This window comes from Mirounga angustirostris, unplaced genomic scaffold, assembly GCF_029215605.1.
Source record: "Mirounga angustirostris isolate CCGP_5_RB_7025 unplaced genomic scaffold, mMirAng1.0.hap1 SCAF_11, whole genome shotgun sequence".
Classification (NCBI taxonomy): Eukaryota; Metazoa; Chordata; class Mammalia; order Carnivora; family Phocidae; genus Mirounga; species Mirounga angustirostris.
Genome location: NW_026991719.1, coordinates 2,073,049 through 2,217,227, shown reverse-complemented (window position 1 = coordinate 2,217,227; position 144,179 = coordinate 2,073,049). Strand labels below are relative to the sequence as shown.

Below are 144,179 nucleotides of genomic sequence, written 5' to 3'. Positions count from 1 at the left end.
CTAGGTGCAATTTTCAGCCAGTCTTTCTTAGAAAAACAGCAACTTAGGTCTAAAATCAGCCAGAGGAAACAAAAAATGTGGGCTCCCCAACATTTAAATGATCTCATTGTTGTTTCATTTTTCTTTATCTTTTTAAAAACAGTGATGATATACTCCAAGGAAATATGAACCGTAAAAAGAAAACAAGTATTCAAACTTTACATATTATAAACAAAATTTAAGTTTCCCAAGTGATGGTTTTAAACCTCTAAAGCCGAGGGCACATGAGGATTCTGTCTAAAAGGCAGCCAAGTTTACCAATAGACAAAGGTTTGCCAAGTGTTTTCTGAAAAGTCCAAAGAGTTAAATACTTTGGGCTTTGCGAGCCATTGGACCTCCTTTGAAAATACTAAAACCTGTCATTGTAACAGGAAATGGCCATAGACTGTACTAATATGCAAATGAATGCTCATAGCTGTGTACCGATAAAACTTTATTTATGGCTTTATTTATGGGAGCTCGTAGCGGATCCACGCGGCCGTGAAATCTCCTTTGAATCAGCTTCCCCCCAAATACTCGGCTCTATTTTCTATTTCATTCTCAGGGCAGGTATCTCTGCCTCTAAGCCACACCTTTACCATAATACTATTTAAATTCTTAATGAGGAAGGTTCTGGAGACTCTCCCAGATGAGATTTGCTGTTCCCTTCTGCTTCTACATTAGTGACCACAATTTTTCCGGGAGTCTTCCAGGACAACGCCCTGCTCATTATCAGCAATCTGAAATTCCAGCTCTAAGTGTTTTGTATTGAGCAATTAAAGTCAATCCCATCAAAGAGAATGCACGCCTGTGCTTGCGCTCTGAGGCTTAACATTCAAATGCAATCTGAACGGAGCTGGGGAGAGGTGGCAGCCAGCCCCACAGAAGTTCCCAGACAACAAAAACGCTCCGGTTGTTTTGGTCTGAATTTGCATCTTTTTTTTTTTTTTTTATAAGGAGACTATTGAAAAATGTCTATATATATATAAAACTTTTGGATTCCAGACCAGGCTTCAATGTTACGGTAAGATGAGGAGGTGGACATCATGAATGGACACCTATTTTGACCCCATGAAAGGGACCATCCATGACAGATGTCTCCCTGGCTTGTGCTGAAAACAAGTCCATCAGCCCAGCCCAGGCTCCCAGCCCTCCCAGTGGGTCCCCACCCTTAGGACGGGATGATGCCACTGAGGCTCATGTATCTCTCTCCGTGAACCTCATCTGTCAGCAAATGGGTGGCTCCCTGCTGTGTCTCAGGCTCCTGTTACATTCCCTCCTTTCTAGAACCGTGGATCTTAAGCATCAAGGTTGTTGATGCCAAAATGCCACTCGACTGGTTCCCTTTCTATGATGATCACCCCAAATGCATGAGCCTCCCTCACAGAGACCTGTTGCATCCCCAAACTACCCCATATTCACAGCTAAGGCACAGCAGACCAGAGTCCACAGAAAACCATCGATAAGAATCAAATGGAGAGTAGTCTACACCACTCCTGACTGCCAAATCCCCTTTAAAGAAATGGTAGACACCCTCTACTTACTAATTTTCTCAGACAAGCAATAATTATTTGAGTTAGTACTAAGGGTCCGGATGTGCACTAGATACAGAGAAATATATCAGAAACCGCCCAGTACATCAGGAACAAAGCTCAGATAAAGAACCGACGTTTTACACTCCTTTTGTCTTTATGTGCGCTTAGCATCTTGCTCATGAATGAGGAACTGGAGACTGTTTTCATATGCATTTGAAGGAGCAACTCTGCACAGATACATGCACACTCACATTGAGATACATATGGGATATGTGTGTCTATAATATATTCCTCTGCACACATTCTTTTATCTGCATGTGTGTGACACGTGTGTGACTTACATACATGTAAAATACATGCATACAGACAAAAGAATGAGTGTGCAGGGGTGCCCGGTGGGCTCAGTTAGTAGAGCATGCAGTGCTTGATCTCAGGTTCATAAGTTCAAGCCCCACATTGGGTGTAGAGCTTCCTAAAAACAGGCAAACAAACAAACAGAAGAATGAGTGTCCATACATATATATGGACACATGTATACATACATTCTGTTATCATTGATTCAGATATGCACATACATGTGTAGTACATATAAATGTATGAAATAATAGGCGTGAGGTTGCTCATTCAGTTAAGCATCTGCCTTTAGCTCAGGTCATGATGCCACAGTCCTGGGATTGAGCCCCGTGTCGGGCTCCCTGCCCAGCAGGGAACCTGCTTCTCCCTCTCCCTCTTCCTGCCACTCCCCCTGTTTGTGCTCTTTCTCTGTCTATCAAATAGATAAATAAAATCTTTAAGAAAAAAAAGAATAGGTGCATATATGTGCATATGCATACATTCTTTTATATGTTTATAAATATTATATATATACATTAAGAATGTTCATAAAAGAATATATTACATATAAATAATATACACATAAAGAGAGGTGATAGATACATAGATAGATACATAGACACACAAATTGATACACAGAATAGATGGATGGATGATAAATAGAATAGACAGGTGGATGGATGGATGGATAGATGATGATAGATGATAGATCAGATAGATAAATAGATATAGATAGATAGAATGGATGGATAGATGGATAGATGATGATGATGATAGATGATAGATAGATAGATAGATAGATAGATAGATAGATAGATAGATGATAGATAGATAGATAGATAGATAGATAGATAGATAGATAGATAGATAGATAGAATGGATGGGTGAATGGGTGGATGGGTGGATGGATGGGTAGATGATGATAGATAGATAGACAGACAGAGATGATAGATGGATGATAGAAACCCTCAGGCCAGGTCAGGTGTTCTCAGCCTCAGCATGACTGACATTTGGGGCTGGATGACAATCTGAGGTAGCGATGTTCTGGCCCCTGAAAGATGCTGAGCAGTGTCCCCAGTCTGCCCCCACCAGATGCCAGGAGCACACACCTTCGCTCGTTGTGACTGCCAGCACTGTGTCCGGATGTTTCCAAGTGCCCCCCAGAAATAAAGTCATCTAGTCTCTCTGAAACAAAGGAGTCCCTGGGAACTGCCATGATCTGTTCCTGTTCTCCAAAGCCCAGTGTCCTTCCCGCCATCAGCCACTGGTGCATTAAAACACACGGATGAGTCCTGAGAGTCTGCTCACTGTGGTCCCCTCACTGTACCCTCCATCCCTGTGACAGCATCACAACCACCCCGCTTTGGAGAGACAAGGAAACTGAGGCAGAGGAGGCTATGGTGCCCTCTAGAGGACCCCGAACTGGCCAAGATTTCAATCCAAATTCATTTGCTTTCTCTGCTTCGCTATTTTTTTTTTCCTCCAGGGTGAGATGTCCTTCGGTCAGAGCTGCTCTGTCTCCTAGACAGGCTGGTTCTCTGCAAAGGGGGTCAAATCTCCCCAGATGAGGGGCACCCTTAAAGGCAGCCATCCGTTCCTTGGCTCCCAGAGAGGAACGCTGGGCTCTGAGTTTATGCACAGCTCCCGTCTGCTCCTGAATGGCCAGACTTGCTCAGCAGAGAGAGAGCACAGTTGCCCGCCACCCCCATCCCAGCCTCACTCAGGTCCTTCCCGGTGCAGGTGGTGAGGGGCAAGCCGCAGAAAGCACCTGCAGCCCCCCCAACAGGGGAGCAGCATGACCCCGGAGCCTGGTCACGGGACAGGACAGACGGCCCCAGGACGGGGTGAAAGGCACTGCAGCGACTCGCCGGAGGGCGCAAGCCTGGTGCACTTGGAGCCAGCCGAACCATCTGCCCTCAGCCAGCCCACGTTGCTCGCCGGCCACTGACGTCAGCCACGAGAGCCAACGGCTCCCTGGAAGGCCTGCAACAGCGACCCGCGGACCTGGGACAGCCACGGGCAGCACCGGGCATTCTGCAGCCCCCGGCCCCACTTCCTGGAAGGCACCGAAGCCCCCATCAGAGCCCAGATGCCTCTCAGGGAGGAGAGAGAGGGGAAAATCATAAAGACCGGGCGTGCTTCCTGAAGGGACTATGTCAAGGTTACACTGGACTGAAATCACCTCGTTAGACAAATAACCTCTAAATTCCCTTATGCATCTAGCATCAGTCACCCACCTACACACACACATGCACACCACACAGTGCACACCCAGGCATGCACACACAGGCATATCACACAATGCATCTGCACAGCACACGTGTGCACACGAACACACGTGTGTGCGCAGAAGTGTGTGCACACACATGCACACCACACAGTGCACACACAGCCATGCACATCACACAATGCATCTGCACACGAACACGTGTGTGTGCGCAGAAGTGTGCACGCACACCACACTCAGGCATGCACACACATGCATATCACACGATGCATCTGCACAGCACACATGTGCACACGAACACACGTGTGTGCGCAGAAGTGTGCACACACACACCACACCCAGGCATGCACACGCATGCACATCACACAATGCATCTGCACACCACACGTGTGTGCACAGGAACACATGTGTGCATGCAAACATATGTGGAGGCACACATACATACCGCACACTGCACACACATGCACACCACACGCTGCATCCACACACCACATGCATGTGCGCGAACATGTGTGTGCACGTGAACATACGTGTGGACACGAACACGTGCAGAGACACACATACATACTATGCTGCACACACAGGCATGCACACGCATGCATATCACACAATGCATCTGCACACCACACGTGTGTGCACGTGGGACGATCAGATGTTTGCATTTCGTCTACACATCTGAACACGTGTGAGCAAACGCGGGCACGGGGAAGGCCGTGTGTAAGGAAACCAGAACCTGGCCCTCGCTTCCGCAGGGCACAGCGGGATGCTCCTCCTACGGACTTTGTCTTTGTGAAAATCAATGCCATTTCTGAAATAGTTACACAGAGATAGGCTTGCAGGTGAGAAGACAGTGTTATACTAATTAACGTCGAGCAGTCCTCAGTCCTCTTGGTAGCTTTTCTCTCTTTTCGGAATTCAAATTAAATCTCACGAAAAGCCCCCGATTACCATTCAAAAACCCACGTGTGTTCCGTGTTTGCAAAGCAGGTGCAGAGATGCGTCAGGCAGGGACACACGTTTGATGCTCAGGCCTCCGAAGATCCTCACTGACATAAAAATACGCAAGTAGAAAGAGCCTTCACAGTGAAATAGGCTGTGGGCGTGGGTGGGACGATCACCAAAAATGAGAAATTTCCACTTTGCCCGACAGACAGAAAGAGGAAGCGAGGAGTCCGTAAAGTCTGGAGTGTGGAGCCACGGCCATCACGTTTTTGCGATTTTTCTCCCTCTTCCAACACTCAGAAGCACGTACTCTGGATCCACACAAGTACCCTTGTTAATTAACATGAGCCTATCCGTGAGGCTGCCTTTCTCTGCTTGGCAAATACAGTCAATATAAATACAAGTTCTCATATGTTTCCACACCCGAGTAGCTCGTCTTGCAGTGAGTGTGATAAATGCCACCTCAATTAAAACACACGCGCGTGCACACACACGCACGCACAGAGCTTTATTAAAGCCCTGTCTCGTCCGCTGGAAAAGTAGCAGCATGAAACACAAGCCCATCCACACTTGCCCTCGGCATGTTGATCCTGACTGCGCGGGCGAGTCGTGTGTCATTTCCATAAGCCGCGGGTACGTGACAGTCCCAACAACAGACCCCCGCCCAGCAGGGCTGGTGCAAAGGCCAGGATTTCCATCTGCCGCGTTGGCACCAATATCCACAATGGGCACAGCGCCCAAGGTCTGCCTGAGTGAGCAGGCAGTGTCCCCGCCCAACAAAGGCACTGAGAGGCATGCCGCAGACAGCCGCAGACCCTGTGTGTCCCGTGTTCTCCCTGCCTGGCCGTAGGCACGCCACCGATTTACCATGACGGAACCAGATCACTCTGTTCAACATTCTAGTAACATGCTTCAGCTTCATGGGTGCCTTTGGATAGATTTTTAGAAAACGTTTTTAAACCAAAGGCAAAACTAGAGAGTAGAAGATTTGTGGTTGCGACGGCTCCTGGGGACCAAAGGATGGATTAAAAAAAAAAAAAAATGGAGCGTAGGGGAGTTTTAGGACATCAAAACTATTCCGTAGGATACAGCGATGGTGGACAAATGGTGGAAAGAGTCATTTTTCGGAAGCCATGGGATACACAAGACAAAGAGTGAACCTCAGCGTAGGCGAGGGACTTTAGTTCATACTAGTATAGAAATGTGAGCTCGTCAATTTTAATGAACGTACCACACCAATGCAAGATTTTAGAAACAGAGGAAATTGGGCATGTGTAGGAAAAAACAGGGTCTATGTAAACTCTGCATACTTTCTGCTCAGTGTTTCTAGAAACCCGAATCACCACCCCCAAAATAATACCTATTATTTAAAAAGTCGGATAAAGCTTAAAAATAAAAACAAAGTAATCCTCTTGCTCTACAAATTTGTTAGGAAAGGTCCCTTTACTTGCCCTCACAAACCTTTAATGATGAAATGAACATGTTGGACCATGACAAGAAAGAAAAAACCATAACCATGTGTGCTGATGGATGTTCTCTAGGTTTACTGTGGTGCCCATTTCTCAACAAATACAAATATTGAATTGTCATGCTATACAAACAGAACTTAATACAGCATTATATGTCAATCGCACCTCAATAAAGACAAAACCACATGGGATGCTCAGAAGTTGGAGGCCAATGTCCAAATGAACTGACATCCTAAAAGGGGTATCTCTTAGCAAAGACATTAATTTTCTGCAAATGCTGGTATTTCTAAATACTATCCACTTTTTTTCTAAGTCTCCATGAATTTTAAAAGAAAATGTGCTCAGCACACAACATCCTTAAATTTCCTAAATAGTATTTCCTGTACTTTAAAAATATATATCTATTGTTTTAATTATCTTTTTCTATCCAAGAATGACAAAATACTTACACACACACACAAAGGATATTTATGTAAAATGATTAGATGTCCCTTAACCAGTCTCCTTTATTTCCACACATAAGCGAAATGTGGGTTTCAGTGACATTGAAGGAGCTCAGAAACTGGGAAAACCAACAAATCACATCCATAGTTGCAAAACCCAACATTTGTTAAGATTTTCTTTAGAAACATTTCTTAAAAGCCAGGAAGATGCCAAGCAGCTCACAGTTGATCTAAGTAACGGGGTACTTTGCAAGATCACATTTGGTATAAACTAACATTCCCATGACTCCTCATGCTCATCTGCAAATCAAGGGGTGATTTTTTTTTCAATGTTTTTCCCACAGCTGACCAGAAATGATGCCAAATTCTGCAACAACCAGCAAAACAGGATTAGTTTATATTAGGCAAGATACACAACTATGAAAAATGTATGAAATATATTGTAAATATACCTCATTGGTTTATTATTAATATTTATTTATAAATTTAAATTGGTAAATTACTATTGATTATTTCCTAGGTACCAGCCATAAAATGTATGATTATTATTATACAGTATACCAGATATAAAATTTGTTATCATTAATATTATTATGCAATTACCAAACATAAAATTCATTATTATTAAGCAGTGTGCCAAATATAAAATTGGTTATTTTGGGGCGCCTGGGTGGCTCAGTTGGTTAAGCGACTGCCTTCGGCTCAGGTCATGATCCTGGAGTCCCGGGATCGAGTCCCGCATCGGGCTCCCTGCTCGGCGGGGAGCCTGCTTCTCCCTCTGACCCTCCTCCCTCTCATGTGCTCTCTCTCATTCTCTCTCTCTCAAATAAATAAATAAAATCTTTAAAAAAATAATAATTAAAAAATGGTTATTTTTTTTTCAGTGTACCAAACATAAAAAAGTCTATTAATTATTGTCATTTTTGACAGAGCTTATTACTGGTAGCCCACCAATAAATGCCAAACGCCGAGATAAGCTTTTTACATAAAGGATCTGGTGCTGGTTTCACAACCATCAGAGTTTCTTACGCAGGCATGACCGGAATCTAACCCCAGGTTGGTTGGATTCCAAGGCCAGTTTTCCTAACCTTGACAGTGAAGAAAACCTAAACATTCAATAAAAAAAGAAATGCTGTTGTTTATAACCACATCTGCCTTGAAGAAGAGAACATCTCCTTAAATAGATATCTTGATACTCTTTCCTGTGCATAAGAGGCTGGGTATGTGCCTTTGAGGGGCAGAAGCTGGGGAGAGCTAGGTGGATTTTCAAAATCAGTGGTGAAGGAGCACATGTCCAAGGAGCCAAGGGATAGTTAAAATGAGATGGAAATAGTTAAAATAGTTAAAATGAGAGGAAAGGTGGTTGCTTTGATGCATTGTGAACTGTGTCCACTGTCCCTGGTAAGCAGAAGAAAAGGAATATTGCATTCAATTTTGGCCTCAAAGTATACAAATACACATGAAATAAAAGATGAATGGATGGGGGCGCCTGAGTGGCTCAGTCGTTAAGTGTCTGCCTTCGGCTCAGGTCATGGTCCCAGGATCCTGGGATCAAGCCCCGCATCAGGCTCCTTGCTCAGTGGGGGGCTTGCTTCTCCTTCTCCCACTCCCCCTCTCTCGGTGTGTCTCTGTCAAATAAATAAATAAAATCTTAAAAAAAAAAAAAGATGAATGGGTGGATCTGTGGGTGTAAGGATGCATGGGTAGGTGCATGGGTTGATGGATGGATAAATGGATGGGTGGATGGATGATGCATGGGTAGGTGGATGGATGGATGAATGGATGGATGGATAAACGGATAGATGGATGGGTGGATGGATGGATGGATGGTTGGGTAGGTGGATAGGTTGATGGATATATGGATAAATGGATAGATGAATGGGTGGATGGATGGATGGATGGATGGGTGGATGGGTAGATGGAAAGTTATATTTGTGTGTGTGAGTATATGTGTGTGTGTAGAACAATGACAATTTATAGAAATAAACTTTATGAGAAATCCGAAAGCCCCGCTCCATTCCTTTATTTGCACTTCTATTCCTTAGCATTTGCCAGAGCTATTATAAAACTGAACACATTTGGTTTAATCTCTTTTCATTGACCCTCACTTCTAGGTAACAAAAACAACAATAACAACAAGCCAGACCAAACTGCAGGAAATTAGCGAAGAAAGGTCTAGAAAGTGAAGCAGATTCCTCCACAGATTCCTGCGTATGACTGGCCCTAGGGAATTCAGGGTCAAAGTTGCACAGGCTTGTTCCAAAGTTCCCATCACACTCTCTTCCCACTTAGCAGCATTTAACCTGCTAGGGTTCCATGCAGATCTGTCTCTTAGGGGCACACGCCCAGATGGGTTTGGCTACAATCTAAAGAAGGCAGTGTTTGTCTCCCAAATTGGCACAGGTCGTGTCTTTGGGAAAAAAGACCCAGAGGAAATACTGAAGGAGGGTCCCCAAAGGCTGGACTCATATGTTCCAAGTTGTTCTGCTGTGCTCAAAAACATGTGGCAGCCTCCTGGCAGGTCTACGTGCTCAGGATGTGCTCTGGAAGCACCACCTGCCATCATCATCATCATCATCATCATTTATTACAACCTGGTCTTCCAGGATGGACACCACATGGGGACTGGACAATCACTGGACCATGATTCTTTGAACAGGGAAACAGCTTTTGGATTCATTCCATTGACATGGAGCCCATAACCCATAACTCACCCCAAGGAAGGTAAATTTCTTTTTTTTTTTAAGATTTTATTTATTTATTTGAGAAAGAGAGTGTGAGAGAGAGAGAGAGAACACATGAACGGAGCAGAGGGAGAGGGAGAAGCAGGCTCCTTATGGAGAAGGGAGCCCGACGCAGGACTCAATCCCAAGACCCTGAGATCACGACCTGAGCTGAAGGCAGATGCTTCACCAACGAGCCACCCAGGTGCCCCAAGTAAGGTAAATTGCTAAGCCTGGATGACTCATCCATACATCTTGTCACACTCAACATACCCAAGCAGAGACCCATGACTACATTTCCAAGACTGTCCCATTTTTGTGCTCGTTACCTTGAAGCATTTCCTTTCCTCACACTCCCCAGGATATATTAGACATGGACAGTACATACGTCTCACTGTCTTTTCTTAGTGTCTCCTTGAAACTCCCATGCAAATGTCCCCAGTGCATTTTAGCTCAAAGGCGGTGAATAAAATCACATGGCTTCTCTTCATGATCTTAGTATATCTGTCTTTGAGAAGAAGTGAAACACTTTAAATCATTGAGCACAAAAAGCAGGCTAGGCATGAACTGGCATGAAAACCATGCTTATCATGCAGGAACATGCCAGGAACAATTCATTGTGTTTGGCAACAATATGGTGGAAAAATAAGTGAGTTACTGTTTATTTGTATAGAGTTGTAATAATTTCCCCCCCATAGGACCCATTCTTGGTAATACTGAGAGTCTTATACTATATATTTGAATTTTCTGTTGGAAGGAAGGAAGGAAGGAAGGAAGGAAGGAAGGAAGGAAGGAAGGAAGGAAGGAAGGAAGGAAGGAAGGAAGGGGAAGGGGAGCGGAGGGGAGGGGAGGGGAGGGGAAAAGTCACCACATATTGAGGAGTCAATGTTAAGAACTAAGTACACTTTTCACAGTGCATGGCCCTGTTCTCTCCTCCTGGGTCCCCCGTCAGAAAGACATCAGCATTCCTGGATGTCTTCTTAGAATCTCCATTTTAATCAAACACTTGGCTTCTGTCTAAGGTCCACTTGTGAAGCATTCAGAGAGAGCTGGGCACCTGACCTATATAGCCCCGTTTTCACATTCGTCTATGATGTCCACTCACACAGGTACTTGGAAGGCTTTCTTGTTCACCTACAATTTGTCTCCTTTTACTCCTTTTACTCTTAATTTTTTTTCCCCTTGGCAAATTTTTCCTTTTTTATTTAATTTTTTTATGATTTTTTAAAAATTTTATTATGTTATGTTAGTCACCCTACAATACCTCATTGGTTTTTGATGTGGTGATCCACGATCCATTGTTTTCGTATAACACCCAGTGCTCCATGCAGCACGTGCCCTCCTTAATACCCATCACCGGGCTAATCAATCCCCTCTCCCCCCTCCCCTCTAAAACCCTGTTTGTTTCTCAGGTCCATAGTCTCTCATGGTTCGTCTCCCCCTCCAATTCCCCCCCCCATTTTTCCCTTCCTTCTCCTAAAGTCCTCCATGCTATTCCTTATGTTCCACAAATAAGTGAAACCATATGATAATTGACTTTCTCTGCTTGACTTATTTCACTTAGCATAATCTCCTCCAGTCCCATCCATGTTGATGTAAAAGTTGGGTATTCATCCTTTCTGATGGCTGAGTAATATTCCATTGTATATATGGACCACATCTTCTTTATCCATTCATCTGTCGAAGGGCATCTCGGCTCTTTCCACAGTTTGGCTATTGCGGACATTGCTGCTATGAACATTGGGGTGCATATGGCCCTTCTTTTCACTGCATCTGTGTCTTTGGGGTAAATACCCAGGGGTGCAATTGCTGGGTCGTAGGGTAGCTCTATTTTTAAATTTTTGAGGAACCTCCACCCTGTTTTCCAAAGTGACTGTACCAACTTGCATTCCCACCAACAATGTAAGAGGGTTCCCCTTTATCCACAACCTCTCCAACATTTGTTGTTTCTTGCCTTGTCCATTTTTGCCATTCTAACTGGTGTAAGGTGGTATCTCAGTGTGGTTTTGATTTGGATTTCCCTGATGGCTAATGATGAACATTTTTTCATGTGTCTGTTAGCCATTTGTATGTCTTCTTCAGAGAAGTGTCTTTTCATATCTTCTGCCGACTTTTTGACTTGATTATTTGTTTTTTGGGTGTTGAGTTTGAGAAGTTCTAGATCTTGGATATCAGCCCTTTCTCTGTAGTATCATTTGCAAATATCTTTTCCCACTCTGTGGGTTGCCTCTTTGTTTTGTTGACTGTTTCCTTTGCTGTGCAGAAGCTTTTTATCTTGATGAAGTCCCAAAAGTTCATTTTTGCTTTTGTTTCACTAGCTTTTGGAGATGTATCTTGAAAGAAGTTGCTGTGGGCGATGTCAAAGAGGTTACTGCCTATGTTGTCCTGTAGGATTTACTTAATTTTTATTCTTACCAAAGAGACATATGTATAAAGTCCAAAAAATTAAAGAGGACCCCAAGAGATGTCTTCTCTTCCATGTTAATGCTCTCTTTTAAATTTTTTTTGTCATCTTTATCTTATGTGCTGAAATAACATATTTACTCGAGATCTCTTGTTTTTGTGAGATATGGCTGGTGTCTATTTGCTTCCTGTTTGGTAGATGATGGTTTTTGGTTTCTTACCAAATGCTATTTTATCTAGCCTGTGTGTTCAGCACACACAGGCACGCACAAACTTAGTATCCATCTTCCTGATAAAGCTACATCACAACCTTTACTAAAGTAATACTCTACAGTTTTTTTTGCTTTTAGTACTTTTGCTTTTATTTATTTTTTTTTAAGTAGTCTCCACGTCCAACCTAGGGTTCAAACTCACGACCCCGAGATCAAGAGTCACCGCTCCACCAACGGAGCCAGCCAGGCTCAGTACTTTTGCTTTTAATTAGCACTCTTAGTAATTGCATCTTTTTTTATTGTTGCTTGCCTCTCTTACCATCATCCCCGACTTACTATAATACTGCAAATCCCTTCTGAACACACAAGTATATCAGGACATCTATGGATTTTTTTGAACATAGCCTCATGGGACCCTCTGACCTCCTGGCCCGTGTGGGTCCCCACAGCTGTCCTTTTGGGAACTTCCATCCTCATACTGTGGGGGTCTGGGCCCTGGCTGCCCATTGTGAGAGCTTGAACACACGATAGTCTCTTGGTGACTTGCTTCTTCTGGCTGGAAAATGGGTGTATATTAATATGTAATGTAATATATGATTTTATATTGTGTTATGTAATATATTACACAGCCCAGTGCATTATATAATCCTCCATTCACTGGGAATGGGGTGTTAGTTTTGCCATCCTGAGAATTCCCCAAGAACCCTCCGAACCTCTCTTCCCCTGTGGCCACCCAGTTTCCTGACTCCTGTGTCTCCCCTGTGCTTCCTCTCTCTATTTTCTCAAACTGCATCTTCCAGCACATTCTGAGCAATGCTGTGTGAGAGGTACTGCCCCGAGGCAGGCATTCTGCATCTGAGAGACCCCAGCCTCCGACTCATGTTGAGCCCCTCACGTGGCATCGTTGGGCTGACGGTGCAGCCCTGGCCATTTCCCCCCCAAAATGCTGACAACATTCACTGTCCACTTGGGATTTCTCGTGTCTCTATGCCGAAGTGCAATCCCCTTTTTGTTTCTTGACCCTTGTCATGAGCCTTTTCTCTCGCCATCTATTATCGAAGGGCTCCTTCTCTGTATCCTTCATGCTTTCAGATGCCCTTCCCCTTCTCCTCGTCATGAAAACCCTTGGGTGTTCTCCTCCTTTGCAATACTTTCAAGACGTTCTCCTGTGAAGTCCCTTATCCCCTTTTCTCTCCCACGTACAGGCAACCTGGCTTTACTTTGTTATTTTCTCCATGGCATGTCTGAGGAGTAGGAGCAATATTTGGATGTCTGGATGCTAATTAAGTCTGACACTGACGGATGACACCCATCCCCCTAAGGAGCACGTTCTGACAGCAGATGTTGTGAGGCACTGGGCTCGGTGATGCCAAGGTGCCTGGAACCTTGCAGGTGCCCTTGTCCACTTCAACTATGGGAAGTTACGGGAAATGCAGGTTTATAAACAGAAAAATAGAGAGTTGCTGTTGAATATGGATGGTTTAAGACCGTCATTTATTCCGTCTCTCTCCCCTTCATCTGTCTACCTCCATCTTCTAAAACCTACGTATGCTGACTTTAAAGAGGAAACCAAGAGGACAGAAAGGATGTGTGAGCAGAGAGTGGATAATACATGACTTCTGGAAAGCCTATGGCTGATGAGCTGGTAGTAACAGCCTTGGTGGCTGGAAGGAAACAAGAACAAGGAACATCTAATGACAAGCATGGGAGCCAAAGAGAAACAAGCTCCAGAACTCTGGAAAATCACACGAATTCCAGACAGAGCCTGAGCGGAAAGCAGGAGATTTGCTTGAAAACCCCACCACGCTCCTTGCAGCCAGGTGAACACGTCTTTCCAACTTTGGCAAACTCCATAGAACGTGTTTCTTTGGAATCAAGGACAAACAGGTAAGGACATGGATTCATGGACACCATGAAAAGCTGAGGACAAGGCAAGATACTCTGCTGGAGAAAATGACAAGGAATGAAAGACCACCACTCCTGGGTCGATACCCCCAAAGCATTGAAAGCAGGGACTCAGGGGGCCTGGGTGGCTCAGTCGTTAAGCGTCTGCCTTCGGCTCAGGTCATGATCCCAGGGTCCTGGGATCGAGCCCCACATCGGGCTCCCTGCTCGGCGGGAAGCCTGCTTCTCCCTCTCCCACTCCCCCTGTTTGTGTCCCCTCTCTCGCTGTGTCTCTCTCTGTCAAATAAATAAATAAAATCTTTAAAAAAAAAAAAAAAAAGAAAGCAGGGACTCAAACAAGTACACATACACCCATATTCAGAGCAGCATTATAAACAAGAAGCTCAAGGTGGAAGCAACCCAAGTGTCCATCAATGGGTGAATGGATACATGCAATGTGGTCCATGGATGGATGGAATATGACTCAGCCAGGAAAAGGAACAAAACTCTGACCCCTGCTACCCTGTGGAGGGACCTTGAAAACATGATGCTCAGCGAGAGAAGCCAGACACATGAGAGCAGAGGGCATGATTCCATCTATATGAAACATCCAGAGGGGCACCTGGGTGGCTCAGTGGGTTAAGTGTCTGACTCTCGATTTCGGCTCAGGTCATGATCTCAGGATCCTGAGATCGAGCCCCGAGTCAACTCCACATTCAGCGGGGAGTCTGCTTCTCTCCCTCTGCCCCTGCTCGTGCTCTCTCTCTGTCTCTTTCTCTCTCTCTCTCTAAAATAAATAAGTCTTAAAAAAAAAAAAGAAAAAGAAACATCCAGAAAATTCATAGAGCAAGAAAGTAATTAGTCGGTTGGCAGGATCTGGGGAACAGGAAACAATTACTTAAATGAGCTTAAAATCCCAGATTTGTGGAGTGATAAAAATTTTCTGGAGCTACATAAAGGTGGTAGTTGCCCAACGCTGTGATTATACTAAATCCCCATTGAATTGTTCACTTTATAATGGTTGATTTTATGTTATGAATTTCCCCTAATAAGAGAAAGAGAAAGAAAGGTTGCATATTGCATGTTGAAATGCCCTGTCCCCTCCTCCTACCGGGTGTCCAGAAAACATTTCTTTATGAGTTCCTCCACGAGGAAGTGCCTGACCCAAGAGAAAAGTTCCAGAGAGAGGAAAATATGGAAGTCCCCCCAGAAATGGTTGTGTGCGTACGCTTCACCAAACACAGATGTCCAGAGGTGGCCAGGCTTGCATGTGCAGGGAGGCTCTGACCCAAGAATGAGCAGCCAAGAATCGCTAGGCATTTAAGGAAGGGCTCCAATATGGAAAACAGATGCAAAAAGAAAAACAGCAACTCTGTGGGAGTCACAAAGACACAAGTCAGCAACAGAAGAAGCTTCAAATAAAACATGGAATTCTCAGAGGATTAAAAACAGACATTCGCCATGAAATATACTACGAAGTATATAAAAAAAAAATGGAGTACAAGAAAGAACTCTCGGAATTCACAAGGCACATCGAAAACAAGCATTAATACAATGTCTGGATGATAAATCATGACACATAAGCAACTCGTCGAGAAAAAAAAAAAAAGAAAGAACACAAAGAGACAGAAAACAGAAAACAAGGTAAATCTAGTTGACCTGACATCTGAAAAATAGGAGTTTCAGAAAAAAGAAAGAGAAAGCAGAGGATGGGAATGATGAACAGGATAGTCCGAAAACATATTCCAGAATGGAAGGAGTTGAGGGTAGACACAAGGGGCCCATCCTGAGAGACAGAGATGAACGTAGGTTCTACCTGCTGCAGGTGGCAAAGAGAGGTCCAGGTGGCTCCCGCCCCAGCCAGCTGCACCACCTGCCCCATGGGGACAGAATCGCATTCCGATGCTATCAGTCATTAACACAAATCTAGAAAGAGTGTTCACGTTTTTCAGCTTCAAACATAGGCGATTCAAAGTGGAAGACAGACAACTAAATATATCCCCTTTGGCGGCATCTTTGTTTTACCTAATAAAAGCTCTTTCAAATTAAAAAAAAAAACAAGGAGGGGAATCTCCATCTTTCCAAAGGGTACCAAATGTAGCGTGTTCCCATGCGATGTTTGAAGAAGCTTCCTTAAAAGGTATGCATCCATTTCCAACCACGTGGAGGCAAGGATGTGTCATCTTTCTGGGAGAAAAGTCTCTGCCTACCGCCATGTTGGTGTCTCCAGCTCCTCAGTTCTGCTCTTTTGTGCATGTGCCTTTGTAGATTAAATCTGAGGACAGTCACTGTCGGCGGGCACAAATCCCAACATGGATGCCACCCGTCAGAGACAACCCATGGACACACAGGCAGGTCCTGATCACAGGCTCTGTCCCGGGCTGGAGACATGTCTGTATCTTAATATGATTTCTGAGCCACATGCTGGAAAATGGAGATGCACTATTGTAGACTTGCCCCATTGGTTGGTTGGCTGGTTGGCATTCCTCCAAAGACCCAAACCCTGCCAGGTCACGCTGGCTGAGGTTCTGCTCGGTCAGCCATGGCTGGTTGGAGCCCCATTGAGTGTTTGGGTCTAAAACCCATGTTGACCTTGAGTTGTGGGTAAGGACTTGTACTTGGGTCCTCAAAAGGGTTTTGCTTGGAATATTGCTGTTGACTATAAACACAGTCACTATCCTTAACATCAGTGTTACGAATCCCTAAAAATAATGGGACCCCACCCCTCCGAGGACAATAAGAGCATCGGGGTTGACTTGCTGAGTTGATTTGTGTTAATGACTGACAGCATCAGATTCAGAGCCCAGTTGCTGAGGACTCCAGATGCACTCAGTGGTAGACTGAGGCTGGGATAGCATGGGCCACCTTTTGGGCACTTTCTTCTGGGTCTGTGATCCTTTCTGCCATATTTATGGTGCTCACTCTGAGAGTGTATGAGGATACACTTAAGAATCGTCATGTCCCACAGAATCAGCACAGAACTCCAAGTAATGCCACTATGGACTAACCCGTGTCCCCCCAAATACATATGGTGAAGCCCCGACCCCAAGGTGTTTCTGTTTGGAGATGAAGCCTTTAGGGAGTAATGAAAGTTAAATGGGGACATAAGGAGGGCACCCTGATCCCATAGGACTGTAGCCTTTCAACAAGAGGAAAGGACAGCGTTCTCCCTCTCCCCTCTGGTGTGTGCAGAGAATTAGCCACACGAGGACACAGGGAGAAGACACTGCCTACACACCAGGAAGAGAGTCCTCCCAGGAACTAGCCCAACCCACACCTGGATCGCGCAATCCCAGCCTCCAGAACCGTGAGAGAATCAAGGGGTTGTGTAAGCTGCCCTGTCTAGGGTATTGTCTTATCACAAAGGGCCTCACCTGTTTGTATCTTTAAGACCAACACCGACCCTTACACACCATAAGCCCTTAATACTTGTGACTGAATTGAAATTTTTGTTGGGGAACCTGGGTGGCTCAGTCCTTTTTGGTCTCAGTTCATGTCTTGATCCAGGGTCATGAGTTCAGGCCTCGGTGTGGAGCCTACTTAAAAAAAATTGGTGGGTGTGTGTGTTCAGTTTCCTCTCTGAATTGCCTACAAACCATTTGGGGGAGAAAAAGAGTAAATAGATACAGAAAAAGAAAAAAAAGAAAAACTGGACCGGGTGTATTGCAAGGGAGGTGAATGCTTACCATCATTTGTTAGAGATGCTTATAGTGTCTGAAATGTCCGCTGTGTTCATTCCTCCTGGGAACACAGACGGGGCAGGTGCCGGCTGTGAACAGGTTCTGTTCACATTCTGCATTGGATGAAACCCTCACGGTACTCCCTGAAGGGAGAGCACTGTTACTCTGTTCTGTCCTGGCCATAGTACTTAACCACAGCAGGATATAATTGTATACCCACCCCTCCCCATCCTCTGTGCAGGTGGTGAGCCCTGTGAGTACAACAGTCAGGTGTATCTACACCACAGGTCAACACTTTTATTGTCAAGGGGCAGGTGGTGAATACGGGGGGGCGTTTGCATCCATCTACAAGGATCAAGAAGAGGATGCCCCGTGGGCGTGTTTTCTGTGATGGAACCAGACACTTTTGTCAATGGTCGTGTGACCATATTCCCAATATCTAAGAAAAATCATCGTGCGTGCTATGGTCAGGGTGTGCCACAGTCCAAGGAGAAACCCAGGGGATGGTTGTGGCCAGCGAGCACAGAGGCAGGAGCCCAATGCCCTCCTGCCTGGAAGATTGATGGCCGAGATAAGGAGACAAAGGTTCAAATTCTAAAGATCCGAACAAAGCAAAGTCAACAGGATGTGGTAGTAACTGTCTTCCAAAAAACGGAAGAAAGGCAGTGATCGCTTCTGAGTTAGGACTCAAGAGGGTTGAACAGAAATGTGTGTTTTTTGGTTTTTTGCTTTTAACACTGAGAAAGGGAACCAGATTGGGGAGGAGAAGAGAAGTAGAAATGAATTCACTTTTTATTATTTTTACTCAATAAAGTCAATTTTAGACCCTGAGCATGTACAAAGAAATAATAAGAACTAATGCAATGTTCCAATGACCTCTTTAAAATCATATTCTATTGGAAGTACACTCTACTCGCTTTAACGTCCAAGACTCATGTTCCACCAAGACTACACAATACACCATGTTTGGGGAATTAGCTGAATTTTAGTTTACCTTATTAACACACGACTCTAATGGAAACACGCACGTATCAAAAGAACAACCAATTGTTTTCACATTCACAAAGTTGAGATATTTTTAAAAGAGCTTTGCATGACATGAAGTTGAGTTGACCTCTTGCCTAGAGAAACATCAAACTCAACACACTTGACAGACGTCCAGTCGCATGTGGGATATGTTACTTAGACAATGACAGAAAGAGAGAGAAAAAGCTGCCTCTCAACCTCTTCGGCCACGAATTATAATTTTTTTGAAGTATCTTTCTCCATTTCTCCACAGCTGGTCCACTCCATTTCTGAAATTCTGATTGACCTTCTGCCTCATGGCTGTGATGTCATAATTGCTGATAAATGCTTGCCGTGTAGTATAAATGAATCAGTTAATAGAATTATTTTCTTTTCATGCACCACTGAGTAGATAATATTTCAGAGAGTCAATACACACACCCAACACCACAGAAAGCAAAACAGGCATCCTATATACATTGTAAGCTTCTTGTGTGTCCCTCCGAATCCCTCAGGGATGATAGATCCTGAATTCACCTTAATCATTCATTTGTGTTATGTATAGTTTTGTCACATGGGCCTCTTCTTGAATCTGCAAATTATATCGTGCACATGCTTTTTATCTTCAAATAAATGTCATCGCAATGCATGTTTTCTCTTGCAACAGGATTCTTTCTCCAACGTTGTTTGTGAGAATTACAAAGGACTTAGCCGTATTCCATTCATTTCATTTTTTGTCTTAATTTGTCCTTAACTTCACGACTTGTCTTTACTTTCTATTACTCTGTGTCTGGACATCACGTGCTTTACTTACACATTTTTTTTTCCTCCTCGCCGTGACCATTTGGTTTTCTATCTTTCGATACTACGGACATTGATGCCATGGAACATTTTTGTATAGGGTTCCTTTGTAAGACTTTTTTAGGGGAAGTCTTCAGCAGAATGGCTCCTCTTTCCTAAGTAATGCCACATGGTTTCCACCAACTAGCTGTACCAAATTTCCACGTCTACAGAGTATGAGAGTTTCCCCGCCTCCACGTGTGTGCCCTGCTTTGCTACTCTTTGATGGCAAATGTGGTTTTAATTTTGTATCCCCTGACTACAGCTCAGTGAGCCACTTCCCTCTATTTAATTGATTCAGATTTCCTCTTCTTTGAAATGCCTTTGGAGGCTCTTACCTCCAAATTTTCTATTTTTCTATAACCGTGTGTGTGGTCTTTCCAAGTTGACCTGGAGGAGTTCTTTTTGTACGATGAGTACTAACCTTCTGTTGATTCTTTATAGCAAATGCATTCTCCCAGTCTATGCTGCATGTTCTCACTCTTTTATTGGAGTCTTGATGCAAACAAATTCTTGGTTTTCGTGGAGTCAACCGCATCAGTCTCTGCTCAGTGGTTTCTGCTTGCGTTGTCTCTTGGGTAAGAAATCGTGCCTTCACACAAGGTTGTAAATGTGCTCATATTTTTTTCTAAAAAGGTTTAAGTTTAGCCTTTCAAACCTAACTGCTTAACTTGAATAGCTTACAGTTTTAAAGTTGGGTTTTGCTCCCTCTGGATAACCCGTTGTCTGAGCACCATATTGAACAGGCCATTACTTTCCCATGGACCTGTCACACACCAAATGGCTCCCATCGATGGTCCTCAATCCCAGCTCCCATGTTACGCTGCACTCACACTATGGTTTCTTAGAAGGCAACTTGATGTTGGGAGGAATAGTCTCCACCTGATTTTTCTTCCTCAAACTTATTTTTTTTTAAAGATTTTATTTATTTATTTGACAGAGAGAGAGATAGCGAGAGCAGGAACACAAGCAGGGGGAGTGGGAGAGGGAGAAGCAGGCTTCCCACCGAGCAGGGAGCCCGATGCGAGGCTCGATCCCAGGACCCCGGGATCCTGACCTGAGCCGAAGGCAGATGCTTAACGACTGAGCCTCCCAGGTGCCCCTTCCTCAAACTTATTTTATCAGTATTACCTATTTCCATGTAAATTTATTTTATTTAATTTTTTAAAGATTTTTTTATTTTTTAAATAATCTCTACACACAACATGGGGCTCAGAATGACGACCCCAAGATCAAGAGTTACATGCTCTACGGACTGAGCCAGCCAGGCAGACTTGCACATAAATTTTAAAGTCAGGTAGTCAAACTTTGTAAAAAATATTGCTGTAACTGATTAAAATGAGAGAAAGAGAGAGTGTTCACACCTTTATGCATCTTCATGCTACCAAATTTTTCAAACTTTGAATGGGTTAGGTTTCTTTTTTTTTAATTATTTATTTATTTATTTATTTATTTGAAGAGAGAGACACAGCGAGAGAGGGAACACAAGCAGGGGGAGTGGGAGAGGGAGAAGCAGGCTCCCCGCTGAGAAGCGAGTCCGATGTGGGGCTCGATTCCAGGACCCTGGGATCATGACCTGAGTCAAAGGCAGACGCCCAATGACTGAGCCACCCAGGCGCCCCGGGTTAGGTTTCTTGAGTGATATTCTTCAGTGATGCCTGTCACTAGCACATTAAATGAAGAGCTTGTGTTTTCTTCATTCGTTCTGACACTTCTTTTGGTAGAATAATCCCATTATTGTTATTATAAATTGCGTATGTTTAATTATATTATAAAATATATTTTATATAATATAATCATATAATATATATTGTAATATTTAATATATCATAATTACATATTATATATGATATATTCTGATGTAATATTAGTTACAGATTATATAATATATTGCATATTATAACATATTATAGTTGCATGTTATATATTATGTTATATATTATAGTACAAAGTATATTTTAATTATATATCATATAATATTATTACATTATACATTGTAATATACAACATATTATAGTTACATATTATATGATATTATTATATTATATGTTGTGATATAATCCATTGTAATTATGTATTATATACAATTATTTTATTACATTTTACTAAATATTCTTGTGCTGATGTATTAAAATGAAATTGACTTTATTTAATGATTTATAAATGACAGTTAACTCATTAATTCTATGTTTTTTCTAGAAGTTGCTTTTTTGAGGGAAGGTTGTTTATATACATACAGAAAATACCATCTGCAAATATCACCCTTCTTTCCAATGCTTGTATTTATTTTTTCTTGTTGTGGTCGGATTGTAATGGCTAGAGTCTCCAGGACAATATCGGATTGAGATGAGGATAGCAATTATCCTTGAATTGCTCCTGATTTTGAAGGAGATTGCTTTCAAAATTTCACTATTTAGTACGACGTGCACTAAGTTCACTTGTAGAAAGCCTTTCTTAGATTGAAGGGAATTTTGATTTATTCCCAGTTTGTTAAATCACTAATGGACACTCAGTTTTCTTTCTTTTTTTTTTTTTTTTTGAGATTTTGTTTATTTATTTGAGACAGAGAGAGAGCACAAGTGGGGGGAGCAGCAGAGGGAGAGGGAGAAGCAGGTCCTCTGCTGAGCAGGGAACCTGACGTGGGACTTGATCCCAGAACCTGGGATCATGACCTCAGCCGAAGGCAAACTTTTCACCGACTGAGCCACCCAGGCGCCCTGGATGTTCAATTTTATCAAAGCGATTTTCTTTTTCTTTTTTTTTTAAAGATTTTATTTATTTGACAGAGAGAGACACAGTGAGAGAAGGAACACAAGCAGGGGGAGTGGGAGAGGGAGAAGCAGGCTTCCCGCTGAGCAGGGAGCCCGATGCGATGTGGGGCTCGATCCCAGGACCCTGGGATCACGACCTGAGCCGAAGGCAGACACTTAACGACTGAGCCACCCAGGTGCCCCTGAAAGTGATTTTCTTCATCAGTTGGTATACAAAGTGTTTATTTTGTCCTGTTCTCTCCGTGAATCTGGTAATATTTAATGCAGAATCACAGGCTAACATTGAACCTTACATTCCCAACATAAACCAAATTCATTGAAAGGCTTACTTAAATCATTTTGCCAATGCTTTGCTTTGAAATATGCAATTTTTGCTCACAAAGGGGGAAATTGGTCTGTAATTTTTTCCCCGTGCTTTTAAAATTTTTTTTTTTTTTTTTTTTTTTTTTTTTACTGGGTTTTGGTATAAAAATATTTCCAGCCTCACAAAATACTATGGAGATGTTATTTCTTTTTCTGTTGCCTGGAGTAGTTCAGATAATACTGGAATTTTCAGCCACCTGATGAAACCACCTGCCACTGGTATTTTCTTGGTGGGGAGCCATTTAACCATTGCTACAATTTTTTTAACGTCCATAATACTATTCAGCTCTTATATATCTCCTTGAGTCAGTTTTGGTAAAATTTGTTATGTCCAAGTTTTTAAATGAATTGGGACAGTCATCCATAATATTACCTCATTTTCCTTGTAAATAACGCTATATCTGAAGTTCTGTCTCCTTCTTATTCTTGGTACGATTCATTGGCACATTCTATTTCCCGTTTTTTCCCCTTTTTTTAATATTTTATTTATTCATTCGAGAAGAGAGAGAGAGAGAATGAGAGCACAAGCAGGGGGAGGGGCAAAGGGAGAGGGACAAGCAGAATCCCCTCGGAAAATGGAGCCCAATGTAGGGCTCGACCCCAGGACCCCGTGATCATGACCTGAGCTGAAGGCAAATGCTTAACTGACTGAGCCACCCAGGCACCCCCTTTTTTTTCAATATCACCAGAATTTTGTTGATTCCATTATTTCTATTTTACTTAGTATATTTTAAATTTTATTACAAATTAAAAATTTATGTAAAATAAAACCGATTTGTTAAAAGTAAAATGTAAAAGAAAGCCAGTTTTCTAAAACTAAATTTTCATTTAAAATAAAATTAATGTCATTAAAATTATTTTAATTTTGGCCACATTGATTCCTTGTGTTTCATTTTTCTTCCTAATGTAATAAATGGTGTAGGAAAGAACATTTGGGTTCAAAGCCATTGGCCAAGAAAGAATTCTTGAGATGTCTTTGGGGCAAAAAGGCGGTTTTATTAAAGCATGGAGATAGGACCCGTGGGCAGAAAGAGCTACACAGGGGTCATGAGGAGTGACCCATTATATACTTTCAAGTTGGGATTGGGGTCACCATATAGTGAGTCTCTAAGGAATTTTGGAAGCAAGGTTTCCAGGACCTTGAGGGGCCTAACTATTGTTGGGAGAAGGTCATTTATTACCATCTAATAAAACCTGAGTCATGAGACCCTCCAGATGTCTATCAGTGGGCCATATGCTCGGGGGATGATTGCCAACACGTATCTTGGGGGGTTTAGAGATAAAGGAAGTTTCCAGAGGAATATTTATGTGTTAAAGTAGACTTACAGGATCCTGGGGGCCGGGCTAGGATTGCCTCCTGCCCTCAGCCAAGTGTCAACATCAACGTAGCTGAGTCCCTAGAGGAAGGTCACTCTGCCTGTCTCAAGGATTTGTCAGTGGGCTCTAGGTTGTAAGGAAATTTAATCACTTTTCTTGGGCCTTCGTTTCCCACATCAGTAAGCTCTGCGGCTTCCCATTTCTTTGTGTGTGTTCTGTTGGTGTTCTTCTGACTTCTTACGTCAGATACTTGGCTCATTTATCTGTGCCATGTTTCCTTTTCAGGCATAAACATCCTACAGCTTGTCAGAGGGACGTGTCATGGGACCCCAGCCACCCACACAGAGCTCCTGCACCGTTCATGTGTGTACCTGGCGGTCAAAAATGGAACTTGCCAATGTCTTCTTGAGAAACCGCGATTATCTCTGCAAATACAAGGGCGTGTCAGGTATAAAAGATAAACATTCGTCCCATGTGAAGGCCACTCTGTTCTACCTTCTCCGCGGTGCATTTGGAAAGAAGGGACACATTGTTATGCTTTCAGGAAAACATCCACGCATGGGAGCTGGAAGCAGGGACAGGATGCCCCGAGTCCCTTAGCAGGGGGGACGTCTGTTATTCCGTGACAAAGACGCAGACAGATGGAAATCAGTGCCTCCAGCCCCATGCTACAAGGATCTGTCACCACATGGCTAAGTGACTCAAAATAGTACCCGCGGGACCCAAGCGGGAAAACACTCCAAAAGGGAATTAGCCCTCGTTCCTGTAGTTCTGCATGCGGGTTACAGAGCTTGTGGGAGATGCTCCATGGCTCCCCGCTTCCCCTGGGTGGAGGACGGGGGTGCGGGCTCCGTGCTGGCTTCGAAGGGGGACCAATGGGGCAGAAGGCAGCAGGAAGGCGGCTGGGCAGAGACCGCTGAAGGGAAGCTGGACTCAGCCTCCGCGGCAAGTTCCTGGGCCGGCGCAGCAGAGAGGGAGGGTCCTCCCAGCCTGAGCACCCACCCATTCACCTCCCTAGCTGGAGGAAGGGAGAGCAGCCTCCGTGGGTTCAGCATCCTCTGTGGGTACTGATCCTGTCTCACTTTGAAGCGTTGACTTGTTGGTCATCGTGCATTTATTTATGCACTTACTGCACCAATTTTGATTGTTTTAAAACATTGCATTAAATAGTATGGCTCGGGGCGCTTGGGAGGCTCAGTCGGTTAAGCATCTACCTTCAGCTCAGGTCATGATCCCAGGGTCCTGGGATCGAGTCCCGCATCGGGCTCCCTGCTCAGTGGCGAGTTGGCTTCTCCCTCTCGCTTTGTCCCCGCTTGTGCTCTCTCTCTCTCAAATAAATAATCTTAAAAAAATAAATAAATAAAACAGGAGTCCTGTTGGATCCTATACAGCCCCAAGCCAGGAGTCAGGTTTACTTTTAGCTGAGAAACAGCCCACACCTGCTATGTTCCTGCCTCTGGAACCCAGCTTCCTGTCCACAGTTGGCCCTTGGTGAATACAGCATAATAAAGGACACCTAAGCCAAAAAGCCAAACCCAAACCACACAGAAGCCCCTCTTTCCCCCCACAAACCGTCCTAACAACACTGTAATTCCTTTGGTAATGCAGGGAAACACCACAAATTCCTTTCCTTGCAAAGAATGTGCTCCCTTTATCTGGAAAAAATTCTGATTATATAGTCATTAGACTTGTAATGGCACTTTTATTATGCGCTGGATTAGACACTTAGCATAATTATAGCAACCGTTGAAATCTGTATTAAAACCGTGTAATTGCTTGGCAGGGTGACACAGAACACAGCCCATTCTCTGGAAAATGTAGATACTAAATAAACCCGCCCCCCAATCTGCAATTCACTCATCCCAAACATACTCTTTTCAGAATGAAGGTCCTCAGCAGTGACATGCAGCTCAGAAGAGCCTATCCCAGTAAAACACAGAGCATGAAAAAAAAAAAAAATCAGCGGAGGGAAGACTTATGTGTGAGCATTTCGAATGTTTGGTTGGTTGCAAATAGACGAATCATCAAGAAGTAGGATTTGGGGCGCCTGGGTGGCTCAGTCGTTAAGCGTCTGCCTTCGGCTCAGGTCATGATCCCAGGGTCCTGAGATCGAGTCCCACATCGGGCTCCCTGCTCCGCGGGAAGCCTGCTTCTCCCTCTCCCACTCCCCCTGCTTGTGTTCCTGCTCTCGCTATGTCTCTCTCTGTCAAAAAAATAAATAAAATCTTAAAAAAAAAAAAAAAAGAAGTAGGATTTGATCTGGATCTGTTTGAAGGAAGTATCTATGTACTTCATTCTTTAATGGAAACGCATGTTGCAGAAAAAGTTGTGAGCTTCCTTGTTAGCAGAAACATTGAAGAGCGTGGGTGTGGCCAGCAGAATTCCAAGATGGCCCCATGTGGTAGGCTGAATGGGTGGCCCCCAAAATGTATGTCAACCTGGAACCTGGGAATAGAACCTTATTTGGAAACAGGATCTTTGCAGATGTGATGAAGTGAAGGATCTGAGATGAGCTCATCCTGGATCAGGGTGACCCTAAATCCAATGACAGGTGTCCTTACAAGAGACAGAAGAGGAGACACGGACACAGAGGAGAAGCCACGTGAGGACGGAGGCAGAGATGGGAGGGACGTGGTCACAAGCCCAGGGACGCCTGGAGCCCCAGAAGCTGGAGGAGGCAGGAAGAACCCTCCCTGGAGCCTTTGGAGGGAGCATGGTCCTGCCCCACCTGGATCTCAGGCTTCTGGTATCCATAGCTGGGACAGGATAAACGTCCCACTGACCCACTTCCTTCTGGTCTTCTTCCCTCGTACTTGTCTGTGCCTGCAAACAATGTTCCATCCATAGCATCCCTCACATGAAGGCACTCTCAGCTACCCTCTCTACCTGCTGCAGCTTTGACTCTCCCAAGTGGTTTCATGAGAAGCCCCTACCCCCAGTTCTAAAAACCAATCAAAGTATCTGCTTCTGCACAAATAAACCGTATTCATCTGTTGGCCTGCCATGACAAAATCCCACAGACTGGGTGGGTTAAACACAGAAATTTCCTGCTTCCAGATAGAAGTCCAAAGTCAAGATGTTGGCAAGGTTGGTTCTTTCTGGAGGTTTTCGGACAGAATCTGTTCCAAGCCTTTCCCCAGCTTCAGCTGGTTTGCAGACAACCTTTAGCAGGTGCATCCCCTACCCCCGACCAATCTCCTTCATCATCACATGGGATTCTCCCTGTGTGGGTCCCTGTATCCAATGCCCCCCCTTTTATAAGGACACCAATCCCCTTTGCATTAGAGGGCGCCCTGATGACCTCATCTTAACTTACTCCATCTGCAACCACCCTATTTCCAAATAAGGTCATCTTCTGAGTTACTGCAGGTTGGGACTTCAACATACAAAATTTTTTAGAGGGGGTAGTGGGGGCACAATTCAGCGTATAATATACCCTTGATAAAGAAACCGCTGACATTCAAATAAACAGGGTGTCAGAGACCCATGAGCAAATCCTATTCCAGAACCTCTTTCCATGATGAAGTATCCCCAAACCGAAACCCAAAGCAACACAGCAGATGCCTAATTTGGCGGGTTTCTAACACTTCTGTGTGTATTAGAATCACCCTGGGAACTTGTTAAACACAGAAGCCAGGGCCTCACCCCACTTCTTTGGAATTCGAATTGCCTGGGGTGTGGCTATTTTTAACAGCCTCGCAGGTGTTTGCCTGCTGCAGGAACATCAGGAAGGCCCGAGAGACTCACAGCCCTGTGTGGCGAGGGCACAGCTCTGAGCATGCCCCACCCAGGTGGCCGCGACTTCAAGCAGGAGCAGATTTAATTGGGTGCATGACCCAGAACTGGAGACACCCAGGTCACTGCATGAAGGCGTGGCCACCAATGCACCTTGCTTGGGCCGATGGGTTTAATTAGCGGCTCCTTTATAGACAAGAAAACAAAAGTTGTTTCCAAATAAATCCAATAAAACCTCATGGATTAAAGATCGCAGGAGCTTAAAAACTCCTCCTATGTGGGATGCGATGTTATAATCTGTTTCTGTTCATTGAATGTTGTTTGAAGTTGGAAAGACAGGACCCAGAGCTTTCACGGGCTCTGAGGTCGACAGGTGATCTAAGCATCCACGTCCCGCTCGCCGCCAGTAACGTGAGAATCGCAGTCCCCGGTTCTAGGGCTGCGGAGCCCACAAAGCCCAGAATTCCTTCAAAGCACTCAGGGCCTGGTCAACAAGGCTTTGTTCCTCAATTGTTGGCTTTTTCCCCAATGCACTCTGCGTCCCTTCTCTAAGTGGATCCCTGAGGCCATGCGTTCTGAGAAAGTGACTCTTTTTTAATCTGATGGAAAGCAGGAGGGGCAGGATGAAGCCTGCGACGGTTCCCATCAGTTCCGAGGAGCAGCCTTTTTATTCAGACACATCCGTTCTGGGCCACAATCACGAGGAAAGAAAGAATTGCTATGACGCATATACAGATGCAGAAATGGAAACGCGGGCATATTGAGAGTTTGCCCAAATGGACAGCTTCTTGATTTCTGAGTTGCCTTTTGGTGAAGTGTTGGCAAATGACTTTGCCTAATGGCTCTGCTGCCACACCTGGAACCACACCTACAACCCATACCTGGAACCACACATATAACTCACACCTGGGACCCATACCTGCAACCCACAGCTATTACTGACAGCTGGAACCACACCTGGAACCACACGTAGAACCCCCACCTGGAGCCACATCAGGAACCACACCTAGAACCCCCACCTGGAGCCACATCAGGAACCACACCTAGAACCCCCACCTGAAATCACACCTAGAACCCCCAGCTGGAGCCACACCTGGAACCCCCACCTGGAGCCACATCAGGAACCACACCTAGAACCCCCACCTGAAATCACACCTAGAACCCCCAGCTGGAGCCACACCTGGAACCCCCACCTGGAGCCACATCAGGAACCACACCTAGAACCCCCACACGAAATCACATCTAGAACCCCCAGCTGGAACCACACCTAGAACCCCCACCTGGAGCCACACCTAGAACCCCCACCTGGAGCCACATCAGGAACCACACCTAGAACCCCCACCTGAAACCACACCTAGAACCCCCAGCTGGAGCCACACCTGGAACCCCCACCTGGAGCCACACCAGGAACCACACCTAGAACCCCCACACGGAACCACACCTGGAACCCCCACTTGGAGCCACATCAGGAACCACACCTAGAACCCCCACCTGAAATCACACCTAGAACCCCCAGCTGGAACCACACCTAGAACCCCCACCTGGAGCCACATCAGGAACCACACCTAGAACCCCCACCTGAAATCACACCTAGAACCCCCAGCTGGAGCCACACCTGGAACCCCCACCTGGAGCCACACCAGGAACCACACCTAGAACCCCCACACGAAATCACATCTAGAACCCCCAGCTGGAACCACACCTAGAACCCCCACCTGGAGCCACACCTAGAACCCCCACCTGGAGCCACATCAGGAACCACACCTAGAACCCCCACCTGAAATCACATCTAGAACCCCCAGCTGGAACCACACCTGGAACCCCCACCTGGAGCCACATCAGGAACCACACCTAGAACCCCCACCTGAAATCACACCTAGAACCCCCAGCTGGAACCACACCTAGAACCCCCACCTGGAGCCACACCTAGAACCCCCACCTGGAGCCACACCTGGAACCCCCACTTGGAGCCACATCAGGAACCACACCTAGAACCCCCACCTGAAATCACACCTAGAACCCCCAGCTGGAGCCACACCTGGAACCCCCACACGAAATCACATCTAGAACCCCCAGCTGGAACCACACCTAGAACCCCCACCTGGAGCCACACCTAGAACCCCCACCTGGAGCCACACCTAGAACCCCCACCTGAAATCACACCTGGAACCCCCACACGAAATCACATCTAGAACCCCCAGCTGGAACCACACCTAGAACCCCCACCTGGAGCCACACCTAGAGCCCCCACCTGGAGCCACATCAGGAACCACACCTAGAACCCCCACCTGAAATCACATCTAGAACCCCCAGCTGGAACCACACCTGGAACCCCCATCTTGAACCCAACCTGGAACCAGAATTTGCCTCCACATCTTCCCCTTGAAAGGGTCATGCCAACCCCCACCTGAGGCCAGAGAGCCAGTAAGAACTCTTACCTGACTTTTGGTCAAGCTCTCTTCTGGAGGCTGGTGCCCTGACCTTTTTCATTTCACTTGGATTTTTCTACTTTGTCCTCATGGCTTATGCAGGCTCACCCCTGGCACTGGGCAGGCTCTGCCTGCCTTATCTTCTGTATCCCTACTGCCCTTCCTGGATGGCGGGCCCCAATCCTTCCTGACTTTCCTTTTCTCAGTCTCCACAAACTCAACACCTACTCTTTTCTTCTTCCTCCCTTGACACACTGCCCGGCACAAAATGAAAGGAACCAGACATTTTATTAAAATGCCCCCCCCCCCAACCCCGCCAAGAACACCACCTCTCCCAGACGAGAGGAATTAGTCCTCTCCTGAAGAAGGCCTTGCCTCAAAGCTGGCAACCCCCAGTTGCCACCCAGATATATTTTATCCACATCACTTATTGACATTTTCCTTTTCCAATTCTGCAAGGGACAAAAGGTCGTAGAAACCCTCCCAGAACGTCATAGAAAAGATTCCTAATCTATCAAACCCCATTGTGTTCCAGCAATTGTACTCCCAGGTATAAACCCAACAGAAATGGAAACATAGGTTCATGCAGAAACTTGTCCACACATGTTCACAGCAGCATGATTCACAAGAGCCAAAGGGTGGAAACCACCCAAGTGTCCATCAACACATGGACGGATAAGCAACATGTGGTCTAAGCATACAATGGAATATGACTCAGCCCTAAAAAGGAATAAAGCTCTGACACCTGCTACAAACGTGGATGAACAATGAAACCACGATGCTCAGCAAAAAACAAGTCACAAAATACCACATATGATAGCTGTGTATTCATAAGAAAGCCCAGAATAGGAAAATCTATAAAAATAGAACACAGATTAATAGTTGCTTAGGGCTTGTGGGGCTTGGGAGGTGGTAGCTCAAGGGCGTGGGGTTTCTTTTTGAGGCAGTAAAAAACATTCTACATTGGGCTGTGGTGATGGTTGCTCACATCTGTGCAAGTACTAAAAACCATCCCATGGTACACTTTGAACAGGTGCATCGTATGATATGTGAAATATATCTCGATAAAGCTGTTTTTTTTAAGAAAGCTTAAAGAGAGCATGGGACAAATCAGAATAGGGCAGAAAGGTGCCTTTCATGATGCTTCTAAGACGATGGTTTCCCCCCGAATTCACGCACTCATTTCTGGACTTTTGTCTTCATTGATTTTTATTTGTGTTCGATCAATAGTTACTGAGCACTACCAGGTGACGAGCAAGGCTGGATTATGGTTCCCAATCCTTGACTCTCTTCATTTTATAGAACTGCTAGGGTGTAACTTTCGCTGTGTGTGGGACTTTGCAGGAGCTCCCACAAAAGCAGGTGTGATATTGTGATTTATGAGAAATATATATATTTTGGTCTTCAGTCCCTCCCCTCACTTTCTGGTACAGAGTTCCTAAAACCCTTGGAATTTCTTTTTTTTTTTTTTTTCTTTCAACCCTTGGAATTTCTAAGTGGTAAGATAGGAAGGTGTCTTTTGTTATGTGAATAAGGTGACTTTTGGAATGCCCCAAAGGATGGGGGCTGGTTGCCATGGAAACCAACCTTAGGATTAAAGGGATGGAAATTTCTGTCCCATGGAGGGGGGAGGGGCTGGGGGTTGACTCCGTTACCAATGGTCAACGATTTAATCCATTCTACTTACACGATGAAACCTCCATAAAATCCCCAAAGGACGGGGTTCGGAGAGCTTCCTGGCTGGGGAAACAGAAGACTTCCATCTGCCTCTGTGCCCGACCCCAGGCTCCAAGAGGACAGAAACTCTTTTGCTCCAGACCTCAGCCTATTCCAGTCTCTTCATCCAGGAGTTGACTCATTATCCTAATATCCTTTGTTCCTTTGTAATAAACCAGTGGGTAATCTACTGAGTCAACGAGGTTCCCTCTGCAAAATTAATGGAACCCAAAGAGGGGGTCATGGGAGCCTCCAACCTAGAGCGGGTTCAAGTGCCGACGTGGACTGGAGATTGGCCTCTAAGTTGGAGAAGCAGCCTTGCAGGACTGAACCCTCACCCTGTGGGATCTGATTCCATCTCCAGGCAGACGCTGTCGGAAATGAGGTGCCCCGTAGACACCCAGCTGCTGTCTGAGAACCGGTCATCTGGGGAAGCCCCCACTCAGCACACATTGCAAATGGCACCAGAATTCTTTGGCAGGTGTAGTCGATACTCCTGCGTCATGATACTGGGTTTGAACATGTTCCTGGCCACGGCCAAAGAGGCACAAACAGGTGACACAGTGCACGTTATCGTTGTGGCCGTGCACGTTATCGTTGTGGCCGCCTGGTTGGCTGTCTCTTTTGCCCCCTTGCACTGCCCCAAGCGAAGGGTTAAAGAACACAAATTCAATGGAGCAAACGTTGGCTTTATGAAGCTATTCACCAAGGGGACAGCATCCCACCTAGCAAGTAGAGGGAGGCCCGAGACAGAAGGTTTTTGTAGGGAGGAGGGTGGGGCAAGGACGTTATTAGCAAAATAAAGGAAAGGCCTGGGTTGGCAAGGTCACCTTCCCTTAGGGGTAAGGGCAGGGGGCTTAATTAGGTGCATTAACTCATCTTCCGGTGGGGGGGAGGGGGATGCAGATGGTCCCTGTGACAGATACCCTCATTGCTATTTATCAGAAAATTCATACCTGACTAACCAGTTCAGACTTAATCCCTTTTTTTTTTTTTTTGAAGATTTTTTTATTTATTTGAGAGAGTGAGCGAGCAAGCAAGAGCACAAGCCACAGGAGGGGCAGAGGGAGAAGGAGAAGCAGGCTCTGCACTGAGTAGGGAGCCCGATGTGGGGCTCGATCCCAGGACCCCAGGATCATGATCTGAGCTGAAAGCAGATGCCTAACCCACTGAGACACCCAGGTGCCCCCAGACTTAACCTCTGGGACTGGTTGAAACTGCATCAGCTTCGGTATTAAGCCCCAGTTGGTTTGGTGACTTGGCCTAAGTGGCTCCATTTGGAGCTTGTGGTTTTCTTTTGAACAGAAGCATGCCCCTTTACCAGCTTGGAGACGCATTCAGGAGACAGGAGCTCAACTAGAAACTTGCCCCACAGCAGAGTGTCCTCCAGCCCCTGCCATTCATAGGGCTGAGGCTAGCAGTGATTTCACAAGCAATAAAATTAGTGTCATTTCTGGGGAAATGAGCCACCTGCAATTTACTTGTGCTCACTTCTGGCTAAGTGCTGTGCCTTATATCTTCCCATCCAGAGATAAAATGTTCATGCAGTTTCCTCTACCGCTTGCCAGAGAACAAAGACCACACGGCACTCATAAGATGCCTTCCAAATGGAGTGTACAAAAATACTTAAAGTGTTTAATGCTTAAGCATGCACAATTTAGACTTTTTTTTTCCCCCCGTCACTTGATTTGTTGGAAACATTTGATTCCACTCAACATCCAAACTGTATTTTAGGAAATGCATTTGGGTTTGCAAATATGTTTTTGTAATATGGGTAAGTGCGTCTGAGCAGAGCTCACGAATGTGTTTCTCTATGCAAAAATAGATAGTCATGCCACTTTGTGAAATCACGGAATTTTTCCCTAAATAGTCTTTTGTCTATTAAATAATTTGAATGAGCTTTGAAAATTCCCAGAAATAAAATATTAGTTCCAGACAGTGTCATAGAAGAGAGCAAATACACTTTCAAGAAAAAGGTATTTCAATATGTGGAGAATATTTTCACAAAAGTCAGAATTATTTTATGAATATCATTCTTAGCAAGCTCAGAATGGGAAGGACTCTCTTAATCTGGTAATCTAGTTTTTAAAAACACAATCATTTTCCTTAATGGGAGAGCCATTAATATTGGTTCTGTTTAACCAACACATAACTGGAGGGCTGGGCTGGAAACCTATCTCCGTATCACCTGGTGGTGTCCACATTACCTAGAACACATTCTCCGTGGGGCTAATAACGTTCTTCAAGTTAACAAAAAAAGAGAGAGTGTCTTAAGAATATTTAAGAAATGGTAGAATGAATACTGAAGTCCCAATAATTTTAGAAAAATTGAGAGGATAAAGCCTCAACTCGGGGTTAAAATTACAGTACGTCTCAATTCAATCTTCAGTCAAGGAAGGAGTGTTAATTTTAGAGGTTAATTCCACACTGACGACACCACAATTCCACACTGACCACACCACATGCCTCACCTACCCACGTCTTAATAAAAGTCCACTTAAATAGCACAGACTTCAATTATACACTGTTTTACAATCAAAAAGTGCTTTATTACAATTATCAACATAACAACCATTATTCATGCTGAACTTGAAAGCCTTGTGCTTCTTCCTTTTAAAAAAATATGTTTAAGCAAAATATTAAATGAATATAAGCAGCAATGTCGCTTTGCTCATAAAATTTGGGGATGCTTTTTCAATTTGTTTCATGTCCACGTGTTAGAAGGACCTTCAGGGTCAATGAAAGTTAGATGAATGAGAATGAATCAATGTTTCCACCTGTGTCACGTTGAGGTAAGCAATCCCGTTCGTAACGGTCAAGGCTGCAGATACAAATGATCTCAATGCCCAGGACATATGCCCTGGACACATGATCCAATTGGAGTCTGTGTCTACAGACAAGCCCAGAATTCCATGGGATGAACTTGACTTTCCCTCTCAATGAAGACCCTCTACTCATACCCATCCAACCATGCGTTCATCTATCACATCTGTCTATATATCTCCTATTCATCCATCCATCCATCCATCCATTCATCCACTAACCCATCCAACCACTTATCCACCCATCTACCCATCATATCTGTCTATCTTCTATCTATCCATCCATCCACCCATCCGTCCACTAACCCATCCATCCATTAACCCATCCATCCACTTATCCATCCATCTGTCCATCCATCCATCCATCCATCCATCTTTCCATCCATCATGTCTATCATCTATCTAAATATCTATCTATCTATCTACCTATCTATCTATCTATCTATCATCTATCTATATCATCTATCCATCCATCATATCTATCTATCCATCCATCATATCTATCTAAATATCTATCTATCCACCTACCTACCTATTGATCCATCCATCCATCCCTACATCTATTATGCTTATATCTATGTATCTATGTATCTATTTATCTACCTATCATCTATCCAAACATATATATACACACACCCACACATACAAATTATGTCTATGATCTGTGTTGAATATAAATTATACATTGCGCTTAGACAGTGGTCCTCAGTTTATAAACACACACGGACAAACACACACATGCTGAAGAACATGGATGTGTCCACGGGTGTAACAGGGTGATCAGGTCACACATTTTTAAAGGTTAAGCACACAATCTCAGCTTCAACGCCTAAATAGTCTAAAGACTATTCATTATCTTGCTTCCATTTAATGTTAATGTGTTTATTTATACAAAGCAATTTCACCACGGAAGCAACATGTATTTGTAGCAAATTGTTATGTTGGAAAGAGGAATTTCAGGGTTTTCTACCTGCTATTCCTGGAGCAAAACCACACTTGGGGATTCCTTTCAAAGATGTGTTCTTAATTTCTGCATTACTCTAGTGACATTTTAAGGAATTATTGATGTGAGCTTGAGATCAAAGAGGAACAAATCATACAAGATCATTGAGGAACCAGCCCTGAAGTTTGTCTACCTTCTCTAAGAACACCAGGCAAATGCAAGAAATTCCCATAGATACAATGTTGTAATCATGCTACCCACACGTATAGCTATAAGTACCATGATTAAAACATGTATGTATCAATGAAAATAGCTTAAAATAAAAACAACTCCTTATGCTTACAGAGCTTTTAGGGCTTAAAACAATACAAATGTGACACAATTTTTTTTTTTTTTTTTTTTTGGTCATCACTGTGATGTCTGCATTGGACTTCTCGTTATCCTATTTTCTATACAAATATAATCTCAACTTCCCAGAATGGAGTTTTCTTAATGGAGTCACAAGGCCAACAAGAGTCTCACAACTCATGCTGGTCTGCGTTATCCACTATACACTTGAACTGTAAATTGCTTAATTAGGTATTTTGTCGGGGCGCCTGGGTGGCTCAGTTGGTTAAGCGACTGCCTTCGGCTCAGGTCATGATCTCAGGGTCCGGGGATCGAGCCCCACATCGGGCTCCCTGCTCGGCGGGAAGCCTGCTTCTCCCTCTCTCACTCCCCCTGCTTGTGTTCCCTCTCTCACTGTCTCTCTCTCTGTCAAATAAATAAATAAAATCTTTAAAAAAAAAAAAATTAGGTATTTTGTCATAGGACAGATACCTGGCTACTTGCTAACTTTGTAAGATTATTATTTCTTTTAAGATTAAATGGAAACTAATCAATGTTAGGGGTGTTCTCTTTCAATGGAAATTGTGGCCAAATTCAAAAAATAAATTTGACCCTCTCTATCTATGACGATATGTCTAATATATAATTAGATCAGAATTTTCTATCTTTCTATCTATCTATCTATCTATCTATCTATCTATCTATCTATTATCTTATCTGTCTGCCTGTCATCCCTCTATCTATCAATCATCTATCACCTATCCATCCATTCATCCATCCCTCCCTCCCTCCATACATTTGTCACATCGATCTCCCTATCTATGTATCTATTTCTCTATATATCTATCATATCTATTTATCTATCTATCTATCTATCTATCATCTATCTATCCAAACACATATATACTCACCCACACATATAAATTATGTGTATGATCTGTGTTGAGTATAATTTCCAAATTATGCTAAGACAGTGGTCCTCAAGCAGGGACAATCTCCTTTCTGTTCAGAGGCCATTTGGTAATGTCGAGAGACATTTTCGGTCGCACAACTGGGGGTGGGGAGATGCTACTGCCATCTGCTGAGTGGACACAGACGATGCTGCTCAAAACCCTGCAATGCACAGGACAGCCCCCTACAGCAGAGAATGATCTGCCCCCAAATGTCAGTAGTGTCAGGGTTGAGGGACCCTGGGCTAAAGATTAGGAACTATTCAGCAAGATGCATTAAACAGACATGGATCATAAGCTCATCTACTGCCTACCCTACATGAGAACTAACACAGAAAGTCCCTAAACAACTTTTAATGAATTTTTAAAATAAACGAATGTGTAGTCTTTAAAACTGTGTTTGTAATTCCTAAACACAAGGAATCCCCTCCCAAACCCATAAACCTCAAACCACGCCTTGTTTACACATCAAGGTTGGGTCAAACATGCATCTGGCTTTGTCTGCAATCCTAAGCAGGAAGTGTTAGGGGTGGGGTTGGTCACTGGTTGGCAGAAGTCTGGGTGTCGGTGGCTTTCAGAAGTCCAGGAGGTGACGTTCAGGAAAGTGGATGAGGTGAAGGTTCTTCTTGCTTCCCTTGTGCAGACTTCACGCGTATTCACTGATTGAATGCATTTTGGGGTACAGTCAGAGTACTTCAAAGAAACTGAGACCCGTCTTTCCACTGTCCCCCGGAAAAGGGCATGTGAAAGACAGAACAGCTGACCCTATTTCCCAGAGAGGACCTGACATGTCCCAGGCACACACTCTTATCCTGTTGCTCCTCCATTAAGAAGGGGTCTACATGCCCTCCCCTGGGAGTTGAGATGGACTTACCCTGACCCCATGTCTTAGTTTGCTACGGCTGCTGAAACAGCACCACGGGCCGGCGGCTTAAACACCACAAACACTAGTTTGGGAAGCCAGAAGTCCAAAATGAAGGTGTGGGCAGGGCTGGTTCCTCCTAGAGACTCTGAGGGTGAAACTTCTCATGCCTCCCCGAGTTTCTGGTGGCTTCCGGAGATGCTGGGTGGCCCTGGGCTTGCAGATGCATCAGTCTCTGCCTCCTCCTTAACAGTCTCTTCCTCTGTGTGCATTTCCCGTTTTTTCCCCATATAAGGACATGCATTGCTGCGTTTAGGGACCACCTGGTTAATCCACGATGATCTCATTTCAAGATCGTTATTGACATCTACAAAGACCCCTTTTCCAAGTTAGGTCCTATTACCACGTCCCAGGTGGGCATATCTTTTTTGGGGGGGAGGGGGGTGGGCTAAGGTGTGTCACCCCTCAACTAAGTACGTGGTCCATGAAACACAAGATCCAGACCTCACATCCACTGGCCTTTCAGCCGTATGGCAGAATCTCAACGTTTTGCCCAAGGATTGGTGAATCCCCGTCCTGGGAATGAAGATTTATCCAGACGCCTTCAGATTCCTTCACGGTGACATCTTAGGAATTGTAGACCTCTCAGACACATTTTCAAATCCTGCTACTTAGATCTTCACCCCCTGGCCAAGATGGAAGCATGGTCTGCATTGAAAGGTGCCCTGTCCTGCCACGGAAGGGTGGATCCATTGACAGACGAGCTTCCCCTAAACTCTGCAGCTCACTTCACTGAACACTGTTGTCCATCTTTGGGAAATCTGAGTCTCTTTTCACGTTTCCTGGACAAACCCACAGAGACCCCTCACTTTTAATAGCTAAAGCTCTGCCATAGGGTGTATAGTGAACTTCGGTTCCACGCATCTCTGTACAGCACCCTAAATTCATTCCTAAATGTGTTTTGAGGTCTGTATTCCTCAGGGATTTCACACCGCAGAACGTCCCTATCCCAGGAAGGTCTTTTCTCTTTGTATTTACCCAAGCTTATCTGCAACGCTTACCTCATCTTTCTTCCAACACACTCAGCAAAACCCCAAACAAACGATACCCAGCACTCGTCTTGTATAAAGAGCTGCTGTTTATTATGTATGTGCATCATCTTGTTGGGGGTGCTGGTGGCCCCAGGTAAACCCAACTGAGAGGTGCACGAAGCATCCTTCGTGGTTCCGTATTTGAGTCTGATTCCAGGCATGAGCTTACAGATGGTCTTCTTCTTCCTCCAGCTATGTGGGATCTCTCTATTCTTGAATAGTGTCTGCAACTACTCAGGACTATGACCATATCGCCTAAGGCTGTTCTGAACTGGACTTCCTGGGTCTGATGCTGATTGCCTCATTATGGCACACAGCTGTACCTCAAACAAAAACAAAGCAAACCACTTCTGTATCTTCTTCCCAAGGACACTCTGTACCCTTCTGAGTAGAACAATATTTCAGACACAGGGACATCTTCCAAGATGCGATCAGGGTCTCAGCCTCCCACTGGGGGCTTAGTCTGGACCCCTGTAGGAACAGTGACCCACACAAGTCACCTCATGTGACCACATGCATACAGTTGGAAGGGTCTCCGTACTGGGCATGGAGATTTCCTTACTCTTGGTGTCACTGGCAATTGGATCACCTCCTTCATCTTGGACAGCTGAGCTCTTCCTTCAGGCTCTCAAAACAAAATCACATATGTTTGATTCCCTCTTCCCAGACCAATTTCTCGTGGGAACTTGGCACCCAATGGACAGCTCCAGAGTTACATTTCTGCAGTTCTGAAGTAGCCCCGACTTGCCTGCTTCAACTGAACAATCCTGGCTCCAGCATTAAGCAACAAAACCTCCATGCATCAAAGGATGCCAGGCGACCTTTGTGTCCCTAGCTTCAGCCCCAGATCCAATCTGGCAGAAACCAAGTGTTACATCCTTTGCACTCTTGCCCAACAGCCAAGCTGGGCATGATCTTTAAAACCAGCCAAGTACATTCCTTAGGAATACATCACGGTTTCTTTTTCCTCTTCCTTATATATCTCAAGGCATTGTAGAGTGAGACCTGTTCTTATAAATTCAAAAATAAATAAACAGTAATTAGTGGCATGAGAGATTCATAGCCCATAATTTTTAGCCCCATGTGGGTTGGTCTAATTATACCCAAGAAACCGTAAAAAATTGGAGTGGGGAGATCTTTCCCTCCGTCGAATGTGGGGACATACAATTTTCTCAGAGGTTTCATTTTTGGATTTACTTTTCCCTTTGTCTGTTCGGCCTCCATCAGCTTCATAAATATGGATTGAACCGTAGGAGCTGTTTGTGCTGGGATGTCGTGTCAGCTCTGTTGGGCATCGATGACCCGGATTGCATCTCTCCCGGTAAACAGATTGTTATAGGATTTGTGTCCTTTAGAGCTCACGGTTCTTGCTCACACCGCTGGGAAGAATGAAGAGGTAGACCAGATGGTGAGTGGTGGGCAGCAAAGCAATGTTTATTGAGCAAAAGTACAAAGCTCCCAGAAAGGGAGACCCCAATGGGTTTCCCCCCAAGTTTCTAAGTTTAAGGTTTTTATGAGCTCTTTTGCGGGACTATCTTAAGCAATCGGGGTGTGCTGAGTTGTGACAATCAGGGCTTTAGTCATGTATCTGTCGACCTATTAGGTTCATGTCTACATGCTGACATTTGTTTTTTGTTTTTTGGTTTTTCTTCTGACATCTGGGGGCTTGGGTCTTAACTACCCCTTGACTGTGATATTGACAAATGCTTTTATGGTTCATTGTCTTATTTTAGGACATTTTGCAGAAGTCATTTCTGCAAAGGCTGCAAAGCAGAATGTCAGTGTGGTCCTGTCTAAGCTGCAAAATAGGAAGTCAGTGCTGTTTGATCTTAGCTGTCCTGACTCCATATTTTCTTGTTGGGGACCCTGGTGCTGACTCCCTAACTGTCCAACTCTCTGCCAACAAGGTGACTGCCCCAGCTGCCGGGTGGCATGCCTTCTGAGCTGCTTTTCCACTGAGGGTGGTGTGTTCCTTCTTCCTCAGCGCGCTGGGCCCTCAATGACCGTATGACCTTCAGCACGTCTTGGAGATGGCCACAGAGGGGGTTCCACGTACCCAACACATGACCTTCACTCTCCTGGCAGCCAACACAATTAATGTATTCTGCTTTTTTATTTTGTTGTTTTATTTTATTTTGTTTTGTTTGATTTCGTTTTGTTTGATTTTATTTCATTTTGCGTTATTTGATTTTATTTTGTTTTGTGTTGTTCTGTTTTCTGTTTTGTTTTATTGTATTATATTGTCTTGTATGGTATTTTTTCAATCAACATGTTTTAATACCTGATATCAAGGAACAGCTCCTGTTCAGAAAGTCAAACCGAACACAAGTGATGTAATGTGATCCCTCCCGTCATCCTGAATTGATTTACCCTCCTCATCGCAAAGCCCTGTGTTTCGGGGATCCCTTCTGGAAGGTCTGCACAGAGCGTCCCTGAGCCCCCAGAATGGCATATGGTTTCACATCGCACAAATACATCCTATGAGGCAAGGTGTTCCTTATCATATTACTCTGAGATCTTTCCCACAAATATACATGTACAGATCACCTTCCTTTATTGTTTTTTTTTTTTTATGGCTATGACATAGTCTCTTGGAAGGGCATGCCTCGATTTATTTTTTTTATTTTGTAGAATAAATAGACGTCATTGCTTGGAGCCGTTTCAGGTTCACAGAAGCATGCAACACAACGTGCAGATGGTTCCCACGTCCGCCTGGCCCTGCACCCCGTTTCCCCTCTTACAAACATCTCCCATAACTGTGGTACATGCCTTACCGTTTCTGAACCAGTATCAACGCATTCACACCCCAAACCCACAGCATCCATCAGGGTTCACTCTGCTGGTGCACAGCCTCTGGGTTTTGCAAAACTCATCGACCCACCAAGAGGGCATCCCGCAGAGGTGCCCCACTGCCCTACCACGCATTAATTCATCTCGTCACCACTATTTGCTGCTGCAGAACCCCAGAAGCCTCCACCCCCGCCCCCCCGGCTCTCGGTCCTCAGCAGAATCCCTCGAGGAAATAGGAAAGGTGTCTGAGCCGCCACCCCGAGACATGCATCAGTGGGGCCCTGCTAGAGCCCACACTCTGCAGGGTTTTCCAGCGTTTCATGGACTTCTCCCCAAGTCTGGGTCTTTGAAGCCTATTGTCCACTCAGCAGGTACACGGATCCTTTTATTTATTCTTATTTAATTTTTTTTAATTTAAAAAAAGATTTTATTTATTTATTTATTTAAGATTTTATTTATTTATTTGAGAGAGAGAGAGCACAAGCGGGAGGGGCAGAGGGAGAGGGAGAGACAGAATCTCAAGCAGACTCCATGCTGAGTGTGGAGCCTGATGTGGGGCTCGATCCCAGGACCCTGAGATCATGACCTGAGCCTAAACCAAGAGTCGGATGCTTAACCCAATGAGCCACCCAGGCGCCCCAAAAGCATTTTATTTATTTAGAGAGTGAGTGCAAGCTGGGGGAGGGGCAGAAAGAGAGAGAATCCCAAGCAGACGCCACACTGAGCGCCAAGCCCAACGCGGAGCTCGCTCTCACGACCCTGAGATCATAACCTGAGCCAAAATCAAGAGTCGGAGGCTCAACCAACTGGGCCACCCAGGCGCTCCTGCAAGGATCCTTTTAATATTGAGCCTGGCAGGTGACTTTCCCGCTTACAATTTGACAGCCGTGCTGCATTTTGCTCGGAGTTTGGGTTGCCAAATAAAATACAGGATACCAGCGGAACTCAAATTGCAGATAAACCGTGAGTGATGTTTTTAGTGTAAGGATGCCCAAATATTGCATGGGACATACTTATCCTGTAAGAATTATTTGTGTTTTGTGTGAAATTCAAATTCATCTGTGCTTTTAGTATACGTACATCCCAAATTGTGCATGGGATATACTTATAATAACAGAATTATTCATTATTTACTTGAAATTCAGATTCAGCTAGTTGATTAGTGTAAGTATATCCCAAATATTACACAGGACTTATATATTTTATATATACTTATAATAAAAGAAGGATTTGTTGTTTATCTCAAATTCAAATCCATCGCCACATTTAGTATAATTATGTCCCAAAGATTGCATGGGCGTTACACTCAAATTCAAATTCAACCAGTGGCCTAGTGTGAGTATGTCCCAATTATTACATGGGACATACTTAGAATAAAAGAATTATTCATTATTTGAAATTCAAATTCAACTGGGTGTTGAGTGTAAGTACATCCCCAATACAGAATGGGATATACTTACACTAAAACAACTATGTATTGTTTATCTGAAATTCAAAGTGATCTTGGTGTTTAGCCTAAGTATGTCCCAAATATTACATGGGGACATATTTTATACTAATATATATACATATATATACATATTTTATACTAATATGTATATATTAAGTATATACACATATATACTATATGTATATTATATATATTATATATATATTTATATATACATTGTTCATCTGAAATTCATCTTGGTGTTTAGCCTAAGTATGTCCCAGATATTATATGGGGATATATTTTATACTAATATATATACATATATATACATATTTTATGCCAATATGTATATATTAAATATATACACATACATACTATATGTATGTTATATATATATACATTGTTTATTTGAAATTCATCTTGGCGTTTATCTTAAGCATGTTCCAAATATTACATGGGGGACATATTTTATACTAATATATATATATTAAATATATACATATACACTATACATATATATTATATATATTTATATATACATTGTTCATCTGAAATTCAAATTCATTTTGGTATTTAGGCTAAGTATGTTTCTTTTTTTTTTAAAGATTTTATTTATTTGACAGAGAGAGCACAAGCAGAGGGAGAGGGAGAAGCAGGCTCCCTGCTGAGCAAGGAGGCTGATGTGGGATTCGATCCCAGGACCCTGGGATCATGACCTGAGCTGAAGGCAGACGCTTAACCAACGGAGCCACCCAGGAGTCCCAGCCTAAGTATGTTTCAAATATTACATGGGGACATATTTTATACTAATATATATAATATATATATTAAATTTATACATATATATACTACCCATATATTTTATGGATATATGTATTATATATATATGTCTGTGCATATATATATACACACAGACATTGTTCATCTGAAATTCAAATTTCACTGGGCATCCTGCATTTTTTTTAAAGCTTTTATTTTTAAGTAATCAGTAATCTCTACACCGAGCGTGGGGCTGGAAGTCACAGCCCGGTGATTAAGAGTTTCATGCTCCGCTGACCGAGCCAGCCGGGCGCCCCTCATCCTGCATTTTTATTTGCTCAATCTGGCAACGCTACCTGGAGGAAGGGGCAAACTCATCATAAGGGCTTGCTAGGGTCCTACCCTCTGCAGCTGGGCCTGCTACACTCAGTCCACGCTGTCCCTGTCCCTTCCCCTGACACGCACTCCCTGGCTCCGACCCTCCTTCAGGTCATTGTTCAAATCCCACCCCCTCTGCAAGCCCTCCTAGATAAGCACAGACGCGCCCATATCTATATGTAAATCATCCTACATCTCCGCACATACATGTATACGGTAAGGTATAAAATATTAACGTGTACTTATACCCATGTAATTATATGTATAGAGTGAAAACAGATAATTACTGCATTCCACACGCACCCCCTCCCTCCGGCCCTCCCACTTTGCTATTTCTGTTTTTCCAGCCAGTACGTCACATCCTCTCAACAACCTGTAATGCTCATTGTCCTTCGCTCCCCAGTGGGATCCAAGCCCCAGGAGATGGGGATGTGGGTCTGCTTATCCCTGTTTCACCGAAATGCCCACACTGGGAGTGCCTGGCACTTGGTACGGTCTTTACCAGCCTTGGTTGTTTCAAACTCTGCTGCAATGAGCCGTCTTCCCCAAATGCCTTCACAGGCCAGGGCACATTTCCCCAAACACACCCAGACGAGCAGGTGCATGTGACCATCGTGACGGTCACTTCCTGATAATCCTCCATAACGTTTGCACGCACTGACACTCTCACTTTTGGAGTCCTGCAGTGCCCGTGGCCTGGAAAGCCAACCTATGTGGGGTGCTGTGTATGGTGCCCATCATGTGGGGGGACTGGACACCCAGCTTTGAGCTAAGCTGCCTTCCTCCATTGGGAGAGGCTGAGAGACTTTTCTCAGGGGTTGGCACAGACCCGAGGACCGGCTGGGGCACAGACTCAAGTCCCTGATGACAACCCTCCAAGGCAGCAGAAACAGGAGCCCCAGCCCCTACACGACTATCAAGATCCAGGGCACAAAGGCCACACAGATATTTTGCACGCTAACATCTGCCTTTAAAATTAGCTTATGTACTTGTAAATTTTGCATGCTTTAAATGATTATAAATGCACACATCAATATATATATACACACACACATAAATATGCACAAGCATGTGGCTTAATAGATATTTAAGTTTGTATATATATGTATATATGCTTATACACACTTAGGTTGATATTTGTATATATGTTTATACATATTTGTCTACTATGTATACATATATATTATATTGTAACATATATATTCTGTATACAGACAAACATATGTCTATATAAAAACGTGTATATATTTTTCCTAGACAATACAAACACAAATATGCCTTTCCTTTATGGTTTCATGGTTTCTTAGAAAATTTTCCCTGTCCCCAAATGATGTATATATATATATATATATTTAAAGATTTATTTATTTATTTGACAGAGAGAGACACAGCGAGAGAGGGAACACAAGCGGGGGGAGTGGGAGAGGGAGAAGCAGGCTTCCCGCTGAGCAGGGAGCCCGATGTGGGGCTCGATCCCAGGATCCTGGGACCATGACCTGAGCCGAAGGCAGACGCTTAACCAACTGAGCCACCCAGGTGCCCCTAAATTATATATATATATTTTATAAATGCAGTTATTATACGTTTTTTATTGTTACCCTTTTAAAGTCTGTATTTCATCTCATACTCCACGATTTTATTTTTACACACGCATCTTGACACGTGGAGAATTGATCCTGGCATGAAGGAGCCAAGAGGAAATCCCCTTTTTAGAAACTTTAAATCGCCATCCAGTTGTCTGCATAACATTTCCTGGGTAAGCTGTGCTCTCTCCACCACATGCAGATGGCAGGTGCGCTCTGGACTCCAGAGAAATGCACCTCTTGAGGTCTTTTCTGCTGCAATACCAAACTATTTTTTAAAGTCCGGAAAACCGAGTTCCCATGTGATGAGAAGTCTCCTTTTCTCAGCATTCTGGAATCCCGGCTCTCACGCGGGCTCTCCCACATCAACCATTTGCCTCGCAGGGTCAGGCTGCGACGTGCGCTTTGGTGGGCTGATGCCGACCCATTCCCGAGGAATCCTACTCACCAAGCTCTTTCCTCCAAGGTCAGGGCATGACTCTGCCTTCGCTCACACCTCCCTCGCTCATGCTTCACGACTCCTCAAGTTTCCTCCTTACAAGTCTTGCCACGATAAATACCGATGACTCACTGAAAACTATCTGGTTTGCAGATAAGACCCCGTAGATGTTCTCGTTCCTCCGTCCTGGAAATGAAGATTAAACGCACAACCACCAGCTTTCTAGCAAGATCTGACAGAACTCTCAGTCCAATCTGTCACATCACGGAAACCGGTTTCCAAACCTCTCCATTCGTATCTTCTAGGAAATCATTTCTTGTGCTCTGAAGTCAGCTTCCTCATTACAAGAAAATATATGAAACACTGAAAAATAAAAAGTATAAAGATTCTCAGAATGTAATAATAACACCCCCCCCTTTTTTTTTTTACTATTTACGATGAGTGCAGAGATTTCCCCACACGAACAAAAAAGTAGACACACCCCTCTATCTGGATGTTGAATGTATTTCTACGTTTTTCTCTATCATAAAAACTGCCTTGAATAATGGGTGTATTACTTTGCTAGGGTCACTGTAACAGTATTCACAGGACACACATTTATTCTCTGATAGTCCTGGAGGCTGGGAGTCTGAGATCCAGGCAGGGCTGAGGCTGGGAGTCTGAGATCCAGGCAGGGCTGGGGGCTGGGAATCTGAGATCCAGATGGGCTGGAAGCTGGGAGTCTGAGATCCTGGTGGGGCTGGAGGCTCGGAGTCTGAGATCCAGGAGGGGCTGGAGGCTGGGAGTCTGAGATCCAGGCAGGGCTGAGGCTGGGAGTCTGAGATCCAGGGATTGGAGGCTGGGAGTCTGAGATCCAGGTAGGACCAAACCTGGGAGTGTGAGATCCAGGCGGGGCTGGAGGCTGGGAGTGTGAGATCCAGGGGCTGGAGGCTGGGAGTCTGAGATCCAGGCAGGGCTGAGGCTGGGAGTCCGAGATCCAGGCAGGCCCGAGGCTGGTTCCTCCTGAGGCCTCTCTCCTGGGCGTGTAGACCGTGTTCTTCCTGTGTCCTCATGTGGTCATCCCTCTGTGCAGATCTGTGTCCTCATCCCCTCCTCTTATAAGGACCCCAGCCTATGGGATCAGGGTCCACCCTACTGACCTCATTTTACCTTAATCCCCTCTTTAAAGACCCCATATCCCAATACAGTCCCATTCCAAGGTCCTGGGGGTTTGGGCTTCAACTTGCAAATTTTGGGGGACACTATCCAGCCCCTAACCATGGCTAATCTTGATCACAAAGCCGTCGATATTCTCCAAAATTTAATTTTGAAAAATAAATTCACAGACATAAAGTGAGACCGAAATGTATGATCACTTCTAACACTGTAAGGCTTCCACTAATGGACATTACCACTAAATGTGTGTTAAGAATTCTCTGGTCTGCATGGAATAGCTCATCTTTCTTTCTTTTTTCTTTTTTTTAAAGATCTTATTTATTTATTTGCGAGAGAGAGAATGAGAGACAGAGAGCATGAGAGGGGGAGAGTCAGAGGGAGAGGCAGACTCCCCGCCGAGCAGGGAGCCCGATGCGGGACTCGATCCCGGGACTCCAGGATCATGACCTGAGCCGAAGGCAGTCGCTTAACCATCTGAGCCACCCAGGCGCCCTCTTTTTTTTTTTTTTTTTTTTAAGATTTTATTTATTTATTTGAGTGAGAGAAAGAGAGATCACGAGCAGGGGGGAAGGGTAGAGGGAGAAGCAGACCCTGAGATCATGACCTGAGTCCAAGGCAGATGCCCAAATGACTGAGCCACCCAGGCGAGCCCGTAGCTCATCCTCCTAATGTTAGCTGGGTTAAAAAAAAAACAACAAAAAACAGTGGCCACTTTTGTTCTTTGATACATTTCTTTGTTACTTATTAGCAACATTTTTTCCTCCCTATGTGAATGACCCCCAGTATGCCTTTTTGGCAGGGGTTTATTAGTACATTAATGCCCTTTTTGACCAGATATCAGTTTGGCTTTATGTACCATGCACACTGCCCGTCAATGTATTTTAGTTTTGTTTATATTTCCGTAACTTTCTCACATTTTTGGGTAGTGGGATCTGTTCATCTACTTACCCCCGTGGTTCTATTTCTGACAAGTTTAGAGCATCCTTCCACGACCACACAGGGATTTGAAAACCGGCCCCGGGATTTTCTTCTAGTTTTATTGTTTTGATTTTATCTCCCCTGGACACCTGATATTCCTGGAATTTATTTTTCCCTTCTTGCGACGTCTTCCCGGTATTTTTAAAGACAGTACAAGGTGAGTATCTAAGTAGCATTTAATCCCAAACAGATAACAGTTTGGTAACTAGTATATCATTTACGATGGCTGGAGAAACACACAACTCGATTTGAGACAATTTTTCTCATGTTACTTTGTCAGACTCTTGAGTTACTTAAAAGCTTGAGAGGCTAGCCCAGGAGCCAAAAGGAGTGGAAAAGCTTATCTGACCCCAGTGATAAGGTCAGGGCACTTGTTTGCATTTTGCAAAGCGTGATGCAACCGTGTGCATTCAATATCACGGCTTAGATTTCCCATAAACCTCTCCAGCATCTGAGAAGCACCATCTCTCGGGCATCTCTTGGATGAAGAGTAAACTCAGCAAAGTCTAATTATAGGCTCGTCCGACCCAGAAAGTGCTACCCCCAGCAATGCTTCCTATATGGTTTTCTTTGAAATCACTCAAGAAAAGCCTCCGAGTAAATAGGCACGTTTGGAAGCATTATTTTTAGAAGTCAGCGCTCCATGCACAAATAAGCACGTCCATCTGCCTTGGGATGTGTTCAGATTTTCAAAACTTTGACTTGGCGAGACAAGGGAGCCTCAGGGTTTTGCTTGATTTTAGTGACTGATGACTCACTGATCGTACTTCAGTCTGCAATTATTTGAGGACTCATGTTTCTACCCTGGGATGACTTAATTGTTCTGAGCCCATTTGGAATTTATGACCTCCCCACCCAGGGCGCTGTGTGTGGTGTCTCCGTGGTGAAAACTTCCTTTGCATCACCGGGCACGGCGTTTCGAGGGCAGCTTCACCTGGTTTGAACACGTGTTGGGTTTTTTTTTTTAATTGGGGTCTTTTTTGGGCGGGAGATCAGGGCATTTCTAAAACAAGTGAGGTTGGAGCAGTTTGGAAACTGGATCCCGTCTGCATGAAAATATGGCACCTGGTGCCCAGACACACTGCTGTGCGTGGGGGTGACTCAGCGGGGCTCACGCTGGAGCAAGGCACGGACTCGTGTGGCTACACATATAATTATAAAATAAGTTTCATCACCTCTGATTACTCACGATTGGCCTGGCTCCATCCACGAAGGCCCAAGTGCCCAGCACTGTCACAGAACGTAACCCACGAACTAGGTTACCATGAATTCCCTAACACATTAAACCCACGGGGCCGTCCCGTCACCAAGAAGAAATGAGAACCACAAGCCTGCAAAGCTGGGAACAGCGCGTGCTGCTCAATCTTGGAATCACTCCTAGCTAAGAAAATGTTCATCGGTGGTCAACGAAAACACCCAAGCCCCGATAACTGCCCCTGAAACAGCTCGTCTGAGAAACTGGGAGCAAATACACTGACCACGGAAAACCACCCTGTTCTATTCCTACTACACAGGGGGCACCCAGTAGGGAGCTTTGTCTGCATTACGGGGAGATCTAAGGAGTGAAGTCTGAAACCCTAAGCCTGTAGCTAAACACCCACCAGAATTTTCTGCCTGCCTCCAAAGACCAAATCCTAAGTGGACAGATCTTCCGGCATCCAGTGATTAAAAAAAAACCTCCCATCCCTGGCTGAGTCCAGATTCAATGCATTGCTCCATTGTTTGAAGGATCGCTTTCCAGAAGCCCTGGGAAGGCCTCTTCTAACAAAGTATGGAAACCCACCATGTATATTTCTAAAGTATGGGTTTATCTCACTGAGGGACAATACACAGGGATATATTTAACTCAAAATATATAGGGGTGCCCGGGGGGCTCAGCCCGTAAAGTGTCTGCCTTCGGCTCAGGTCATGATCTCAGGGTCTTTTTTTTTTTTAAAGGATTTTATTTATTTATTAGAGAGAGAGAGAATGAGAGACAGAAAGCACGAGAGGGAAGAGGGTCAGAGGGAGAAGCAGACTCCCTGCCGAGCAGGGAGCCCGATGCGGGACTCGATCCCGGGACTCCAGGATCATGACCTGAGCCGAAGGCAGTCGCTTAACCAACTGAGCCACCCAGGCGCCCCATGATCTCAGGGTTTTGAGATCGAGCCCTGTGTGGGGCTCCCTGGTCAGCGGGGATCCTGCTTCTCCCCCTGCTTGTGCTCTCTCTTTCATAAATAAAGAAAATCTTTAAAATATATATACTTATATTTTTTCATATATAAACATATGCTTATAAATATAAATTGTAATGTTCGCAAAGGCAGCTGAACATGTCTTTTAGAATATATATATTAGAATTTATAATAAAATATATTAGAATATACATTACAGAATGTTAGAATATACTCTATAATATATGTCTAATAATATATATATAAGTTGTAAAGTGTGAAGGCAGCTGAACACGTCTTTTAGGATATACATGTTACAATTTATAATAGAATATATTAAAATATATTAGAATATATTATGTTACAACATAATATATAATCTACATATCATTTTATGTATATATAAGTTGTAAAGTCTGTGAAAGCACTCTTTTAGAATACAGATAATAAAATATTTTAGAAGATATATTCTAGAATACAGTAGAATATAATGTATATAATATATAATATGTATACATTGTAAAGCCTGTGAAGGTAACAGTATACTTTTTAATTTTAACTCAGTATCTACACACTCACATATACACACACATACATATTTATGCACCTACATTTGTATGTATTTGTATGTATATTTGTATGCACGCATATATATTTGCTTGTATAATATATGCACACATATGCATGCATATACACAAAATACATACGTATTCGAAATGAAGAATTCGCATACCGGGATGGTTGTGCGTTGTTTCGCGAGTCACAGGCTGTGGTTTCTGAAGAATTTTTATGATCCTTCCAGATGAAAGCTGCTTTGTACAGCAAGGTGTTGCAAAACCTGCCCGGGATATTTATAGGAAGAGGTAGGTATGTGGTCAGTCTCAGGGGCCGGAGAGGAAGGAGTCGCATCAACTCTGCAACCCAGAGTTGAATTCTGAAAGTTTGTCCCTAACCCTTTTCTAAAAGCCTGGGTGCCCCCGGAAGGAAAAAGCATGTCCTTAATTGACCTAGCCTTAACCACTAACCCTAGCTACCTAAGAGCATCAGAGTGGCAAGGGAGACGGGGACGTACCCCCGAGGACAGCCCTGGGTCCCCCCAATCGCTCAGGAGGGCCTCGTGGCCCGAGCGCCTCCCTGTTCCAAGCCGGTGCACGCGGCCTGCTCAGGGCACGCATTTTTTGCATTCCAGCTCAAGATTTGGCAACAAGCAAAGACAGCCAAGGGCCAGACAGCCGCACCCCGAGCTCGCATCTGATTTCCTGTGGCCCCCTCCCAGTTGGCCAAGCCAGGCAGACGGGGCCTGGGGTCTGTAAAAATACAGCCCCCTCCCCGAATCCAGGACACCCCCCGCCCAAGGGCGGAATGGCCGAGATGCCTCCAAACGAGGTGGGAGGCGGTAGGTATGTCCTCTCTTTGGAAGCTCAAAGTGTGGTCCACGAGGCCGCAGCTGGGAACAGCCCTTCCCGGCCCCGCGTTTTAGCCGGATGCCCGGGGACAGGGTGGCCAGATAAAAGAGAGAATGTCCAGTTACATTCCAGTTTCGGATACGCACCAGTCATCTCTTGTGTACAAAAGTATATCCAAATACGGCCTGGGACCTACCCTGCGGGAGTTGGGGTGGGGGTGGGACACTCCTTGGGTATCTGAAATGCAAATGGATCTGGGGCGCCCTGCATTTCTTTTCCAAAATTGTGCCAGGTGTGTCTAAAACAGCGAGCCATCCAGGGGCACGCGTGGCGTTTGGGTTTTTTTTTTGGGGGGGTTCTCTCTCTTAAACCTGTGTCTCCTTGTTTTTGTTTAAAAGATGGTTTTTGGAAATAGTCATGGACTCGTAGGAAGGTGCCCAGAAACTGGAGGGAAGGGGGAGCCCGGCGCACTCGCGCGCCCGCCCCTCCTCCCTTAGCAAGCATTTTGCATCACCACGGTCCCCCCGAGAAACCAGGAAGCGGACACGGGCAGCCGCCCTCGGGGACGCGCCGGCACCGAGTAGCAGCCTCCGGAGCGTCCCATCAGCCTTCAGCTCCGGTTCCGCTCGATTTTTTAACTTTTGTTGGAGGCACGCCCTCCCCGTGCCCAGCGCGCCCCGCCTCCCACCCTTCCGGGCTGGGGCGCCAGGAGCGCGGTGGCCTGCCCGCACGTCCCCCGGGGGAGCTGGGCTGGGCTGCGCTGGGGACCGCACCCCTGGGGCGCCCCCGGCGGCGCAGGGGGCGCGGCCACCTCCCCAACGCCAACCCGCCCCCGCGCGCCGGCCTCTCGGATCCGGGCCTAGGGCGCGGCGGGGGCGGGGCGCGGGGGCCCCAGCGACACCCCGGTCGGCGGGCCGAGCCCGGGCGGGCGCCGGGGCGGGCCGGAGAGCGCGCGGCCCCGCCCAGGCCGCTTCCGCCCGGCCCCCCAGCAGCGCGCACGCAGCGCGGGCGCGGGAGGCGGCGGGCGCGGGCCACGAGGAATGAACAGGGAGCCGGGCGCCCGCGGCCGGGACCCCGCCTCGCCCCCGCCAGCCCGGGCCGCGCCCCCCGCCCCGGCCGCGCCGCCGCCCCCGCCGCCCCCGCCGCCCCCGCCGCCGCCGCCCGGGCCCCCGGGCCCGCCCCCCGAGGCCGCCGGCTACTCCCACCGGCTGTTACTGCTACTGCTGCAGTGAGCGCCGCCCCGCGCCCCGCCATTGTCCCCGCCGCTCCGCCAGTCGCGCCGGGCCGCGGACCGGGAGGCGGGGAGCGCGCATGGCTGGGCGTCGCTGATGCTGCCGCCGCCGCCGCGCCGCCCTCCGAGGCTGCGTCCCGGGAAGCCCGGACCTCCGCGCTGCCCGGCCCGGCCCGGCGCCCCGGACTGGAGCGCGCCCCCATGGAGGCGCCCGGGCTGGCCAAGGCGGCCAAGGCGGCCGCGACGGGCCCCGAACCTCAGGAGAGCCGTGGGGACACCCCCGACGGGGCGCCCGCGCTCTGCCCCAGCCCCGAGGCGCCCTCGCCCGAGCCGCCAGCCTACCGCCTGCAGGACTTCGACACGCTGGCCACCGTGGGTGAGTAGGGCGCGCGGGCATCCGGCCCGCAGGTCCCTCGGCGCCGCCCGGGACGCTGGCGTCAGACAAAGGGCCGGCGTGCCGTCGCCCGGCTGCCTCCCTGAGCCGGCCCTGCCCGGTCCCGTCTGCTCGGGGCGTCCGCGCGGGCTGGCCGTGCGCCCCTGGACGCTCGGGCGCGCCCAGAGTTGGAAGGGTGTCCCCCCCGCAAGCTCCCGCGAGCCTCCCCAAGTGCCCGCGCTCAGTCCCGCGCCCCAGGACTCTCCTTCTTTAGAACTCGCCTCCCCCTCCCTCAGTCCCCCTGGCGTCTGTGCCACCGGACGTCACAAAACTTCCTGGGGGTCACCTCATACGAGGGCCCTGGCCCGCCCTCCCAGCCAGCGGCCCCTAGGGACAGAAGCGGCGGCCCAGAGGCACCTGCGGAGCTCTGTTTGGCCAGCCTCCCTCTGCCCAGTGGCACGATGCTCCCGCGTAGACTTGAGACCTCACCGGGGGCTTGGAGGGGACAGGTATCCTGGGGCGCAACGGGGCCGCGCGGGAGTGGGGAGGGGGGGACAGCCGGCGCTGCAGATGAATTACCCTTTCCCGACACCGCGCGAGCTTTTCATCTCGTGCATCGAAGTTGGCACTGTTGATCAGACACGGATTTGCTTTTGTCCTCTCCCCTTTGACTGTGGTCGCAGTTGGGCGTCTAGAAATAGTTTCCAGTCTCCCCCCCACCCCACCCCATCACGCCTGAATCCTGAAAGGCGCTGGGATATTAGGGGGCGGCGCTGACTGGGCTAGAAAATCCCCACCCCAGGTTGGAGCTGGGTTCGAGTGGTCGGTGCAACCCCCTATGGCTTCTTAGCAGCTCTTTGTTGCTCCCAGGGCGCATCGGACACGGGTTGCTTTTCCGAGACATAAATGGGGCCGGGGACAAGCCACATGTCACCGAGGGGCTGTGGTGTTGAGGGACTTTTCCTGGGTCCCCTGCCCCGCTTCTGGAAAGGAGGAAGCTGGGAAGGGAATCAGGAAGCCGGGGCTCAGGGTCACGGCCTAGGATTGAATCAGACCGACAGGCACAGCCAGATTGGCATTGTAACCAACCGTCAGCAGAGAGGGACACTTCTCTTTTCGGTTCCTGGTCTCCCTGTGCTTGGGAGGGACGGGTCTTCAGGGAACCTGATGCGGGAAGGAAGGCGTAGCGGGCGCCTTCTACCTCTCTGTGCTGCTCTCTCTCTGCCTGTCAACCTCCTCTCCCTTCTGTCTGTCTATGTGTCCCTCTCTCCTTCCCTCCCCCCGGGAAGCTGGGGCTGACGGAAAAGCAGGCAGTGGTTTGCAGGGCTGCAAGGTGGGACAGAAACCCAGCCCGTGCGGCGACATCGGGAGTAGATGGAGACGCGAGTGAACAATGGAAAGTTGGTAGAGGACCTGCCGTGCCTTGGCACGCAGCACCGCCAATTGTATTTCTTTTGGGCACGCACATGGGTCTATTGTCAAAGGTGCCAGGGCTGGAGGCCAGGGTGGCCAGCAGGGTGTGGGCAGGCTGGTGGGCTGTCGCCGTGACCTATTCTGGTGCCTGCGGTCACGTGGGGCCTTGTGGGCGCTACCAAGTGGGCATGGGGTGGCCAGCCACTCCTCTTGTCCTTAAAAATAGAATGCCACCGCCTCTGGGGACTGAGGGGCGTGCAGGGGAGGGCGACGTCTTCCACTGGTTTTTGCCTCTTGGTGAAGAGGATGCTTGTTCTCCAAGGATAACTTCCTGTGGGCTGTTATGGGAGAGCCAGACTGTGGATGTTCACCTTGTTGCAACAGCAGGGTGTAGAGGTGTGTGTGTGTGTGTGTGAGAGAGAGAGACACGCACACACACACACACCCCCAGGTGTGTATGCAAGAGACGGAGACTAAGCCTTAAGGAATCCCCAGCCTTCCCCAAGCCGTCCCAATCCTGTGTCTGAGCCACAGTGCCCACCAGCTGGAGGTCACTTCCTAAGGGGCAGTGGGCCCCAGAGAGGGGCCAGGCTGAGCTCTGCCCCTGCAGTTAGAACCTGGCCTCCTCGCTGTCCCCCGTGCCGGCCAGGCACCCGTGGGTCCCGCGTGGTCCGGGGCGCCTGTATGCACTTCTCCAGTCGGGCAACGCGGCTCTCCTTGACGGGAATCCAACCCACACGCGGAGCAAACCCACAACATGCAAACACCCTGAACCTCTCTCGGCTTTTCTTTAGCAGCACCTGCGTCTTGGAACCTTCTGTCAGGAGGAGTGAGGGTGGAAGGACGCCGCTGGGCTCCGTCCTTGCTGCACGCAGTCCTACCCGTGTGTTTTGCTGTTTGCCTCACCCACTGGTGCGCTTTTGTGGTTTTCATTCCGCACTTCTGCCTGTGAGCTGGGCACGGAGGGGAGGCTCCCGAGGCGCAGACATGCTGAGTCACAATCGCAGACACACGGTTTGTGGTGATGTGGGCATTTCAGCGCAGGTAGGACGGAGCCGGTGAAGACGCCGGGGCTTCTGCCCGACTTAGCCACGCCCGCAGTGGCTCTTAGACAGCCCACCTGTCGGGGAGGAACCCTCCGCTCAAGACCCAGCTGCAAAGGGACGGCCGAGTCCCCGGGGCGGCCCCTGGAGATAGAAGGAGGAAAGTTGCATACTGGGCGTCTGTGAGCATTCTAGATCAACCGATTGCCCAGAAATCCGGATGGTTAGGAAGAAATCTCAGCTTAGTGTTGCTGCAAAATCTTTCAGAGCAGGGAAGCCACACTGGGGGGTGTCTGGGCTGAACTGTGATTTCCGAGCTTGAGAAACACAGGCTCGGAGCAACCGGACGGCTCCCCGGACGGGAAATGATGTGCAAGCCCGTTCTCCGCACTTCTGGTCCACACGACCACGCTTGGTGTATTCCCGTGTTGACGGACAACGTGCTGCTAAAACAAAATAATAGGTTTTGAGATAATTATAGACTCCCGGGCCATTCCAGAATCCGTGCCCAGCGTCCCGTGCACCCTTCACGGAGCTTCCCTCTGTGGCGACATCCTTGGTGACAGTATCAGAACCAGGACGTCGGTGTCGGTACCATCCTGCCGAGAGGTCACAGACCGTGTTCGGTGCCCCTTGGTTTTTGCAGGCTCTGCTCTGAGTGTGTGGGGGGGGCTGGAGCTGCCGTTCTGTGCAGTTTTATCTTGTGCTGTTATTTGGCAGCCAACACCCCCAAATCGAGGACAGAACTAATTCCCTCAACACAGACTGGTGGCTTCTGCCTCTCACCTGTTATTTACTATTGCACAGAATGCGTTGGGCAAGTTGCATTTCCCTTAAGACCCACGACACCTTCCTTCACAAATGACTAAGTATAGACGGCGCTCTCCCAGGTACTCGGAATCGGTTTCCTCCACAGTGATAGGGTTTTCTCCTGTGCTTTCCCCCACCAAATTGGCCGTGGGTTCGCTCCGTCTGACCTGGGCTCTTATTTGCCCCCAAATATCACACCAGCACACTTCCAGAAGGAGTGGACTTGGGAACCAGTGTGGTTTTGCTGGGCACATAAATGAGCGGTCGGTCATACCGGCGGTGTTGACATAAGCCATTATAAGGAAGTGCTTGTTGCTTAACAGTACACAGAAAATTGAGATTATCCTTTGATCCTGTCTGTCCGTCAGGGGCGCGCGGCAGGGTAACTTGCGAACGCATGCGAGCGGTGGTTTCCATTTGACAGCATTATGGGAACTTCAAAAATGAGATGACATATTAGAAAAGAGAGTCTTCCCAAGGACAGAAGTCCTACACGTTGTTCCCCTCCATTTTTAAAAAATTCAGATAAAATTCACCTAGCATAAAATGGACCCTTTTTCAGTGAGCCATCCGTCTGAGTTTCGTACGTTCAAAAAGCTGCACGACCAGCACCTCCATCTACTTCTGAAACATTCTTGTCATGTCCCCAGAGGAGACCCAGTCCCCATGAGATGTCACTCCTTGACCCCTTCCCCCCAGCGTCCGGTGACCAGGAATATGCTGTCTCCATGGACTTACCGGTTCTGTGTGCTTCATTCTACGAGTACTTCTTCCTTCTCCCTTGCCATCTCCAAGGGCGTGAGGGTCCAGTGGGAAGAGAAAAGAGAACATGGGGAGATGCAGAGCCCAAATTTCCCCGATCAAGACGTAAGGGAAAAACTCACCCAAAAGATCAGATGGACAAACCGGGAATAAAAAAATGTGCAGCGGGAATGATGAGCAAAACACATGCTCACAACTTCTACTGTCCTGGGGTGAGTAGAGCCCCCCTCCCCCCACCGAATTCATGTCCTCCCTCTCAGAACTCAAATGGGACCTTAGTCAGAAGTAGGCTCCTTGCAGTTGCAATTAGTTAAGGATTGAGATGAAGTCCATTGTACTCGGGTGGCCCTAAATCCAATGACAGGTGTCCTTGTAAGAGACAGAAGAGGAGACATAGATACAGAAGAGAAGCCGCGTGAGGACAGAGGCAGAGACGCGGACAGGTCACAAGCCCAGGGATGCCTGGAGCCCCAGAAGCTGGAAGAGGCAGGAAGGACCCTCCCCTGGAGCCGCTGGAGGGAGCTTGGCCCTGCCCTGCCTGGATCTCAGCGGTCCTGCCCCGCCTGGATCTCAGCTGCCCTGCCCCGCCTGGATCTCAGCTGCCCTGCCCTGCCTGGATCTCAGACTTCTGTCTCCAGAGCTGGGAGGAAGGCATGAATTCTTGTTGTTTTAAGCCACCATGTGGTGGCAGCCCTGAACCACCTAATTAGAAAACTAATACACCTGCCAGAGAGGATTGCAGAGCTGATGTCTAGGCTGCTCTAGACCATGGTGCCTTAGGTCCACGAATTGGTTTCCCCAAATCCTTGGAGGTGCACAACATCCAACTACAAGTTGGATGATGCTTTCCATGGGCGGCCTAATCCTAGAGATAGCGTGTGGATGTGGTTAACACAGGAGATCCATGTGTTTATTTTCGAAGACAGGGCATCCGGATCTCACTGCTTGAGGATGGTCATCCCCAGAGCTAGATGGAATAGAGCCAGGAACTTGCTCTTCTTCTGTCTCTACTTCTGCTCCATTGCAACCATCCCCTTCCCCCCACAAAGCAGCCAGGTGAGGCTTGCACATGCTGTCTACTTCATCTCATCACTCCCTTTTGCAAATGCACAGCTTTCCCGCATTGCCAGACCAAGGGGGCGCCATCTTGAATCAGTTTTGACCTTGGGCTGCCATAACAAAATACCATCAACCAGGTGGCTCATAACACAACTTTATTTTTCAGAGCTCTGGGGGCCAGAAGTCTGAGGTCAGGATGGCAGAGCATGAATGGGCTCTGGTGAGCGCTCTCCCTGGCTTATATGTGGCCACCACCTTGCGCTGTGTGCTCGTATGGTGGGAAGGGAGATAGGAGAAGCAAGCTTCCTGGTGTCTACTATAAGGGAACTAAGTTCATCATGAGGGACCCCATTCTCATGGCCTCGTCTAATCTTAATTACGGCCCAAAGACCCGCTTGCATGTGTAAATAATATTATATTGGGAGTTAGTGCTTCATTGTATGAAACCGGGGAGGGGGGCGGTGGCACAAACATTCAGTCCACAATACTCAGTTTTACTCCTCGTTATGTGTTGTCCTGACTTCCTTCTCCTGATCTCCCATCTTTGGGGTGCAGGTGGCTGCCCTAGCAGCAGACTTCCCTCGTCTCATCCTGGAATCCGCAGGGGAGGACGCCTCACTCCCCGTGTCTGTCTGGGACAACCCTCCTTGTCCCTGCTTGCGTCACCCCCGTGGGTGGGGGCATGGCACCATGATGGTGGTCTCAGATCTGCTTCCTGGGTGAGTGCCTCCTCAGCTGGGGACAACCCGGGAGGCTGCCTTTGTCACTGGGAGACATGAACACGTCCTGGGTGCCAGCAAGCGTTGCCGCTTGGGTTCACTGATGATGATTCTGACCGCAGTGTTCTTTCTGAGAGATTAACATGTTATGATTTCTCTGAAAACCACTTTCAGTCTCTGGGAGGGACACTGTGGGGCTCTCTCTGTATTTCCCCCAAGGTTTTTTTTCAGATAACCACAATGTCATGACCTTCACCACCCTTGGGAGACTCATCTTTTCCTTTAAGATTTTATTTGACAGAGAAACAGCGAGAGAGGGAACACAAGCAGGGGGGGTGGGAGAGGGAGAGGCAGGCTTCCCGCCGAGCAGGGAGCCCGATGTGAGGCTCGATCCCAGGACCCCGGGACCATGACATGAGCCAAAGGCAGGTGCTCAACGACTGAGCCACCCAGGCACTCCTCATTTGTTTCTTTGGAACTCTATACCTGCTGTTTCTTGGTGGGAAGGGGAGTAAAGTACTGGATAACTAAGGTTGGCGGCCTCGTGATTGTAGACGGGGTGGGGGCCAGGCAGAGTACTGTCCTCTCCCTTGATCTCACAAGGATGTGCACAAGGGGAGCTGGCTGCTGGCGTTTGGGGTTTTCTGCGCCCCTTCTCGGCACCGTCTGCTAACTGTTGGCAGCACGGCAGTCCCCTGCCCTGTGTCGTCGTCCTCCCCCGTGGTGCTCGTGTTGTGCAGTGGGGCAGCAGGGTGGGGGCGGAGACGTCTCCGGGGCTGTTTGCTCGCTGGTGTCTTTTGGCAGGGGTCGTTCCTTTCCCCAGGATCACATGGCTCGCCATGACATCTCAGTGCCTCGCTGCAGAGCTAATGGGTTGTATCGTGATGTTCGGCATGGCCCCTGTGCCATAGAGGGTGGCTGCCCGTAATGCCATCATCCATTCATTTATTCACTCCTACATGGGCCGGTTGGCGTGTCCCCGCTGGGCCGGGACCTTCCCGGAAAGCCTGTAAGTCCCCCGTGTTGGGAAATCCCCAGGCCCAGGCACCTCAGGACGGTAGTTGTCCCTGCTCACGCTGGATACTGGGGAGCAGCTACTGAACGCCAGCCTGCTCTCTGGACGTGGCAGGTCATGGGGAACTCAACACAGGGGTCCCTGCTTCTTGAGTTTACGTTAGGCTGAGAGAGGTGGATGGTGGGTACGGGGTGTGACACATGCATTTGGTGGTTGCTTCGAAGGCCGTCAGAAGTCTGGGGAGCACAGAGCAGCGCCGTGGGGATTGGAGCAATAGCTATCCGAGAAGGGGTCGGGGCACGCTGCCATGTGCGGGAGGTTACGGGGTCTGCCCTTCCCAGCAGGAGAGGTTTGGTCAAGTCTTGGAAGATGAGGAGGGGGCTAGCCGTGGGGACACCCTAGGAGGACTGTGGGCACAGTGGCTGCTTCTCAGCTTTGAGCGGCAACAGTATCCCCTGCAGGGCATGTGTGAACACAGATGGCCGGCCCACCCTACAGACTGACACCCCAGGATGGAGAGGGGCCTGAGACTCTGCATTTCTAACCAGCCCCCATGCTGCTCCTCTTCTGCAATGCGCTTTGGAGCTACAGGGTGACCTCAGAGCCCACCGGGCATGTGCTAGAAGCTCTCAGAAGGTTCCTGTGGCTGGTGTGGGACGGAGCAAGCAGAGACGTGAAGATGCAGAGCTTCCCTGCAGGGCTTGTGATGTGTGTGTCCTCAGGTCGGCTTTCCTGGATGCGTGTTCAAGGAGAAAGGTGGGCAGGGGGAGGGTATGTTCTGTGGTGTCTCTTCTTACAAGGACACTTAGAGGTGGTCTGTAGGATGAGGGCCCCACCCTGATGACCTCATTTCACCTTAATCCCTTCTTGGAGGTTCATCTCCCTTCCACATACAGTCACACGGGGATTTAGGCCTTCAAGGCATGATTTTTTTTGGGGGGGGTGCAGACAGACACAGACATTCAGTCTGTAACAGCGGCTTAGAGAACAGTCATGTATAACTCCCAGGTTTTTGGGTTAAATAATTAGAAAACTGGCACTGCCATCAGGCAACGTAAGGAGGGCTCTGGATGGAGCAGTGTTTGGGAGAGAAGATCCCCACATCATCACTGTCACCTTTATTCATGTCTCTCCCTCCCACTTGCCCACATTCTACCTCCTCCACCATATTGATCGTCTTAACCATCGTCGTCATGACCATCCTCATCATCATCACCGACATCCTCATCATCATGACCATTGTGACCACTATCCCCGTCACCACCTTCATCACTACCTTCCGTTCAACACCTGCCCACATGCTACCACTCTCTACCATCTTTCTCACCAACACCATCGTCGTCATCATGGCCATCATGACCACCATCATCATCATCACCAACCCTATCCTCGTCATCATCACCACCACCACCACCTTCATCACCACCTTCCCTTCAACGCCCGCCCACTTCCTACCACTGTTCTCCCATCTTCAGCATTATTTCTACCATCATCATCACTTCGGGCACTCACTTTTTCTTTGAAATTCACATAACATAAAATTGTTCTACAGTGAACAATTTAGGGGCAGTTAGCACATCCACAGTATGCAAGCATCCCTTCCATCTAGTTCTTAAACACTTCCATCAGCTCCAAAAGAATACCCTGTACCCATTACACCTGTGAAACTTTTAATGCATCAGAGATACCTCCGTCCCCTTGGAGCTCCCATAATGCGGTAGTCTAGCGTCACCCCAGGTGGATTTGGCTCATCAGCTCAGAGGATCCTTTTATGACAAAGGACAGAAGACTACGGTAATAGTGTGAGGACCATCTCTCTGCTCATCCTGGTAGTACCTCTCCCTCCCATCCTCTTGTGCATCACCACCTACCCATCACTCTTTCTTTCTCTCCGGTCAATTGTAACTGTCACATAAAGGTGTTGGGACTTAGATTTAAGCGATGCCCACCAGAACCCATCAGCTCGAAAGGTTCTTTGTTCATTCAAGTAGCACCTTTCCCAGACCTCTGCATGGGCGGTGGGCATTCTTTCTTCCTTGAAAAGGGAGAGCCCCTGCAGATCAGAGGTGTTGCTCATTCCCGGGGATGCTCTGTGCAGCTCCTGGTGCCTGGATGTCACGTGTTCCGTTCCGGTGGATTTCACGCTCCACTGAGAAGGGAGACCCTCTATCCCATCTGCTGTGATGTCTGTGTGACCGGGTGTATGCAGCTGGGTCCCTCCATGTCTTGGGAAGTCACCTTTGGTGACCATTCTGGGTGGTCAGGCAGCCCCACCAACTTTCTAATTCTGTTTATTTTATTTATTTATTTATTTATTTTTAAAAAATTTTATTTATTTATTTGAGACAGAGAGAATGAGAGACAGAGAGCATGAGAGGGAGGAGGGTCAGAGGGAGAAGCAGACTCCCCGCCGAGCAGGGAGCCCGATGTGGGACTCGATACAGGGACTCCAGGATCATGACCTGAGCCGAAGGCAGTCGCCCAACCAACTGAGCCACCCAGGCGCCCCATGTTTATTTTTTTTTAGAATTTTTTAATGGTAGTGATATGGCATAGAATTCACCATTCTAATAAATTTTAAGCATACACTTCAGTAGCATTAAATAATTCACACTTTTGTGTGAACATCACCACTGCTTGCCTCCGACACTTTTCCGTCACCCCAAACCGAAACCCCACACCCATTTAGAAGTCACTCCCCGAGGGTCTAGTGTCCTCAGCTTTTTTCTGTCCCTATAGCTCATCCCTGTTTCATGACCTGCCTTTCTTATTCTTTTGCTGCTGGAGGCTGGTCCCCCCGTCAAAGCTCAGGAACAGGGGTCTGAGCATTGAAGAACCAACATAGTGTATGGGGTTGGCACTCAGGTTCCCGGGTTGAGTGACTGGGACAGAAACCCTGCCTCTCGGCCATCTCTGTGTTCACTAAATGGGGCAGGGCTTCATGATGCATGTGGACCTGGCTTTCCATCCCGCCATTTTCCCCACACAGTCCTCGAGGAGGCGTCCGTGAAGGGCTCAGACCCACAGTGGTGGAGGTGGTCCTTCGCCTGGATGTGCTTCTCCACATACCTTGGCAGGTGCGTGTTGTGTTTTATTCCGTCCTTTGAGGATGAGTGGGGAGCTTCAGCCTGGAGCACCTGTGTCTCCTGTCCTTTGTGCATCAACCAGGAAGTAAGCATGGCCTCACCAAAGCAAGCTTCGCCATCATCATCATCATCATGATGACCGTCCAGTCCCAAGCATAGTGGAGGTTCATCACTTCAGGGATGGATGGTGGTGGTATTTGCTTGGATTTGGAGCTTATTCCGTTCAGTAGACCTGGAGTCTTCTGGCTAGGCTTGTCTTGAGGCTGCTGAGAGCCTTCACCTCCCACCCCACCCCTGCACGGGACACCTCCTTCTGCTAGCTCTGGGTTTTGGGAGTCAGGGTGCAGGGCAGGGTCCCAGAGGCACTCCCCTGCAAGGTCATGTTCACTTGTTCTCCTGCTGTGATCTCTCTCATGGACTTTCTCCCCATATTGCTCTCCTATGGCTGCTCTAACAAATGACCCCAGGCCTAGTGGCTTAAAACAACATGCATTTTTTAAATCCCGCAGCTCTGCAGGTTAGGGTGGTGGGTGTTAGTGGGTCAACATCAAGGATCAGCAGGGCTGCGTTCCCTTCCAGAGGCTCCGGGGGTCCTTGCTTCCTACAGCTTCTAGATGTCGTCGCCCTTCTTCGGCTTAGGATGCCTTCATCCTTCTGTGGGGACAGCAGAGTTGGGTCAGATCCTTCTCATGCTGCCATGTCTCTGTCTATGGTTCTTTCACCCCTCCCTCTCTTGTGACGCTTGTAAGGACTCACCCGCATCACCGAGGACCATCTCCGTATTTCAAGTCAACTACTGAGCATTTGTAAGTAGCACCTGGAACATCGGTTCTCCCTTAAACTAACATAGTCACAGGGTCTGGGGATTGGGATGTTGACGCCTTTTGGGGGGGAGGCGTTGTTCTGTCCACGGCACCTGCTTCCTGTGTGTGCTTTGCATGCCTCACCTTAGAAGTGGCTTCTAAGAGTGGGCTTCAGAGAGTAGTGTTGGGTGCGGTGGGGTGGGGAGGGCGGCTGCACTTGTCCAACTACACTGGCTTTCGTCAACGGACAAACCACATTAACGATAAAAAGCTCTTCCATTAGGAGGAAAGATGCTAGCTCCGACTAGCTATGCATACGGCTGTAAGGTGTGTGTGTGAGAGAGAGAGAGACACAGAGACAGAGGTGGGAAGACAAGTGATTCATTGAGTTAACTGAGCAGCTCACACCTGTCCCCTCCTCTGCCTGGCCAGAATCCTGTACGAGGACTCATTGCCCCCTCTCTGGGACCCGTCCCCTGCACTGGGCAAGCAGAACCAGCTCTCATGTTACAAGGAGCCCCGGACATGGGATGGCTCAAAGCTGGGAAGGCACAGCTTTACCTTCTGGAAGCTTGAGTCCGGGCCCAAATGCACAGTCAGAGGGGAGGCTCTGAACCGGGCCTGGGGTGCTCTGTCCAGGTCACCACATGGCATCCCAGAAGCAGAACTTGTATCCACCTGGAGGATCGAGATAAGGAACACAGACACAGGATTGTTTGCAAGGAGTCTCGAGCTTGTTGATTAATTAGGTAACACATGCGCTTTTTTTTTTTTTTGGTAAACTTGGCAGGCTCTTTTCTGAGAGAGCTCGTGCAAGACTAATAAAACCAACACAATGAAAGCTTCTAAGCAGCTCATTCTGGGAGCGTTCTCCCTTGCTTCTCATGGGTAGGGATCTCCGATTGTATGCTGGGCGGGGTGGACAGGAGGGTACACTTTGGCTTCACCATTAGGGCACTTAGATAGGAGTCCAGTTGGCATTTGGAGTACATCTGAATAGCACAAAACGTGATAGATACCTCTCCACCGAGGCATTTGAAGTTGTCCAGTGATTTCTCCATGGAAGCATCCTGAGTTTCCAAGGCGGAGTGCCCCGTATCGAGGGTGGAAGTGGGTGCGTGTTCCAGGGGGAGATTCCTTCCTCCTGCTCCCCATGTGCCCTGAGGAGGCCAAGTGGAGATTCTTCAGGGTGGGAGGCCCCCACAGCCCTGAGCGTCCCGTGTCCCAGTGTAGGAGTTAACTGTAGGACACCTCTGAGTAGTCCTTCTGGACCCTTAGCTCAGCTCAGGTGTCCAGTGGCCCCCACCCCCAACACCGGTTTGCACCTTCCCACCCTGTTCAGTATAGGCAGCCTGCCAAGGCTAGATCCCAGGCGTCCCGGGACCCTGCCTAACTGGGCAGTTCCGTGTTTGAGAGAAACATGCACCTTGGGCGCAGTGTCTTCTGTGTTGACCTTGCTTAACCCCACTTCCACGCTTGGAAATCCATACTGGTTTTTCCAGCAGGTAACAGAAGGAGGAGACTGTCCCACAGACTCCTTGCTGAAATCAGCACGAGGTCCCAGCAGGGAATCACACCCAATGTCACGTGGGCAGGTGTCGTGGGCAGGCGTTAAGAGTCCTTGTCTTGAGGTGGTTGGTTTGCAAACAGTTCTGATGAAGCAGCTCATCAAGGACGTTTGCAGGGCAACCTCTAGAGAGTTCTTTTAAAGTGGTTGACGATTAATTTGGTGGATGATTTCATCCCGCTGGATCATTATCTTGGGAGCCACTCCACAGAACAAAGGGCTGTGCAGATGTGGGGCTGGGTGTGGCTGGACAACAGCCCGGGCTCCGGAGAAAGAAGGTCTTTGTCATGCCTGGGGCCCCCCCGGGATGTGAGCGGGGAGGGCAGCCAGAAGCGGGGCTGGGTGTGCGCCCAAGCGTGCATGCGTGTGGCTGTGTGTGCTCACGTTGGGGGCGTGTCTCTGGGCAGTCCCCCAGGAGGATACTGAGCCAGCCGAATGTTTGCGGACAACTCCAGAGGAGGAAATCATTCTGCAGAGATCGAAAATCCAGGAAGGGCATTAAGAAGGCAAACTGCCTAGAATGTTCTCTTCTCGGGCACTGGATTCCATTATCATTCCACCTTAAGAAAAAAGCAATATGTGTAGAAAAATAAAATCGGGAACGACTCCCTATTCCCTGCACACTCGAGCATAGTTGTTGTCAGGTATTTGACTTAGGAAGACTTTTCTTTGCTCGGTCCTTAAACAGTTCAGTATTTTATTTTGATGACAGAATCTGGAGTGTCCATTGTATTGGTCTTTTCAAAGAACCAGAGTCTTCTTTCTTTGATTTTTTTTTTTTTTCTTCTCTTTTCTTTCTCCTCTGTTGATTTCCTGTTCTTCATTTCACTGATTTCTGCTTTCATTTTTGGTCTGTCTTCTGCTTGCTGGTCTGGTCTTTCCCTGATTTTTCTTCCTACAGTGTGTGAAGAACACAGGTCACCAGTCACCTGCTGCGGAAGCGTGTCTCCAGAATGCGCTGCATTTCAGGATGGCTGCTCTGAGTTCTGGGGGCTTGTCTTCCTTCAAAAGGAAAATCTGGGGACACCTGGGTGGTTCAGTGGGTTAAGCGTCTGCCTTCAGCTCAGGTCAGGATCCCAGGGTCCTGGGATCGAGTCCCTCATTGGGCTCCCTGCTCAGCGGGGAGTCGGCTTCTCCCTCTCTGCTGCTCCCCCTGCTTGTGCTCTCTTTCTGTCTGGCAAATAAATAAAAACTTAAAAAACATAAAAAAGGAAAAGTTGAGTGACGTTGCAGTGCAGATTGAGCGCAGTCTGGGTGTTAACTAGAGAATGCTACACAGAGGTTGGGATGCTCTCGGCAAAGCCATCAGTGGGAAGGTTGGACAGGTGGCTGCATGGTCTGGATTCTTCACTTCCTGTATCATCAGGTGGGGGTTCCCGACTTTTGTGAAGGTGAAAACCTACTTCTTCATTTAGTGGATCACTTACTCTGTGGCGTGCTTTTCCCCTTGCCTTCATTAGTGCATGGGACGGGTGCACGCGGTAGTGAATGGAACATACACAGGCGTGCACACACCCATATACAGTGAAAGGTGTTTTGGCTGTTTGGGTGGCAACCCTTGAAAACACTTGCAAACACTGATTCTTGAGATTCTGGCACACAGTGCGCTTAAACCGGAGACTGGCTGCCATGTTGTTTGGGAAAACAACCTCCTTTTCCAAAGCTTGCTGCCCGCCCGGTGTTCTTGACGAGTGGGTGGAACAGCTAGTTCCCAGCTCTGCTCCAGAAGCTGGTTTGTCAATTATTCCTCCCTAACGTCATTTTTCCAGAAACAGTGTCACATACCACAGTTGGGGTTCCAGGCTCCTTAATTTGTTAGCATAGTAAAGATGCCTTACCTGTAAGGAGCATCACATGGCGCTAGGAAAACGTAAAACACGATTCTTATGAAAGTTGGGGTTCCAGGCTCCTTAATTTGTTGGGGTTCCAGGCTCCTTAATTTGTTAGCATAGAAAAGATGCCTTACCTGTAAGGAGCATCACATGGCGCTAGGAAAACGTAAAACGCGATTCTTACGAAAGTAGCGATTCGGCAAAGGAATAACTCAGTCGTGGGAGAAGCAGCAGTGTTGGATGTGGATGGTTGACAGAAGGCAGGTTTCCCATAGAGGAGGCAATAAGACAGGGGGAGCGGTTCATCAGGACTCTTGAGGAATCTGGATAGTGTCTCTTAATTGACTTTAGTTTTTCTGGCGTTGAACTTCGCATCCCAAAGGGGTGGCATGTAGTTGTTGGATACGGGTCTGACTTTTCACGGACCCACCACGATCAGGCTCACGTGGAAATGTGCCTTGGGTCAAGAACATGCTGTGTGGCTCCAGCCGGGCGAGAGTCAGGCACGGGACGTAGCAGATGGACCCTTTCCTTGTCTTCTTGGTTCGTGTTGGGATCCCAACGTGCTTGCCGCGTACCTGGCTCACCTGCATGATGAGAAGATGAAGGATGGACTCTTACCCTAATGTAGGGACATGGGAGATAGTTTCCGGTTCCTCTCTTGGACCCTCAGGCCCCTTCCCTCCCGAAGCCTCCTGGGGGATGATGCAGGAGCGCCGTAGTCATTGGGGAAGGAGGATTGAGCGGTGGGAACTGGATATCCCTGGGGATGGGGAGGGAAGGGTGGAGGGAGATGGTTAGAGGGAAGCACATTTTCATCATGTTGTCCAAGGGCGCCTTGGATCCTAGAGGAAAAGTTGTGGCTTGAAGCGGGAACCCTTAGGAACACGGAAAGGAAGGCTTTCTACATCTGACTGCGATATATCTGGGAACACGTTCTTCACTCAAGACGTCATGATGCCCGGATTTAGTACATGGCGCTGTGACATGATCACAGAGTAAGCACCATACGAGAATGAAAAAGCACATCGTACAAGCTTACAAACTAAGCACTTGTGTCCTTTGCAGAGCAGAAACTAAAAACACGCTAAACCTACGTCTTTATCGTGTTTGGAGAATGGTGCCGTGTGCAAAACATTCCATTTAACGCCTCTTGAAAGACTTTGTTGGTTGCATGATGGGTTGCGACAGTGAGCTCATCGCTGAATCCAAGTAGTTCTCCAAGTGGGGGCCGGGGACCCATGGCGTTCCCAGGGAAACTTCTGGGGAGCTCATGGGGTCAAGCGTCCTTTTGTAGTACCATGAAGATATTATCTGTCCTTCTCTCTCTTTCTCTCTCTCTCTCTCTCTCTCGCCTGGGCGTGTGGTGGTTTCCGGAGGCTCCCTGAGCTGGGACGGTACCACCTCTGACCATCAGTGGAGTGTCCTTGCCCGCTGTTGTGTTTTAGACATTTCTGCTTTCCTTGCTAATATGGTTACTATCTCCAGAGAGTGACGCCCACGAGCAAACAGACATTGGTTACGATCCTCCATCTGTGTCTGAAGATCTGTGCCAAAGAATCTTGAGATCAGGGAGTTTGAGAACTGCTGTTTTAAACCAATGACCTGGTCTAAGAGGGTCTTGATTGAGCACCAACAGTGACTGATTCATGGTGATTCCTGTATCCAGAGGGTCTTCAGAGAATGAACTGCCTCATTGTGCCCCGAGAACGAGGCTTGAATTCTCATTTTTCATCTTGCTCCACCCAAGTGAAGTGGTCGCTTTGTTCAAAATTGAATCCTACTAATTGCATTGCTTCTTTGGAATTCTGGATGTCCCCATCGCAATGGGGGTTTGGGTTAGCTTCGCAAAGGCATCATTTAGACTGTTCTGAAAGTGGTTATTAGCACATCCCATGTGCAAGGAGCTGCAGAGTTTATCTGGGGGACATAAAAAGATGGGATGCAGTTTACATTTCCAAGAATCTTACTGATACAAATAACTAAGAAAAGGTCAGTGTGTTAAGGATTATAATCAAGGTGTCAAGAAGGAACTAAGATCTGATAGCAGATGTTCTGGGCTGAGTAGGGTTTGGGTAAACACAACTGGGGAGGAAGCGTGCAGCTTCTGGGCGTTTCAGGACCTAGTTCTCCTAATGCTTTCGCTGTCAGAGCCCCCAGCCTCACTCACATACGGCAACTTTCTGAGTCACTCTTTCTGGTATCCGTCTCATCCTTAAATGGGAAGAGACCGCAAACCCGGTGTTTATCAGGAGGTTACACTGTGTGAGGCATCGAGATAAGTAAAGACATGTGATCCCAGGAAAAGCAGATAATTCAAGGCGCCTAAGAAAAGACCGATTAAAACAAAAAGAGGAACACAGGAGACATTTAAAAAATAAGTCTTACTATGAAGCGGGGGAAATCGGAGGGGTGGACGAAGCATGAGAGACGATGGACTCTGAAAAACAAACAGGGTTCTAGAGGGGAGGGGGGTGGGAGGATGGGTTAGCCTGGTGGTGGGTATTGAGGAGGGCACGTTCTGCATGGAGCACTGGGTGTTGTGCACAAACAATGAATCATGGAACACTTCATCTAAAACTAATGATGTAATGTATGGGGATTAACATAAGAATAAAAAAAATAATAAAAAATAAAAAATAAGTCTTACTTTGAGTCCTGTTTTCAGGGAAGTTTGAGAAGATACCATTCCCGTCAACAAAAATAGGATGTGACAGCGAAAGAGAAACAGTTTTAAATGGGATTGCTGAAAATGTAAATAATTAAAAAAGAAAATTCCCCCAAATCAAAGGGTTCTCTTGTTCATGCCTCTGACTTCAGTTATCACCGTGGAGGTGTTGGCTCCCCGATGTGCAGCTCAGATCTAGACCTTTCTCTTGGGTGAGCACTGGAGGGCATGTCTCCAGAGCAATACCTGTTGGGAGGTCCATGTCTCCCTGAAAGCTAGGAGGCCCATTGTCATACCTTCCTATGGCTGTCCTAACAAATCTCTGCAAATCTGGAGGCTTACAAGAACAGAAATTTATGCTCCCACAGCTGTGGAGACCAGAGTTTGAGATCCAGGCGGGGCAGGACCACTGAGATCCAGGTGGGGCAGGGCCGCTGAGATCCAGGTGGGGCAGGACCACTGAGATCCAGGTGGGGCAGGGCCATCTTACCTTCCCAAGGCTCCAGGGGAGGGTCCTTCCTGCCTCTTCCAGCTTCTGGGCTCCAGGCATCCCTGGGCTGGTGGTCGTGTCCCTCCCATCTCTGCCTCTGTCTTCACGTGGCTTCTCCTCTGTGTCCGTGTCTCCTTTTCTATCTCTTACAAGGACCCTTGTCATTGAATTTAGGGCCACCCTGATCCAGGATGACCTCTTCTTGAGATCTTTGACTTTATTACATCTGCAAAGATGCTGTTTCCAAATAATACCACATTCACAGTACTAGGGTTCAGGACATGGACATACCTTTCTGGGGGGGACACAGTTCAACCCACTACACCCTTCATCCTCGACATGCCCACAGGGTGCCACATGGAACTGTTGAACCTTCTTCCCCCAAACCAAACAACTCAGCAGATCCCTTGCACACCTGCCAGGGTTTCTGGTCACTAACTGCTCAGATGCTGAACACCCCCCCACCCCCACATTCTTGTCCACCCTCCCTCTCCTGGCCTCACCCAGCTCGTCTTCTTGGCTCTGCATCTCCCTGTCACCACCCGCTCTTCACCCTTGGCTCTAGCCTCCGTCCTGATTTCTACCACAGCCCTCATACTACTGCCCTGGCTCTTCCTCGCACTGGCTTCTCCTCTGACATGGACATCTTTAAAGCAAAACAAAAGCATGCAGAAACCAAAGCCGTGACACACACAGGCGTTTCCTGGTGTCATTGTGTGATTCCCTGCTGCCCTTGGCATGAAGAACTCACTCAAAGGGTTTCACAGTGCCTCCCTTCTCTTGCTTTGCTCCCTAGTATTTCCTCCCTGCTCCCAAATCCCAGTGCTGTGTGGCTCCTGCCTCATATCCTTTACTTCTTCCCAATCACCCTACAAAGTAGCCTTCAGTCTGCCCCACTCTCCAGTGTCCATTTGAAACTTCCTCAAAAGGAAACGTCTTGGGCGCCCAGGTGGCTCCGTCGGTGAAGCGTCTGCCTTAGGCTCAGGTCATGATCCCAGCGTCCTGGGATCGAGTCCCACATCGGGGAGTCTGCTTCTCCCTCTGCCCCTCCCCTCCGTTCATGATCTCTCTATCACTCTCTCTCAAATAAATAAAATTCTAAAGAAAAATGTCTTTTCTGACCCTTAACCAAAGTAAGGTCCATTCGTTTCTTCCTCTACACACCTGTCTTACCAAGTCATCAAACCTGAGCAAGCTCCTGAAACCCAGATGAGCTCATCAATGTTCTTAGAGCTATTATAATTAATGCTTACTGTCTACCTTTCCGGCCCGATTGTAACTAACCGCAGTGAATGTGGGAACCAGCCTTATGTTCATTGCTGCTTTGGAGTCCTACAAAACACCTGACACACAGTCAAATACCATTAGCGGGGGAAAGAGTGCCGAACCTCATTATATTGACTGGGTCTTCGTTCAGAGAGTGAGGTCATATTCATTCCACGGACTGCCTGACTCATTTGTGGTCAAAGATGGAGTTTTCTAAATATTTCTGACCTGGCAGTTGACCCTGATAACAAGAACTGAGTGTGAGCTGAATGGTAGAACTTTAAAGCTGTCCAATATGGTGGCCGCTAGCCCCATGGAATACAATAAGGGTATTGTCTCAGGAGCTGCATTTCTTTTCTTTTCTTTTTTTTAAAGATTTTATTTATTTATTCATAAGAGACAGAGAGAGAGAGAGGCAGAGGGAGAAGCAGGCTTCCCGATGCGGGGCTCTATCCCAGGACCCTGGGATCATGATCTGAGCCGAAGGCAGACGCTTAACCATCTGAGCCACCCAGGCGCCCTCAGGAGCTGCATTTCAAATCCTCAGGAGCCCCCTGTGAGCGCGTAACTACTGAGTGGACAGCGGGATGTAGAAGGTTCCTGCCCCATGGAAAGTTCTTCTGGGCATTGGGTCCTAACTGGGGGTGATTCTACCCCCACTGGACACTTGGCAATGTCTGGGCATTGTTGATGCTCATAACTGGAGTTTGGGAGGCCGGGATGAGGGCATTTGGTGGAGGAAACTCTGCCTTAGCGAGAGAGATTCTCTCATTTGTCTGTCCCTCCATCCCTCCATCCCTCCCTCCCTACCTCCCGCCATCCCTCCATCCATCCCTCCCTCCATCCATCCCTCCATCCCTCCATCCATCCCTCCCTCCATCCCTCCCTCCCTCCATCCCTCCATCCCTCCATCATTCATCCATCCCTCCATCCATCCCTCCATCATTCATCCATCCCTCCATCCATCCCTCCATCATTCATCCATTTATGCATCCATCTATCATCCATCGATCATCCCTCCACCCATCCATCCGTCCGTCATCTGTCAATCATCTGTCATCTTATCATCTGGCTGTGTGTGGCATTTCAAGGGTGACAGTGACATTCCATCCCATCCTGGATGCAGTGTAGGGCTGCGTCTTTAACCTGGCCAGCTTTTATTGGGAACGTGTGAAGACCCACCTTTGTTCTTTTTGGTGAAGCCTCACGGGAGTGACATTCAGAGCTGCAGATATCGTGCTTACAGGAACACCAAAGCTGAGCCAGGAATTCCAGGCATTTCCCTTGTGGGACATCTGCTTGTGTTGGGGGTGGGCGAGAACTTCCTGTGTTTCTTTATTCCTTTGGGATTATCCGTTCTGTATCTTTGATAGGGGACAGGGTAATTCAGTAAATAACTTGTAAATAGGAGAGTTTTGGTTCCAAAATGTCTCTTCTATTTTTATCTTTTAAAACAGGACAGTGTGAAATCGAATGTTGCTTGACTCAGCAAAATTTTGAGGGCGTTATTTGTTTAAAAAAGCCAAAAAGCCATCTAGACAAGGAAACTCACAAAACAGCCCCCCTCCCACCCAGGGCTGAGTTGAATTAGGACCAGTTTTTTTTAGCTGATCTTTGAAGTATATATTCCAAGTTAAAAAAAGAATCTTGATGAGATTATCCAAGCCGTACTTCTCTTCTGTAACTTTTGCACATTGAGATGTAATTCACAGGTCATAGGAGTCACCCTTTCAAAATGTCCAGTTCTGTGTTTTAAGTTCAGTCACAGAATTGGCACACATTTTTTTTTTTTTTAAGGGCCTTTTTCCCATAAAACAGAACTTGTGTGCAACAAGAATTTTAAAAACTGGCTTTTGGAAGGAGGATTGCATGCATTAGGCATTTATCATTTCATACATTGTAGCTCATAATCTTTTCTGACATTACCAAGACGGGGAAATACCAACGAAAACAAGTGAGTTTTACAATGATGAATTCATGCATTGTGGTATAGAGATGGGGTCGCTTATACACGATTTTATTTTTTTACAATAAATGCAGTACGGTACTGTAAATCTGTTTTCCCTAGGATTTTATTAATCACCTTTTCTTCTCTGTAGCTCACTTTATTGTAAGAATACAGTAAATAATACATAGAACATACAAACTATGTGGGAATCAGTTGTTACAAGTAAGGCTTCTGGTCAACAGTGTGGGCTGTTGGTAGTTAGGTTTGGGGGGAGTCAGAAGTTACATGCGGATTTTCAACTGCATGGGGGGTCGGCACCCCTAACCCCCGCGTTATTCAAGCGTCAGCTGTATTTTGCTGTAATTCCTTAATGCATCAGTTTCATTTAATAGATCACATAAATTTCGCTATTATGTAGATAAAACATTTCTATAGTTCACAGATTAAAAAAGAAATTGCGAAAATTATGCTGTGAAATACATCTCTGTTTTTGTCCCCTGTCCTGTCCCATGACCACCACCCCCCCCCCCCCGCCCCCAGGATCCATTTTAGCGTTCTGTATCTTTTTGCAGAACATCCTTTCAACACAGAGAAGCGACCATCGCTATGAAGAGGGGGACAGACATTGTAATGACCAACAGAGTGCATACTTTTGGCCTCCTTAGGAATTGCATGGTTTTCAGTTGCCTTAAACATTTCCAAGCTAATTTCACCCATCCAGACAGTGCAGGAGATATACACCCTTGGCCTTGGCTGGATGGAGGGGAGAACGGATTCTGGAGAGCTTACGGCCAGGGCGTTCCAGGTAAAGGAGGTGCTTGCGAACACTTGGACCCCCCTCCACTCCTCCGCCTAGATTTCTCAGGATGTCCAGGTGACTCACCTGAGTCCCAGAGCCTTCCCACTGTGTAGCAGCCTCCCGTTAGGAGTCCGCTGAATTCCTTCAGACCACATCGAGCACCTGGTGAATGCAGGTCGTGTCATTTTCCACCAAGTCATGCACAGTTCCTGCATCCGGGGCCACGGGGCGGGGGGGGGGGGCGGTGAGGACAGGGGTGTACGATCCTCAGGCAGTCTTGGGTCCGAAGCACAGTCCAGATCCCTCGGTAGCTTCTTGGCTGGGGGGGTGTCACCCAAGAAGGGTTGTGGTCGATAAATCCTCACTACAGACCCCCATAGCACCTTCTGCATCTTAATATGCCACGCATGAGGAAGGAGGAGGAAGGAACGTGTTCCCTGGAAACCCAGTGCAGACCACAGTGGCCGGCCAAGCAGTGGGCGGAGGAGGGGGGGCTCTGCTCACTTCTGGGGGTGCCCCCTTTGATGTGTGGTTCTCCGCAGTCGGGGCACGCACCGAGAAGGCATGCACATGCTGTTCCTTTCCCACTTCTCTGCAGCCCTGCTGGGAAGCTCTCCCGGAGATTTCCCGTGCACCGTTGGCCTGTTGGCCGTCCCCTCTCCTGCATTTCAGGGGGGATGGGGTCTGCTGCACCCTCCATCCCTCCCCTGGAACTTGCCTGCCCTGTTTCCTTAGCATCTGGGATGCCCGTGGGATAGGACAGGGAGCATCCTAATTCAGGAGACACTGCAGGTTCGGAAGAGGTGCAGGACGGGGGTGACGACCAGCTGCATGGGTCTTTAACTCGGACATGGCTGTGCGTCCTTCTTGCATGTCAGGAGGGAGTCTCACTTCCCTTCCTAGCAGTAGCAGTTGGTGTTTTTAAGTGCTGTTGTTTGCATGTTAAGATTCTACACACGCATGCCGTACTGGGCGAAGGCTCTTGCAGGATGGGGGGTGCACACGGGCTCGGTCTTGCTCTGGTTTCTTGGTTTTTTCTCAGTGAGCTGTAACTCAGGAGTAGTTTTGACGGTCCCAGTGTTGTGTGGGCTGTTACTACACGAAGCAGGAAATTAATGTTATTGCCAAGTGGGTTTTGATGAAGTTTTACTTTCTGTTTGGGAAATAGGCTTAAAAAAGTAAATTAGTATCTGTCTCTCTGTTTATAAGCTAGTATCTTTCTGTCCATCTGTCCATCCATCTGTCCATCTGTCTCTTACCTATCTCTTTTATCTTCTCTATCATCTGTCAGTGTATGTACCAACCACCTATTTATTTGTCTATATCTGTATCTATTTATCTGCTGGCTGTCTTATCTTTCTATCCATTCATCCACCCTATCCATCCATTATTTATCTCATCTATACTTTTATCAACCATTTATCTATCTGTCAATCATCTGCCTGTGATCTATGTGTCTCTGTCTCTATCTCCGAGCTACCTATTATCTTTCCCTCCATGCATCCGTCCATCTGTTATCTGTCTCATTTATCTTATCAGTCAATCCATCTATGTGTCCATCCATCCATCCACCCACCCACCTATTCATCTGTCTATCCATCCATCCATCCCTCCCATCCATCCATCCATCCATCCCTCCATCCTTCCCTCCATCCCTCCCTCCATCCCTCCCTCCCTCCCTCCCTCCCTCCATCCATCCGTCCATCCATCCATCCGTCCATCCCTCCCTCCCTCCATCCATCCATCCGTCTATCCATCCATACATCCGTCTATCCATCCATTCATCCATCCATCCATCCATCCATCCACCCATCATCTATCTGTGGATCTGTGTAGCTATCATCTGACTGCATCAGTCTGTCTTTAACTCCTTTTGTGACCCTTCTTGCCCTGGAATCAGGGAACACGGTTTCTCTGTTACCCAATCAGAGTCCATTCTGTGGCACAGAATAAAACCCTATTGTCATATCTGGATTAAATAAATAAATGGAGTGGGATTTTATATTTTGGGTGTGCCTTTGGGGAGGAGGCGGGAGTCCTGAATACAGACACATTCAAATCAAACCCGATATCCATGTCTGTCTTTGTCTGTATTTACTTTTTCATTATTTTTTTTTTTTTTAAGCAAGCTGGGAGCCCAATGTAGGGCTATACCTGAGCTGAAATCAAGAGTCATACCCTTAACCGACTCAACCACCCAGGCCACCTCCATCTTTGTCTTTGTTTAAATAGAAATGCCTTCGTAATTATTTGTTTACATGTGAATACTTTTATATAATGGCAGTTTTGTGGGCTGATCTGCCAGGGGTTCTTTAGTTGGGATATATCATATCACTACCTTTTCCTTATTCTTCTCTTGTTCTTTTCCATTCCACAACATGTAAACGGGGAGGTCGTGGATTAGGTATTTAAAATCCTGCGCTAGGTTTGAATGCGCTTTTGGACCTGGGGTGTGTTGTGGTTCTTGTGTGTCCATTTGATTATGAGCTTCTTAGGAAATGAGAGACTCTCCCGTTTGTAGTTAGTTGTATGTTTATAGCAGAAGACATTGTGGGGCGCCCATTTCTGGGGAAACTCTGCTTGAAGGGAGGCTGGTGAGAGGCACCGTTCTGTCTCCGGGAGTGTGCATTGTGAGTGGGGACGGGGGACAGAATTCCATTTCGTTCTAGTCTTCGCAGTTCCCTGCAGTCAGTCAGGCTCAGGGGCACTGGCTAGGATGGACCCGTCAATAAGTGGCACTTGCTTAAAAAACTTACAGGGACAGCAGGAAGGACATCATGAGGAGTCTTTTACAGGAAACTACAGGAAATTCCTCTTTTCGCCGCTGTCAAAAAACAGTGAAGTTATTGAACTATATTTAGCAGTAGACTGAATGTGTGGTAAAAAAACAAAAACAAAAACAAAAAAACCCAGGGAAAATAAAAGTTAAAAAAGAAAAAAAATCAAAGTAACCTAAAAGAAACTATCCAGGAGGGAAAGAGTCATAGCAGCTGACTCGGAATCCTGTCCCTACTTTTTTTTTTTTTTGGTAGCAAAGGGAAGGTACACTCAGGTAAGAGAAAAGGAGGCAGGTGACCTGCTCCAATCACCTCTGACAATCACTGGACTTCCAACTAATCAGACTGAACAGGTGATCTCGGAGCAAGAGACATTTCTTACAGATGCCTTTAGCAAAATATCTGTGGTCAAATCGTGCATCTGTGGACTTAAGCGATACAGCTTCTTTTTTTTTTAATATTTTATTTATTTATTTTTAGAGAGAGAGTGTGCATGGGCGGGGGGCGGGGAAGGGCAGAGGGAGAGGGAGAGAGAATCCCAAGGAGACTGCATGCTAAGCACAAAGCCCGATGCAGGGCTTGACACGGGGTGTGATCCCATGACCCTGAGATCATGACCCGAGCCGAAACCAAGAGTTGGATGCTTAACAGACTGCGCTACCCAGGTGCCCTGTGGTAGGGCTTCTTGAAGATGATAACATAGGATACTCGACTAGGGTGTAAGATAGAGGTGATTTTTCTTAAAATTGTTTATGTGAAATAGTGTGACTATTAATAATTTAAGACTCACAAGACGTTGTAAAATACTACACAGGAGAGTCCCCATGTGCCCACCCCCAGAGATAATAACTTCGATAATCAGAGGACATCCATAAAACCAGGAACTGGCTTCTCTGTGATCCCGTTAACACCTGTGTGGACCTTATTTGGATTACACTGGAGGTCCTTTATGTGTTATTATTATTTTTTTACAAATATATGGAGGTGCTTTAAATGCTCTGTGTTGCATTCCCTGTGAAATCTGAGGTATTTAGGGCCAAAGGTGTTTATGCCAGGCAGGAACATAGGACCAAGATGCCACCCTGGGATCCAGCCTTCTCCTCACTCCTGCTTCTCAGTCTGTGTGGGTTTCTCTGACTGTGCCCACATTTACAAAAGGACCTCCATTGGCTTAGGCAAGAGATACTCTGCTTGCTACTTCTATTACATGGATTTGTCCATTGGTGTATCCATGAATGCATTCATCTGCCCGTTTATCCAAATAACATGTGCCCAGGAATTAATGTGAAACATACTTGATCTACAGAACCTATTGCCACAAGTTACAAACCAATCCCAACATGGACCAAAAAAAAATGGCGGCCTCTGATACTTTGGAAGTTGGTGTGTTGACTGGAGCACTTTTTTCACGGCTAAACTTACAGAAACATTTTTCCCATGGTTCTCTAAGCAAGAGCACTTTGTGCACCCTGGGCATTTCTAGTTCTCCTTGGTCCTTCCAATGCCACCTGTAGTCTTTTGTGACTTAATTTGCCAGGTGGAGTTCCATTCCCTGATATTACAGACATGGTGTAGGGAATCTGCCTCAGAATGTGGTCGACCTCATAGCATCTCTTTTCAGATGACATTTCTTCAACTGCATGTTTGTGGAAACTTCTTCATATATATTTTTTGCACATGTCAGACTTTGGAATAACGGTGATAAAGTGCGAGTGGAGGCCTCGACCCTTCTCTGTGTGCCTATAGCAATAGATTTGTCCCTAGTCCCCATAGTCCCTGGGGGATCCTTTCCCCATGGGGTATGTTCTGCCATTCAGTCAATGGTTGATAGATGTCTGCATCCAGTACCCTAAAGAATAAGGAGTAGAATCAAATGCCAACTCCATTTAATAGAGCTTACGTAAAAAAAAATCTATCTCACCCTAAATTTTTTTGGGGGGGCAGTTAATGTTCTTGATATAATATACATGCAACAAAATTCATGCATTTTAAGTGTTCCCATTGATGACTTGTTGACAGATGCATAGAGTTATGTAACCACCATGACATAGAACATTTATGGAGCTGACTTTCATTTTACACTCATGGAAAATTCATTTACTACCTTGGCTGAGATGCCGTGTGATGGGCTTTGCATGTGTTATTTTATTTAAACCCTGTTGGGGTAAAGATTTTCTCTTTTCAGTTTTATTGAGATATTATTGACACCATTGTGTAAGTGTAAGGTGTACAGCATAAAAACTTGACAAATACTTACATATTTTGAGATAATTACCACGATGTAGTTAACATCCATCTCCTTATATAGTTAAAAAGAAGTTCTTTTTCTTGTTAGGACTTGTAGGCTACTCTTTTAGCATCTAGCAGTGTTAACTGTGGTTGTCAGGTTGTATGGTAGTGCATCCAAAGGACTTAGAACTATCTTACATCTGGAACTTTGTACCTTTTGACTGTCTTCATCCAGTTGCTCTACTCCCCTACTCCACCTCTGGTAACCACAAATCTGAACTCTTTCTATGAGTTGTTTTTTCCTTTTTAGATTCCACATATAAGTGAGATCATACTTTGCCTTTGTCTCACTTACTTTACTGAGCATAATGCCCTCAAGTTCCATCCATGTTATTGCAAATGGCAGGAACCTTTCCTTTTTTTTTTAATGGCTGAATACTATTCTATTGTGTGTCTTATTGGGCAGAGGTGGATCCTATGGCCATCCTTACCTGCAACAAAGCTAAAAATGGACTTTTCTACTTTCTGAAGGGAGTTATTCAGAGCTGGGGGTGTATATTGGTGAGCTTCCCAACACCAAGTGGGGAAATCTCTGCCCATTTTCTTTCCACCATCTTGATGCCTTACGACCAACACCATTAATGTTGTCTTGTGTTCCGTGCATTTAAGCTGGCTGAGCTGAAAATTGCAGCGTGCTGGTTTCGTCCACCTTGAATGAGGCTGTTGTCCTCTGTGGTCCTGTCATCTGACTGTGGCATCCAGGGACTCCCTGCATCCCCCAGGGTAGCTCAGGCTCTGGCTGCCATGCATAAGTAACCTGTTTTGAGTTCTGCATGCTTAACAGCTGACGCTGCTCAGAGAGAGCTTGAAAGACATTGCTGACAGAAATGTGGAAAAATCTGAGTCATGGTTGGTGCTGTCTTTCACGTAGGCACAGGGAACATCCAGTTGTAGGTCAAACACTAGGGCTGAAAAGACAAACTAGGATGTAGTAAATGCAACCCAGTGATGAAAGGGCTCCTTCTCGGGGGCGGTGGATAAAGATGATCAGGAGGAACGGTACCAGAGAGAGAAAGAAGGAGGAAGGCACATGGCCTTCTTTCTGTCTTGAGAATCTGACGACATGGCAGGGCTTGTATGTTGCACTTCACTCTGTCCTCTCGGGGAGAGGAACAGTAGAAGCACAAGGACTCATGTGTTTGCCCCAGTTCACAGATCAAATAAAAAGCAAAACCTTTCGCCAGATGCTGGTGGCCCCGTTGTGTGAACCTGACCCTCTGGAAACATCAATGTCTGCATAAAGACCCCTAAACTTTGCCAATTCACCCTCCTTACAGCCTTTCCCCCCTCCACGCCTCCTGGTTGGGACTTGATTCCATAGCATCTCGCCAACACGCGACTGCCTTACCCCGTCACCATTCTGTGTTTGCTTCCCAGTGTCCTTCCGATGAGAATATCCCTCATCGTTTGCTTCTTCTTACACAACACTTGCTTTTCTGGGTTTTGGCTGCTCCCTCTCTGCTCCTCCTACGGTAAAATATTCATGATCGGAAACTCCACTTAAAAGCCAAGGTTACTCATCGTGGCCCCAACCCCACCACTGCCTGAGGAGGTGAGATTTATTTCACAGCTCGGCAATTCTCATTTATAGAAAACGCTAAAACAAAATGTTTTTGCTTGAGTGCGACTCTGTGCTCTTTCTCACGTTATCGTGCGTGGGTCCAAACCCTGCGCAAGAAGAATGGACACCCATGGCTGTGTGGTTGTGTCGGGAGGGAGGAGAGCGTCCTTTGTCTTCTCCAGCTCTCCCTGATTCCTTTCTCCCTCCTGTTTAGGTTAATTCCCATTTTTCCAACCAGAGAGCCCTAACTGTTCACCGTTTTCCATGCTTTCTTGCCCGGGAAGACCCCTTCCCATGCGGCACTGGTTAGACACACAATGACGGAAAACGCAGCCGCCATTTATAAGCTCACTGGGTGCCAGGTACCCCGAGGCTCACACGTACAGATTTCCATTTTTCTGCCCCCCTACTTTACCTCTTCTCTAGCCAAAGATAAAATTCCTTTGGATCTTTGATCTCATACTTGCAGTAAGTGGTTGCCAGTCTGTGTGAGGGGTGGAAGGTGGACACCATGCCCCACACCGAGGCTCAGAGGAATAGGACAGTCTGGCGGCGGAGGAAGAGGATGCATTTGGGTTGGAAATGTCCCACCAGGGTACAAACGAGGGTTGGATTTCCTTGCATATGTATAGTGGTTGCAATTTTTAAATTTCACCCCAGTCTCAGCCCTCTATCCCTTTATATCCTACCCGAATAGGTATCTATTCCCATATCATGTGGGAATATATCCCATTTTCCAAACCTTAGCAAATTTTAAAATACAGACCCAAGTGCTTTGAGCAGGCATTAGCGTGTTAAAGAGCCTTTTTCATGAGCGTCTCGTGCCTGATACCTTTGTCTTTATCTAGAAACCCCAAAGAGAAAAGCCACGTTGCAGAAATGTCTACCATACTTTTCCATTCTAGCTGTCCTTGTGTGCATGCGTGCGTATGCGTGTGGTCTCCACGATGCCTCATGTGTACAAATGATGGCCAGCCCTCCCTCCAGTTGAACATTTCAGAGGCAGGTGATTGTCTTTGTCGACGTGTGCATTATATGTGCCCTCACCTGAAACTTCCAGAACAGAGCTTCTTGCAAATACTGTCCCCGGCCATATACTAGGGCTGGGAGCTGCCGAAGCTGACGGTTTCTCTTAAGGTCCTGATACAGCCTCGTGTGCTGTCTCCCCTCTAGGCACTGGGACGTTCGGACGGGTGCAGCTGGTCAAGGACAAGACGGCCAAGCATTTCTTTGCCCTGAAGGTGATGAGCATCCCCGACGTCATCCGCCTAAAGCAGGAACAGCATGTACACAACGAGAAGTCGGTGCTGAAGGAAGTCAGCCACCCATTCCTGGTCAAGCTGTGAGTCCCTCCCCACTGCCTTCTCCTGGTCCTCACCCTCTCTTGAGATCCCAGGCGGGGTGGAGTGAGCTCACAGCTGACCCTCAGGCTGGCCGGGTCCAGGGAGAAAGCTGCTGTTGGGACCACTGCCTCCCCCTGGGCCTTGCTTCCCTCCTGGCTGAGCAGAACATACGTAAGGACATGGGTGGTCCTACCAGACACCTTGTTCCCCTTGTCCCCTTCAGGGTCACCGTCACCAGCTCCTGTTGAGTCATCGGCTCAGCCTCATTCATGCAGGCCACTCCTTGGGTTTCTCGCGGATGACTATGTATCTCCATTTAGATGCATCACAGGTGTGTCCAGTTGACGGTGCCCTGCACTGAACAAATAAATCCCTGTCCTCCCATGCTATTTACTAGTAGAAGGTAAGACCGTTCTGCACCCAGGTGCCAGAGATAGGATGCCCAGATATGGCTCTCTTTCCCAATCCATGGTGTGGGTGCCTTCCAGCCAGGGTCCATGTCTCCCCTCTACAATCTTCTTCTCGTTCTTTCTCATTCCCACCCCACAGCTCATGGCCTGATCTGGGGCCCCCTGTCTTCTGCCCTGATGTTTGACCCTGGCCTCCCACCTGGTGTTGCCCTCCCAGCCTTGCTTTCTTCCGAGGCATTCTTCACCTTCCAGTGGTGGTGGTCCTCCCCAAATACCTGTCTGGTGACCTTCATTTGTACCTACAGATCCGCAGGGAATTGTGAGGTACCCAGAACCCGGCCCCAGCCACGTAGGGATCATCGTGAACCGACCCCTGGGTTTACCTTCTGTTTGCTCTCTCTTTCCCTACGCCCTGCCGCCCGTTGTCCCATCAGGGAAAGCCACCTGTGGTAGAAGGGGGCAGGTGCCGTCCTCATGATCCCTTGCCTCTCGTGGGCCACCCCTCCCCTGCAATGCCTCCTTCCTATGTGTCTCTGCACTAGGCATCCCTCACCAGACCAACTCCAGCCCTTCTCTGATACACCTGTCCACACGCAGAGACAGGAGCCCTTTGTCATGGCTCTGGAACGTCTCCTGTGCACACGGACTCTGTGAAGGACGCCTCTAAATGCAAAGCTGCCGGAGGAGCCCTCCCATCCTCCAAGCCCGAAAGGGTGTCTTACCCAGAGTCCCTACTCTATTGCATGTTTAATGAGGAGGAGAAAGGAATAGGCTGAATTTTTTGCGGTTTTACTTTCCTTTTATGGAGCTGCAGGTGATCTTGTGCCGATAAGGAAGGGTCAGGTGCGTCTCAGGGTTTCAAGTCATGGAAACAAAAGTAGCCGGGTGATTCGGGGACTCCACGCCGCTCACTCACCACATGTGATTCTCCCATTTGGTCCGCAGTAGAACAACACTTATAAAAACGAGTACATTAGATCTTCCTCTGGAATTTGGGAAAGCTTCTAGTTATGTCTCTTGGAGGAACTAAAATAGTGATTCTGGGGAAGATCTTTAGCTCTCTAGGGTTTTAAATAAATATTGTCTACGGGAGACCTGGACTCCTTTATGATATTGCCAAATTGTGGTGACACGTCTCTGGCTTCCTTCCAAAGGCAGGGAGTCTCCGGCCAACGACTTTGTGGTTGAGAAGACACAGCGACCATGTGTTGACACATGATGGCCTTTGTGATTCAAAAATCAGAGTGCAGATCACATTCGAATGTAGTCTTTATACATGTCAGATGTCAGGTTCAACGAAGGGTGTGGCTCAGAAGTAGGAATGTTTCCTCATCATTAAATCTACACGGAATTTGAGGAACAATTTGATAGTCTACTCACAGGTTTTGAGAAAATGTGGCAGGACCTCATTTAAAAATCTGTACTAATTTTGAGCAGTTTTTGGTTTTCCCCCCACAGTACTGAGCACACAAAACGAGGCACGTTGTCGTGTCTGTTCTCCTGAAATGCTCAGGATCTAGGGAAATTATTATCAACAACAGATCCTTTGAAGACTATAAATTTCCAGGTGACCTTTACCCAAAAATTATGGAAAGTTAGTTTGTCCACTGGGGATGCCGTAACTCAATACCATGAAGTAGGGAACTTAAACAACACACATCTATTTCCCATAGTCCTGGAGGCTGGGAGTCTGAGATCCAGGTGGGGCTGAGGCCAGGAGTATGAAATCCAGGTGGTGTTGAGGCTGGGAGTGTGAGATCCAGGCGGGGCTGAGGCTGGTTCCTCCTGAGGCCTCTCTTCTTGGCATGTAGACCCCGTGTTCTCTCTGTGTTCTCACATGGTCGTCCCTCTGTGCATATCTATGTCCTCATCCCCTCTTCTTCTTCTTCTTCTTCTTTTTTTTTTTCTTAAGATTTTATTTATTTGTTTGAGAGAGACAGCACAAGCAGGGGGAGAGGCAGAGGGAGAGTCCTATGGGATCAGGGTGTACTCTACTGACCTCATTATACCTTAATCCCCTCTTTAAAGACCCCATCTCCCAATACAGTCCCCATTCTGAGGTCCTAGGGCTAGGGCTTCAACATGTGAATTTTGGGGGGATATAATTCAGCTGTAACAGCTATTTAGTGACTTGCCCAGAGTAGATCTCTCAGAGCACGTGGATCTTACTATATTTCTAGCACTTGGTTTTTTCTGTGCATTCTCACTTCAGTGACCAGGTGTTGTCTAAACACTGGGTATAAGTTGAGCTAGTGAAATCAGGCTCTGGAAGTTCTCCGAACATAGCACGGAGAGCACACTGTATCCGGATGGGAGCCACGGGGTGTCCAGGGCCACATGAGGAAGGACACGTATTAGTGGGAAAAGACCATCAGTGAAAAATGTATTTAATCCCCCAGCTGTGCAGTTTGTCTTGTGAATGGAGGTCGCTTCACGCAACATCTGCTTCCCATACTATGTGGAAAGAGGGATCTTCCCATACTTTCTGGAAACATGCCCCAGGTTTTGCTTGCGTTTCTTGAGGTCACGTGGAACGCTGATGATTCCAGGTGTCAAGCTGAGCAATCATTACTTGGAGTGTGAAGTTGGAGTTGAGTGACTTGGCAAGTCCGCCGGTGCCATTATCCGAGTTCAACGTGGGAACTGCTCTTGTTGTATTTTTGTGAAGATGCTGGGGCATTCATTAAATGCACATTTGAGCACATGTTCTGTCGGGGATAAAGCTGTTCCGAAGGCCAGCTCAGCCCGTGGAGATAATTTTAGAAGAGCTGGGTAGGGGTGCAAAATCAGGATTTCTGTGGGACAGAGGCTTGGGGTCTGCCCAAACCCCAGTCCTCCCACATCTGTTCATTGCCCTTTGGGCATGTAGAAATTGCTGGTGTCCTGGAGTTGTTTGACCCCAAAACAGGGGTTCTCCACCTTGGCACTGTTGACCTCGGGGAACCAGATCATTCTCTGTGGTGGGGTTGCTCTGTGTAAGGTAGGAAAGTTAACAGCATCCCCGCGCTCCCCCTGATCAGGGCCAGTAGCATGCTATCCCCAGTGCTGACAACCAAAAATGTCTCTAGACATAGACAAAAAAACCTCTTAGGGGGTGAAATAGTCCACAGTTGCAGACCACTGCTAAAGAGCAATAGACAGATGATAGATAGTAATACATTGATAGATTTGATGGAAGGATGGAGAGGTACATGTACATGTATAGTGGATATGATGGTGGGATGGATGGATGGATGGATGGATGGATGGAAGGAAGGAACAAAGGAAGGAAGGCAGAGAAGGTAGATGGGTAGAACAGGTAGATGACAGATAGATAAATGATGTGTAGATAGCTATTTGATATAGATGATACAGACATGATAGGTAATAGGTACATAGATGATAGATATGGTAGATGTATGGATGGATAGATAAATAATGGATGGATGGATGATGGATGGATAGATAGACTGGATAGATAAGTAGATAGATAATAGGTAGGTAGATACAAACATACATATATGAACAGATAGATAGATATAGAGAGAATCTCCTATGCTAAGGCAAGTCTTCCCCACTTCAGCACTGTTAACATCTGAGGCTGGAAGACTCTGATATGGGGCGTCCTGGGCACTGTAAGGTGCTGAGCAGCATCTCTGGTCTCCACCCGTCACATGCCAGTAGTGATCATTATGACAACCAAAAATATCTCCACATTGCTGAGTGTCCCCCGGGGGTTACCATCACCCTGTTGGGAACCGCTGCCCTTGGGAGATTGATTGCCACAAGCCCAGTTCACCACAAGGTGATGGGTAAACCAGAAGTCTGGTTAGTCAGCATCCAGGAAGACAGAATTCTGGGGAGGGTTGATTCCCTGCACCATCAGTAGGCATCAGCAGATCTAATGGGAGCTGCAGTTTGTACGGGGCAGCCAGCCTGGTGAGACGCAACTCAAGGACATCAGCTTCATGCTAACCAGCTTTGTGCCACCATCTCTGCTTGGGGAGACACCTCGTGAGGACCAGACAGTGAGGCCAGGCTGGCCTGAGGCTGTCCCCTGGTCCTGCATGTGCAGGGAGCATGAGTTGTCTACTCCTGTGCTGACTCTCTGAGGTCCCCCACGTATCCTCCTCCTCCACCCTGGCTCAGGGTGTACTCCATTGGGGTTGTTAAAATGGCTTGTGTCTCTAAGTGCTCTTTCTGCAGTGCCGTGACGCTACTCTAAAGTTAAGACATGATCGTGTGTCTCAACCCAGAACTCTTCGGTGACTCTCGATGACCATCTGAGGCAGGTCAGGGACTATAGGACACTTGTCTCCTGCCTGTTGCCAGCTTCGGCATGAGCAACCGTTGCAGCTCCACGCTCGCCATGTTCCCAGGGTGCGCTCACCATCCTCACCCTCCTGCCCCTTTCTCTGGCCAATGCTTGCTTCTAGAGTTCTCAAGTCTCCGGGGCAGAACAGTCTCACACCTTTCTCCTAGCTCACATGCTTGCTCCACCAAGAAGCTTCCAGCCACACCTGGCCTGGGTGGACGCCCACTGGGGGCCTTTCGTATCCCTACTGTGTACCACCTGCAACAATATGCCCCGGTGCCTGTATTTCAAATAGAATTCTAGTGAAATCGTTAAACCAGGTTAAACCAGGGAGAAACCCAAGTTAAACCTGGGAATAGCTTAAAAAGAGAAATAACTGGAGAGAAGTCAGTGGTCATACAAGAAATGCAGGGGGAAACTGCATGTTGCATGCTGGGTGATGGGCAGACTCCCCATACATGTGTGATCAAATAGAGAATTCAGTGTTATTCAATAGTTAATGGCTAGCTACCCACCTCCCACGTGCTGGGCTTCTTGCTGGGAGGTGAAGTTGCTGACGTCTGGCCCTCTTAAAGCTATCGAGGGAGCTGACCTGCATGCAGACAGACATAAGTAGTGGAGTTCCCATAGGGCGGCGAGTAGGGACACTGGGGCAAGGCTTGGTCATCCTCCTCCTGAGGAGCCCTGCACACTGACACATGGAGGGGAGCCTTCCCCAGACCCTCCTCTTCCGTCTCTCCTGTGAACATGCATCCTGCTTGCCTGTCTCCTGCTAGAACACAAACCCACAGAGTTAGGATCCCACTCTCTGTGCATAGAAAGGTGTCTGGCATATGGTAGGTGTTTAAGCTCAAGGATGTCAAGTGCGGGGATGGGGAGGGAGCATCCTGGGTACATTACACACCACGCTGCAGACAAAGAGAACAAAGAGACAGAGTTTCAGGAGCAGACTTCTGTGATTGTAGGGGCTGCCAAGTCTGAAGTCTGTGGGATTGGCCAGGTGGTTCGAAACTCAGGTAAGAGATTCAGTCTTGAATCTGAACTCTGCAGAACCACCGGCCAAGCTGCTGACTCAGGCACAATTTCTATATGGCAGTCAAATCCAGAGGCAAAATTCCCTCTTCCTTGGGAAACCTCACGTTTTTTTGTTCTTTTTTTTGTTTTTCCCCCAAAGATTTTATTTATTGAGAGAGAGCGGGAGCAACAGAGCACAAATTGGGATGGGGGGAAGAGGGGAAGGAAGAAGCAGACTCCTCACTGAGCAGGGAGTCTGACACGGGGCTCAATTCTAGCACCCCAGGATCATGACCTGAGCCGAAGGCAGACGCTCAACCGACTGAGCTGCCCAGGCGCCCACATTCTTTTCCTCTTAAAGCTGTCAACTGATTAGGTGAGGCCCACCCATATCATGGAGGGTCATGTACTTCTAAAGTCCATTGACGGTAGATGTTAATCACATCAAAAAAAAAAAAATGTCTTCACAGCATCATCGAGACTCTTGTTAGATCACATGTCTGGGCACCTCGCGGCGTTGATCCATAAAAGTAGCCATCACAAGGGGCAAAAGCAAGAAAGCTTGAGCAGAACACTGGAGCCATTCCTTGGTAGGGCATTTGAAGTGCCCACTGTGACGAGGGGTGGGGGGCAGCTCACCCAGGCTGGATAATGAAGCCGAACATGTTACCTGCAGCCACGGAATCCAGATCCTGAGCAGCATCGTGGCCAGAAACCCCATTGCACACTCCTGCTCCCGTCCCCAGCCTTCAGGAACCGTGCTTTCATGGAAGTTCGTGTGGATTCCCAAACCTTTGCTTGCACTTTCACGGGACTGGGGAGTTTTATCCTGCTCTGTTCTCCCAGAGGTTCCTCCGTTTTCCTTCCCTGAGTAGCATCTTTCAGGCCGCCTTTCATGCACCTCTGGGTGACAGGGGCTCATTCTTGTCACTGCCTTGTCTTGGACACCCTGTGCTCAGCTATGTACGTTGCCACCGCAATCTTCATCAAACCCTCTCTGTGCTGTTGGCTGGTCATTACCCATTGGCTCGGAGGGCCTGCAGGAGGCCAAGGACAAGTTCACCCTGGTGTCCCCCCGCACCTCTGCCCATGTCCCCCCACACCTCTGCCCACGTCCTCCCACACCTCTGCCCGTCCTCCTCCCAGGTCCTGCTTCACGTCTGCCTTCAGTGCCTCCCCCATCTTAGCCCTGTCTTATTTTTCGTTTCTCCTAACCATGCCGGGTTGGTTTTTGTTTTTCCAAGATGAGAAAATAGCACGTGTCTTCTGGATGCTTCTGACTGGTTGTTCCCATCGTTCTGAAGGACCTAGGGTGGTGTTTCTTCACCAGCGGCTTATTCCCCTTTTTCAGTATTCGGGTGTGTGCTTGCAAACTTTGGAGACGGAGTTTGTTTTCCTTGCAAGCAGCTGTTCCCACATGGCAGCCGCTCTTCAGGAAACGGGCACGTTGACCATTTCACTAGGGTGACCCCTACCCACCATCCCGCCCACGGTGTGACCAGGTGATGGACTTTCAAAGCAGAGCCTAGTGACTTTACCTTGTGTCTTGCCGGGTGGTGGTGGCTCTGAGCGGGGAGGACGTGGGACCACTATCACTGGCCGCCGAGCAGCGACATTTCGGATGGCACCTCTTGGCGTGCTCCAGGTGTGTTGTTCTGCCTGCCATGGGGCGGAATCAGTCAGGCTTCCAGTGCAGGTAATGACAGTCACAGGCGGTGATCTTGCTTTATCAGGGTCATTCTGGAAGCCTGCTTGTCATGCTGACATGATCTCCATCGGGGTGGGAAGGAATGCATCTCACACCTGCACAGCTCCATCCACCTTTACCTCTTCTTACTACGAACTTTGCCTGATGAAGTTGCTCCTTCTGGGTTTCTCAGCCTGGGCACTGCTGACATCTGGGGCTGGATTCCTCTGTGACATGGGGCATCCTGGGTGCTGTAGGATGCTGAGCAGCATGTCTGGTCGCTGCCCTTAGATGCCAGGATCTCGATCCTTTCCCAGTTGTGACCACCAACATAGCTCTGAGCATTTCCAGCTGTCCCCTAGGGGGACGGAACTGCCCTGGCTGAAAAACCCAGCAGTGAAGACAGAGACACACACAGTAAGTGGGTGTGCGTGGGGTCCCGCTCTCTCTTTCTGGACACAGCCTCTGAGCCGGGAGCTCCATTACTGCGTCAGTGATGACTAGCCCGTGGACCCCACCATGGTCCCTAACCCGGTGCGCTTCATTGCATTCAAGCAGAGCCAGGCTAGCGCTGATGTTGCCTAAAGCAAAGATCTCTCTGTGTCCACCGGCTTGGGTCTGCTCTCCGTGTCCCTTAGTCCGCGGTTGGGTAGTTGGCAAAGCTGTTCCTCGTAGTCAAGGGGGAAAGAATACCGTGTTCTGACTTTCTCTCCACTTCTGTTCATTTGAAGCTTAAAAGCAAAAATGCTGACAATGTGTCTTTGAGTTTTGGGGCTCAGGGAGTGGCTGGGGTGGCGGCATCCATGCTAGTGGGCAGTGGGGAGAAGTGGGTGGGAAATGGCAGCCAGGGTGCCATGGGGGTGTGGGGCTGGGAATGCGTGAGCCCGGGCACATGTTTGCTGGCCTCCCTGTGCACTCGCCAGGAACAGGGGTTCCAGGAGGCACGAGGAGGAGGTCATGCTGTTCCCGGCTGGCACAGCAGTATATTTGGGGTGGTACATGCCCAGCAGGGTGGGCGGGAGGTGAAGTGGATGCCCTGAGACAGCTGTTTCTGGAGGGAGTGGGTGCACAGCCACCGGCTAGGGGCCGTCGGAGCCACTGAGGGTAGGCACGGGACCCTTGGGGACAGGAACCGGAGGACACCCTGGGGTGGGGGATGGAGCAAACCAAGCGCACCTTAGGGCAGATCTGGCTGTCACAGAGCCAAGTTGGAAAGTAGAAGGAATGTTCCAGAGCCTCAGGTTGCACGAAGAGGTGAGCAAGAACAGATAGGGTGACATCCATGGAAGGTCTCTCGTTTTCTTGTTTTAGGGGCAGAAGCCCTTCACTGCAGCATCAAGAGAAATTATGACAGACTCTTTAAATGAACGAGGCTTGATTTTTGAGTCAATCCATACCTTCGGTTAGGAGCCCTGCCACAGACTTTGCAAACAGAAAGTGGTCAGTGTCAGTGGCAGAAAGCACGGCTCTGAGCTGAGGTCAGGGGCAGGTGGGGCCCAGAGTTGGAACGTCCTGTGTGTTCCTTGTCATTGAAAACTACAGCCCATTTGTTTGCTCTTCGTAGGTTCACAACTTGAATACATTTAAAAATGTTAATTTTCTCATTGCAGTAAAATGCACCTAAACATCCAATTGGCCATTTTACCTATTTTTAAGTGCATAGCTCAGTGGCATTGGGCACATTCATGCTATTGTGCAACCATCCCCACCATCATCTCCAGAACTTTCCATCTTTCCAAACTGAAGCTCTGTCCCCATGAAGCAGTAACTCCCCGTCCCTGTCCCCCAGCCCCTGGCCCCATCATCTACTCTCTGTATGGACGAGACTCCTCTAGGGACCCCATGTATGTGAAATCAGGCAGGATTTGTCCTGTGTCTGGCTCATGTTACTCAGCACCATGTCTTCAGGGTCCATCCATATTGTAGCAAGTGCAGAACATCCTTTTCAAGGCTGAGTCTTATTCCATTCTGTGCATGGTCCACATGCTGTTTATCCATCCATCCATCCATCCACTTATCCATCCATCCATCCACTTATCCATCCATCCATCCATCCATCCATCCATCCATCCACCCACCCACCCACCCATCAATCCACCCATCCATCCATTCCTCCATCCACCCATCCATCCATCCATTCCTCCATCCATCCATCCATTCATCCATCCATCCATCCATCCATCCATCCATCCATCCATCCACCCACCCATGCCTCTATCTACCCATCCATCCGTCCATCCATCCACCCACCCACCCACCCATCCATCAGTTCCTCCATCCATCCATCCATCCATCCATCCATCCATCCATCATCCATCCATCCATCCACCCACCCATCCAACCAACCCACCCATCCAACCAACCAACCATCCATCCATCCACGGACACTTGGATTGCTTCCACATTCTGGTTCTCATAAATAATGCTGCTAGGAACATGCAGTGTATGAGTGTCTGTCCGAGTCCCTGCTTTAACTGCTTGAGTGCATTTTCAGTCTTGAATTATATCTCCCTCCTATTCGTGGAGGGACTTTAGATTTTCTCTTTTTGGTTTTTCTTTTCTTCAGGTTGTCTCATTCAGGGCTTTCCTATCTTCTTCTCACTCTCCCTCATCACCAGGTCATCCCATAGACAGTCTGATATGGATCTGTGTGTCTTTAAAAGTGTGCATGAACACACAAACACACACGCACACAGGGTTTGGGCATCATTGCAGTATATTATACATACCCTTCCCTCTATTTCTGTCTTGCCTGCATGGGGATCCCTCATGGGGGGTTTTGGAGGACACATTTGGTATGTTGCTGTTGGGACAGGTGTGTGTGCTGGTCTGCATGTGCTCCAGAAATCCTGCTCTCCTCCACCAGTCCCACTTGCTCCTGGTCCGTCCTGCTCAGATACCTCCCAGACAGTTCAGAGTCCTTCTGTCCAAACATGAATTCTTGACCTTCCTCCTGGCCTCCTATCCCCAATCAGCTCTTCTTTCGACTTCCCCAAATGGCCCTTCCAGCCCCCCGGGTGCCATTTTTGATCTGCTTTTCTTTGCCTCTGTGCACGCTCCAGCCCAGGGTCCTGCCCTTTCCTGTTCTAAACCACACCAGATCCGTCAAGATCCGTCCAGTTCAGTGACATCTTCAGAGAAGCTACTGCGGCTCACCCACATCCCTCGCTTTCTTCTGAGCGTCCACTCCAGATACAGGCTAGGGCTTCCTTCTGATGTGAACACTGGCCTGCGCCATTCTTTGCTGTCAAATCCCATGGGAGGGGGAGGTTTCCTGTGTGCATACAATAGAATGCAAGCTCTTTGGTGTCTCGGTTTCCAACCTTCTTGGATGTCCCACCTCTAGCCTCTTGACCAGAGGTGCATCCTGCCTGTGGGTCTCTCCTTCCACCTGCTCTTGACTCCCTGCTGCCATCCTGTGTTTCCTATTTATGCTCAGTTCCCCAGCTAGCCCGCAAGGCTCAAGACCATCAGCAAAAGAACTGCCCTTTCCATTGTTGTGTATCCAGCTTGTTGCCTGGTATACACTGGGTCCTTGGTCAAAATTTACCCAGTAAGGGCGCCTGGGTGGCTCAATCGGTTAAGTGTCTGCTTTTGGCTCAGGTCATAATCCCAGGATCCTCAGCGGGCAGTCTGCTTCTCCCTGTACCTGCCCCCCACCACTCGTGATGTCTCTCTCTCTCTCTCTCTCTCTCTCGGATAAGTAAAATCTTAAAAAAGAATTTACCCAGTAAATGAAGCATAGAGCAAGTTGAGTATGGATGTGGATAGATTGTGTTTCGTGAGTTGTTGACCCATGGTGCTTGAGCAAGACTCCTAATACATACTGAACTTTAGATCCAGAAATGCCTCTTTTTCTCCTACCACTGGTGGCAAACCCACTTACATCCTTTTGCCCTTGCATTTTGTTGTTTATAGACTCCATGCAAGGGGCGGAGTCCTGCAAGGAATGGGAATGAATTAACCAGTGCATTGGCTGATGCCATTAGTCCTGTTTCTCATTTTCTAAACTCAGATTTTAATTCATTTATGGCCATCCAGACCCGTCCTCTCCGCCCACAAGCCCCAAGCGATGACTTACTGCTTATAAATGTTTTTGTAATAATAACGTCAGCATCTCCTTGAATATTTTGGTGCTTATTAATAATGCCCAACACATTACACATTCTCTCCATATAAGAGAAGTCTTATTCATGTAAATTTGAAGGAAAGATGTGTCCGTGGAATTTTTTTCCATAGGATATTTATTTGACTTGAAGACAGACAGGGAAACCTGGGCCCTCACGAATTTTTTTTTCATAGTCTCGGTTTTTGAGTCCTCATGGAGTACCTTTATTTGAAAGCCGTTACCTCTCAAGGGTGCTAGTGACCAATGGCACCTGAGTGTGATGTTGTTAGGTAGGATTGATAGCCCACTTAATATATATAGTGTCCTTTTTGGGTTGTTGTTGACGCTCTGTTGGATTTTATTGAGAGATTTGTGCAACAAATGTGCTACAAATGTATATCGGCCTAGTTCTCCCCACTCAGTCATTTGTGTGTGACATTTGTCACTGTGATATTGTGATTTTTAAGAAGAAATAGATGTTCGGTCTTTGTCCTTGGCACTGAGCTCTTAAAATCCTTGGAATTTCCTCAGTGATAAGAGTGACAAAGGTGGCTTTTGTTATGTGAATGAGGTGACTTTGGAAAACACCCTAGGGCAGGGCCTGGTTGCCTGGGGAACCAATCCTGTAATTGGAAGGTTGGAATTCTCGGTCCCACCCCAGATCTGCCAGGGGCCAGAGGGGCTGGAGGCTGAGTTAATCCCTAATGGCCAGTGATTTAAACAACCTGGCCTTCATGAAGAGCTTCCATGAAATCACAGAAGGACCCGGTTGGGGAGCTTCCAGGGTGGTGAGCTTGGGGAGATTTGGGGAGAGTGGCTCACTTGGAGAAGACACGGAAGCTTCCCAACACCTGGTCCTATGCGTCTCTGCCATCCGGCTGGTCCTGGGTTTTGTCTCTTTATAATAAACCAGTGATCCAGTGAGTAACATGTTTCCCTGAGCTCTGTGAGCCCCTCTGGCAGATTAATGGAACCCAAGGAGGAGAGTTTGGAACCTCTGACCTTAGAGTGGCTCGCTACCAGAAGCACGGGACCTGGACTTGTGACTGGCATCAGAAATGTGTGTGTTGGGGGAGTGTTGTAGGGCTGCACTCTTATCGTATGCGATCTCCTGTTGTAGCCAGTGACAGAATTGAGTTGAATTGTAGGACACCCAGCTGGAGTCACAGAATTGCTTGGTGGTGTGGGGAAAAGAACAACGCATGTTGGAATTGGGAGCAGAATGGTAGACACTAAGTGCCAGTTTTTATATATATAAACCTACCCGTGGATGAAATTCAACTCACCTGGAACCCGGGTGACAGACTCTGAGTTCGTCGACTCATTCCTTCTGCCCGAATCTCCTGGTCTCCACCCTTACTGTCTTGGGGGTTGACACATTCCACTTGGTTGATTAATCCCCAGAGTTCTCTTTCATTCCTTACAGGCTGACTCGCTTGGCTTGGCCCCGTTGTAATCTCCCCCATTGTGAATTATCTCCCCTGCCTTTGAAGGGTGAAACTAGGTTGCATTGCAACATGGTGGATGCATTGTTCTCAAGAGCTGAGAGGGAATCTGTGTAGATTATCATCCTGGCTGTGGATCAATAGGAGTGGCTATAGAATATAGCCAAAGAATGGGTGCATACCATTGATGAGTGTGCACGTGTGTCTGTGTGCGCGCGCATGCACGTTCTTAGGCATTTGAGTGGTAGGGAGACAGGATTCTGCATATTTTCCTACCTTTTCAATGAAATTCAACAAAACTGTGGAAAATGGTAGTGCTATGAGTTGGGTAGTTTTGTCCATTTGGGGTTGATTCAAGAGCTCCGTGCTGCCCCCAAATTCTGGAACACCAGGCGTTTTCTGGTGAGTTCTAGCTAAGTTAGGCACTCATCTTGTTCTGGAGAAATCTGGAACGTCACCAGCCTACAGAGAGGTTCATTCTACAAGTTCCCTACTCCGGTGTTGATCCTAGACCATATTTCCCCATCGGAATGGTGAAGTCGTTGTTGGATTCCAAGCTCCCCCATGAAAGCAGAGTGTGGCCACCATATACATTTGAAATACGGAGCAATTATATTGAAACATCATGGGAAGGGATGTTCTTACCATACTGATCAAGAAGTAGAGCATGTGGCCGAAAGGAAACACTCCTCTGGGCTTTAAATTAATGATAGAAAGAATGTGGCTGGTTGGGGTAGTCTGTGCCTCCACACTGCAAAACTTGAGCCTTCTGAGCTGCAAGAAGCGGGAAGGGGAAGCAGGACACAGATGCATAGCCTTCAGTAACTGAAAACAGGGACTTCCGGCAAGTCCCCGTGGTCACATCGCTGGTAGCAGCTCGGAGACAGGACAGCATTTGTGCAAAGCCCGTTTGTGGGTACGTGTCATTCGGAATGGCACCCTTATTGCAAAGGGTCTACATGTCCCCCCCCGTGCATTTCGTGAAAGCTTTTTGTACACATGACCCGTGTTTTGCTAATACCTGGAAACACCCTGAGTAGCAAACCAGACACTCTTTTTGAAATACTAGCAGAGTTTTTCATTTCTGTGATTGGGATTTTTTTCCTCTCTTCCGTCACATGTTTTCCTTTATTTGCCTTAACTCATACCGTCCTGACCACTGCATGTGCTTATCCCTTTGTGATTTTCCTTCGAGTTAGTCTTCATGTTGTGGCAACCTATCTCCCCCCATTTTACTTTATTTCATTGGAATGGTCCATCCCGGCAGGTGAGACCCTCTGGTAGAGCAGGTGTCCTGAGCATCCTCCCGAAGGGATGGCCAGTTCTCTGGGCATAATTGTATTTGTGGTGAAGCCCAGATGGACGCAGCTCACGGGGAGACAGCTCTGAAGGGAAGCACCATGTTGTCCTGATCACAGAAGATGCAAGCGGGAGCCTTGCAGTATTAACACCATAGCATGGCCATGGTTAACATCGTCCTGTACGACCCCCATCCTGGCAGGGTGGCTTTTACTGGGGGACGTCTCTTACTGCTAATTATATCATGCACATACTTGTGTACTTGCTGCGTCCTCTCAAAAATGCAGAGCATAGTTCCAAAGCTCGTTTCTCTTCTTCCCACGTCTCCTCTACGAGAAAATATTCTTCCTCCATCACCGCTGATCTCCCTACAATGTGTTTTTTATTGTTTCCTTTTGTCAGGACTTCTCCTCGGAAACAGACAGACCTGGCGTCTTCTGTCATCCCCCCTCGCCCACCTCTCCTTCCAGTAATAGAATGCCTTTGTAAGGAGGATGCGCCTCTTCTGACTCTCTCGGACATTTTTAATGGCCACCTTACCCTGGCAGGTGTTTGCGAGGCAGTCCGTTCATTTACTGTTATGTTTCCAGTCTCAATTACAGGGCCAGCTGGCCGAACCAGGTGTGATCCCCGAAAATGTGTCCACTGTGCATGAATTTGCTTGGGCTGTCAGAACAGATCCCACAGACTGAAGGGCTTAAACAACACGCATTTATTTCCCATAGTCCTGGAGGCTGGGAGTCTGAGATCCAGGCGGGGCCGAGGGCTGGTTCCTCCTGAGGCCTTCCTCCCTGGTGTGTAGATCCCATGTTCTGCCCATGTCCTCACGTGGTCGTCTGTGTGTGTCTGTGTCCTCATCTCCTCTTCTTATAAGGACCCCAGGCCTATGGGATCAGAGCCCACTCTAGTGACCTCATTATACCTTAATGTCCTGTTCAAAGACCTTATTCCCTCACATGTTCCCATTCTGAAGTCCTGGGGGCTAGGGCTTCCACGTATAACTTTGGCGGACACAATTCAGCCTGTTGGCAAGATTTTTTTTTAAGATTTTATTTATTTGAGAGAGAGAGAGAGCATGAGCTGGGGCTGGTTCCTCCTGAGACCTTCCTCCCTGGTGTGTAGATCCCATGTTCTGCCCATGTCCTCACGTGGTCGTCTGTGTGTGTCTGTGTCCTCATCTCCTCTTCTTATAAGGACCCCAGGCCTATGGGATCAGAGCCCACTCTAGTGACCTCATTATACCTTAATGTCCTGTTCAAAGACCTTATTCCCTCACATGTTCCCATTCTGAAGTCCTGGGGGCTAGGGCTTCCACGTATAACTTTGGCGGACACAATTCAGCCTGTTGGCAAGATTTTTTTTTAAGATTTTATTTATTTGAGAGAGAGAGAGAGCATGAGCTGGGGCTGGTTCCTCCTGAGACCTTCCTCCCTGGTGTGTAGATCCCATGTTCTGCCCATGTCCTCACTTGGTCGTCTGTGTGTGTCTGTGTCCTCATCTCCTCTTCTTATAAGGACCCCAGGCCTATGGGATCAGAGCCCACTCTAGTGACCTCATTATACCTTAATGTCCTCTTCAAAGACCTTATTCCCTCATATGTTCCCATTCTGAAGTCCTGGGGGCTAGGGCTTCCACGTATAACTTTGGCGGACACAATTCAGCCTGTTGGTCAAGATTTTTTTTTAAGATTTTATTTATTTGAGAGAGAGAGGGAGAGAGCATGAGCTGGGTGGATGGGGCAGAGGGAGAAGCAGGCTTCCTGCTGAGCAGGGAGCCCAGCACAGGGCTCCATCCCAGGACCCTGAGATCATGACCTGAGCCGAAGGCAGACGCTTCACCGACGGAGCCCCCCAGGTGCCCCCTTACGTTTTATTGGTGCCATATCTTAACATCCACGTCTAGCAGATTTTCACACCTGCCCACCCACCTGCGTATTGTAGCATCCATTCCTCGGCATGAATAGCCTCCCGTCGACGTAGACGACATCCTTCCTGTCCGTCCGTGCCCCGCACCGCAGCAGGTGTCTGGCGCTGACCTTCGTTGGCGGGGACCCGCGGCGCCGCGCTCACTCCCGCGCTGCCCTCCCGCAGGTTCTGGACGTGTCACGACGAGCGCTTCCTCTACATGCTGATGGAGTTCGTGCCGGGCGGCGAGCTGTTCAGCTACCTGCGTAACCGGGGCCGCTTCTCCAGCACCACGGGGCTGTTCTACTCCGCGGAGATCGTCTGCGCCATCGAGTACCTGCACTCCAGGGAGATCGTCTACAGGGACTTGAAGCCGGAAAACATACTGCTGGACCGGGAGGGTCACATCAAGCTCACCGACTTCGGCTTCGCCAAGAAGCTGGTGGACAAGTAAGTGGCCGCGGTCACCCGTGGCCGCGTCCGGCAGCCGCCACGCTCCTCCCCGCTCCCGCGAGTTCGGTTGTGTTGGGATTCCACATGGAAGGGACCCCGCGTGCCGTGATGGTGTTTCTCCTGTGCCCGGCTTACCTTCCTCGGCATAGTGGCCTCAGGGTCCATCCGCGGTGTCGCCAGTGGCGGGGTGTCCTTTTTCAGGGCGAATTGTAGCCCATTGTGCGTGGAGACCACGTTTCCTTTGTCCGTTCATGTGTGGGTGGACACTTAGGTTGCTTCCATGTCGTGGTGCTGTAAATAATACTGCAGTGAGCAGGAGGGTTCAAGTATGTCTTTAAGGCACTGTTCTCATTTTCTTCACATAAATACCCAGATGTGCAGTTACCGGGTCGTAGGGTAGCTCCATTTTTAACTTTCTGAGGACCCTCCGCGCCCTCCTCCACAGGGGCTGCCCCGGCTTGCATTCCCACCAACAGTGCACGACTGCTCCCCTTTCTCCGCATCCTCGCCAGCGCCTGTCTTGCCTCTTTGATATTAGCCATCGGCAGATACGCAGTGCTGTATCTCAGATGACTCATTCTTTTTATCAGAAGTATACAGTTGTGCATACTGTGTGTCAAGGAGCTCCCCGCCCCCCCCGCCCCCAGCTCATTTCCACTCTCAGCAGAAGACCGCTTTCAACACTCGGGTTGGCTTGTTCTGTTTTTCTGGTCCAGCTCCTGGGATAGCTTCCAAAATTTTGATCCTGCTATCCGCTTGCCCCTTCTGAAACCTCATGTATTACGCTTTCTTTTTTTTTAAGATTTTATTCATTTGGGAGAGGGAGAGAGACGGCACGAGCTGGGCGGGGAGGGGCAGAGGTGGAGGGAGAAGCAGGCTGCCCGCTGAGCAGGGAGCCCGATGTGGGGCTCGATCCTGGGACCCTAAAATCATGACCTGAGCCGAAGGCAGACGCTTAACCCACTGAGCCACCCGGGCACCCCATGCTTTGCACTTTTTAAAAACCCCTTCCTGTCATTCCTCATTGCCTTTTGGGAGGGAGCAGAGGTGCATATGATCAGTTCACCATCTTTGACAAGAAGAGATTATGCACGAGGTCATCTTGGGGTCGTTTTAAAATACTTTCCTATCTTGCTTTTTGTTTCTGAAGACTAACGAAACACCGAAAAAGTCCTCTTGCTGAACAAGCAGATTATCATCTGTTTCAGTGTTTTTCTGTGTAAATGAAAGCCCACAGATCTGTATGTCCGCTGAATTCTGTAACGTCGATTTCTAACACTGGGCTCACCGGAACAAACGTCATTTCAGCATCATTAGCACCGACGTTGATCTCATCACGACTAGTCCTATAAAATGAAACCTTAACGTAGTCGGGCGTACAATGTCTTCTTGGCGTACTTCGCCCAATGATCCAGACTGCCCCATGCCGCTGGGAAAACATTTACAGCGAATGTGTGCAATTATAGAATATGTAACGTATACACGTACAAATTCCACTTCAGTGAGGCTGATGTACTTGCAAAGCTGGTTATTTTGCTGTGTTTATCCCCCCTACTAAAACGTTGAGCTTTCTTTGCTATATTCCCCAGTTGGCTCATTGGTCGCTTGGTACAATTAGGCGTGGAAGAGAGTCACAGACCCAGAGATGGAGGGAGACAGGGCTGTCTTTTGCTGATACCATCACACCTACAGTCCTAAAATATTCCACGGAGAAGGGTCAAGGTGTATGTTTTGTTCCCCTGGACACCTCATGTAGGATTTAAATTCTTCAAGAAGCCTCGTTTTATTTATTTATTTATTTATTTAAATATTTTATTTATTTATTTGATAGAGACACAGCGAGAGAGAGAACACAAGCAGGGGGAGTGGGAGAGGGGGAAGCAGGCTCCCCGCCGAGCAGGGAGCCCGATGTGGGGCTCGATCCCAGGACCCTGGGATCATGACCTGAGCCAAAGGCAGTCGCTCAACGACGGAGCCACCCAAGCGCCCCAAGAAGCCTTGTTTTAAAAAAGTAAAAATTTTGGGGCGCCTGGCCGGCTCCGTCGGTAGAGCGTGCAGCTCATCACAGGGTTGTGAGTTCGAGTCCCATGTTGGGCATACAGCGTACCTAAAAATAAAATCTTTAGAAAAGAAAGTAGAAATTGAGTAAGATAGCCTGTTTAATTCGGTATATCTCAAATACAAGTATTTCAACGTATAATCAGTGCAAAAATTGAGAGGATTTACATGAATTTCTGCTGCTAAGTTTCTGAAATCCCTTGTGCATTTTATCAGGGTGGTGCATCCCAATTAGGGTACTATATTTTCATCAGAAATACTTGATCTTTATTTAACGCCCAAAACATTTACAGTTGGAAAAATAAGATTCACATGCCCAGGCTCTCCAAAAACACCGGGAACTTTCTCAGTAACTGCATCGAGTATTGCTTTTTATTTTTTTTATTTTTTTATTTTATTTTTTTTAAAGATTTTATTTATTTATTTGAGAGAGAGAGAATGAGAGACACAGAGCATGAGAGGGAGGAGGGTCAGAGGGAGAAGCAGACTCCCTGCCGAGCAGGGCGCCCGATGCGGGACTCGATCCCGGGACTCCAGGATCATGACCTGAGCCGAAGGCAGTCGCTTAACCAACTGAGCCACCCAGGCGCCCCTCGAGTATTGCTTTTTAAATTTAATTTTAAATTAAAAGATTAAAATCTTAATTCCTTAGTACATTTTAAGTGCTCCTGAAGTACATGGGGCTGGTGGCCCCATACTGGACAGGCCGATCTAGAAAACACACTGTTAGGGACACCAGGCTGGCTCAGTCCGTGGAGCTTGGGACTCCTGATCTCGGGGTTGTGAGTTCGAGCCCCACACTGGGTGTAGAGATTATTTAAATAAAAATAAAACTTTGAGGGGTTCCTGGGTGACTCAGTGGGTTAAGCATCTGACTCTTGATCTCAGCGTGGGTCTTGGTCTCAGGCTTGTCAGTTCAAGCCCCACACTGGGTGTAGAGATTCCTTAAAAATAAAAACTCAGGAAAAGATACATTGATGACGTGGGGTTGGCTAAGGTGATAATTATATTTCTTCGTGTTATGGAAACAGCTGCATTTATGAGAAACTTGATTGTGCGGGGGAGCAGTTTTACATTAAATGACTCATCTCTGACGGTTTTTAAGAAAGCGGCCATCCTGGGAACACTTTGTGATGCAGTTAAATTCAATCTGATTTTCCCCTATAGGATTTCATCTATTACCTTTCTAAGAGGAAAGCACATAAAAATGAAGTGCTTTTCCATAACCTTATGAACAAAGACCTTCTTAACACAGGATAATTGGTTTATAACGTTGAGGGTGCCCCCTATTGGCAGCACGTGATATATGGTACCTATATGTCTCTCTTTTTTTTTTTTATAGTCATTTTATTTGGAAGTCTGATTCAAACCCACCAGATGTGAAATACTTCACAAATTAGCTTGATGATAAGTTTGGCGAGCAGTAAATCCAGTATGTGCATTTAAGAGTAAATGCATGATGGTGGCTTTGTACATAACATCAAACAATTAATTTACTTAAGATGTTGAACTTTGGGCCACCTGGGTGGCTCAGTCGGTGAAGCGTCTGCCTTTGGCTTAGGTCATGATCCCAGGGTCCTAGGATGGATGGAGCCCTAAGTCAGGCTCCCTGTTCAGCCGGGAGCCTGCTTCTCCCTCTGCCTCTCCCCCTGCCTGTGCTTTCTCTCTCTCTCTCTCAAATAAATAAAATCTTGGGGGGAAAAAAAAGACGTTGAATTTGGAAGATAAGGCTTCATTACCATCTTGATATATTGCTTTTTAAAGGAAATTTTCATTTATTTTATTTTTGGATATATTGCTTTTAGTCATGGACTTTGTCAATTGCAAAAACATTTTTCTCGCTTCTTTCTGTGTGTTTTTCTCGGTTTGCTTGATGAGGTCTCTCCCTTCTGACCCAGCCCTGGAGACGTGATGCTCATGGGCACGTAGGCATGGCCACCCTTCCCGTTCAGGATTCCGACAAGTGACAGTACTTTTACATAAACATGGAAAGAAACGTCCCCAGGGATCACTACAAAAGACATGGAACCAAACAGAGCTTCATCTCCAATAATATTTTTGAACATGTAATTGAGAAAAGCATGTTTCTCCTTTTTTTTTTTTTTTTTTTTTACAGCACGGGATACAACATGGTTAAATATAATTCGATGTTCTTCCCTCTACCAATTGTATTCTCATTTGTTCATGGTAACTCTGAGTCTCAGGCTTTCCCTAGGTTCTCAGTAATGGATGGATTTTTCCTCTTGTACCATAATCTTACAGAACTCTTGTTTAATTACAGTGATAGTTCTTTTTTCGTACAAAAGTCTTCGGCATACACACTTGCTGTTATGCAGGTAGGCTGCCTAACAGAATAAGGGACACACTAGGATTATTTTTCATTCTCTAAAATGATTAAAACAAAAGTGCCAATACATTTAATTTAGTTATTCTGTTGTAGTTTTTTTTTTTTTTTTTTAAGATTTTATTTATTTGACAGAGAGAGGGAACACAAGCGGGGGGAGCGGGAGAGGAAGAAGCAGGTCTCCCACGGAGCAGGGAGCCCAATGCGGGGCTCGATCCCAGGACCCTGGGATCATGACCTGGGCCGAAGGCAGACGCTTAACGACTGAGCCACCCAGGTGCCCCTCTGTTGTAGTTTTTAAAATTTAGATGTGACATTGAGCGCTATCCTTTGGATTTTCATGCCCGGCCTCTTGGCTGGGATAAATGACATTGTACCTAATCTTTGACGATTGTTACTTAACGTTCTCAAACATCCACAAAAGCAGAGAGAGTAGTTAACCTTAAATCCTGTGTGCCCATCACACAGATTCAGTAGGCATCAAAGCCTTGCCACCTTATTTGACTTTTTACCTCTCCCACGTTTTCGTTCCTTATATTATTTTAAAACAAGTGCTCACCGTGCTCTCTGTAATGGATAATGACTTAAAAAGAATAGCATCAGTGCCATGATCACATCTTAGAGAACAAAAGAAAAAATTCCTTAGGAGCATCTAACTCCCCGTCAATATTCAGATTTCCCCCACATCTCAGAAATGTCTTTTTCTTCCCCGTAAACAGGATCTGACCAAGGTTTCTACATTGCATTTGGCTGTTTTGTCTCTTAGCTCCATTAAATCCATAAATTTCCCATTTCACCTCCCCCTCTCCCCCAACTCATACCATTTATTTGTGAAATAACCCGGGGTAAGCCCCATCGGAAGCCCCGTGATCTAGATTGGGTGGGTTGCTTCTTCATGGTGTCCTTTGCCTTGTTCCTCTGTCCCCTTTGTTTCTTGTGAGCTGGTGGTTAGATCTTTGAACTGGATTAAATTCAGGCTCATTGGATCCTCACTTCTGTTCCTTCCTTTCTTTTTGGCTTTGGAGAAACATGGTGCTGGATTTTTTGTTATTGTTGCGTTTGCCTGGTAGCAAGAAGCATACAGTAGGTGCTTGTCCTTGCATACATGGGTCCAAGTGTTCCCTGCCTGGCCTCCCTTCCCACTGTCCACTCTGTCACCGTCACCGTGTAACCTGTGGGCTTAGGGCCCACCAGGGGCGCTACTTGCTCCCCCATTCTGTGAGAAATGACAAAATGCTGATGCTCTCTCTTGGTCAGTCTTTCTGCATTTCTCAGGTGGAGTTCTTCTGTAAAGAGCCCCTTTCCCTCATCAGCCACCTTCAAATACCATCCTTCATGAGAGCAGGCAGGCAGTCCATCATTCATTCAGTTCATTTAAGGGTTTCCAGAATCATGACCTGGGCCCTTAGTGACCTCAAATGGGGCCATTGCAGTTTTTTAATGCTACCACTCAGAAGACACATGATCTCATGTGTTTTTAATTCAAAGCAGTCCTTTTGTTTTTTTTTCCTCTGTGCTTGAATTGCCCTCCTCTTAATAGGCAGTGACCACATAATGGGCTCAGACTCTCCTTTTGAGCAGATGAAAATGCTTTTGATCTAGACAGGTGGTGGTCGCACAACATTCTGAATGTACCAAATGCCACAAAATGGCTTGCTTTAAAATGGCAAATTTGGGGGTGCCTGGCTGGCTCAGTTGGAAGAGCGCAACTCTTTTTTTTTTTTTTCTTAAGATTTTATTTATTTATTTGAGAGAGAGAGAATGAGAGACAGAGAGCAGGAGAGGGAGGAGGGTTACAGGGAGAAGTAGCCTCCCTGCTGAGCAGAGAGCCCGATGTGGGACTCGATCCTGGGACTCCGGGATCATGACCTGAGCCGAAGGCAGTCGCTCAACCAACTGAGCCACCCAGGCGCCCTGGAAGAGCGCAACTCTTGATCTCAGGGATTGTGAGTTTGAGACCCACGTTGGATGTAGAGATTACTAAAAAAATAAACTTAAAAAATTAATAAAATGGCAGATTTTACGTTTCATGAATTTTGCCTCAATTAAAAAAGCAACAACAGTCCCATCTTTGTAGGAGCCCCTTCAAGCTGCCACCTCTACCTTTTTGTCAGTATCCCATTGGCTTTGAGAACGACCTTGCTTTCATTGACTAGAGGAGCCCTACGTGTCTCCTCTCTACCCTGGAGTCAGCCAGTTCTTTAAGGAACTCTGGACACTGTTGGTGGGAAATGGTATTTAAAGACCCCTCAAGGGGTGCCGTTTGCTGTGGGGGTTTCATTGCTTCTAAGAATTCTTGGGGGACAGAATTAAAGAACGCACTTTCATTTTAAAGAGAAAAGCAAACGCTGAGTACAAACTTTACTAGTTGATATTTAAGACCATGGGTTTTTACTTAGTTTTTATGACTTTTTCTTGTACCTCTTTGCTTACCCTGAAACTCTCACCTACCCACTGCATTTATTCACAGAAGCAAGTCCTTGCAGTAACGCACACAGCTGACCTTGGTGCGCGACCCTGTAGTGGAAATGTGCCGGCCCAAGATGTGGGTCAAAATGTTTTAATCCCTTTGTTAGGCAGCTAGCCAGAGAACCAAGCCAAGTTAAGTCGTGGAACTGGCGAGGGCCTTTGATTCACGGAAACGAAAACCAAAGCTATAAAAGATTGAGGGTTAGATGAGAACCAGGCTTTGAAATCCATCCCTCTCTCTAATTCTTTCCCCTACACCAGGGCTCAGCAAACAACAGCCCATGGGATCTGGCCCACCACTTGTGTTTTCTAAATAAAGTTTTATTAGAACACACTCACATAGTTTGTTTACGTCTTGTCTACAGCTGCTCTCAGGCTACAGGAGGAGAGTTCTGTGTCTGACACAGAGACCAGATGGCCAGAGACAATAGGTGCATGTGGCTGTGTGCCAATAAAACTTTATTTGTAAAGTAAGTGAGGGGCTTGGGAGTAAATAGAGCAAGAGAGTGACACTTGACAATGCATACCATTTTTAAAAGTTTTTAATTTAAATTCAATTTAGTTAACATATAGTGATTATTAGTTTCAGAGGTAGAATTTAGTGATTCATCCATTGCATATAACACCCGGTGCTCATCACATCATGTGTCCTCCAAATGTCCATCACCCCATTACCCTATCCCCCACCCACCTCCACTCCAGCAACCCTCAGTTTGTGTCCTAGAGTTAAGAATCTCTTATGGTTTGTCTCCCTCTCTGATTTCGTCTTATTTTTCCTTCCCTTCCCCTATGTTCATCTGTTTTGCTTCTTAAATTCTACATACAAGTGAAATCATGGTATTTTTCTTTCTCAGATTGATGTTTTTCGCTTAGCATAATACCCTCTAGTTCCATGGCAAGATTTCATTCTTTCTGATGGCTGAGTAATACTCCAGTGTGTATATATATCACATCTTCTTTATCCATTTATCTGTTGATGGACATCTTGCCATAGTTTGGCTATTATGGACAGCAGTGCATACGTTTGATTTTTATTTATTTATTTAAGATTTTATTTATTTGTTAGAGAGCACACAAGCAGGGGGAATGGCAGGCAGAGGGAGAAGCAGGCTCCCCGCTGAGCACAGAGCCCGATGGGGGACTCGATCCCAGGACCCTGGGATCATGACCTGAGCCGAAGGTAGATGCCCAACCGACCGAGCCACCCAGGCATCCCAGTGCATACCTTTTAATACCGATTTAGTTTCTGCGCAATGAAAATATGTTATCTATTCAGTATATTCACCATCTGGCCATTTCCAGATGCAGTTTGCTGATCCCCCCCGAACTAGACTGTCTGCTGTGTGAACTGGTTAAAACCGACCAGAAGGTATATTCATACCATGGATGGTCATTCAGCCACGAAAAGTAACAAAACCCCATCAGTGAACCTTGAAAGCAATTATCCTGAGTGAAAGAAGCCAGACGGAAAAGGCCACATTTTGAGGTACCTCGTGTTGTCATATGGTAGAGCCCGAAGATAGAGTAATAGATGGAGCCGGGTCCATGTCACCATACCGTCCTGAGCGGGAGATGACTTGCCCATATTCCCACAACTGCCAAGTGATGGTACCTTGTGACTTCCAGGTCACATTTCTTTCTGTTACCGTCAGCCTCTGTTACTGGGCACATCACAGAGCGGGGATGAGGAGTGAAGAGGGGAGATGTGGGGATACTTGCCGCTGTTGGACCGTGATACTATTAGGCTGGTCAGCTTGGGTGTGTTATTGCCTCTGCATGCCTTGCTTTGCTCGTCTGAGAAGTGAGAATTGTTCTTACTCTAGGATTGTTGCTAAGAATGGGTGGGTCTGCTAATTGGAAAGTACATCCTTAGAACAGTTCCTGGCACATCGTAAGCTTTGAGTAGACATAAGGTGCTTCTGACTTTATTATCTCCATCATCAGTATCCCCATCATCACCACCATCACCACCTTCACCATCATCATCATCACCATCCTCATCACCACCACCACCACCACCATCACCTTCACCATCATCATCACCATTCTCATCACCACCTCCACCACCATCATCACCTTCACCATCATCATCATCACCATCCTCATCATCACCACCACCACCATCATCACCTTCACCATCATCATCACCACCTCCACCACCACCATCACCTTCACCATCATCATCACCAACCATCCTCATCACCACCACCACCACCATCATCACCTTCACCATCATCATCACCACCTTCACCATCATCATCACCATCCTCATCACCACCACCACCATCATCACCTTCACCATCATCATCACCACCTCCACCACCACCATCACCTTCACCATCATCATCACCAACCATCCTCATCACCACCTCCACTACCATCATCACCTTCACCATCATCATCACCACCTTCACCATCATCATCACCATCCTCATCACCACCACCACCATCATCACCTTCACCACCATCATCATCACCATCCTCATCACCACCTTCACCATCATCACCTTCACCATCATCATCATCACCATCCTCATCACCACCTTCACCATCATCACCTTCACCATCCTCATCACCACCACCACCACCATCATCACCTTCACCATCATCATCATCACCATCCTCATCATCACCACCACCACCACCACCACCATCACCTTCACCATCATCATCATCACCATCCTCATCACCACCACCACCACCATCAGCACTTTCACCATCATCATCATCACCATCCTCATCACCACCACCACCATCACCTTCACCATCATCATCATCACCATCCTCATCACCACCTTCACCATCATCACCTTCACCATCCTCATCATCACCATCCTCATCACCACCACCACCACCATCATCACCTTCACCATCATCATCATCACCATCCTCATCATCACCACCACCACCACCACCACCATCACCTTCACCATCATCATCATCACCATCCTCATCACCACCACCACCACCATCAGCACTTTCACCATCATCATCATCACCATCCTCATCACCACCACCACCATCACCTTCACCATCATCATCATCACCATCCTCATCACCACCACCACCACCATCATATCACCGTCACCATCATTGCTATGGACTGAATTATGTCCCTCCAAAATTCATGTGTTGAAGCTTTAACCCTCCCAAGGCAACTGTATTTAGAGATAGTGCTTTTAGGAGGTAATTGAGGTTCAGTGAGGTCAGGAGAGTGGGGTCCTAATCTGATAGGATTGACAGCCTTACAGGAAATTGATTTGTCACAGCTCTGGAGGCTGGAAGTCCAAGCTCAGGGTGCCGGGCAACTTGGTTCCTGGTGAGGACTCTTGCTGGCTTTTACATGGCTGTCTACTCACTGTGTCCTCACATGGTGGAGAGAGATCTCTTGGTCTCTCCCTCTTCTTACAAGGACACCAGTTACTGAGTTAGTTCATCTTGATCCAACAATATGACATCATCTTAACTTGATTACATCTGCAAGACCCTATTTCCAAATAAGATCACATTCACAGACTCTGGGGTTTAGGACTTTTGGGGGGAACACAGTTTGCCCCTGTGCAGATGCCCTGGCAGGCGATGAGAGTTTAAGAACACATGAGCAATTAGAATACCGTCTTTCTTTCATTAACACGGTCTCCTACCCCTGCCGCGGTGGAACTGATAACAGTGAGCATACTGAGAACGTCAGGTGTCACCTTGCCTGCTCTCCAAGAGCTGGGTGAGCAGGAAAAAAGACCTGGGGCATGGATAATTCACAGCTTGGACCAGCGGTCTCTGAATAACATCCGGGGCTCTTTGTCTCATCTTTACATGTTTACTGCTGTCTGAAGCTCCCTAGCAGTTTATGCCTCTCTGTACATCCATGAAGCACCAGCACCGTTTGCAGGAAGGTCTTCTAAAGAAGTATCGGGCTACCCAGGGCAACTTAGAAACTGGAAATTTATACAGCCTTCCACCTGTGCCTCTTACCCAGGACAGAGCCAGAAAGAGACTCACCTTTCCAAATGCAAGTGGAGACACTGTCCCTGATGCATATATAATGACCTGTGGCCACCTCCACCTGGTCTTAATATGACCTAAGAGCTCAATTTCCAGCTAGCTTCAGGCGACCTTGGGCGTGCTACCAGCCTGGGAGCCCAGCACGAAGGGCCCCGTAAGTTGGCAAGATGGGCATGGGTGGCCTGGAGGCGTGCTCAAGGTCTCAGTCGCTAAGTGGAGAACCCCACGCGGCATCCTCCCTGGTGTAGAGCTCCAGCCGGACACTGCTGTCTTTCTAGGGTTACAAATTCCCAAGCCCTTTCCAAACCCAGCCTGTGTCCAGCCTCTGCCGAGGTCCTGCTTGCCTTACCTTGACTTTGTTTCTCAGACGCTTGTTTTGGCTTCCTCCCTCCTTGGAGGACACCCTGCTCCACCTGGCCTCTTCTGTCTCTGCATTTTTTTTTTTTTAAGGATTTTATTTATTTGACAGAGAGAGACACAGCGAGAGAGGGAACACAGGCGGGGGGGTGGGAGAGGGAGAAGCAGGCCTCCCGCGGAGCAGGGAGCCCGATGCGGGACTCGATCCCAGGACCCCGGGATCACGACCCGAGCCGAAGGCAGACGCCCAACGACTGAGCCACCCAGGCGCCCCTCTGCATTTTTTATAAAGATTGTTGCAAAATATACTTAGGATAAAATTGTCCATCTTCCCCATTTTTAAGTACCTGGTTCAGTGGGATTAGATGCATTTGTAATGTCCCATGACCATCCCCACCATCCATCTGCAGAACTTTGCATCCTCCCCAAATGAAGCTCTGTCCCCGTGAAACACTTAATCCCCATCCCCCACCCCTAGCCCCTGGCGCCACCATCTACTTCCTGTCTCTCTGCATTTCCCTGCTCTGGGGACCCCATACATGTGACATCCTACAGTATTTGTCTTTCTGTGTCTGGCTGATGTCACTCAGCATCATGTCCTCAAGGTCCATCCACGTCATTAGTAGTTGTCAGGGTGTCGTGCCTTTTTAAGGCTGAATCCTATTCCATTGTGTGAATGGACCCCATTTCCTTTATCCATTCATCCATTGAAGGGCACTTGGGTTGGCATCTGACTTTGGCCATTGTGAGTCACGCTGGTCTGAACATGGGTGTGCAAGTATGTCGTCAGCACCCTGCCTTTCGTTTCCTTTGGGTATATACTGGGAGGCCTAGTGGCTGGATCGTACGGTGATGCGAGGTTTCGCTTTTCAAGCACCCGCCATACCGTTTCCCGCAGCGGCTGCACCAGCTTGCGTCCCCACCAGCAGTGCATGAGGGATCCCTGTTCTCCACATCCTCGCCGACACTTCTGTGTTTTTCACAGCCATCCCGATGGGTGTGAAGTGGTCTGCACGTTTGACTCTTTCCTTCCTGTGAACCAGGGAGCAAAGCCACAAGGAGGACCTAAACCTCGTACTCACGGAAGCCCCGTAGCATCCTCTTTCTGAGCCGCCGCTGCCCTCCTTAGAGACGTGCTCTCATCTGTCAGAGTCTTAGCGGGTGAGGGGTGGTCAGCCATCTGGAGAGACAGAGGTGGAAATCAGTATGGCCATCTTCTTGACCTCCAGAGTTGTATTTTCAGATGTCTGCCGTTCCCCACTGTCAGTTAGCTTCCATTCCATTAGACAACGGTGTGCCATACAGAACGTGCGGGGCTGAGCCTGCAGGTGCTTCAGAAGGAAGGTGAAGAGTGTGCATGGCCGGTGTGGGGAGCACATGCCTTTCCCGGGGCCGCCGTAACAGTACCCTGACCGAGGGGCTTCATACAATGGTATTTTCCCATGGTTCTTGAAGTTGGAGCCCTGGAATGAAGGTGTTTGCAAGGCTGTCATCCCACACTGGCTCCCGAGAGAAGGATCTGTTCTGACCCTCTGTCCTGGCTTCAGGTCACCTCATGCAGTTCCTAGAGTCCTCTAAGACAACGTTGGCTTCTCTCTCCAACACTTTGAAGTGCCCAGGGGTTGGGGATGGGGCACCGTCGTGATCACCGACGTCATCGTCCCATTCAGTCCTTCTGAGACGCATGCATTTGCCCAACACCGCTAACTTCTGTTATGCCCTTCTCCGTCCCCAGGACATGGACCCTTTGTGGAACACCCGAGTACCTGGCCCCTGAAGTCATCCAGAGCAAAGGCCACGGGAGAGCCGTGGACTGGTGGGCGCTTGGCATCCTGATATTTGAGATGCACTCGGGGTGAGTAGGGCTCCTGTGGAGAATCAACATGTACTCTCTGGCACTTCTCTTCCCTGCTTCTAGAACGGTGCTTTTCGGTGGCACCGATGTCCTCCCGTGCCGGTTTCCCCATGCCAACGTGGCAATGGGGACCCACAGTTAAGTGTGCTTTCATGAGAGCAAAAGCACATGGGAAGCACCAGCATTTGGGACCTCCTCGTGTTTAAGTATCCCTGTCTCCCATGAATATAATATTCAGTCTTCTGCATGGACTCTTGGAGCAAGGCAGAGAGCTAAGGTAATGACCATACGTGTTGGATAAAGATAAATAAATGGCATACAGTTTAGGACTTTATGAATGAGTTCCTTGCCAGGAAGGAGAGTGTGTGCCCATACTTGCTTGTCATGAGGCTTGCATGGTTCCACTTTCCCCGCGTGCAGAGACCAGAGGTGTTGAACAGGTATCAAGGTATCACCGTGAGTGAATACTCCAGTCTGGCTGAGGCACGAGACAGGTGTGATGTTCCTCAACCAGAAACATAAAGCAAGCATCCCCCGCTTAGAAATCATAGACCTGGGGATTCCTCCTGGTCCTACAGAGGACAGGCTCTTCTCTGATGGTGTAGCTGACAGGCAGCTGGTCTGCGAGGTGCCCGGACACTGGCTGGGGGGGCCCTCGGACGTGCGGCCCCTCTACCTCCTTCCGCCCTCCCTGCCTCGTCCTTTGTCCTCCCTCTTCAGGCCTGTTTCCTGCTGGGGAGCTTGGCAGATGCTTGGAGTTTGCTCCCAGTTGAACCCAAAGCCTGACCCAGTTCCATACCTGATTCCCTGCAGGGAAAGACCAGAGCTTTTTGCATGGAAACCTTCCCTTTCAGTTGGAAAGAATGATGGAAAGAGGTGTATTTCTGCACTGAGGGTGTGGCCAGAGTGGAGTCTTGTGAAAACCTGTGTTTATTTGTCTACGTGTCTATTATCTATTTATCAACTATCTACCCATGTATCTATCATCTATGTGTCTATCCTCTCTTATCACCTTCTCTCTCTATATCTATCATATCTATCCATCCATCTGTCTGTCCATCCATTTGTCTATCAATCCATCTATCCATCCATCACCTGTCTATCTTTCCTTCCTTCCTTCCATCCATCAATCCATCCATCCATGCATGCATCCCTATATCTATTTGTCTATCTATCTATCTATCTATCTATCTATCTATCATCTATCATCCTATCTCCCAGTCTGTCTGTCCATCATCCATCCATCCATCATACCTCTTGATCTATCAGTCCATCCATCCGTCCATCAATCTATCCCTGTATCTATGTATCTATATATCCATCCATCCATCATCTATCCATCTATCGCTCCATCCACCCGCCCACCCATCTATCTGTCATCTATGTATTCTCTTTACCTGTCTGCCTGTGTATCTATTCATCCAGCCAGCCATCCTTCCATCCATCCATCATCTATCTGGTCTCTTGTATTTTTCCTTTACTCTTCACCCAGACGGGTCTAGCAAATCAAACAGAACCAAATTCCTTAATGGACACCCCAGCCCATGAAGTCCCAAGCAGAGCAGAAGGTTAACATGAATCACGCATAGGTCCCATCCGTTGAGAAGATACAACGGTTGTGAATATTTATGTACCCATATTCATCAGATTCCCCTCAGATGCCCTGCCGCACATTTCCCTTCCTTCACATTATTGACCACTAGAGGTCAGCATTGTTTAACGATAAATGAACCCTGGCGGCCAGGGCTTAATAGATGAAGGTCACGAGCTCTGTTTTCTCCGTATTACTACGGTACATTCTAGTAGGACATGTTCTGTATATAGAATATAGTACTATGAGATGTTATGAGTAAATACAAGTTTGGAAAATAATACTGATGGGATGTAAGAAAATCATTGGAATTAGAATAAAATCGAATAAAATTAGAATATAATATTAGCACATATTAGAGTGAATATATTAGGATTATTATGTTAAAAATAACTATTAGAATGATTAGAATATTATCAGGATATAATCCATTCAAATATTAGAACACGCTGTTTTAGGATGTTAGAAAATAGAATGTTTTTAATATTCTCATGGAATATTAGCAATAATGTATTTCCAGTATAATATACTTGAATATTAGGAGTAGAATAGAAAATAATGAAGTAGGATCTAATATGTTATGAGGCTCTTATTAGAATAATTGATGATGAATCGTCAAAACCCACTCCCAGCCAAAACACTGTGAGCTGACCTTCGCATTTCATACGAGGCAGGGACCTGTGTGTTCACTGGGATGTATTTTCATTTACGCATTTGTAGTTGGAGGGGGTCGAGGCTTTCTGGAGGGGTATCTTGAGAGACACGAGCGCATGTTGATGCCAGAAGCCCCGCCGATCCCTCCTGGGCACTCCTTGGCTCCGTCTGCAGTTCCGCCAGACTTGAGCCTTCCCCTGGGCCACTTCTGAATTTCCTCATTGTCCCCTGCAGCTGCTTCCTCTCCTGCCCATGTTTCCCTGGTAGCAGCTGGAGGTGTCCCGCACCATCCACGTTCAGATCTGCAGTCGGGGCGGTGGGGGGAAGCCCCCCCGAAGCTCCCGAACGAGACTTACGGAACCCCAGGCTTCCGTGGGACCCCACATTGAGGATCACAGCCGTCAACAGTTCAGGCAGCGTGTCCCTGGCACTCTTTCCTACTCTACACTCTGCCCTCCTCCGGTTGCACAGCCCGTCCCCTTGTCCTTGCCACTTTCTCGGAAGGATGCAGGCTTCACGTTTTCTGCGCACCTAACCAGAGGAGGACGTCAAAAACGGTGAACCGGTCGCACCTCCCCGTTCTGTTTTCTTTCCAAAAACTCTTCCTTCTTTTCCTTGAACCCGTGTCCGGAGTGCCCGCCTGCCGAGGCCAGCCTCTCCTATGGTTGTGCAAGAGGGTGATCAGGAGCGTGACGTCACCACCACGACGGTGCCTGTTTCTGGACGGTCCGTTCTCCTGGTAGCTGTAGGTGGGGAGAACGGGTATGTCCAAGTCATCACGGAGAGATGATGGAAACGGTAGCCAAGTTGGCGTGAACGTGGGAGAGGAAGCTCTTGAGCTTCCTTCATGCCCACGAGCGGGTCGTCCTTCGGAGCGCCACTGGGTCCCTCGATACCTTCAGCTCGCTTGCATAACGAGCTCTCCGTGCTTGTTGAAGAACTGGAACTATTCTGTTGGATTAAAGACAGATTTGAAGATTTCTCAGGGCACTTTCCACATGCAAGGGCAGGGCTCATTCTCAGATTCCCGTTCTCTTTGCCTCTTCCTTCGGGCAAGATCTGGTACTGCTCATTTATTATCATTTTTTTCCTCTCGTTGAACTACTACTGACATGCCTTCCCCATGATGCAGTCATGTAACGCCTGCTTCCTGAGAACACTTTGTTTAATAATTATTGTCCATAAATGTTGTTAGGTATGAATGACGCATTTTCTCCTGGTGTTTAACGTGCTGTTCGTGAATGTGCGCCTTTCCCCTGATGAGATCATACAGCCAGCTGTCCTCAGACGGGGCCGCCACCCAAGAAAGGAGTCTGACCTCCCCAGCCACTGTTAGACAAAGCATCTGGCCGACCAGCAGCGGTTGACTCAGGAGCTATTAACTCGAAGGCGTAGTCGGCTGGCGCGGACCCGATGAGCGTCTGTGCGCACACAGACCTTCCCTCCCGGGCCTGCCCTGCGCAGTTTCTCAGGACGGGGTAGCTCGTAACTCTAGAAGCAACAGTGGCCAAAGTACTTGTAGTTATGAAACCCGAATAACCAGCGGCTCAGAGGTTACGCTGTGGCCTTCTGAGCATTGAGCCTCGGCTCACTCCAAAGTGTATCTGAAATGTCACGTAAGAATAAAAGCTGTTTTATGCCTTTATCACACATGGCTACACTTTCACGTTTACTGAGTGTCTTCCATTTTCCTTATTCACCTACCTCTTCTCCCTCAACTTGCCCATTAATTTCCTTTTTTTTTTTGTATTTTCTGTTCTTTAGTTTTTCAGTTTTTCACTTCTCTGTAATGTATGTGCAGAGTTAAATGTGTTCTGTATATTAGTAGCTGTCAGGACAAATGGCTAAAAACATGGTGGCTTACAATCCATGTTCTCCCAGGCCTGGAGGCCCAGAAGTGGAGATCCAGGCGGGGCAACGGAGGGTTCTCCCTGCCTATTCCAGCTTCTGGGCTCCAGGCACCCCTGGGCTTATGGCTGCGTCCCTCACATCTCTGCCTCCGTCTTCATGGGGCTTCTCTCGGTCTGTGTCTCCTCTTCTGTCTCTTATCAGAGCACCTGTTGTTGGATTTAGGGTCACCCTGATCCAAGATTACATCATGTCAGGATCTTTCACTTAATCCCAAATGCAAAGCCTCTCTCTCCAAATAAGCTCCCATTCACAGATTGTCAGGGTAAGAACATGGGTATATCTTTTTGGAGACCACCATTACGCTCACTGTATTCTAGTTTTTTATTTACTTATTTTTTTAAATGTCAGAAATGGATTTGAAGTCAACAGGAAATTTTTTTTTGCCTATCGAAAGTTGCCATCTCCCATCAGGATATCGTTTGAAAACTCCATTTTTTTTTTTTTTTTAAGATCTTATTTATTTATTTAGAGAGAAAGACCACAAGTGGAGGGCGGGGCCAAAGGGAGAGGCAGAGAGAGAATCTCAAGCAGACTGCGCCGAGCATGGAGCCCAATGCGGGACTCGATCTCACGACCCTGAGGTCATGACCTGAGCTGAAATCAAGAGTCGGACACTTAACTGACTGAGCCACGCCATGAAAACTCCATTTTCTAAGATATTCCCAGTGCTTATTTTAGTGAATTAGAAGTCCTATTTCTAAAGGATCCCATTAGCGGGTGTCCTTTTGAGTTCAGGGTCTTTGCCTTCAGCACTCCGAGCAAATACCAAAAGTACAGCTTGTGCCTTGGGGCATGTAGGTAGGTATCTGGCATATATTTATTAACTTTTGTATTTTCTTTTATTTTTCTAGCTCTTAGCAGTTTTAAGTATATTTCTTACTTAGCTTATTTCAGATTTTTTTTCCCCTATTTCAAGGTGTTAGAGAAGACGCATCTGTTGGTTTCTGTGCTAGGACTACAATCTTTTTTATTTTTTTTTTTAAAGATTTTATTTATTTGAGAGAGAGAACATGAGAGGGGGGAGGGTCAGAGGGAGAAGCAGACTCCTTGCCGAGCAGGGAGCCCGACGCGGGGCTCGATCCCGGGACTCCGGGATCATGACCTGAGCCGAAGGCAGTCGCTCAACCGACTGAGCCACCCAGGCGCCCTAGGACTACAATCTTTACTTCTGATAACTATGCCATAAAAACAATACATAAGTGAGTGAGCATGGCCGCGTTGTCAATAAAACTTTATTTATAAAAACGGACTGCTGGCTGTAATGTGCTAGATCCTTGTGGTCTAAAGGTATGACTTGGGAACCAGCCTTGCTCTCACCCAGCTCCCTAAGTGTGACCTACGTGAATTCATCTACTATGGAGATTCAAATACTGGCTGCTTATACAGGTACAGTCTACTCGACCCCCCCCAAAAAAAAAATAGGACACAGTATTACCCATCCTCTTCCATGTTCCCTGCTCACACTTATCAGACACCTACTCTGTGCCCACAGTGCCGTAAATGTGAAGAATACAAAGAACTTCGCTCGCGGTCTGAAGGGGGAGGTGACATTTTGAATGTCCTGCTCGCGTCAAGCAGAAACAGTGCTCGTTACAAAGCAGGGATTCTTTTCCGTGCTTGCTCTCTGCTAAAAATAGATGTTTATTTTTCTTACAGGTTTCCTCCGTTTTTTGATGACAACCCATTTGGCATTTATCAAAAAATCCTTGCAGGCAAAATAGATTTCCCCAGACATTTGGATTTCAGTGTAAAGTAAGTAAACCGTGTCCCTCCTCGTCGGGGGTGTTTATTTTTAAAATCGCGGACAAGAAAATCACAGAGCAGGCAGCTTACTGCCGTTCTTCCTGCTCTGTTTCACGTCTTCTGGTCAGTCAGCTTTTCCACAAGACGGGAAAAGGTGGTCGTTATTCTACTGTAATGAGACTTAGCCTTTTCGTGACTCTTGGCCAGATTTTATGTGTCTTGAGAGAGAGAAATGACATTTACAGTTACCCAATAAAGGCATTTGTGAATCACATTGAGTAAGAGAGCCGTTTGGGTATTTGACGAAAAGGGTCCCTCCCAACCCCCCACCTCCTTTAGCTGGTTTTGCAGTTGGCGGGAGTGTTGATGGCTTTAGCAGGCTGTCTCTTTTTCCTCCTGCTTAAATTATTTTCATTCTTAAATTCCTTTTTCATGCTAAAATTGAGGCTGATGAACACCTGCTATGAGAACTTTCCTCCGGCTTCACTGTTAGTAACTTTGGGTATGCAGTTGATTAAATTTGTGGTAACGGCGGGGAGAAAAGTTTTTTAAAAATCTCAGAATGCTTTTGGCATTCCAGTTACCTTCGTCCATCTGGTCAACTTGTAGACACTTTTGTACCATGATTTCTAGTTCTTTCCTCGCATTTCCCAGGTGAGGTGCTGGGTGCACCAAGCCCTGCTGATCACAAGGTGGTTAGCTGCGTTTAGTCAAGAATTAAACTTTTCTCTCTCTTGCTGTTTTTTAAAGTAGCCCATGGGCAGTGAGTTCAGAGAAAACTGGTTTCATGACACTGGGTCAGCTGCTGGGACCGCTGGCTGCACCCAGTTGCTTTTCTGAGTGGTGAAGGTCATCTCACTCCCCCCAGAGGCTCTCCGTCCAAGTAGAAGACAGGGTTTCTCTGGGCTGGTTGGGCCAGAGGTTGTGTTGTGTTTGACACAGCAGGCAAGTTTAGAAGACTAGCAAAAAAACTAAGTTCCTTTAAAAATAATCACCCAGAAGGTGGGTACTCTGTCCCGTGAATGGTAAGACACGGAGGTGCAGAGGGAGATCGAGCAGTCACAAGTTTATTTTCCCTAGAAAGAAATGAAAACTGTTATATAGAATTTCTCCTCCAGGGTCCAGATCCCATTGGACTTGAGTGACATTTTGTCACATGGACTTGTTAAAAAATTTACTTGTGTATATGCCAACAATTTACCAGTGGTTTGCTTGGATTAAAATCTACTTACACCCATTGGCAGCTTGGCCAATGGGTGACCTTAGACCACTGACATTCTGGGTAAATCTAGGGGGTGTGACCATCTGCCAGCTTGCTGTGTGTGCACACTGGTGGAATCCAGCCCGACGTATATAGCTGTGGCTGAGCTGGTGCTGTTGGTGTGCTTGCTCCAGGTAAAATGAGCGTGGACTGTCTCTTGCATTCTCAAAATCAGCCCCTTGTGGAGACCGCCTGAAGGTCTTAGGCTAGGCAGACCCTCAGAGGATGTATTCACTTCCTCTTACAAGGAATGACTTCAGCTCTTCTCCCCAGAGAAGGGACAGTGCATAAATTCGGAGGTCATTTCTTCCATCATTGGTGGCAAGGGCTCAGGTCAGTCCTATGAAATATTGAGTAAGTTTACGCCGTTCCGTGGAAAAGAATGGAATACAGCAAACGTAAGTTTAATCTACGTCTGGTGTCTTGCTACCTACGCCTTTTTTCCTTGTAGTCAATTCTGAAGAGAGAACCAACAGTGTCAGCGCTGCTATCCTTTGGTCTAGAATGTTCCTCATTTTAGCAGCCCCAGGCTCCTCTTCTCTCTTGCCCTGGGACCCCCGTGTTCCCAACGTGAGGGCTCGGCCAGAGCAGGAACCTGGGATCCTTGGATGCAGTTGCTGATGGCAGATGGTTGTTGAGAAGAACCTCACTTCTTCCCAATGTTGCCTAGATCTTCCTGAGTTGGCTGAGAAGCAGGACCCTGATGAGGCTTGCATATCCAAATCACTGCCGTTGGGTGCCATGACAGTGGACTTTTGACTTTCAGGTTCTCAAGGTCTTCTGTTGTTGGTTCGCACAACCTCGGCGTGTGGCTGTGTCACCTTCCTGCCTGGGCACTTGTGTCTTTGGACTGACACTGAGATTCCTTACAGGAGCTTAAGACAGCTGGAAGGACATCGGAGCTTTGGGGCTTGTTGCCAACTTGGTAGACCAAATACCTAACCAGGGTTTCTTCCTGTCTCAGTGGTCACAGAGAAGCCAGGCAGGATAGTGAGTACGATCTAGAATTTCGGGCGCTGTGAGTAAAGCGATTGCCCACGGCTACAGAGCCTGTCGCAGGATTGCAGGCCCGTCCAGAGTTCAGACACGTCCAGAGATCCTACACGGCTTTGCCATATTGGACGGTCCCTTTACATCCGTACCCTTTGCTTTTGGGACTTTTGTTTTGTAAGGGTTTGATTTTATATTTTAAATAAAATGTCATTGATTTAGAACCCCAGTATAGACAGCTCTAAGTATATGCACTAACAGGGCTGACAGGGGGGTAAATAGTGGGGAAAGAGAAGGAAAAAAACCCACATTTATTTGGGATTGTTTGAGGAGCGTGGTGTTTGGTGATTCACAGTCTAGACATAAGGCACCAGGGATCTTGGGACCCTGGACCTCCACATACGTCGTCACGGGCCTTGGGATCTCAGCCTTCCCAGCTGGTCACAGAGCCCACTCTGTGGTGTGAGTCTGGGGGTGGGCATAAGGTACATCTTAGTCTTGTAAAGTTGTGTCATGGCTTTCTTAAAGCCGGGCCATGGGTCTTTTGATTGGTCTGGGGGATTTCAATATATATTTGAAGTCTCTAGATACTACTATACATAATGCATTCTTTTTATTATGTGCAAAGACATACACACACACACACACACAATTTTTACTTCTTTACCTTTTATTCTTAGAACTAGCCTGTCCTCTGAATGTCTTGATACTCCTCTTAACTGTCAGATCCTAACTGGCCTGGCCTAATCCTAAGGGGCCTGTATTCTGAAACAGCCTGCTATTTAGGAGGAAGGAATGAGTGGAGCAGCAGGGTTTAAGGGACTCACATGTTATAGGAGAGCAAGCAGCGTACGGCCAGAATCCCATAAATAAGTAGACCCTTAGGGCAAAGCGTGGCCATTCATTTTGGTAGAAGCAGATGTCTTCTCTTTGGCAAGGACAGCCTCATGGGTGTATTTTAAGTGAAGTATCACTATACTTGGGGCAGGCACGTAATTTTTTCGCATGTTCTCTTGAAAGGCTCGTTTTCTGCACAATGATTTAATGAACCTTTTCCCCTTCGCTCTGTTGCTCTGTGTAGCCAACCCCGCTTTCCATAAATTATTTAGAAATGAGTATCGGTGAATGAAGAAACAATTGAGAGAAAACGTTGAGGCAAAATGAAAATTGATCCTCTCTCCCGATACATAACGTGGTGGGCAGATTTTATTGTGGTTGGCATGCTGTGTTTGCTTGGGTCCGTATCAAGATGCATCTTCTTTTTGTCTCTTTCCCGCAAATAGAGACCTCATTAGGAAATTGCTTGTTGTTGACAGAACAAGACGCCTCGGAAACATGAAGGTCAGTGTTCGTTTTCATATGTATCATCCACTAGACACTCCCGTCACTTGGCACCATACGTTGTATTAATAGAAACAAAGGCACGGAGATGGTGTTTAATTGTTGGCTACATGTCAAATCTGGGTGTCTGGGCATGCGAAATCCACCTGGGTCTATACCGCATCCCTTCTTCTCCACAAACGAGTAAACGACTCACCCATCATCTCGAAGATGTCGGTATTTTGCTTATTTATTTCGACTGTTCAAATAACGTGATCGACCTACAAGTCACATACCATACACGCCTCCCCATTGAAAGAGTGCAGTCCAACAGCTTTTAATACATTTCCAGAGTTGTGCAGCCAATCCCACAGTCCGTGTTAAAGAACGTTTTCTTGATCTCAAAAAGAAACCCCAAACCCTATGCTGTTGTTATCCGATCCTTCCATCCCTCCTGCCCTGACCAACCACTAATCTGCTTTCTGTCTCTGTAGAATTCCCTGTTCTGGGCTTTCATGTAAATGAATCACACCATAAGTGAGGTTTTGCGTCTGGCTCCTCCCACTGAGCATCATGTTTTCACGGTCCGTCCACATGCTAGAAGGTGTCAGTGCTTTGTTCCTTTTTATGGCCGAGTCACACTCATGGGTGGACCCCATTGTGCTTACTCATCCATCCGTTGATGGACATTTGAGTTGTTTCCCCCTTTTGGCTGTTGTGAATAGTGCCATGACCAGGGGTGTGCACATTTGTGTGTGAATTAATCATTTGAGAATGTGTACATAGTCTATGATTTTCACAAACTTTTCAGGTGGAGGGGAATACATTTAAGAGATTGTTGCATAAATGGTATGATATCTTATATGCATGTTTTGGTTCTATTGTGGCACCACGGAATCCAAGAGAATCTGGGAACATCTTCTTAGCTATTTCTGGTTCTGGACATCCATGGAGGAACTTAAACGTGGGCAGTGCATTGGTGTTACCTGCTTTAGTCTTGGGAGACACAGTAGACTCTGTGTGAGGTTTGATTCCCACCAAACTCTCAGGACCCTCTGTTGATTTGGATGTATTTGTGTGCTGTGGATGCTATAACAAAGGACCAGAGTCTGAGATCCAGGCGGGGCAGGGCCGCTGAGATCCAGGCAGGGCAGAGCCATGCTCCTTCCAGAGGCTCCAGGGAAGGGTCCTTCCTCCTCTTCCAGCTTCTGGGGCTCCAGGCATCCCTGGGTTTGTGGCCGCATCCCTCCCGTCTCTGCCTCCATCTTCACGTGGCTTCTCCTCTGTGTCTGTGTCTCTCCTCTTCTGTCTCTCACAAGGACACCTGTCCTTGGATTTAGGGCCACCCTGATCCAGGATAAGCTCTTCTAAGATCCTTCGCTTAATCATATCTGCAAAGACCCTATTTCCAAATAAGTTCTTCTGCATAGGTTCCAGGTGACATTTCACAAACTTTGTTATATTCAGATCCATTGGCTTCTTCCTATGTCACAGAATTCATGTGTTTCTATCTTAACAACTCCCAACGTTTAATAGATTAAAAAAGTTGCTCCAAGGGCCATTAAAAGGGAGAAGAAGGTAGGGTCAAAGGCTGAACACCTGGGAGGGATTTTCAAAGACCATGATGCCATTGGCATCTGCAAGTTGGCCGTTGGCATCACCCTCGAGAAGGAAGCAGACAGACCTTAACACACTGTTCCTATTACACAAACACACTGATACTATAATTGGAAGGTTCTGCTGGGTAGCTGTTCAGACCTCTGAAGTTGGACATCATGGGTTTGAGTCCTAGTCGTATGATTTACTAGCTTCACAATAATTAGCCAGTTACACCATTTAGTGAACCTTGGTTTCCAGGTCTGTATGATGAGGATGCTAAATACCAAAGAAAACTGTCCAGACGAAAACAGGTGGCAGACTCAGAAATGACCGTGTGTCTCTCTTGTTTTATCTCAGGAGCTGAGACATCGTCTTAACTTTTATGTGTGGTCCAGAGTAGTAATGACGGGATTTGTTTCCACTATGAATTAAAGTGAACAGAACAAACAGCTTCATTTATACGTTTCCCCTCCTAGCTCACGGTCCAGGGACCATTACTCAAAACATAGCACACTGTTTAAATTTGATTTAATTTTTTTTTATTCTATACTGAGTAAAGTAGAGATTCTCTGGAATATTTTATTCCCTGTCCTGTCAAAATTCTGTCTACTGATGATGCCTGTTTCTTTTCAAGAATGGAGCGGATGACGTGAAACGACACCGGTGGTTCCGAACTGTGGATTGGGAGGCGGTCCCACAAAGGAAACTGAAGGTACAACATACGTACGTGGGCGACTGTCAGCTCAGCATCCTTTACCTGTCTTCGGCAAGGGGCAGAGTCTGACTCTGACTTGTTTATTTATGGCTGATACATAACTAATTTGTATAATACAGCTGATCATCTCAAATCATTAATAAGCCAAGATCTCTTTTCAGTGGAAATCTTAGTGCGACAGAGACACCTAGAGGTAATGGGTTAAGACCCCACATTTTACAGGGCACCTGGGTGCCTCAGTCGTTAAGCATCTGCCTTCAGCTCAGGTCATGATCTCAGGGTCCTGAGATCGAGCCCTGCATCAGGCTCCCTGCTCGGCGGGGAGCCTGCTTCTCCCTCTCCCACTCCCCCTGCTTGTGTTCCCTCTCTCCCTGTGTCTCTCTCTGTCAAATAAATAAATAAAATGTTTAAAAAAAAAAAAAGACCCCACATTTTACAATTGGATTTTTTGAGACCTGGCTCTGTCCCTCACTGGAACTATGACTAAGATGAGTCCCATCCCACCAGTTTCTAATCGGGAATGGTAAATGGTGTAACACAGATCAGGTGTTTGTCCAGCACTTACGGATATTGTGCAGTGATGGTGATAGATTAGATGGAGAATATTTTCTAGATCACCTTTCTTTGAACTGAATATGTATATATATATTGTGTGTATATATATATTTCTAAAGATTTAGAGAGACAAAGAAAGGGAGCATGCACATGTGAGCAGGGGAGGGGTAGGGGGGAGGGAAAAATCTCAAGCCAACTCCCCACTGAGCGTGGACCCGCTGGGGGACTTGATCTCACGACCCTGAGGTCATGACCTCAGCCGAAATCAACAGTCGGACTAAGCCACCCCGGCGACCCAGGATTGAAATGTATTTTTGACATGAGTCTTCAATAACGACATTTTCAACCTTGGCCTTTTTAGAATCAGTGGAAAGACTTTAAAAATGCTTATGCCTGGCCCCCAGCCCAGAACCTAGGGTCCAGCCCAGACCACCAGTGTCTCAGTGATCTGCTTTTAAGTGTTTTATTGTATTAAATGACTTATTTTTTCATTGACTAAATGATATATTTTCATTGTTCAAAAACCAAATCAATCTTAGAAGGTTATGCATTACCAAGTGTTACTCTCTTGCTCTATTTCCTCCTGAGCCCCTTGCTTGTTTTTTTTTTCCCCCTAATTCTTTTTTTTTAAATTTTATTTTTTTTATTCTTATGTTAATCCCCATACATTACGTCATTAGTTTTAGATGAAGTGTTCCATGATTCATTGTTTGTGCATAACACCCAGTGCTCCATGCAGAACGTGCCCTCCTCAATACCCACCACCAGGCTAACCCATCCTCCCACCCCCCTCCCCTCTAGAACCCTGTTTGTTTTTCAGAGTCCATCGTCTCTCATGGTTCGTCTACCCCTCCGATTTCCCCCGCTTCATTCTTCCCCTCCCGCTACCTTCTTCTTCTTTTTTTTTCTTAACATATATTGCATTATTTGTTTCAGAGGTACGCCCCTTGCTTGTTTTTATAAATAAAGTTTTATTAGCACATGGCCACCTGCATTGATTTACATGTTGTCTGTGGCTGCTTTCGCCCTGCCGGGGCAGAGGCTGAGTAGTCAGCACAGCAGTTCTACAGCCTGCACAACCAAAAATACTTACTGGCTGGCCCTCTACGGGAACCTTTGGCTGACCTCCTTTTCAATGCCAGTGACCTCATTTTATCGATACGGGACTGAGGCTTGGCTTTGGTGATACTAACGCTGGAGGTTCTTCATGACATCTCTCTGGGACTTTCCAAACTCTTGGCCACTGGACCAGCTACCGCAGAATCACTCAGACCTGGGCAGGCCTTGGAATCTGCATTAACAAGGAATCTGGGTGGTTCTCCAGTCTAGAATTTAAGAAGCGAGGGCTGGCTACCATCCTTCCTCCCTTCCTTCCCTGTACTGCACCATTGGCAGATAGCTTATTGGCAGTATCTCCAATTCAAAGCTTTCCACGTTCATAAACAAAGGAAGGACAACTTCGATGTTTTGTGCTTTTCCCCCCAAACCATCTCCATTTGTATGCGAAGTCATAGACATAAAGGGATGCACGTCCCATCCAGGTACACACCATTCCCTTCTGACTGTGCCTCTGTGTCATGCCCCTGCCCTGCAGCCCCCCATTGTGCCCAAGCTGTGCGGCGAGGGTGATACCTCCAACTTCGAAGCGTATCCCGAGAATGACTGGAACACGGCCCCTCCAGTGTCACCGAAAGATTTGGAAGTCTTCAAGAATTTCTGAGGACAGGAATCCTCATCTGGAAGGTATATCTTTAGTTTTAGTAATTACGCATCGGTGAGGATGACGTGTCCTCACCTCAAGGGGATGTTGCGTTGTTGGAGTGGGGCTTCCCTCATCCACTGGAACTCGAGCAGTGGGGCGGAGCTAGATGGAGTCCTTCCGAGCATCAGCTTCCTCAACGCCCTGGGGTGTGTTACTCAAGACGTGGTGTGGCCCGGAGACAGCACTGCCCCCAACATCCCACACCTGCTGGGGGAGAATCTAGGGCTAAGTAAGACCCTGTGAGAGGCGTGTGTGCCTACACATTCCAGGGACACAGCCCCTTTGGTAAAGATTCCTGAATTCTTGTGTTCTGGAAACCCTGAGTTCCACACCAACTTCCTCATAGATACCTACCAAATATTTTCAAAAGGGTTTTTTTTAGGTCCCCTTTTCACTAAAAACTGATGACAGCAGTGAACACCTCCTATGGAATTTGCTAAGCTCCATTTGACATTTAAAAGAATGGATTTTTGAGTCTCTCATTTCTTGGAACCTTTGAAGGTCTATGACTCTGTGTTTGTGGAATCTGTGACTTGATGACTTTGAAGGATTTTTGAATGTGGGTAGTAAAGACCTTTCAGTTACTCCAGTTCTGTGAGGAGCTCGGTGACATACACCACTTAAATCAGGTTTTCCTTCTCACGACACCCAGGCAAGAAAAATTGCGGGAAGGAAGAGAAGCAAGATACTGCCGATGATATGTCTACTCCTTGACTTTTCTTGTTTTTTGCCTCTGTCCCCCCAACAGTGCTTATGAGGAATGGGAGAAATAATTGTCCGGTCAATATCATGTGCAAATTGACACCATTATAGTGCCCTCCTCGCAGGGAGGGAGGCGTGGTATACCAGAAACCTGTACTCCCGGCTGGTATTGCCATGCAGATAACGAGAGGAAACCTGCCTAAAAGTTAAAACATGGAAACAAAAATTCAGTAAGAGAGACAGGTGGCCGTGTGGATGAGAACGGAACATGTCTGCTTGATGGGTTTTAGTCTTTTCAACACATAATGATTGTTCTCCTGAGGTTTTCTTAAAGACTCTCTTTAGCTTTTCCAGCTCCTGCAAAGCTAGTGAAGGCCAGTTATGAGTTTTAAAAATAGAAGGGGTTTCTAAATTCAGGTTTTATTTTCTGTTCTCTTCATTTGCTTCAATTTTGAATGATTTGCCCATAATATTTTATGCGTTATTTTTATCCAGTAATCTTTAAATGATGAAAGACATGGTATGTTTTCTAGTGAAGGACACTTCGTTGATAAGTCAGAGGACTGGGGCCCTTTTGTAACAGAGATACTGTTAAATTTACTTAAGGAAACACAAATCTGCCGTCTGATGGGGTTTGTTGTGTACTCAGTGGATAGTTTTCTATTCACGGTTAGGAATTGTGCCCCCAGCTGCCCCAGCTACCTTTTTAGCAGATTCTGCAGATAGGAATAACTTTCTCAAGGCGGTGCGTATCCTTGGGAACTGACTGAGCCAACCCGGGCATCTCACTGCTCAATTAATAATTTAATAATTTATTAAAAAATAAATTATTTTATTAAGCATTTCCCACCCCTTAGAATTTGTGCTTGTGGGTCTTTGCAAGAAGAATTTCAATGGAAAGTTGGTTTTTGTGTGTGTATTATTGAGTTATTTTTGAATTATTAGTATGATAATTAAAAACTTACCCAGTTATTCTGAAAACTAACAAAATTCTTTTTTATTTCATGTTGCAAACAGGATGATTTGAACCTGCACATCAGAGCTGCACATCAGCCCTGAAGAAGGGTCGTGTCCATGGGATAAGGACATTTCCATATTCTATAAGTCTGGATGTATATAAAGAGCCTGGATATCCGTACAAAGTCATGGACCTGGCATTATTTAAGGAACTGGAAATTAAGCATCATTAAGCAACTGGAAATCTACTGCACAGTAGGACCTTTTGGAAAATTGTTTGGTTGTAGATTTTATCTTATCTCTTAGTGTGATGAACCTACTGTGATATCTTGGTTTTCCTCACAGACTTAACTTTATAAGTTTGAACTGAACGTGTTCGGTTATAACCACAGATGGTGTGCTTGCGCGCGTGTGTGCGTGTGTGTGTGTGTATAAAAAGACCATATGTCTGGTGCACAGGAATTGTACCGTGATGTAAATCTTCATACTTGGCAGAGCCTATGATTTTTATTTTCCAAATTGCTCTTTCAAGAATCTTTTTCTTGGGGACAAAAGCTAAGACAGATATGATGTGTGCATTTTTTATCGTCTGATGTGCATTTTGTAGCTTGTGAAGAAAAAACATCGTGTGGTGATCCACATCCCATGTCTTTAGTGCTTCATGTCTGGTGACTTTAGGTCTTGAAACCAGAAGGGAAGACAAGGGTGTATCAGTTTGAATTTGAGTCTGAGAATACCAGTGGCCATTAATGTTGTTCAAGGAATGGAACACAGTCCAGAAATTTCCTGCATCACATCCAGAAATTTCATACTCCGTGGGCGGGGGGGTTGAGGCTAGTGGCTACCTATTAAAATTCCAGTTGAGCTCTGTCTCCAACAAAATGCAGAGCTAACAAATGACTGTTGGCTCAGTTGCATGGATGACCTTCATGCAAACGTGTTTTTTTTTTAACTTTCTTTTTTTTAACTTCCATTGTGGGAAAAATAAGACGCAAATGAGCTATAGGATGTCAGTGTTCAGCATAGTAGAAATTAACCCGTCTTGTTTCTATCCTCGTAAATGTTCAGTTTTGGGTGTGTCCAGCACACTCTTGTCTCGTAGGTAGGGCGTGCTTATCGGTGGCTGAGATTTTGTCTTTTCCTCTCTGGACCTGATCGTGAAGATACCATGAAGAGCACCCTGCAAATGCTTTCCCCTTGGGATTGACATAATGCAAGGCGGATGTGGATTGGGCTCCAGTGAGTGTGTTGGCTAGATGTGGATCTTCCCAGAAAAGAGGGCGTGTAAAGAGGTCCTAGGGGTCCATGCTCTCCGTGATCCATTGCTTTGTCTTGTGCTTCTCTTCCTCATTCTGAAGTTCGCTATACAAATCTCAAGGTGTTGCCCATTCTCTGCTGACCGTGACTCAGCTGGACAAACAGAGTTGCCATGTCTGCATTGTGTCTGGTCGTAGGGCTCAACCGTGACCTTCTGCAGGGACGTCTGTGCGCTTAACTAGTGGGTGCCAGAGCCTTTGGTGACCGCAGAGGGACACCCACACAGACCTCCAAGACCCCTTCTGTACCCTTCCTTTCTTCCCAGGGTGGGCCTGGAAAAGTCCAGCTCCTTGGGCAGCAGGGATGGGAGCAGTGCTTGCCCTGGGAGGTGTGATGGTGAGATGGGTGCAGGGAAGAGGCAAGCCTGGGCACCCTCTCAAGGCTTCTCCAGCTCCATGTTCTTGAGTCACCTTGTGGATTCTTGGCCATCGTAGGCATTATTTTCCAGTGCCGTGCCTGGGAAGATCTTTTCTTTCCATGTAACCCTTTGTACCTCTCTTCTGCAAGCACGTCTGTGGATGTGGAGAGCTGCCGCATGGCAAAGTCATACATCTCTTTAAGCAGCAAAATGTCAAAGGCCGTGCAGTTGCCTACCATATTTGGCCAGATCCCACTCACAAGTCCGAAGCACGCAGATGTGCTGGAAGGTGGAATGAAGAACACGTGCACCCACCCAAGCTTGAAATTGAAGGCACATTTCCCCCTTTCTCGTGCATGACCTGCTCTTCAAATACAAATCCAATGAGTAAGGTCAAAGTGACTACAAGATTTAGTAAAATAAACTCTTTATAATGAGTAACTCAAAGAAAAATTATTTTTAAAGGGCGTGCTGTATGGATGGATGTTCCAACAGATTGGTGTTTTTAGTCTGTACCGAGCAATCCCCATGCTGTTTGCATTCAGTAGGGGACCAGAACGGGCAACATGTTCAGCCTGAAGTTTCTTAACTGTTTCATCATTGACTATTATAAGGCTAAATCGGCAAAGTGATGGTGCCCTGGGATAAAAACCCATGAGGGAAAGCAAAGATCTCACATCCTCTGACTTATAAAAATAAATTATTATTATTTTAGAGCCTTGTGCTTAAAAAAATAAAAATAAATGAAACACCTTTCTTGAACATGATAAAGCATTGTATGTAGACACATTGACCCACATGCATAATCCCGGGTTTAGTTCTCACTGTCTCGGATTTAATATAGGATGTGAAAAACAGCCTCAAAAAAGCATGAAATGCAATGCCTTAATTTTGGACAGATATGCACACACACACTCAACAAACGCCAACATTGGAATGCACAGATCACATGGTTCTTTAAAAACATCGGCAATCAGCCATGCAAAACAAATTAAAAACTAAAAGGAATTCCAAGAATACCAGATGGTGTTAAACTCAGTCTTTCCATTTCAATATTCGAGGTGGCACATGCCATGTGTTAACGGCCCGTGGCTGGACTGGAATTAAGCAGAGTGACGTAATGCAAAGACTGACTTAATCAAAATGAGTCTCAAACACATGGGACACTCACTGTATATAATTGAAAAATAGTTTACTCGGTGGGGGCACTCTGAAATTTTCAGGTATCTAATCAGGTATCTACATGCAGAAGTCATGAGAGGAAACATGGAAATATTCGCAAAATTCGCATCAGAAAAAAAATGATAGACTCCTTTTGTTCTATGCAATTTTATGAGTTGGCAATATTTTCTTAAAAACAAATACCGTTTAAAAAAAATCCTCAGGAAACGCGTGTTTTGCAAAGAAATATGTTGGGGTGGTTGGTGTTTTTCTAAGGGAATTGTCACCAACCCCCTTGAACGCACTCTGCAAAGCTAAGAAGGAAATTAAATCACAGCATATCCTGCATTTGCGTTGGCCACCTTCCAGTTCTCGCAGAACGTATGTTACAACCCTGCCTGGCATAAACGTATCCGCATGGTGCTGCGCACATCTCGATTTCTACCGTTGACGTGGCGGTACGTCCAGAGAGAGCCCGACAACAAGGTGCGAGTGCCCAGCTCGAGTCCTCGTGATGCTTTCACACTCCTCTTCCCATCCCTGCCCACACACCAGTCCATGGGCATCTGGTACAGGGTTCTGTTTCATTCTGCACTCTCTACCTAAGGACTCCCTTGTTACCAACGACAGAGTCACCAATACCGCTAGATAGTCACGTGACGTGGGATGCATTTGCCATTGCTATGTATGACCTAAGCTGCCTCTAGATTTTGGACCACTGGAACTGTGAAAATACGCCATCAAGTAGAGACCCCCGTGCCCCCACTCTCTAGGCACCGAGGGCTGCCCACCCGCGGGGAGCGCTTCAGGCTGCATCAAATCCTAGGACCGCGTCAATATTCCCATTCTAGCCACTTGGTTATTGTAGTGCAGGAAAAATACGTGGTTGGATTTCCCACCCCCCAACCGATTGATTTTTACATCCCCAAATGAGTATGTTCGCAGAAGCCGCTGAGGGCTCCTGTGGTGGCGATTGAGGATGTGAGGCGCGAGTTCTTATTTTTCCGGAGGTCCATCCACCGAGAGTATGGGTGTTACCTGCGTTAGACAAGTCCTGTAGTGCGTGTCCCTGTTTCTTACGGAGGTGAGAAGGCCTCCTCTTTGCTTCACCTTCAGTGGACAATGTCCACTTACCAAAAACAAGAAGACAAGCACATGATCTGTCGTGTTAATAATGTATTTGGGTAGTTTGGTGTGTGCGTGCGTGAGCGCGTTTGTGTCTCGGTGGCGGTGGAGTTCGGGAGTGGTGTTTCGCCAAGTGTCACATTTTCCTATCAACTTTGCTTTGCAGACCCCGTGGGCTTAACAGTCCTTTGTAGTAAAAGGGAAACGCTCTGTCACCGTTTCCTATAAATTATTGCGCTGTAATGCATCCTGTTGTGCTTTCACTGGCTCTTCCCTGGTGGACACCCCTGTTAATTTAAAGTAAAAGTCATTACGTGTGTGTGTTAGCAGATGGGATTTCAAGCCTTCTGACACTCAGGGCATCTTGTCCTCCGAGATGGTTCTTCAGCTCTGCAGAACGGTCGTAGCTTCCTTCTTCCTTGTGCTGGGCTACGGGCAGCCTGGCCGGGTGGCCCGGGGACAGCCGTGGGGTGCGGCAGACACGAGACGGAGTGCCTTGGCAGGTGTGGTGCGCCCCGGCGAGCCAGCACTGGGATCCCTGTGGGGTCGTCCCAGCTTCTCATGTGGAAAAAAAAAATAGCCTGTTGCTAATTCTTTCAATTCTTGCACAATGAAAATCACTGTGATTTGTATATATACCCTACGAAGATTTTACTGCTGCCTAATTTATGTAATAATACTATTCATTCCAGGTTTGTTTAATAAAACTTTGTATCTTTTAAGACGTCTGATTCTGGTCTGCTTCTTCGGTTTCGGGACAAGCTTGTCTTCATTCATCTAGTTCAGCTGTCAGAGGTGTCTCTTAATTTTTAGCTTTTTCATTGAGGTATAATTGACATACGGTATTAATTTAGTTTCGGGTGAACAGCATAATGATTTGATATCTGTATATATTGCAAAATAATCACCACCGTAAGTGTAGTTAATATCCATCACCACACATAGTTGTGAACTTATTTTTCTTGTGATGAGAATTTTTAAATTCTTTCTTCTAAGCAAGTTTCAAGTATGTGATACAGTATTACTGTATCTTTTTCTGCAAAGGGCCACATGGTAAATATTTCAATGTTGCAGGATACACAGTGTCTGTCAAGACCACAAAAGCTTCCCTAGACAATATGTAAATGAACAGCCTGTGTTCCAATAAAGTTTTATTAAAACAAAAATACAGTTCAGGGGCCAGATTTCTTGCTCAGGCCACGCTTTGCCAGATTCTAATCCAGTGCCTGAGGGTGACTTTGCACATCGCCTTTGCGGCTTGTTAAAAATGTGCCGTCCTCATCATTACAAATAAATAAGTTATTCGATGGCACATTCTCTTTACTCACATAGCTTGACACCTGGCTTTCCAGGTCACCTGCTGCTTGCTAAAAATATCCTGCCTTTATCACTCAGGTCAACCCGTCTGATCGATGACACTGACAGCGCTTGCTACAGCCCAATAGCAGGATGTGGTCCCACAGGAGCCTGTTTACCTGGTGACCAAGCTCATCCACCTCTCCTCCTGGAAATCCCTTGCAAGAGGGAATCTTTCAAGGACAGGCAAGGGCAACTTCAGGTCTGGTTCCAAACCTTCTGGGTAGGGACAGCTCCAGAATTTCTGTAGAGTAGGTGCTTAGGTGGTGAGATTCTGGTTTGGGATAGGGAGTGATGTGTGTGTGTGTGCACGTGCATATACATTTTTGGGGAAAACCAGAGGGTTCTTGAAGGACTGATAGAGATGATCCAGGGAGTGTGTCCTTGACTTTTTTTGGATGCCCTCATAGGGTTTTTTCTTTTTCCTTTTTTTTAAACCACACATTCTGTTCATGCAGGTCTCTCACTTCCCTGGAAGCCATGTCATTTTGCATTTTTGTTAAAAGGATCCGATAACCTTGTCCCCAAAACACTTAAGGAGAAGATTTATACGTATGTAACAAAATCTTTTTTATCCACTCATTCATTGTTTCCATATCGTGGCTGTTGTGAGTAGTGCTACAGTGAACATGGGAGTGCGGGGATCTCTTTGAAAGACAAATTGAAACCCCAGTGAGACTTCATGTCACCCTTGTTAGACTGGCTGTCATCGAAAACGACGAGAGATAACAAGCATCGGCGAGGATGTCGAGAAATTGGAACCCTTGTGCACTGTTGGCGGGAATGCGAACTGGTGCAGTCACTGTGGAAAACTGGAGTTTCCTCAAGAAACTAAAGATGGAGCTATCATGGTCCAGCAATTCCATTATCATCTAATACTTAAAAATACTGCCAGGTGTAGGGTACCTGTCCACTTTAAAGGTAGCAGAATGGAGCCCGAGAAAGACTCAAGTTACTGATTTGAGATCTCACGGTTCATACATCTCAGAGCCCAGATTTAAGCACCATCTGGTTCCTTCTCACTCCAATGAACCATGTGATGTTTCCATAATAAAACTAACAAGACTTGGTTAAAGAGACTAAGAACCCGATTCTCTGTGTTCCCTCTGATGCAGACATTGGACGCCAGATAAAACTCAAAACGCTGGAGACCTATGGTGACTGTATTCATGGGAGAATTTGGGATTTGATGCTTTGCTTTAGGCAGAAAACTATGATGTACTTAAACTCCGCTCAGTCAGCCCATCCGAGGGTCTATTTTAACAGGCAAGATGCCTTCCAAAAGTTCATGCAAGAAACCATCTTGTAACCTGTGAAGTTACAAGCTGAGATAAACTTTTGTTGTTGCGGTAAAGAACACATAATACGAAATCTACCCTCAACAAAATGTTCAGTGCACATTACGATGTAGCTAACTATAGGCACGACACATCTCTGAAACATAATCTTGCAGAACCCAGACTTCATGCCCGTCGAACAACAGCTCCCCATTTCTCTGTCTCTCCCACAGCCAACAAGGCGGGGACCTGCCCACCTGGGTCTTGAATTTCACCCGAAACGATCTTCGTTCTCAAGGACATCATGGAGAAAAGACTCAGGCTTTAGTATCTCGTTACAAGCATTTGGCTTCGAGCCCAGTACAAAACCAGCTCTTAGAGTGCCCTTGGGAGCAATGTCTCGGAAAGCCACTGGCCGAAAAACAATTCTTAATAATCAATCAGAATTTGTGTGCAGGCTGCTTAAAAGCAGTGCCTTGGTAAAAGGGTGGGGGGCGGAGCCCCACAGAAGGCAAAGGTTAAAAAGCAAGGTCAGTCCAGTAAGTGGGAAATGCACAAAGAGCACCTGCCCCTCAGAGGTGTTGAGTTCTTGGGGTCATTCTGCCCCATGCTGAGTTTTGCCGAGGATGAATAATGACCCAAATGTCTGAAAGGCCAGGATGGACAAATTTGGCATGATGATAGATGCATTTTAATGCCCTGGAAATACCCATTTTACTGCAACAGATGGTTAGATGCATTTTCTATCTCTTGGGTTCCTTTGTTTCTCCAACCCAACTCTACACTATCCCTTGTCTTAAGGGGAGTGGTCCCTGAGGATTGAATTTGGGAAATCTGTGCTTCTTTCAGGATATAATCTTTTTTAAAAAAAGATTTGAGTATAGTTGACACAGAGTGTTACACCATATAGTGACTCAACTTCTGTATACGTTAATGCTATGCTCACCACAAGGGTAGCTGCCATCTTTCCCCATACAATGCTATTACACTTGTGTTTGTATTCCTCGTGTTGTGCCTTTCATCCCCATGACTTATTCACTCCTTAACTGGAAACCTATATCTCCCACTCCCCTTCTCCCATTTTATCCATCTCCCCACCTTCCTCTCTGGCAACCACCAGGGTGTTCTCTGCATTTATGGGTCTCTTTCTGCTTTTTGTTTGTTTGTTTGTTTCTTTATTCATTTGTTTAAGATTCCACATATGCGTGAAATCATGGTATTTGTCTTTCTCTGACTTAAGTGAAATGGACTTCTAGGTCCATATATGCTCTCTCAAATGGCAAGATCTCATCCTTTTTTATGGCTGAGTAATATTCCATTGTAGACACACACCACATCTTCTTCATCCATTCATCTATGGATGGACACTTGGGTTGCTTCTGTATCTTGGCTCTTGTAAATAATGCTGCTGTAAACATAGGGGTGCATATATCTTTTTGAATTAGAGTTTTTGTTTTCTTTGGGTATATAGCTAGTAGTGGAATTACTGGATTATATGGTAATTTTATCATTAATGTTTTGAGGAACCTCCATATTGGAGTGGCTGCACCAGTTTGCATTCCCACCAACAGTGCATGAGGGTTCCTTTTTCTCCACATCTTCGCCAACACTTGTTGTTTCTTGTGTTTTTTAAAAAATTTTAGCCACAGAATATAATCGTGAACATCATTGAGGCTTAACATGAGATCCTATAAGCCATGATTTTCAAACCCTCACTGGGGCATTTGGCAGAACTATCCAGAATTCCCACACACAAACACACCTGAAACCAAAGGTGAGCAAGACACTTTTTTATTTTATTTTATTATGTTAATCACCATACATTTCATCATTAGTTTCTGATGTAGTGTTCCATGATCCATTGTTTGCATATAACACCCAGTGCTCCATGCAGAACATGCCCTCTTTAATACCCATCACCAGGCTAACCCATCCTCCCACCTCCCCCCCCCAGAACCCTCAGTTTGTTTTTCAGAGTCCATCGTCTCTCATGGTTCGTCTCCCCGTCCGATTTTCCCCTTTCATTTTTCCCTTCCTACTATTTTCTCTCTCTCTCTCTCTTTTTTTTTTTTTAACATATAATGTATTACTTGTTTCAGAGGTACAGGTTTGTGATTCATCAGTCTTACACAATTCACAGCGCTCACCATAGCACATACCCTCCCCAGTGTCTATCACCCAGCCACCCCGTCCCTCCCAGCCCCCACCACTCCAGCAACCCTCAGTTTGTTTCCTGAGATTAAGAATTCCTCATATCAGTGAGATCATATGATACATGTCTTTCTCTGATTGACTTATTTCGTTCAGCATAATACTGTCTAGTTCTATCCACGTCGTTGCAAATGGCAAGATTTCATTCCTTTTGATAGCTGCATAATATTCCATTGTATATATATACCACATCTTCTTTTTTTTTTTAAAGATTTTATTTATTTATTTGAGAGAGAGAGACTGAGAGAGAGAGCACATGAGAGGGGGGAGAGTCAGGAGGGTCAGAGGGAGAAGCAGACTCCCTGTCGAGCAGGGAGCCTGATGCGGGACTCGATCCAGGGACTCCAGGATCATGACCTGAGCCGAAGGCAGTTGCTTAACCAACTGAGCCACCCAGCGCCCCACATCTTCTTTATCCATTCATCTGTTGATGGATATCTTGGCTCTTTCCATAGTTTGGCTATTGTGGACATTGCTGCTATAAACATTGGGGTGCATGTATCCTTTCGGATCACTACATTTGTATCTTTGCAGTAAATACTCAGTAGTGCAAATGCTGGGTCGTACAGTAGCTCTATTTTCAACTTTTTGAGGAACCTCCATACTGTTTTCTAGAGTAGCTGCACCAGCTTGCATTCCCAGCAACAGTGTAGGAGGGTTCCCCTTTCTATGCATCCTCGCCAACATCTCTCGTTTCCTGATTTGTTAATTTTAGCCATTCTGACTGGTGTGAGGTGGTATCTCATTGAGGTTTTGATTTGGATTTCCCTGATGCCGAGCGATGTTGAGCACTTTTTCATGTGTCTGTTGGCCACTTGGATGTCTTCTTTGCAGAAATGTCTGTTCATGTCTTCTGCCCATTTCTTGACTGGATTATTTGTTCTTTGGGTGTTTGATAAGTTCTTTATAGATTTTGGATACTAACCCTTCATCTGATATGTCATTTGCAAATATCTTCTCCCATTCTGTCAGTTGTCTTTTGGTTTTGTTGACTGTTTCCTTTGCTTTGCAAAAGCTTTTTATCTTGATGAAGTCCCAATAGTTCATTTTTGCCCTTGCTTCCCTTGCCTTTGGCGATGTTTCTAGGAAGAAGTTGCTGCGGCTGAGGTCGAAGAGGTTGCTGCCTGTGTTCTTCTTTAGAATTTTGATGGACTCCTGTCTCACATTGAGGTCTTTCAACCATTTGGAGTCTATTTTTGTGTGTGGTGTAAGGAAATGGTCCAGTTTCATTCTTCTGCATGTGGCTGTCCAATTTTCCCAACACCATTTGTTGAAGAGACTGTCTTTGTTCCATTGGACATTCTTTCCTGCTTTGTCGAAGATGAGTTGACCATAGAGTTGAGGGTCCATTTCTGGGCTCTCTATTCTGTTCCATTGATCTATGTGTCTGTTTTTGTGCCAGTACCATGCTGTCTTGATTTTGACAGCTTTGTAATAGAGCTGGAAGTCCGGAATTGTGATGCCGCCAGCTTTGCTTTTCTTTTTCAACATTCCGAGCAAGACACTTCTAACTTATGATACTAATAAGGCAGAAATAGTGTTTTTAAACATGGTTTTATTAATGTCTAAATAGAGCACTGTTTTGTTTCAAATTATTTTTAGTACTAGTGGGGACGCACCAAATTGAATGCATGACCCACTCTTGCATCTTGCTTGGTGTTAGAAAAACAGTTTTCTGCACAAACCGTGGTTGCCTGCTCTGAATCTCTTTACTTTTCCACGTTAAATCGGAGTTCAGTATTGGTGATTTAAGGAGGGATTGAAAGCCACTGGGGTCGAGAAGAAACCTATTGCCATCTTTCCCGTGACATCTATGAATCAAAAACTGGAATCCTTTTTTTTTTTTTTTTTTCATTTCATTCCCATTATCCCACATGGCACACACCAGCCTTCTGGCCAGTACATGAGCATTTTATAGGGCAGATATTAATGGTCCATCATTATGTAATATTTTCTTTTCTGCAGCTCTTACTCCCAATCTCTGTAAATTTGTACTTTGACAGAAAGTTGGTCCAGCTTTTTTTTTTTTTTTTAACAACTTTGGGTCAAAATTGCCATAGTCATTGGATATTGCCATTACGTTTTACAGTCTGCTTTGGGAATCCAGTTGGATGGATTTCCCTTCCTAACGGTGGTGGAATATCTTTGTCAGCTCTTGGCAGCTGGTGATGGGGCAGCCAGCCCCTGCGCTAACCTTCCCTGATCCTTGTTGAGGATCTGCATAGGCATTTGGAGTTCTTGATACACTGGTGTGTTCTCTTTTTCAAGGAGAAAGAGGTACTGGCGGGTCTCCACGTGTTTGTCTTCACTATTTCAAAGCAGTGGCTTTGCTGAAGCCACTGAAGAATCCAGCCCGTCCTTGTCAGGATGGAAGACCCTGAAATATACTATCCATCTCCCTGTGTCTTAACCCCTTACTTTTATTTTCCTTCTTCGATCTCATTTGGCGATTCCTGTTTTCTGTGCATTGGTCTTCACTGAAAGTCGGCTTTTGTGCTTTAAGAAACATTCTTTAAGGGGCGCCTGGGTGGCTCAGTCAGTTGGGTATCTGACTCTTGATTTTGGCTCAGCTCATGATCTCAGGGTTGTGAGATTGAGCCCTGCACCTGGCTCTGTGCTCAGCGGGGAGTCTGCTTGAGGTGTTCCCTCTCCCCCATCCTGTTTCTCTAAAATAAATAAATAAATCTTTAAAAAAATTTTTTAAAAATTCTTTAAGTAATAATAAATAAACCTCATGGTAGGGTTTCAATACAGTAGTAGATTTCGTTTCTAGCCAGGCAAGATACCTGCAGATAACCCACTTTAAAATTTAATCCTTTTTTTTTAAGAAGCACGTGGTTCACGCCTCAAACTGGTAATATTCAATATTTAAAATTAATTTTTGAAAAAGTTTTAAGTATTATAATATGTAGATAGCATAATATTCAGTTAATATTGTAAATATTATACTATTAAGGAGTAATAGGATAATTTTAAACAGTGCATCTATGTCTTAAACATAGCACAGAAACAAAACCTACTTAACCACATAGAGATTCACACAACTATCAATATCTATGTTGAGCCTTTTTCCATGTGTCTGTGGGCCATTTGTATGTCTTCTTTGGAGAAATGTCTGTTCATGTCTTCTGCCCATTTCTTGACTGGCTTTCTTGGAAAACCATGGTCTTAAAGAATATTTTGACGTTGGGGAGCATTTGGGGGTTGCTCGCAAAGAAGGCAAAGCAAAGAGAGAACAAGCTTCATTTCAACATTTACAACAAGATTGATCTTGGTGCCAGAGCAACAGCCTGAATCATGACACGTTGAAAGCTAGGACATGTCATGCCCATGAGAGTTTGAGCTCACTTGTGCAGCCTTCCAGTTGCATGGAACTAGAGACACGAGGTAGAAAAAGTTGCAAACCATTTTATACAACAAGAGCTCCCAGTGCAGAGATAGAAAGTGCACCTGGGCAAGGAACTCAATGAGGGGGAAAAAAAGAAGATGCCCATATGGAGTCTCCATATTGCAGTGGGCATGCAAAGGGCATTTTCTGATGGATTCCATTTCCCACCTCTGATTCCATCTTGGACTTTTCTTCTAAATATCACCAACGTTAGATCTCTTGCAAAGCCAAAAGTATTTACAAGAGCACTGTGGGGAATCGTGAGCAGAAGGAGTCAGGCTGGGTGGTTGGAACAGACCTGGGTTTGAGTCCAGGTTCTATATCTACCTGGAGCCAAGATGGCGGGCGAGTTAGCTGCCCTGCACTCCCATTTACTCATTAGTGATAGCAATTATTCATGTGCATGTCTTTCTGCTCCAAACGCTGGAGTGGCTCTCCATTGCCCTCCAAGCAAAAGACAATATCCTCACAATATGGGGAAAGCCGTCCGTAATCTGCCCTCCAGCATATCAGACTTGTCACTCCACTTCCAGATGCCCCAGCCTCTTTGCTCATTTAGAACATCCCACAGCAACTTCGTTCTGCCTCTTCTTTCTCTTTTCCCTGCTTTTTCCTGAGTCCGCCTTTTCCCTGTTTATAGAAGACTCCGTTGTCCACATTCCAGCTTCCCGCCGTACCCGAGTCTGACTCTCTGTTTGCTTCTGTGAGTCTGTCTGCCAGCCCGATAGTTACCTTCTCTTTTCTTGAAATAATGTGCTTTTAAGTGGAGTCACGTCGTGGAGCCAATGTTATAAAGAAATCATTATAAATCACTCTTCACCATTCCTTCCACTTCTGAACTTGGCCACTGATCCCCTAGCAAGGGGCTTGCTTGTTATTTTAGGTTATGAATGCCAAATAAAACTTATTAATTTCACTTTTTTATTGGCGGCCACTTTATGTTTTGAGTACAGTCTGTGTGTAGCTTTGGGAGGGGCCTTCACCTACGTGGGCTCAGCGTGTTTCTATAACATTTGAAAGTAAATTAGCAGAGGGGCACCTGGATGGCTCAGTCGGTTAAGTGTCTGCCTTCGGCTCCAGTCGTGATCCCAGGGTCCTGGGTTCGAGTCCTGCATTGGGCTCCCTGCTCAGCGTTGAGCGTGCTTCTCCCGCCCCCTCCGTGCTCTCTTGCTCTTTCTGAAATAAATAAATAAAATCTTAAAAAAAAAAAAAAGACAAAGTAAATTAGCAGATCTTCTGAAAAACATTATTGTCTTTCTTGGCAGCTGTTCTAAACAACAGGGAGGTTGCAGTGGGCTGAATTTCTGCATTGCAGATGTTCCTATTTTCAGGTTTACCCGTCTGCTTTGTGTCTAAGTAGAAACTGGCGGCGGAACGCATGTGTCTCCTCAGTTTACATTTACGCTCTTGGGTCTACTGGCTTACTTTGAGAACATCCTGGTAGCTCAGAATTTTTCCTGGAGGCATTCCAGATTTACACTGCACATTCATTATTGCACCTGTCACCCCTACCACCAGCATATCCCATTCACACCGTGAAAACCAGCTTGTGGCTTGCAGACACCGTTTAGGTTTAGGTCTCCCGTAGTGGTGTGCTGGTAAACCAGTTACCCCCTGGGAAAATAATGCCCAGACTTGCAGCTTTTGCCCATTTCCGTTGTGTAAAGACTCACCCCTGCCGTGATTGGATTGCAAGCTGTCACCAGTTTGGCTCACACAGTCCTGCAAGATGGCACGGTCCTGTTTTCGAGAACTAGAACAAGCCAGCACTGGAAGTCAAAGTAGAGGAAGGAGCACAGGTCCTGGATGGGTTTAGTGTCCCCTTGGAGGGATGGGGGAGCGTGGACAATGCCTCCGCTCTTCCTCACCTTCTTCCGGTGCATCTGGTAGCTCACGGGGCTTCATTCAGGGTCTGTGTGCTTTCCCCGGGGCATTGGCAGTCCTGCTGGAGGAGGAAGAATGGTGGGGCCAACGTGCATCTCTCACCCTCATGTGGGGAGCAACCCCAAGTGGCTTCCCCACCATTCCTTTGTCTCCCTGCCTCCAGGATTTTAACTTTAAACATTCACACACGCATACAAAATAGAGAAATGCCCATCCCTTCTCCTCCTCTTCCTCCTCCAAATGTCCTCCTTACAGATGCCTATCAAATTTTAGCCAAGATTGGCTGATGAACCTCCAGAAAATATTCCTTTTGTTTCCCCTCAATGGACTGTTTTTTTTTAAAGTTTTCCCCAGACTGTTGATAGACTATTATACTTAAAAATTGTTTTTTGCCAGTTTTGTAGGCAAAAACTCTTCACCTTGATTGGTGGCTTTTTAAAAAGTTTTGTGGCATTTTTAGATGAACCAATTCACCGTCTCTTACATGCTACTTTCAGCGTGTTTTTAAATTAATTTTTAAAATTTTAATGCAGTTAATTAACATACAAACTATTGGTTTCAGAAGTACAGGTCTGTGATTCATCAGTGTTACATAACACCCAGTGCTCATTACGTCACGTGCCCTCCTTAATGTCCATCACCCAGTTACCCCATCCCTCCAACCCCCTCCCCTCCAGCAATCTTCAGCTTGTTTCCTATGATTAAGAGTTACTTTATGCATATTGCTTTTAAGTGTGTGAAATGTTTATTTATGTTACCTGCCCATCCTATAGGTTATCTTTTCTTACTGATTTATATTTGCAAGGCAAGCACGGTAAAGAGGTAATGTCCATACACTTGAGTTTTCTTGCCGTGGGCATACATCCCTTATTGAAACAAAAGGGCAACAGAAATTTCTCTGTGGCGGGATTATCAGATCCTTTGGTTTCTTTTATTATTCTCCATGAGAAGTACTAAGAAAGTAACCAAAACAAGAATACAGCGGCTTCAGAAATAACCATCAAATTAAGGCAGAATTTGAAAATAAACCACGGTGCGTCCAATATAGAGAGTACGCTATAGATGTAAAAACACAAAACAGAACAAAAAAAAACCAACATGGAAAGATCTCTTTTTTGGGTCGGGGAAGATTTCTACGACATATCGACAACGTGAAAAAGTGACTCACCAAATTCCGAGGACAGGGTGCCTGCTTTTGGGGAAAGAGGGTGCACGCGTAGGAAACATACATCTTCCAGTGTGCATCTGGGGGACCCGCATCCACAGAAAAGGTCTGGAAACACACGAAGCAGGTGGCCGTGGAGGGAGATCGAGGCAGGTTGTCGAAGAAAACTTTTAACGGATTCTCGGTTCTGCTCTGTTGTTTGGGTTTTGACAACAAAGCCCAAGTTCAGTATCTCCAGCGTCCACTGGTATTCATGGGCATTTCTGGAGTGGCCTCTCAAGCCCTGTCCATCCCTTGCTGGCTCATCATCATGCCGGCTCCCTCTATAAATGTCGGAACAGTTCATGGGTACTGTTCAAGCCTTCCATGACCGAAGACTTTAGATCGAATATCCCAGTCCTTCCAGCCGTGTCGTCCCCCTTGGGGCAGGTGCAGGCATGTGGAAGACATTAGAATCATGCACACCAAAGGAGACCGTTGGAGAACGATAAATTACACTTAGAAACAGGTA

The 144,179-nt window shown here is 46.8% G+C and overlaps 1 protein-coding gene and 3 long non-coding RNA genes across 8 annotated transcripts; 3 read left to right on the top strand and 1 right to left on the bottom strand.

Annotated features, from left to right (window-relative positions):
- The first annotated feature begins 40,029 nt into the window (after window positions 1-40,029).
- Window positions 40,030-46,715, top strand: LOC123851320 (uncharacterized). 3 transcript variants are annotated; one of them, XR_010406012.1, is made up of 6 exons: window positions 40,030-40,448; window positions 41,025-41,139; window positions 41,333-42,201; window positions 42,716-42,793; window positions 43,886-44,032; window positions 46,575-46,715. It is a non-coding gene; the product is annotated as an uncharacterized LOC123851320 (long non-coding RNA). The 3 variants fall into 3 exon arrangements; XR_008505978.1 differs by lacking the exon at window positions 42,716-42,793 and having other exon boundaries at window positions 40,030-40,361; XR_008505976.2 differs by lacking the exon at window positions 42,716-42,793.
- Window positions 45,747-53,969, bottom strand: LOC129045791 (uncharacterized). Its single transcript, XR_008505979.2, has 3 exons — window positions 53,687-53,969; window positions 51,441-51,545; window positions 45,747-46,784 (listed from the first exon to the last, which is right to left on the bottom strand). It is a non-coding gene; the product is annotated as an uncharacterized LOC129045791 (long non-coding RNA).
- PRKX (protein kinase cAMP-dependent X-linked catalytic subunit) lies at window positions 53,260-133,109 on the top strand. 3 transcript variants are annotated; one of them, XM_064573687.1, is made up of 9 exons: window positions 53,278-53,720; window positions 82,798-82,966; window positions 99,315-99,578; window positions 112,547-112,666; window positions 118,479-118,574; window positions 122,100-122,157; window positions 124,370-124,447; window positions 126,600-126,748; window positions 128,487-133,109. In XM_064573687.1, the coding sequence occupies exons 1-8, from the start codon at window positions 53,546-53,548 to the stop codon at window positions 126,723-126,725; spliced, it is 1,086 nt and encodes a 361-aa protein (XP_064429757.1). In that variant the 5' UTR covers window positions 53,278-53,545; the 3' UTR covers window positions 126,726-126,748; window positions 128,487-133,109. The 3 variants fall into 3 exon arrangements, with proteins under 3 accessions (XP_064429759.1, XP_064429758.1, XP_064429757.1); XM_064573688.1 differs by lacking the exon at window positions 128,487-133,109 and having other exon boundaries at window positions 53,274-53,720; window positions 126,600-126,749; XM_064573689.1 differs by lacking the exons at window positions 118,479-118,574; window positions 122,100-122,157; window positions 124,370-124,447; window positions 126,600-126,748; window positions 128,487-133,109 and adding an exon at window positions 115,146-118,442 and having other exon boundaries at window positions 53,260-53,720.
- Window positions 54,013-73,876, top strand: LOC135361894 (uncharacterized). Its single transcript, XR_010406013.1, has 2 exons — window positions 54,013-61,294; window positions 63,528-73,876. It is a non-coding gene; the product is annotated as an uncharacterized LOC135361894 (long non-coding RNA).
- Window positions 133,110-144,179: the final 11,070 nt, after the last annotated feature.

Coding starts and splice junctions, on each gene's coding strand:
- PRKX (XM_064573687.1), top strand. CDS start 53,546: ATGGAGGCGCCCGGGCTGGCCAAGGCGGCCAAGGCGGCCGCGACGGGC. Junction 122,158..124,369: donor GACGCCTCGGAAACATGAAG/GTCAGTGTTCGT, acceptor TTTCTTTTCAAG/AATGGAGCGGATGACGTGAA. Junction 124,448..126,599: donor TCCCACAAAGGAAACTGAAG/GTACAACATACG, acceptor CCTGCCCTGCAG/CCCCCCATTGTGCCCAAGCT.